Source organism: Camelus bactrianus, chromosome 13 (genome assembly GCF_048773025.1).
Source record: "Camelus bactrianus isolate YW-2024 breed Bactrian camel chromosome 13, ASM4877302v1, whole genome shotgun sequence".
Lineage (NCBI taxonomy): Eukaryota > Metazoa > Chordata > Mammalia > Artiodactyla > Camelidae > Camelus > Camelus bactrianus.
In genome coordinates, this window is record NC_133551.1 from 77,468,008 (window position 1) to 77,581,711 (window position 113,704).

The 113,704-nt window shown below is 57.6% G+C and overlaps 3 protein-coding genes and 1 long non-coding RNA gene across 22 annotated transcripts in view; 3 read left to right on the forward strand and 1 right to left on the reverse strand.

The window, feature by feature from the left end:
- Positions 1-10,140, forward strand: part of LOC141579719 (uncharacterized) — a 16,151-nt gene extending 6,011 nt beyond the window's left edge. The window contains exons 2-3 of the long non-coding RNA XR_012511572.1: positions 2,823-3,037; positions 3,143-10,140. This is a non-coding gene — a long non-coding RNA (uncharacterized LOC141579719). The remainder of the gene's footprint in view (positions 1-2,822; positions 3,038-3,142) is intronic.
- A 41,379-nt stretch (positions 10,141-51,519) lies between these two features.
- C13H1orf174 (chromosome 13 C1orf174 homolog) lies at positions 51,520-58,468 on the forward strand. 5 transcript variants are annotated; one of them, XM_045518591.2, is made up of 5 exons: positions 51,520-51,679; positions 56,097-56,207; positions 56,945-57,427; positions 57,543-57,621; positions 57,924-58,468. In XM_045518591.2, exons 1-5 carry the CDS (start codon positions 51,665-51,667, stop codon positions 58,157-58,159), a joined length of 924 nt encoding a protein of 307 aa, XP_045374547.2. In that variant the 5' UTR covers positions 51,520-51,664; the 3' UTR covers positions 58,160-58,468. The 5 variants fall into 5 exon arrangements, with proteins under 5 accessions (XP_045374547.2, XP_010955920.2, XP_045374546.2 ...); XM_045518590.2 differs by having other exon boundaries at positions 51,540-51,679; positions 56,079-56,207; XM_010957618.3 differs by lacking the exon at positions 57,543-57,621.
- Positions 58,469-60,941: 2,473 nt separating this feature from the next.
- DFFB (DNA fragmentation factor subunit beta) lies at positions 60,942-75,156 on the reverse strand. Of its 7 annotated transcripts, none has more exons than XM_045518583.2 (9): positions 74,908-75,156; positions 73,022-73,077; positions 72,758-72,803; positions 72,332-72,488; positions 71,057-71,245; positions 70,154-70,233; positions 69,005-69,175; positions 67,397-67,497; positions 60,942-61,940 (listed from the first exon to the last, which is right to left on the reverse strand). In XM_045518583.2, exons 1-9 carry the CDS (start codon positions 75,028-75,030, stop codon positions 61,706-61,708), a joined length of 1,158 nt encoding a protein of 385 aa, XP_045374539.1. In that variant the 5' UTR covers positions 75,031-75,156; the 3' UTR covers positions 60,942-61,705. The 7 variants fall into 7 exon arrangements, with proteins under 7 accessions (XP_045374539.1, XP_074233695.1, XP_074233694.1 ...); XM_074377594.1 differs by having other exon boundaries at positions 73,022-73,148; positions 74,908-74,923; XM_074377593.1 differs by lacking the exon at positions 72,332-72,488 and having other exon boundaries at positions 71,057-71,217; positions 73,022-73,148; positions 74,908-75,155.
- A 134-nt stretch (positions 75,157-75,290) lies between these two features.
- On the forward strand, positions 75,291-110,054 carry CEP104 (centrosomal protein 104). Of its 9 annotated transcripts, none has more exons than XM_074377597.1 (22): positions 75,291-75,509; positions 79,137-79,262; positions 83,452-83,625; positions 84,015-84,153; positions 85,694-85,756; positions 86,061-86,137; positions 88,761-88,929; positions 89,359-89,514; positions 90,300-90,527; positions 91,734-92,024; positions 92,522-92,689; positions 93,285-93,458; positions 95,051-95,227; positions 98,362-98,568; positions 98,908-99,030; positions 100,801-100,837; positions 101,061-101,127; positions 101,463-101,571; positions 103,082-103,220; positions 103,376-103,443; positions 106,490-106,580; positions 107,418-110,054. In XM_074377597.1, the coding sequence occupies exons 2-22, from the start codon at positions 79,150-79,152 to the stop codon at positions 107,531-107,533; spliced, it is 2,886 nt and encodes a 961-aa protein (XP_074233698.1). In that variant the 5' UTR covers positions 75,291-75,509; positions 79,137-79,149; the 3' UTR covers positions 107,534-110,054. The 9 variants fall into 9 exon arrangements, with proteins under 9 accessions (XP_074233698.1, XP_074233696.1, XP_074233699.1 ...); XM_074377595.1 differs by lacking the exon at positions 107,418-110,054 and adding an exon at positions 107,128-107,411; XM_074377598.1 differs by lacking the exon at positions 107,418-110,054 and adding an exon at positions 107,128-107,411 and having other exon boundaries at positions 91,827-92,024.
- Positions 110,055-113,704: the final 3,650 nt, after the last annotated feature.

A 113,704-nucleotide genomic window follows, 5' to 3' on the forward strand; every position in this document is an offset into this window, starting at 1 on the left:
AGCCTTACCCTCTGAACACTCCAGGTGGGAACAAGAAGCTTCCTCCCCTTTTCTAGAGGAGAGGAAGCTTCTCTAAACTGGTGACTATGAAAAGACAAGGCTTCCTGTTATCCTGCCCCATAAGGTGATGCTTTTCCTTGTTGCTTCCAGACCAGTAAGTAGAGCCAGTTATCAGCACAGGCCGGGAGAAATCCATAATGAGTGATGGAGGGAAGAGATGATGGATTTTAGGACCAGCTCAGCAGTAAAGCTAGCTGAGTTTCACAAATCCCTAGGGCTTGAGATTTTTCTTGAGAGTCCTACCTGGAATGTAAAGTCAGGCAGGGGACTGAAGCAGACGTCGCCGTGGCCCATCGGCTTTCAGCACTGCTCTCCTGGACAGCTCTGTGCACACTGCCGGGCTCTCACCTCACGCCTCTGCCGCCTTGATTCCCTGCCTTTCCGCACCACAGCTTCCGCCAGCGCTGCAGAATGTCCCACGTGCAGGACCAACCTCAAATTAGGGAGATTAGGAGTCGGTGAATAAATGCATCTATCTTGCACCCTTTGGAGAACAATTCTGAAGTGCACTCTTCTACAAAATTCCTCAGAGAGTCCCCAGCTGAACTGAGATCCAGTTGCCCACAGTGGTAACTGGGTCAACAGTGAATCCTTTATTGATTTCCACCCCCATCCTTCTACTCCCCTCCCATTGATCCACCCTCCTGCTGCCTGTGAACATAGTCTCAGTCAGCCTTCCTGCCGGGAAGCCCTTGCCTCAGGCTCTGCAGGTGAGGAACCCAGAGACACCAGGAGGCGTTTCTGCTTTGTCCATTGGGCAGGGGCCACTCTCAATATGCAAGGTTCCTTCTAAGGTGGAGGAGAGGTGGGAACCCACGAGGAGCTTACACTCTCCTTGGTTAGGCCGGATGAGGACAGGTGAATGGGTCACGAAATAACCAGTTTTCATTAACCGGCTTTAACCGTCAGTGATTTAAAGCATGGGAGGACATTAAATCATGGTAATGATCGACTTCTCCCATTTTCTGTGGGTAGGATCCTTGGCTTGCCTTGGTTTGCCTCAGCCTACAAGGTCCCCCATGAAGTGGCTCCTCCTGACCTCTGTGGCTTCGTGTCTGCTCCCTAGTCCCATGCTGGCACTCCACGCCCCATGCCGGGGAGCCCTCAGTCCTTGTCACGTCTCACACTCTCTCTCACCTTCTGGTCTGAGCCCCAGTCTCACCTTCCTGGAGAAACTCTCCCCTGACCTTGTGCCCCCCCAGAGGCTCCTCTCACTAGTCACCCCAGCCGGAACGTGCCAGGCACCCTCCTGGGGCTTCTGGGGCTATTCACGCTTGGTCTGCCTGCTGCAATTATGACACTCTCCCGGCATTGCCTACTGACTTGGGTGTGAAAACCAGAGGACAAGCTTTATGAGAAAGACTGTCCCACCCATTCTTATAATCCCCAAACCTGGCACATTTCAGTAAGTGTTTGTTAAGGAAATGAGGCTGAGGCAAAACACAGTCCCATCTACAGAGTATCCTAATAGTCAGTTCATGAACGTGTTCATTTCCTAGGGCTGCTGTGTAACAAAGTAACACCAGCTGAGTAGCCTAAAACAAAGAAATTTACACTCCTACGATTCTGGCAGCTAGAGGTCCCCGGCATGGCGTTGGCAGGGCAGTGCACCCTCTGAGGTTCTGGATAGAATCCTGGATCTTGGTGATGGTATCGACCTTTGGTGTTCCCTGGCTCACAGGTACATCACCCATGTCTCTTCCTGTCATCACATGGCGTCTCCCTTACGTCTCTGTCCTCACATGGCACTTTCCTCTACTTAGAAGGATACTGGCTGCTATGGAAATGTGTCTCCCAAAATCGCTATGTCGAAGCCCTAACCCCCAATGCAACTGTATTTGGAGATGAGGTCTTTAGGAAGTGTTCAATGAGGTCATAAGGGTGGGGCCCTAGTCTGGTAAGACTGGTGGCCTTCTAAGAAGGGGGAGAGATCTCTCACTCTCCACCGGTGCTCAGAAGAAAAGCCACGTGAAGACTCAGAGAGAAGGTGGCCGTACGCAAGCTAGGAAGGTAGACTTCACCACAAACCAAACCCCACAGGAAACTTGATCTTGGACTTCCAGCCTCCAGAATTGTGAGAAAATAACTTTCTGTTATCTAAGCCACAGTCTGGGGTATTTTGCTTTGGTGGTCCTACCAAACCAAGATACCAGACATATTCATCAAGGCCCACCCTAATGACCCCATCTTAACTTGATTTACATCTGCAAGGACCCTGTTTCCAAATAAGATTGTATTCACAGGCACTTGGAAGGTATCCTTTTGGAGGACGCAATTCAACCCATAGTGATGCTATTAAGTCAAAAACTAGTCAATTTGGAGACGTGACTGAATAATGGAAGAGAAAGACACACAAATATATTGAAACACTATTAATGCCATTCTCACTGCCATCACGGCCAGAAGTAAGACAAAATTCCTGGCATGTTATCAAGTGTTGAGTAAAAATGTGTACTCTCCCCGCAGGCAGGAGAGGAAGGCACAGGTCAATAGGGCTGTGTGTCGTCTGCTCCAGCCTCAAGGTTGTCACCTGCAGCAGCCGGACTTGCATGTAGGGTGGCCGTGTCATCATGACTTCCCAACAGAATGTGCACCTATCGCTTCCAGGAAAATGCTGTTGAGAGTGGTCTCAGCTTTCTTTCCTCTCACTTCTGCTGAAAGGTGCAGACAATGGGGAGGGCTTAGGGCTGGATTTGCAGCCCAGGGGCCATGAATTTGGGTGGGAAGTAAATTACATGCTTATTTTCACTATCCTCCCGCAGACACACAGAACCTCCCCCAGTTACACACGCGGCAGCCCATGAGCAGACCCACGGCTCCGTCTCAAACTGAACTCACAGGTGTCTCCACATCACGATGGAGCGATCACAGATGCGTGAACTACTTCACTCCTCGCTGCTTCAGGGCTTTGGAGCCACTAGACCGGCTGCCGTGGTTTGACGTGTTAATAAAAAAAAAAAAAATTGAGGACACTACGGTAAATTTGTTTTTGAATATTTTGATAACTACATTCCATCATCATTTACTTCCTTTTTAAGATTACACATTTCACATTGTTCATTTTAAAACCTTATTTTGACAGGGGTCTACAGACTTCATCAGGCTTCCTAATGTGTCCAAGACACAAAAACCAGTGAAGAACCCCAGACCCGGGGAGTGCGGCCCGGAGGCTGAGGAGCTGGGGCCCTGAATCACCCTGTGGAGGAGAGCCGCCACTGGCCAGCACCACCCACGCCGGGTGGTTATACGGGGAAAACAACAGCAAGCCTGTGTGAAGTCACCGGTGATGTCAGGACTCACTCGCTACAGCAGCCAGCCCTCCCGAACCTAACTGGTACATCACCAGACACAATTCCCACCCACGGTAAGAAGTCACCCCATGTTTCCCCCTGGGGGAGGCTCTGGTGCCCAGTGCACCAGCTCCACTCCTCCAGGACCCAATCCCAGAGGCCACACCTGTTCCAATGTCTGAAGGGCTTTCTGAGCTGCTCCCAGGTTGCCAAAGCCAACTCTTCCCCAGAGCCGAGGGTGAGGCCAGCAGCCCTAAATGACCAAGGGCTGAAGCTCAGAATGAGGAAAAGACCCCTTGCAAGTTTCAACATCACCCTCAGATGCTCTCCTGAGGGCTCTCCCAGTGGGGAGAGCTCCCTGTCTGAAGAGCCTCTGGGAAGGCCGTGACCCTGACCCTTGACCCCTGAGCCCGGCCCGAGTGAGAAGGCCACACAGTCCCTAGAGAGAGCATCCAGGGCTGGGCTGCTGTGCGGCAGGTCTCCTGTGTGAATGTCTCTGCTCCCCTGGTCCCCACATCTCCCCGTGGGGAAGAGACTCATCCCCGTGAAAGGATTAGGACATGTCACCCCGAGAGATGCTGCTTTGGGAGAGGATTGGCATTGTTTTGAGCTGAAGGCCATTAACCAGCAGAAACCCAGGAGGAGCTGTGTGCTGTCCCTCCTCCTGCCTAAAAGCAGGACAAAAATCTCCCTCTTGTACAGGAAATTTCTAGTTTTAAAGGGGTCCGTCTCTCATATCAGGAAGGAAAGAAGGACTCTGGGGACAACTCTTACACAAGACAGCTTGAGTCTGCACAACATTACTAAATACCATACATACCCCAGTGCCTTCCCACAGCTTAACCACCCCGGAAGTCCAAACCCCCTTTTCCTTTTCCTAGTCTCTTCTCCACAATGTATCAGCCTTTGTCAAATTAAAAGTGTTAAGCATGGGTCTATCTGCCTCTTGAGGTTTTCACTTCTTTTCTGGGAAGCACCCACGTGCATGCATGTTAAGCCTTTTCTCCTCTTAATTTATCTTTTTGTCAGTTTAATTTGCAGGCCCTGTCACTGAACATAAGAGGGTAAAGGAAAGGATTTTGTTTTTTCCTCCTCCACCTGCTTTGCAGATGGGAAAGTAAGGCTTGAGAAGGGTCAACGATGTGCTCAGGGTAGACAGCAAGCATAAGAGGCTGGCGTCAAACTCTCATCCCAGACGTCCGTGTTCTCAGCCACTCTAGTTTGCTCAAGGACGCCTTCTCCTCTGAATTGCAGCAACAATTCAGCATTTATTTATAAGCCGTCTTGTGCCAAACACTTCAGTTTCTGAAGAGTGCCTCCCAAACTCAAGTGTGAGTTCCTGGGGGCAGGAACCAGGATTGCATCTTCTTCCAACTCCCCTGCTGCTCTGTGTGTGGAGCAGAGGCTGCCAGGGGCACCCGACAAGGTACCACGTCCGGTGTCTCGAGAGCCCTGCTTTCCTGCCCCCGTCCCTACGTGCTGTTGCCGCAGGGCTGCCCCCAGCAGGGTCTCCCAAAGGCTGGGGTACATGTCCCTGCTGATCCCGAAGGAGATTTTAGGTGGTCCCCACTGAACGCTTTTATTTTAAAATCTGAAGATTTATTTTAACACGTGTTAGAAAGAGCACATAATATGTACTATCACTATTAATACTATCACTATTATATTACTGTTACTTGGTCAGTCCTGTGATTTCAAGGGCGCTGCTGAGGACGAGGCTAAGTGGAAGAGGGGAGGTGGGGAGGAGTCGGTAGAAGCTGATGTAAAGAAAAGCACGAGCTAACCAGCAGGACAGGTGAACGCGGACGCGCAGAGCCCTGGACGTGGGACAGGGAGCCGAGGCCGGAAGGCCAGGCTGCCAGACAGACCCCATCGGCCCCAGCGTCCCACATCGCCTAGTCTGTCACTAACCGGAGGAGTTTCGTGCGAGAAGCCGGGGCCTGCTCTGACCCCTCCTGCGTGTAGGCTGGAACCCACCACACGACTGAGATGAAGGCGCAGGGGGAAGAGAAGTGCTGAGGGAGACAGGCATGAAGAGCACCTTACATCTGATAACGGCAAGCGGGGATCAGCCCGGAGCGCCCGTCCTGATGGGGCCCAGTGCGGCCAGAGGCCCCGGGCCCGCTGCTCCAGGAGGGCGTCTGCACCCGGGCTCTGCTCACCGGGGGCCCAGGCGGGTCCCCGAGGCTGGCGTGTGGCCTAGCGGCCTGAGGGCTGCAGGCAGGGCTGCCCACAGCTCCTCCCAGGACCCGGGTCCTCAGCACAGGTCTCTTGCTTCACCGTCAGGGTTGCCGGCCTCGCTTCCCTGTTCGCTCCGGCCGTGGCGGGGTCGTGCCGTCTTCATTCCAAGTTGCGCGTTGGAAGCTGAAGGCGGCAGGGGCTGTCGTGTCTCAGCCCCTGGAGGGGTGTTCAGAGCCCGGGCTGGCAGGTCCAGCCCCGGGCAGTGCCGGGCTAGCCTCTGGGGTGAGTGACTCCGAGGCAGTGCTGGTTGTGCAGGCCACACCTTGCAGAGAGGGTCGCGGGGAGGGGCAGGGGTCTCTGGCCTGCTGGGTTAACTGGAGAAATAACCCAGACGTGCATCCTGCCTTCCTTCCTAGCAGCCCACCTGGCTCACCCACCCCTTCCCTCCTGCCGAGGAGCCCCCTCCTGACTGAATCCTGCCAGCAAGCCTCAGCAGCCCCGCAGTCACCCCAGCCGCCGCGCCTTGCAGGGGCCTGGGAGCTGCCCCCGGCTTTCCTCTCTGAACTGCTGCCTCCAACCTGGAAACAGGAGACACTTGAAGAGGCCGAGAGCAGAGCTAAACCTCCTCTCGCTCCTCACCCTCCGCACTGTCTCCTCCTGCCTGCAAAGGAGTTACGTTCTCACCCGCTGGAGCATCCATCGTGGACAGAGCACAGCCACTGCAGGCCCTTGGACCCGGGGTCTAAGAGGGTGCCGCCCAGCTAGGGTGCCCGAGGCCAACGCCTGCAGCTCCCTCGCCCCCGTTTCCTGTGTCTGCCTGGCGCGTCTGCAGTCGTTCGTCGTTCCACCCTCACCATAAACGTACAAGACAGGAACTAATGTCATCCCATTTTTCAGATGAGGAAAATGAGACCAGGAAGTGAAAGAAGAGGCAGGAGCTAAACACAGGTGCGGGGCTGCCCAGCCCCCAAGAAAGCGGCCTAAGGCAGAGCCCCTGAGCCGTCTGGGCCGCGGACAGCGCTGGCCCCGGCTGCTCCCCTGCGTTGCCTGCCGTGTCACTTCCCACTGTCAACTTTAGGGTCCGTCTGGGCCCACTCGTGCCAAGCTTTGCCCTGGGAGGCCCTAGGATGCCCGGAGTCTGCATTCCCAGCCCCAGGAGAGACGGAGCCGTGCTGGAGAAGAGAGTGGTGAACCTCACAGAGGTGAGCGTGGGAGTCGAGGAGCCTGGTGACCGTCCCAGGCCGGGCCTGCGGGGAGAGGCGGCTACTCCCCGCCCCCGGGCCTGTGCTTCCCTCATCACGCTTCTCACCGTGTGAGCAACTGACCCATCAATCCCGTGATGAGTTGTGCAGACTCTTCCTGCCTGGTAGACCCAGAGATCCAGGAAGACAGGAGCCACATCCGCCCTGTGAATCACTGGATTCCCAGCACCGAGGACAATGCCTGGAGCATGGAAGGCACTCAATCAATACGTCAGAACCGATGGATGGATGGATGGACGGATGACAGATGATGGATGGATGGATGGACGGATGACAGATGATGGATGGATGGATGGATGGATGGATGGATGGATGGATGGATGGGTGGTTGGATGTGGATAGAGAGATGAATATGGATGCAGGTAGTTGAATAGACAGACAGATGGATAGATGAAGGATAGGTGGATGGTAGACGGATGGATGCATGAAGGATGATGACACTCCACTCTCAGCTCTCCACTCTCAGTCTTTTATGGAGGTGAATTGTGTCCCCCAAAGATTCATATGTTGAAGTTCTAACCCCCAGTATCTCAGGATGTGACCTTATTCGGAAATACGGTCACTGCAGAAGTAATTAGTTAAGACGAAGCCGTACTGGTGGCCCGACTCCACTGTGACTGGTGTCTTCACAGGAAGAGGGAAACGCCATGTGAAGACACAGAGACACAGAGGGAAGAGGCCGTGTGAAGGCGGAGGCAGAGATGGGTGTGGTGCGTCCACAAGCCGGGAACATGCGGATTGCCAGCAAACCACAGGAGGCTGGGGAAGACGAGGAAGGAGTCCCCTACAGGTTCCAGAGGGAGCATGGCCCTGATGACGCCTTGATCGTGGACTTCCAGCCACTAGAACTGAGAAAAAATAAGTTCTGTTTTTTTAAGCCACCCAGTTTATGGTGCCTCGTTACAGCAGCCCCAGGAGGTGGTCCCCACTGCCACCCCAGAGCCTAGGAACTGACCGACCAGCACCAGCCCCCGTCTGCAGGAGCCTCGCGAGCAGTAGCAGTAACACCAGTACGGGCACCAGCACTGACGGCCCGCAGCCCCGCACCGGCGGGAGTGCCTCAGCCCCGTGACCTCATTCACAGTCTCACTCCCTGCAGCTCCTGAGCTCCAGGTACCTGCCAGGCCCTGCTCACGTCATCGGCAGACTGGTGAAGACCAGGCGTAAGTCTCTGTGGTTCCCCTTTTCGTCTTACTGAGCAACATGAAAAAAGAAAGAAGAAGAAAAGAAAGCACGTGCCGACACACGTGTCAGAACCACAGCCACTCGCCAGTGGCAAGCGTTGGTTGGCGATGGCAGATACAGGGTTTGGCGGAAGTCAACAAAAGCAGTCTGCAAGAATCCACTGACCGTGTGGAATTTACAGTCAGGACTGTTGTATATTCCACTGTCACTTGTAAACCGTGTGCTGCCGTAGGCTTAATAGCAGTAAAATGGACAAGGACTCACGTGCACCGTCAGGGAGCTGGCTGGGGGCATCCCCGGCTACCATGGGCTCCGAGCACCGGCTACCTTGACCTTCTGAACCCCTCGGCCTTTCCCATGCCTTTGCTCCTGGTGGCCAAGCCCAGCTTTGCTCCTGGAAAATGTCCCCTTGACCTTGACCGCACAGGGCCCAGCACGGTTAGGCATGCGCTCCGGGGGGTGGTGGGGGAAGACCCCGGGGTCCTGCAGGAGGGAGGAATGTGTCTTTAGTACCAGTTGCCAAAAGGAAGCATCATTTCCGCCGGAATGCCGACCCGCCTGTTTCTGCGGCTCGTTCCCCAGCAGGCCGGCAGGTTTAGGCTGACCCAGCCCGCAAATCAGGAAGCCCCTTCACAGGCCTCAGTCTTGGTGAAGACGCTCCTTCAATAAGGGCTTGCCCTCCCTCTAGGCTTTGACCTTGGCATCATCCTCGTGGGCTTGCATCATCCGCTGCAACAGGAATTCCACCACAGCAACTCAGACAGAACCCCCACCACCCCCAGGTGATGCCTGACCACCAGTCCCCCCGCCTTACTCCTGACATCTCCTCATGGTCACTTCCATCCACCGCTTCCCCGCTCCTCAGCTATAAATTCCCATTTGTCCTTGTTGTGTTCCAAGCTGAGACCAGTTCTACACCGAGGTCTCTTTTCCCCGACGGCAAGAGCCCTAAATACCATCTGATTTTACCGCTTCAGCTGCTGCCTGGCTCTGGTTCTCTCTGACAGGCTCCACTCTCGCCCCCGCCCCAGGGTCCAGGGTGGGTGCCAGCAACCCACCGGTAGGCTGACTGGCCAAGGAAATTTGGCTTTTGTTAATTGTGATAAAATTTATGTACCATAACATTTACCGTCTTAACTGCTTTAAGGGCACAGCTCAGTGGCATCCAGCATCTCCAAACTGTGGTGCAACCACCACCACCATCTCGCTCCCTCTCTTCCTGCAAAACTGAAGCTCTGTCCCCATTAAACACTGGCTCCCCACTCACCCTCCTCCCAGCCCTGGCCCCCACCACCCTCACTTTCTGTCTCTGAGTTTGACTACTCCCATGTACCTCATACAAATGGATTCATACAATATTTGTCCTTTTGTGACTGGCTTATTGCACGTGGCATAATGTCCCCAAGGTCCTTCCATGTGGTGGCAGGTGTCAGAATTTCCTTCCTTGTTCAGGTGGAATAATATTGCACCGTATGGATGGACCACATTGTGTTTATCCAACATGTTCATCCGTCCATGGACACTTGGGTTGTTTCCACCTTTTGGTGACTGTGAATGTTGCTGCTGTGAACACAGGTGTACAGCTATCTCCTCGAGACCCTGCTCTCAATTCTTTTGGATAAATACCCAGATGTGGGATTGCTGGATCACAAGGTAGTTCTATTTTTAATTTTTTGAGGAATCGTTGTATTGTTTTTCACGGCAGCTACCACTTCACATTCCCACCACCTGCACACAAGAGCTCCCATTTCTCCACGTCTTCGTCAGCACTTGTTGTTTTCTGTATTGCTGTATTTTTGTGTGTTTTTGATAGGAACCATTCTAATCAGTGTGAGGTGGTATCTTACTGTGGCTTTGGTCTGCGTTTCCCTGATGATTAGTGACGTTTCATGTGCTTGTTGGCCATTTCTCTATCTTCTTTGCAAATATTTTCTATTCAAGTCCTTTGCCCTTTTTTTTTTAACATTTTTTGTTGTTACAGTCATTTTATGATGTTGTGTCAAATTCCAGCGTAGGCACAATTTTTCAGTTATACATGAACATACATATTTTCATTGTCACATTTTTTTTCTCTGTGAGCTACCACAAGATCTTGTATATATTTCCCTGTGCTACCCAGTATAATCTTGTTTATCTATTCTGCATATGCCTGTCAGTACCTACAAATTTTGAAATCCCAGTCTGTCCCTTCCCACCCCCCACCCCCTTGGCAACCACAAGTTTGTATTCTGTGTCTATGAGTCTGTTTCCATTTTGTATTTATGTTCTTTTTTTTTTTAAAGATTCCACATATGAGTGATCTCATATGATATTTTTCTTTCTCTTTCTGGCTTACTTCACTTAGAATGACATTCTCCAGGGACATCCATGTTGCTGCAAATGGTGTTATGTTGTCATTTTTATGGCTGAGTAGTACTCCATTGTATAAATATAGCACATCTTCTTTATCCAGTCATCTGTTGATGGGCATTTAGGCTGTTTCCATATCTTGGCTATTGTAAATAGTGCTGCTATGAACATTGGGGTGCAGATGTCATCCTGAAGTAGGGTTCCTTCTGGATATATGCCCAGGAGAGGGATTCCTGGGTCACATGGTAAGTCTATTCCTAGTCTTAAGGAGTCTCCATCCTGTTTTCCACAGTGGCTGCACCAAACTGCATTCCCACCAGCAGTGTAGGAGGGTTCCCCTTTCTCCATAGCCTCTACAGCATTTGTCATTTATGGACTTTTGAATGATGGCCATTCTGACTGAGGTGAGGTGATACCTCATTGTAGTTTTGATTTGCATTTCTCTGATAATTAGTGATATTGAGCATTTTTTCATGTGCCTATTGGTCATTTGTATGTCTTCCTTGGAGAATTGCTTGTTTAGGTCTTCTGCCCATTTTTGGATTGGGTTGTTTGTTTCTTTCTTATTAAGTCGTATGAGCTGTTTATATATTTGGGAGATCAAGCCTTTGTCAGTTTCATCGTTTGCAAAAATTTTCTCCCATTCCATAGGTTGTCGTTTTGTTTTACTTATGGTTTCCTTTGCTGTGCAGAAGCTTGTAAGTTTAATTAGGTCCCATGCCCATTTTTTTTAATTGGATTGTTTTCTTGTTGTTGTTGAGCTGTGGGAGTTCTTTATATATTCTGGATATTAACTTCATATTCAATATATGAGTTGCAAATATTTTTCTTCACTCCACTAGGCTACCTTTCTATTCTGTTGATAATATCTCTTGATGCACAGAAGTTTTTCATTTTGATGTAGCCCAGATAACCTGGCTTTGAATTTCAAAGCCCAGTTTTTTCTCTTTTCTTTAAATTGAAGGCTAGTCAGTTTACAATGTTGTGTCAGTTTCTGGTGTACAGCATGTTTCAGTCGTATGTACACACACAGATACTCGTTTTTATATTCTTTTTTCATTATAGGTTACTACAAGATATTGAATATAATTCCCTGTGCTGTACAGTAGGACCTTGTTGTTTATCTATTGTGTATATAGTAGTTAGTGTCTGCAATTCTCGAACTCCCAATTTGTCCCTTCCCACCCCCTTCCCCTCGGTAACCATGAGTTCGTTTTCTCTGTCTGTGAGTCTGTTTCCATTTTGTAAATAAGTTCATTTGTGTCTTTTTTTTTTTTTTTTTTTTGGCTTCCACATACAAGTGATATCATATGGCATTTTTCTTTCTCTTTCTGGCAACAAGCCTTCGATTCCAACCAGGGCCAGCCTCATATGCAGTCCTGGGGACACAAAGAAAGACCCAGAGCTGCCCTCAGTGTGCAGGGTGGACAGACCCACAAAGAGACGAGAATGAACGGTCACACCTCGGTTGCAGCACCTACACAAAGCTCTCTGGGAAACACACAGGCACATGTGCACATGACAAAGGAAACCATGAGGAAAGCTGTCTCGTGACGGAGGAGATGTTGGGTCCTCTGAGGGCAAAATACTGCAGCCATATCAGCACAGAAAGGATGCTGCGGCCATCAAGTCATCAGCCACTACACCGCCCCCCAATGGTGAGCAGAGGGAACTCAGGGCGCAGACAAGCAGGCAGCCCTCCCGCCCTCTGCTGCCACCCCCAGCGGTGCCCCCTGAGGACTCAGGATGGGAGAGCACAGGACACCGGCCCTGGACAGCGAGGTGCACATCAAAGGAATGGCTTCAATGAGCCCAGACCTTTGCACCTTCCCAGACATAGAAAAGCGCTTAATTCCTTAACTTGAGCTGTTGGTTCTCTTTAATTAACAGTAATCTTTTGATGTTCCGACTACCTGGTCTTTGTTACAAAAACTCATAGATCCTGGCTCCTCCCTTGTCACTTCGGAGCAGTCCCTCAGAGCCATCTGAGAGGCTGTCATCCTGGTTTGAGTCCTCAGAAAGTCCGCCGAATAAAACATAACTTTCAACTTTCAGGTTGTGCATTTTATTTCAGTCAACAGCCCTGCGTACAAAGGGTCAGCCCAGGTCCCCGGGCAAAGGGTGGCTCCCTCAGCCCGACTGAAAGACAAGTGACAGTAGAAGGCCCCCAGCTTAAGAGGCAGGACCCCAGAGGAGTGGGCTGGGGACTCTCTCCCTCCCCGACACTGAACCCCAGAACCTCACTAAGGCCCAGGGCCCGTCCTCCCCTGCGGCCCCACGACCTGCCGTGGACCTGACCGGACCTGGAGGTGCAATTCTCCACTGTCTGTGGACGAGTGATGGCCCATTTGTGTGCGCAAGACTAGTGCTCAGAAGATTAATTAAGGGCAAGGGTGTTTCTAACCATCTGAACTAATTGCGGGCATCAACTTAGAAATGGACCAGTCTCACCTGTAACGCAGGAATCCCACCCACCCCTCCTGGAATCAGAGTGCGAACACGTCTCTCCAAGAGACTCAGCAACACCAGGAAATCACTGCTGCCCATTCAATGAGGCTAATTTTAAATGTTGGGCTGGGTGGGGGAGGGGCAACTGTCAGCCACCAGCAAGGAGAAGAGGGGGCCTTCCCCTCAAGTTTGGGGGAAGCGCGTCTCCGTCTACCGTCAGGCAGAAGCCTGGCCCCTCTGCTGCTGCGGCCCCCTCCCCACCCCCCGCGGGCCTGGGCCACTGCTCATGCTGGGACGCAAGCCTGAGGGGGCGGCATGGATGTTCTGGGCGTAACTAATGCAATGGGGAAATCAGGTCAGCCACTGAGCACTGGAGGGAGGTGTTTAGAGACGCAGCCCCGGGCCAGCATCCGCTCACTTCTGCCTGAGCTGCGTGACAAAGACGGGACCCGGGCAGCCTGTCTGGGGGGACCTGGGCTCAGCAGGCAAAAGCCAGACCCCCTCTATCGGGCAGGGTCAGGAGAGGGCTTGGACCCTCCCACGTTACCAAATTGTGTCACCCGAAACGTACCCAAAACTCAGCGAGCCAGTGTAAACTGGGAGTACGGGGGGCAGGGAGGGGGAGGACTGGCAGGATGAGAGCAAAGAGGAAGCTGTTAAGATGGAACTGGAAATGAATTATTGCCCAAAACGCGTGCAGAGACCGCCTTGGCACTGGCTAGGGAGGGTCCGCAAAATTAGCTCCCAGTGTGCGCATGAAGATACCAGGAAGCAAAGCAACTGCTCTGCTTTATCCCCACCGCTCACTGAGCGCTTACTACGGGCCAGATGCTACCATGCATCTACCAAAATCCATCAAATTGCACCTCTGAAATACGCGTAGTTTACTGCACAGAAATTATACCACAGTAAAGCTGTTAAAATAATAAAAAAATTAAAGCCACACACACAGGATGCGGTCCAACCCCCGCTTATCCCCACGTTGCAGAAAAGGAGATGCCGCCCCAGCGGCACGTCTGAGGTCACCCCGCCGGCCAGCAGCCCGGCCAGGATTCACACCAGATCCGTCCACCGCCGACACTCCCTCTTTTGAGCATCCTTCTGAAACGAGCCCGAGCGGGAGCCTGGGTGGTGGAGCGCTGCACTGTGCTGCTCGAGACTCGCACTTCCCAGCGCTGACTCGAGTTCATCAGAGACAAACAAGGAGGTTTTTTCCCATGAGGTTTTGCCCCGATCTCACACGGTCGGTCCCAACGCCCCATCTGGAGCCTCTGCCCCGCCTGGCAGTGCGGACCCGTCCTTCCCCGGAGGAGAGACGCCACCTGGGGGAAGACAGGCGGCTGCGCAGGAGCGACAGGAGCGCCCGGGGCTGAGATTAACTCCGTGATGGCACACGATGGAGAAGGATGCGTGGGTTTCGGGAGCTAAATCATGCCCTGTGCACAGCCTATCGATTTTTGCTTTTCGTCGGCGGCTGCAGTCGGGAAGGCTGCCTTCGTGTGAGATTTCTGGTGGCTCTCACCCCAGGGGAGACCGTGAGGGTCCTGTGTTTGCTGAAATAAGAGCGCTGGCCCAGAAAGCACACGTGGGAGGAGGAAGTGGGGAGCGGGTGGGAGATGCTGGGGGCGTCAATGGGGGAGACAGACGGGAAGGGAACTGGGCAAAGGCACGTGGAGCTGGGGGTCGGGCGGGGAGTGGGGCTTATAGTGAGCAGGGGCGCCTTGCCTTGAATCCCGTCAGGGACACAGAGACCCTCACGCTCAGGAACCCCACGGGCCCCGCTGGACAAACTGCTCCGGGTTCCCCGGCCCGTCTCGCCTTTGCCCTTGGCGTCGGGCCAAGACTCAGGCTCTAAGTCATTGCTCCTGGGGTTGCAGGCTCCCAGACCCCACCCTCCACCCGAGGGGCCTGGGAGTAACCCTGGCTCGCCCAGGCTCCCCCTGGCCGGGGACGAAGCCCTCCCCCCACCAGGGGCACCAGGTGCCCTCGCCTTTGCTTCTGCCCCCGGCCTGGCCGTGGGTAAGAGGTTTCCTGGTTCCTCTGGAGGATGGCGTTCATGTGGCCCAAAAGAGACGCCCCCTCGCCAGTGGGCCTGTGGCCCCACGTGCCCAGATCCTGGCCCCGAGTTCAAGCCCCTGAGGCTTAACTGAGTGGGTGGCAGCTCTCGTGTGCCCCTTGCTTCACACACATCACGAAACTCACCCTCCTCTGGGACTGGCACTGACACCACCTCTGGCCGTCTGTCTGTCTGTTGTCACCACTCCTGTCCCTGCGCTACACAGCGTAACGTGGCAGAAACAGCAGGTGTGTGCACTGAAGCAGGAAGCACTGATGTGTGTGACCTCGGGAGTCACTGCCCTTCCCAGAGCCTCCGTTCCCTTCTCTGCGCATTAGATCCATGAGTGCTTCTGGGACCTTGGTCGCAGGGCCACCCCCACCCAGACGAGCAGCAGGAGAGGTGGACGCGAAAGGGCTTTGTAACCGGTTGGCAGAGCACCAGACCCAGGTGTGGCCTGGACGCTGGTGCATCCGGGCTGACAGACGCAAGAACTAGGGACGATTCCAGGCAAGGCACGGCCGCCCCACCCTGCTCCACGCCATGCAGACAGAGACCCCACTGCGAGCTCGGTGTAAAAGGGGAGAGACAGAGACCCTGGAACGTCCTCCAGCGACCACCGACCACACAGCAGTGCCGCATCCTGGGGCCAGGGCCGGCTGTGTGAGGTCCAGCAGTCAGGGACACTGAGTGGGGTTTGAATGAGAGGGGGCTGAGCCTGAGGAAGGTGTGGGGAAGAAGGTTCCATCCGGGCAGAGGGGCAGAGACCTGCAGTGTCATATTGTGGTGCCCTGGGTATTAAACTGTGTCCCTGGATTCCTACGTTGCAGCCCTGACCCCCAGTGTGACGGGGTGCAGAGGTGGGGCCTGGGGGAGGCGATCAGAGTGAGATGAGGGCTTGAGGGTGGGGCCCCAGGACGGGATGAGTGCCCCTGCAGCAAGAGGAAGAGGGACCAGAGCTCGGCCTCTCTCACACGAGGACACACTAAGAAGGTGGCCGTCTGCAAACCAGGAAGAGATGCCCACGAAGACCCAGCTCCTCAGCCGGCCGGCCTGCAGCACCCCGAGGAGTGAAGTCTGCATTATCCGCTCCCCCATCCCCACTATTTCTTTCGGCAGCCGGAGCTGAGACAGGGGTCTCTGCCCGGCTTTGGCATCAGGGTCACACTGGCCTCGCAGACTGTCAGGAAGTGTTTCCTCATCTTCTATTTTTTGGAAGAGTTTCTGAAAGTCCTGGTAATGATTCTTCTTTAAATGCCTGGCAGAATTTAGCAGTGGAGCCACCGGGGCAAAGGCCTGCAGAGCATGTGTCTGGCGTGTTCAGGGCCCAGTCAGGAGCAAGTTGGTGTCACTGGGGGAAGAGATGGGGAAGGGCAGAGGGAGCCACTGCATGCAGGGCCCTGTGGCAGCGATGAAAAACATGGGGATGTGCAGGCACAGGTGGCAAGATCCGCCTTGCGCACGAAGGAGCCCTGTGTCTGTGGGCTTGGTGGACAGGCCCCGGCGGGGCAGCGAGGGAGGCCGGGAGGCCCGGGGCCTGGGCGGTGGCTCTCAGCGCACCGCACACGTGAGCTCATCGGAGTGGATGCCGATCTGGTTCCCGTCCTGGAGCCCAGGGCAGTGGGGAGTCAGCTGGGGCTCACCTCCCAGCCTGCCCACCTGGCATCCCCCGCCCACCCCGGCCCCATGAGTGGGTCCCAGGACGGTGAGGACTCCAGAGAGTGTGTCTCCTGCCCCCTGGAAAGCAAGCCATACTTGCTGCAAACCATGACAGCCCCTGACGTGTCATCAGAGCCACCGCATGAAGCAAAGAAGGGAAAAAAAGACAATTTACAATTGCAAATTGGGACTCCTCATTCCAGCCCGCGCAGTAGGTAATCCAGCACACGGGACAGATGGCGAGGACGCGTTCCAGGAACGTGTTAGGACACATCACTGAGCAGCGGAGAGCAGACGGCTCCGGAAGGGACGGGCTGCCTGTCACCCTCCTTGAAGGGCTCCTGGAGGAACGCTGGGGACGGGGGCTGGGACAGACGCAGGAGCCCCGTCCCTCTGTGTCAACTACCGCCCGGGGGGCAGAACCTCGAGGCACAGAGACCCGAGAGTCACAGAAACACAGATCACACATCGTGCGGTGTTTTGGGGACCAGACGCTCCCTCTGCCACATTTTAAATCCAGGACAAGGACACAGCGCCTCCAGGAGTTGTGCCCAAACCTACCCCAGTCAGTGTCTCAGCAAAGAGCCCGGCTCAGGGTGGGGCCCCGGGGTGCGGGAGAGAGGCCCTCACGGAGAGGAGAGGGAGGGGGGCCCCCAGCAGCCTCTCCAACTTATGCAAATGAGAACAAGTGTGCGCCAACCCGGCCCTGCTGCCATCGCAGATGCACAGCCTAGGTCTCACCAATGCCACCAGCAAGGCCTTCCTCACTCCCAAACGCTGCTCATTTTAGGAAAAATAACTGTCCCCACATGAATGGGTTTTCTTAGTGACTGTATTGTCTGCCGTTCCTGCTCCCCATCTCCCCGGAGCTCATTCACGTCCGTGGGGATCTGAAGGCCTGTCACCCGCAAAGGCCAAGGGTGACGGCAAAGCAGGTCCAGTGGGGACCCTTGGAGGGAGGCCGAGCTCAGAGACCCGGCCCCGGGAGGCAGGTGGGGGACAGTCAGGGCCAGATGACAGCCAGACGACGCAGTGCTCCGGCCTGAGGCCAGGGGCGGGGGAGCCCAGGTGACACAGGACAGCGAGCCAGGCAGGTGGGACCCCACGGCCCGGGCCAGCCCCGGAGTCAAGGGGAGATGGGGGTGCGGAGGGAAAGGAGATTCCCTGGAGGTGGAAGGCCGACACCAGACGTGGCCAGGGGACAGCTCAGGGCTCAGTCAGACCTAAGCGACCCCGGGAATGTCTGTGTCTGAGTCCTCAGTGCCAACTGGAGCTTTCAATGAGCAGCTACCGAACTGTCCGCAGGCAGGAAGAAGGAAACACAGACAAGACTTGGCGGGGGAGGGGCGCCAACCGGCAGAGGGGTGCGATGGGGTGGGGGGCTCCAGCCCCTTCTCAGGATCTCTTTACTCCAGGCCTGAAGGCGGGGAGAACGGACGCACGAGGGTCCGGAGGGCTCTCGGGGCCGGCTGCGCCTCTGTGAGGCGGTGAATGTTTTCAGCATGAAGCCCATGAATCTCACAGAGTTTTCTGGATGCTCCGCCTACACCTCCCTCAGAGAAAACAAGTGATTGATAATGCTGACAGCGGAAACGGGAGGTCCCTGAAAGGTCATCTGAGGCCATGCCGGGCCACCCGGGGACTTGCGCCAGGCCGGTGGGCCTCGCTGACACACGGGGAAGGCCCTGGAGGGAACTTGAGTCCACGGCCAGCCGGCCGCAGCGCAGGCAGAGTATCCCCGGCTGTCCTCTCCCTGCGGAACCCGCTCCCGGCCCCGGGACTCCAGGAGGGCAGGACCCCACCCGGTTCCCAGAGGCTGAGCCCTCTCGGCCTCGCCCCGCAGTGCAGAGGAGCGGGAGGCCTGTGGGCAGCTCCGCGGGGGCTCCAGACACGTGGTCTGTCACTGTCACCAAACACGCAGCGGGGCCTTGGGGCATCACCCTGGAGAGTGGGGATCCCTCGCTTATTCATGTGTGAATTGTGCAACTAACTCCACAAACGTTTACGGAAAGCTCTTCAAAGGGAGAAACGAAGGCGCAGGCAGGCTTCCTGCTTAAGCCTCTGTCTTGCTAACTCCCAGGCGTCATGAAAGGCCTTAGGGCCACTTTGCAAAGCTGCTCCCAGTTCATCCAACCTAAGGCCCAGCAGGCTGGTCACAGCGGCCATGGGTTCAAACCCTGAGGCGCTGTCTTTGAGCCTCGAGAAGTCACTTCATCGCTGGGTGAACTTGCTCAGGCTGCCAGAATAAACCAGCAGAGGCCAGCGGGCCTCAACAGCAGGGGTGCGTTTTCTCTCAGCTCTGGAGGCGGGAAGTCGGAGATCAGGCTATCTTCGGCTTTGGGTCCTCCTGAGGCCTCTCTCCCAGGCCTTCAGACGGTGCGCTCCTGTCTGCACGTCTGTGTCTAAGTGTCCCCTTCTCGTAAGGACACCAGTCATCGGGTCAGGGCGCCCCCAGTGGTCTCGTTCGATCACGTCTGTAAAGACCTATTTCCAAATAAGGTCACACTCGCAGGTCCTGGGGCTGACACTTCCCATTCGGGTTTGGGGGACGAGGGAGCTTGGCCCACGACTGTCTCTGAGCCTCGTTCTTCCCTCTACTGCCCAACTCTCCCCCAGGTTGGGGCCTGAGGGGGCCTGGAAGGGCTCGATCAATGGGAGAAACGGGTCTCCCTCTCCAAAGACAGGCGGCGGGAGACGGGCCTGGGTCTCCACCGCCCCTGGAAAACATGCCTCTTGGCGGGCACCAGAGGACGTTAGCACTCGAGCTGCCAGCAGAGAAAATCCTCTAAGAAAAGCCAAGCTGCCTTGAAAAGACGCAAGCACAGGGTCAGAATCATGGCACCGGCCCATTCATTTCTCCCTGATAATTATGCCACCTGCCTGGCCAGCGGGTTGGATGCTAACCGGGACCGGCTCTTCAGAGGTAACAGAAAAAAATAAGAGCAAAAAAGGTCGCCCCTGGCTGGGAGGGTTTTTGGCATTTCAGCTGAATTCCATAATGAATAATTTATATAAAGGCTTTCCGGGAGCCCCGCACGCCGCAGTAAATGCTCCGTGAGAGCGCACGGGCAAGTATCTCAACGTCGAGTCCTCTCTGGTGGGTCCGCTGGCAGCCCAAACCAGATTCCTTGTGTGTGAAAACCAGCATAATCTTACTTCTATTTGCATTTTCCCAGGCGTCGGGGGCGATGAATTTGAGGGCCACAGGCAGAAAATGCTGCTCCTGTCAGACCCAGGGGGGAATTCAGGAATCCCCCTGAATTTGGGAGCAAGAGGTGAGGAGAGGGGGCTCAGGTGGCCGCGCCTCCTCACCTGCCAAGAGCAGTGAGAAGAGAGTGTTGGGGGGAAGAGGCCCCTGGTTCCCAGGGCGCGAGCTCCGGGCCGTCCTGGGCCAGGCGGGGTGCGGGCACAGGGGCTGGAGAAGTCCCCAGTTGTCCAGCTTGGGAAGAGGGGTCCAGAGTGCAGGCTTGGGGTCAGAAAGGTGGATTTAAATCCCCTCCCTCGTGGGCTCCTTGGCCTCTCCCAGGCTTCACGGTCTCACTTACCAAACAGGGAAGAGGGCCAACGCTCAGGACTTGGCGCAGGCATGAGGGTCTGATGACGTGCTGTGGGCAGCCAGCCTGGCCCGCACGCTGTCCCTCACGCACCACGAACGCTGGCCCAGCAGACAGGTGCGTGGGGGCGGCGGCTCGGCCCACGCCCTGAGCAGGCGCCACTGAGGACCGCCGCCCTCCGTGTGCTTCTGACATTACTGCTCCCGCGGCAGCAGGGAGGGCGGTCCTGACTCAGCAGCAGCCTCCCCCTCGCCGCCCCCACCCCAGGGAGGGGCTCACAGAGCCTCAGCATCAATGCCCTCTTGATCTTTGATCCTCCTCTTCCGTGGCGTCACCTCTTTCTGCTGGTGGACGGCCTGTGCGTGCTCAGTGGGACTTCAGCACCAGCAGATGCACACGTCCCCCTGCGGGCTCATGGCCCCCTGCCCTGTGCAGGTCCAGAGGGGCGGGACTGGGGGCCAGGGGAGGGGATGGGGAAGAGGACATCCCGGGCTGCAGCTCTGCCTTTCCCGCCGCAGCCAGGTAGGTGATGGTCCTGGCTTCCAGGATTCCACGCCACCTGCCTTTCAGGGACTCTGGGAAGGGCCAAGGGTGCATGAGCAGCCCGTGCTTTCTGCCCGCTGAGGATGCCAGGCCCTGGAGGGAGAGGGCAGAGATGCAGGCAGAGGGAAGGTAGGATGGGGAGGGACCCGGTGCCCTGGGTACCACGGAGAACATCCCATCTTGAAAAGACCTTGCTGGTCATCCTTAGGCATCCTTGGATCTCAGTAGCCTGTCCTGTAGATGCAGGCATCAGCCCCCAGCCCCATCACTGACCAGCTGGGCAATTTTGGACAAGTTTCTTAATTTCTCTGCACCTCTGTTCTCTCAGCTCTGCAATGGAGTGATTGCAATCCCTTCCCAGAGGAAGGGGGTCCCGATGGGACTGTGCCCATGCAGCTCGAGGTACAGAGCCCACGTCACTCCAAGTGTGCACCCAAGAAATGTGGGTTGTCACGTATAACCCACTCACTTGGGGGAAAGAGGGGGAGACGTGGGGTGGGGGGGCGTCCCATCGTCCCTCAGTGGGTCACTGCCACACAGGTTACCTCTCCACTCCATCTTTCCCCCAGGACCCTGTTTTGGCCTGGTGCCCACTCTCCTCTCCTCCATACTCGCTATGAACTCAGGAGGCCATGGATGAATGCCGCTTGGCCAGTCACAGTTTGCCGCCCTCCCCACCGGTTAATATCTCAGCCCGTCGGCACACAGATGCCCCCGGTGACTGGTGCAGGCTCAGGAGCAGACGCGTGACCTAGGCTGGCCAACCAGACGGGCGAGAAGGACTGTCACTCTGCCGTCTTTCTCCCTCTGGGCATGAATGAGCGGCTTGTCCCATCAACAGCTGGCAGCGCCCACCTCGAAGCCATGAGAGGGGTGCCTGAGGACAGAGAGGCAGAGCCCAGGGGACCACAGAACCGGGGAGCTGGGGCCCTGACGGCGCCGTGCCTGCCGCCCACCTCGCCCCAGAAGCTTACCCGAGACGACGCATCTCGTCAGGGTTAAGCCGCCTGGACTTGGCTCCTCCGTTACTCACGACCCGAGGCGTCCTCACCGGCACGAGTCTCAGGCTCATTCATGTGTTCGTCATTCATTCATAATGTCTTCACTGAAAACTCAGTGCAGCTGGGCACTGTCTCCCTAGTGCAAGGAATAAAAACCCCAACTAGGAAAAGCCCTGTGTCCCAAGTGCTCACAGCCCAGGAGGGGAGACAGACAGACAGACACGCACCATCCAGCGAGCATAGCACAATGAGGGAGGGTCTTGCCGGCACCTGAACAAGCCTGGCTGGGGGAGGGGTGGGGCTGGGGAGGGCTGGGGGCTGGGGGGACCCGGCTCAGGGAAGGCCCCGGTGGAGGCGGCGCTGGCTTCCGCTGCTCCAGTCGTCTCGCGAGACCCGTGCCCCTTGGTTTGGCTGCTTCCCTCGTGGTTCCTTGGAGGGGCCCTCTGACTACTGAGAAAGGACCCCTGTCTACAGAGTGAGGGGGTCTAGACCTCCGGGGCCCTCAAATGTCCATGCCCGGGCAGAATTCGCATCAGCAGAGGAGCACACAGTGGGATAAAAGAGAAAAAAAGTCACGGCCAAATGAGGGTTTCACCAGAGTTCTATTCAAAGCTTTCTGAGAAAGGTCACCTCCAGTTTTGAAGACCCACACAAAGTACTGTCAAATTTAACGCAAACACAGCCCTCACTGTCCTAGAAAAGCCCTTGAGAAGAGCCTTCTGGAACTCCCTGCTGAAGCATGATGGCCACAATGCCTCTAATGGGGCAGGGTGACAGCGGGGTGGCCGCGCCCCACTGCCTCGGCTCGACCTCACCGCTCACGGCCAGGTGACCACCACAAGGCTCCGGCACCTCCTGAGAAAAACAGGATAACAGTGCTGCCTACTTCTGAGAATGAATGTGAAAACTGTACAGATAGGAGAAGGTAATTCCTGAGACGCAAGGAATAAACACGGTGAGCCCAGAGATCAGCCCCACCGGCTAAGCTGGGCAGGTTCTCAGGCTGCAGCGCAGGGGCACGGACCCAGGCAGAGAGGGGAGGGGTAGCTCGGTGGGAGAGCACACGCTTGGCACGCGTGGGGTCCTGGGTTCAAGCCCCAGCACCTCCTCTATAAATCAATCAAGCAAGCAAGCAAACAAACAAATAAACAAACAAACCTAATTACCACCCTCCCAAAAAAAGTTTAAAATTTTGTAAAACAACCCAGGCAGAGCCCAGGGGACCCCAAGAGGAGGAGACAGAGCTGAGAATCCAGCGCGACCAAGGCACGCAGAGTTGACAGGACAGAGCACTGGCAGGAGGGAACTGCAGGCAGAACTTTGAAGGGCTGCGGGAGGCCCCCTTCAAGTGTCCGGCAAAGGAATTCCCAGTGCACGTGGGTGAGGAGACTGCCCGCCAGCGCAGGAAGAAGCCGCCAAAAGGGTTAGTGGGAACAGTGCCCAATGGTCATGCGGGGCTGCAAACTGCTACCATTACCCACCATCGGACTGTAAGCTCCCATCCTTCGTGAGACGCTGGGTAGAGCGCTTAGCGGGGTCTGGTCTCAGCCATCTGGATTTCTTATCCCCAGGCCACACACTGATCTGGTCCGGGAACAGTTGCCAGGGGTAGTTGCTGCTGATGTGCTGGTCCCACCTAACCAATCTTAAAAGCAATACCTGAGAGGATCAGAATGCTCCCAAATAATGTGACCGCATCTCAGAACAAAGCTCAGGACTGCTTCAGATCTATAAATGAACATCCAGCAGCCAGCAATGTAAAATGTAAAGTTCCAGCGTCTGGCAGCCAGTCAAAAATGTCTGGGCATGCAAAGAGGCTTGAAAACAGAACCTACAATAAGAAGAGAAATCCATCAAGTCAGAACTGACGTAGATGTCAGACTTAGCAGGCAAGAACTTTTTTTTTTTTTTTTTTGAGTTATTGAGGTCAGCGCAATACTGAAGGAGAAGGACGAAGTTGGAGAACTGATGCTGCCTTCAAGACTTACTATAAAGCTATTGTGATCGAGACAATGTGGGTCAAGACCAGTAGGTGAAAAATAGACAAACAGGTCAATGGAACAGAATAGAGCCCAGAAATAGACCCACAAAAATATAGTCAACTGATCTTTGACAAAGGAGCCCAGGGACTACAACAGAGCAAAGACAGCCTCCTTGACAAACGATGCTGGAACCGCTGAACGTCCACAGGCCAAAACAAAGGGGTAACTGCGGGACTTACAGGCTCCACAGAAATTAGCTCAAAATGGATCACAGACCAAAATGTAAAGCACAAAGCCATAGGCCCCGAGAAGGTAACATAGGGCAGACTCTAGAGGGGACCCTTCAGCTACGACACCAAAAGCGTGCGCCGTGAAGTAACTGGCGGGTAACCGGACTTCATCAAAACTGAAAACGTCTGCTCTGCGAAAGACAGCGTCAAGAGAATTGAAAGGCCAGCTCAGACGACAGAAAACACTCGCAAGAGGCACACTGGGCAAAAGGCTGTTACCCAAGGTACACAAGGAACTCCTAAAACTCAATAATAAGGGGAAAAAATTAATTAAAAAAAAATGGGCAAAAGACCTGAACAGACACTGCGCCAGAGAAAAGGTGCAGATGGAAAGTAATCATGTGGAAAGATGTTCCACAGTGTATGTTATTAGAAAAACTCAAATTAAAACAATAACGAGAAACCACTGCACTCCTATTAGAATGGCACAAAAAAGGAAAAAGTCTGTAACACTGGCAACACTGAACGCTGGTGAGGAAGCGGAGCAACAGAAGCTCTCATTCATTGCTGGTGGGAACACAACATGGGACAGCCACTGTAGAAGACAGTTGGGTTGTTTCTTACAAAACTAAGCATATTCTTACCGTGCGAGGCAGCAAGCGTGCTCCTTGGCCTTTACCCAAGTGGGCTGAAAACTTACGTTCACACAGAAGCCTGCACATGGCTATGTATAGCAGCTTTGTTCATAACCGCCAGAACGTGGAAGCAACCGTGATGTCCCTCAGCAGGTGAATGCATAAATAAAGTAGGTCGTCTGAATGGAGTAATATTTAGAGCTAAAAAGATATGAGGTATCAAGCCATGAAAAGACACGGAGGAGACTTAACATGAGATTACTCAGTAAAAGAAGCCGATCTGAAAAGATGACATAGGTAGGATTCCAGCTCTGTGACACTGAGGCACAGGAGGCAAATGGGACAACGAAGGCTCAGTGTTTGCCGGGTGTGGAGGAGGAAGGGATGAGAAGGCAGAGTGCGGGGGCTTGTTGGGACGGTGAGAACACTCTGCGTGAGCTCACGGCGACGGGGAGAGCACACAGCTCAGTGGTAGAGGCATGCACTTAGCACGCACGAGGTCCTGGGTTCAATCTCCAGCACCTCCACTAAAAAATTAATAAAATAAAATAAAATAACATGAGATCACTGTGACAGATACATGTCATTATACGTTTGTCCAAACCCATAGGATGTGCACCACCAAGAAGGAACACTAAGGTGAACTGTGGACTCTGGGTGATAAAGACGTGTTGATGTAGGTCCTTCCTTGGTGAAAAACGTACCAGCCTGGTGAGTGATGCTGATCGTGCAGGGGGCTGTGCGTGTGGGGGGCACAGAGTACATGGGAAAGCTCTGTACTTTCCTCTCAATCCACTGTGTAGCCCACCCTCTGGGGTTAATGCCTTTTCCTGCCCACGAGCTCAGGAAAAGGGGCTTTCGTGGAATAAGACAGGACCAATTATGAAGGACAGGGTGGCCTCAGCGTGACTGTAACAGAGCTTCTGGTGTCTGGTGCCCCCGAAATGGCCTTGTGTGTGTATTTCTCGCTCCACTGGCAGGTGGAGGGGGAAGACCAGTCCTTTGCAGTTGTGGCTCTTGTGCCTGTAGATTTGGGAAGAAACAAAGCAGATGGTGACATGGAGAGCCAGCAATGGGTGTCCTGTGTCCAGGCACCTCTGCAGACAGCAGATCCAGACACACTACACCCGGGGTTCAGGGGGCTCCCCCACCAGCAGCAGCCCACCGCCAGCCACAGAGCCCCGCCAGCCACAGAGCCCTGCCAGCGTTGCACACGTGCGAGGGGGTGCAGGGTAGAAGCTGAGTTCCCAAGTTGTCTGGGTCGCATTTCCCACCCCCAGAAGAACAACATTGATCAACAGACACACATGACGATATATAAAACAGGTAAACAACAAGGACCTACTGTAGCTCAGGGAACTATATGCAATTTCTTGTAAGAACATAAAATGGAAAAGAATCTGAAAAGAAAATATGTATGCATGTACAACTGAATCACTTTGCTGCACACCTGAAACTCAAATTGTAAATCAACTTCACTTCAATAAAAAATTTTTTTAAATAAAAGGAACAAAATCACCAGGCGATTGCACTCTGGTTACTCTCTCTGCTTCTTCCCTGGTTTCTGGAACGACCCCTGTGCTGGCAGCTGTGATCGAGACAATGTGGGTCAAGACCAGTAGGTGAAAAATAGACAAACAGGTCAATGGAACAGAATAGAGCCACATTCACCCAAGGCTGGGGGGAACTCGGCCTTTCAGGCCACGCAAGACCCACGTTCACTAAGGCGGCTCAGAGCCGTGGCTCCGCCCGCTCCCCTGACCCTCTGGATGTCAAGGATGCTTGTCACGACTGACGCAGAGCCCAGGGGCTGTGTCGGCTGACTGATGCCCCCCCACCAAAGATGCCCCCCGTCCTGGTTCCCGAGCCCTGTGACTGTGTCACCTTACATGGCAAAAGGGGCTTTGCAGGTGTGGGTCAGGTAAGGATCTTGAGGTGGGGGTTATCCTGGTTGCCTGTGCGGATGAAGGCTGTCCCCTGTGGGGGAGGGTACAGCTCCGGGGTAGAGTGCTTGCTTAGCATGCACGAGGTCCTGGGTTCCACCCCCAGTGCCTCCACCAAAAAATAGATAAATAAATAAACTCAATTCCATAAATAAATAAATAAATAAATAAATAAATAAACAAACAAACAAACAAACAAAGAACATCTCCTGCCCTGTCAGCAAACAAAGGATGTCGAGGCATCAAGCCAGCGGCCACTGCAGCCGCCCCGACTGCACCCAGAGGGGGCTCGGGACGGAGGAAAGCAGGAGTGCTGGCCCTGCACAGCGAGGTGCGCGTCAGAGGGGTGACTTCCAGAAGCCCAGGCTCCTGCATCTTTCCCCACACAGAAAAGCACTAAATTCCTTAATTTGAGGCGTCTGGTTTTCTTTAATTAACAGCCGTCTTTTGATGTTGCGACTACCTGGTCTTGGCAGTAAAACTCCTGTGTGTCCTGGCTCCTCTGTGGCAGTCTCCCGGAGCGATCAATCTGAGAGGCCACCTCCCAGGCTCGAGTCCTCAGAAAGTCCACCAAAGAAGATACAGTGCTCAGCTTCTAGGTTGGACATTATTTTCCGTCAACACCTGGGTGGCCCGATGTCATCACAGAAGCCTTGTAAGAGAGGCAGCGGGGGCGGCAGTCGGAGGGAGAGGCTGTGCCTTGGGCTTCGCAGATGGAGGAAGGGCCGCAAGCCAAGGACCGCGGGAGCCTCTAGAAGCTGGAAAAAGCAAAGAAGTGGATTCTGCCTGGAGCCTCCAGAAGGAACCATCCTGAAGGCCCACTGTGGCGGCCTAGCCGCCAGATGGTGAAAGAACAGCGTTGTGGGGGGCGAGGTGGGAGGGTGTTACAGCCACGACAGGAACCTAACACCATGAGCATCCCTTTTCCAAATTTCCCCCCCAAACTCTTGGTCAACACCGGGCCCCTGGGTTCTCCGGACACGGCTTCAGATTTGCCTCTGGTGGCTTCCCGGCCCCATGACCTCAGGCAGGTGCCTGGTTCTCGGCTCTGATGTTGGGCCGTCAGTGTGTCCGGACAGCAGGGCATGGACTGGGGCAGCTGTGCACCCGCAGCCCTGCCTCCCGGGCCACACACGCTGCATTTGGAGAGCGCTGGCCACAGTGCCTGGCCCAGCAGACCTGCCTTCAGTGACCACTGCCGTCTGTCTGAGACTGCGCCTCCAGGAAGGATGACGCAAGTCACGCCCACGGCCCAGGGAGGGATAATTAAGGCTGAAGTTAGCCGGCTCGGGCTGGGTGAAGGGAGGGCTCAGGCCGACCAAGTCCCACACAGGGCTCTGCGACCCCAGGTCTAGGACGATGACCTTGGAGGCCAGATAGAGGGTGGGAACATTTCCCACCCCCTCCCAACCCCCGAACCTGCCTCAGAGAGAGAACCATGCTCCCCTGAACACTTGACTCAGGTATCCAAACTTCTGAGCCCCAAGGAGCATGAGGAACAGACTGGGCCCCTGCCCTCCAGAAGCCTGGGGTCTGGACAGACACAAAGGGCTGAGCAGGGGACTGAGGTCCGTGGAGCAGCCCCAACCCAAGGGCGGGAGGGCTCCCCGGAGGACAGTGGGCCGGGCTCTGTGTGAACCGCATCTTCTGGGCACACAGCACCTGGTTACAAACTGGTCGGGGTGGTCTCAGCCAGGAAAGGTGTCTGTCATCTGGCTGTAGACAGACGTGTCCACAGCTCACTGTAATTCAGAAATCTGTGGGAGGTGGGGAGGACCACCCAGGCCAGGGGGGCTGCCGGGAAGAAGAGGACCCAGGGGCTGTTGAAGAAACAAACCAGTTGGGAGGCTGATTCTCCGAAGGGCCAGGAGGGACAGGGAGTTGCCGGTGACTGGGCAGCCCTGAGGACAGGGGGCCATCTGCCAAGACGAGGGTGCAGCCAGGGTGGGGCTGGGGCTGACATAGGGCGTGAGCCGGGTTGCAGCTGCAGCCTGTGAGGCCCAGCAGAACCCCTGCACGGAGGCGCAGGCAGCTCAGGAGGCCACGAACAGTCAGAGTAAGACAGGCCAAGAGGTCTCTCTGAAGAGCAGAGCCTTCCTCCCACCAGCGGGAAGCTCCCTCCCCGTCCCTGCTCTTCTCTGCCTGCTAACAGCCGGGGACGCCACCTGTCATTCCCCTCACCCACAGTGACAGGGCAGCGCCAGCCCCAGAGGCGCTACTGAAGCAATCAATCGTCCGGAGGATGGGGGGGCTCTGCCCCCAGGGGTGGGCTGCAGGCACGCTGAGAGCCGTGGCCAGGCAGTGAGGGGGGCCCCCTTCGGGGGAGACATCTGAGGGCAGGGCACCGCACCCGGCCCCTCGCAGTGGCCCTGAGGTCAGTGTCTCCAGAAAAACCCTCAGGACAGCGAACTTCAAAAAGGACGAAATCCGGCGGCCCGTCTGTGGCTCAGCTGGCAGCTGGCAGAGTGTCTGTAACAATTTCAAACTTCTGCTTAATCCCTCCAACTCTGGGTGTCTTACATAATCTGTTCGTCCGTCGCTGGGGAAACCCGCAGTGCGCTGGGCAAGCCTGTCCCCGCACGACCCAGCCTGCAGGACCACAGGACCGCAGGACGGGGCTCCCCTCCTCCCGGCCAGCAGGCTGCTCCAGACACACTTCCCGCAACTCAGCCCCGGGCCCCAGGCAGATGGGTTTCTGGACACCGCCTGGTGCCAAGTGACAGACGAGGCTGGCTCCTCTGACACCCTGTAAGAAGCTGGGTGCCAGTGGTGCCATCCCTCCCCGGGACACCCCCCTGAAGGCTCCGGGCCTGTCTGTCTCTGTCTATCTGTCTGTCTCTGTCTGTTTCTCATTCCTCCAGCCAAGCCCACCTCCCTACCCACACTGTGTGACGTCACGGGATTCCCAGCCTGTCACGAGGAGAGTGAGGACCCGGGGAGGGGCCCCTGGCGTGACTCTGGAGTCCTGAACCATCTCCAGATTGTGACCCTGAGAAGATGCAGGAAGGCCAGTGGTCCAAGGAGCGGAGCCAGCACCGAGCACCAGGGCCTGAACCCAGGCTGGCGGTTGGGTGGCCTGGGCACGCTGCTCCTCCCTCTTTCGGGGGCCCCACTTGTCTCAGCTGTAAACTGGGGTGACGGCGGCACGTCCTGCCTCCCAGTCACTTTCCCGAGGTCCAGTGGGCAGAGTGAACACTGTTGCTAGTGGTGCTGGTAGGGAGACTGAGCCTGGAGCGGCTGGCTGGCTTGTCCCAGGTCCTCAGCTAGGAGCAGCAGAAACAGGACCACGCTGCCTTTCAGAACAGCAGTCCAGATCCCAGTGTGGGCAGGGCTGTTTCCTGCTGGACGCTCTCTCCCAGCTCCTGGTGGTTGCAGGTCATCCTTGGGGGTCCCTGGACTTCTAGAAGCATCACCCTGATCTCTGCCTCCGTGGTCACATGGCCCTCTGCCCCGTGTGTGCACCTGTGAGGTCCCTTTACAAGGCACGCTGCTTCCCATGCGCCTGCGTCCACAAGGACACCCATCATCAGACAAGAGCCCACCCCAACCCAGGATGGCCTCCTCTTAACCGGGCGACAGCCACCAAAGCCCTATTTCCAAATAAGGTCACCATCACAGACACCAGGGTTCGAACCTGACATGTTTGGGGAGACCCACGATTCAACCCACTACACCTGTGAGCATCAAAAGAAAGTGACACCAGACATTACCAGCTGCCTCGCCAAGGGGACCACATCCAAGTCGGATTGAGCCTCTGGTTTCTGCTGCGCCTCGCCAGGAAGTCCCGGTGACAGCGGAACATGGTGACCGGCGCCAGCAGGATGCAGTCAGCAAGCCCACAGTCCAGTGGCCCGGGCCCTGCGGCAGATACATGCAGGGGAAAGCAGGGGTACAGGTGGAGTCTGTCCACCGAAAGAAACTTAAATATTTATCAGGTTTAACAGAATGGATAAGACGAAACCAAGTTCCACTTCCTGATGGGGGTGGGGGTGGCGGCGGCAGGGGCGTCTGCCTTATAACAATGCGTTAAACTAAACATGTCTCTATGGTTTTCCACACACAGGCTTTATTTTACAATGAAAAGGTTTTAAAAGTTAACTACTGAAGGGAGACGGTATAGCTCTAAAGGTAGAGCTCACGCTTAGCACGCACGAGGTCCTCGGTTCAATCCCTGGTACCTTCGTAAAAAAAAGTAGTCTGCATAGTGAATAGAAATGAAAATACTTTAAAAAAAACTGATTTAAAAATGGGCAAAAGACCTGAACAGACACTAAAAACTAAAAGTTTAACTACTATAATTGTCATTAAAATGATCATCATTTTCATCAGCATCCTTATGTCTAAGGAGTTCCCTGTGTCCAGGACTGTGCCGTGTGCTGAGCACTCAGTGAGGAGTGAATGGGACTTGCTCCCTGCACTCGTGAGACTTACCAGCGGGGCAGGCAGGCGGCGGGCAGGTGGAAACCTGCGCACACAGTAAGCACACAGTCACTGTGTTGTTCCAGCAGACACTGCACGAGGGTGACGAGGACCAGAATCTGGGGGTGGGGGGCATGTAAAGCCTCAGGAAAGATGGGTTTGAACCAACGGACATTCCCATCCACTGTCTTCAGAGTGGAGAGAAGAGAAGGCGTTTCGTGTCAGTGGAAGGGTGGAGACCAGTCACTAGGAATAATAAAAAGTAGTGAGAACACTGAAAGCCAGACTTCAGTGTCCAATTACCACGGCCCGTTCTCTGTACCAAGAGCCTCGCATGGATTTCGCATTTAGTTTTCATGACAATCCTCGTTACACACGTGAAAAAAAAAACAGAAAGACTTGCTAGTGGGGAGGGTATAGCGCAGCAGTAGAGCACGTGCTGAGCACGCACTGGGTCCTGGGTTCCATCCCCAGTCCCTCCATTAAAAAATAAATAAATAAATAAGTAAACCTAAAACCTAAAAACCAAAAAATAAAATAGTTGCTTAAACAAAACTATAATTTTAAAAAATATTTTTTAAAAAAAGAATTGCCAGCTGGTGCTGAGAAATGTTTCTTAATTGATGTATGATTTGCTTATCCCCCAAATGCACAGTTCTGAAGTGCTCCTTTCTAAGAGTTTTGGCAATTGTACACACGCTTGTAATCACCTCCAAACAGGAGCTGTACTCTCGGATTGGAAGAATTAATGTTATTAAAATGGCCACACCTCCCAAAGCAATCTACAGATTTAACGTGATCCCTATCAAATTATCTAGGACACTTTCCATAGAACTAAAACAAAGAATCCTAAAATTTATATGGAATCACAAAATACCCAGAACTGCCCAAGCAATCCTGAGGGAAAAGAACAAAGCTGGAGGAATAACCCTCCCACACTTCAGACAACACTACACAGCCGCGGTCATCAAGACTGCGTGGTCCTGGCACAAACACAGACACACAGATCAACAGAATAGAGAGCCCAGAAATAGACCGACACACCTACAGTCAACTACCCTCTGACAAAGGACCAAAGGGTGCACAGTGGAGAAAAGACAGTCTCTTCGGCAAGTGGTGTTGGGCAAACTGGACAGCAGCATGTAAGTCAGCGACGTTAGATCACTCCTCGCACCACACACACACACAAGCTCAAAATGGCTTAAAGAATTAAACATAGGATATGACACCATAAAATGCCTAGAAGAGAACATAAGCAAAGCATTCTCTGATGTAAATCATATCAATGTTCCCGTAGGTCAGTCTCCCAAGGCAATAGAAATGAAAGCAAAAATAAACAATTGGGACCTAATCAAACTTATAAGCATTTGCCCAGAAAGAAAACCATACAGAAAATGAAAAGACAACCTGCAGGATGGGAGAAGATATTTACAAATGATGCAACCGACAAGGGCTTAATTTCCAGAATATACAAACAGCTCATAGAGCTCCATTTCAAACATAAACAAAGTCCAAAAATGGGCAGATGTAAATAGACATTTCTCCAAAGAAGACATACAGATGGCCAACAGGCATGTGAAAAGGCTCAACGTCACTGATTATCAGAGAAATGCAAATCAGAACTACAGTGAGGTATCACCTCACACTGGTCAGAATCCATCATTAAAAAGTCCACAAAGGATAAATGCTAGAGAGGGTGTGGGTAAAAGGGAACCTCCTACGTGGCTGGTGGAAATGCAATTTGGTGTAGCCACTATGGAAAACAGCATGGAGATTCCTCAAAAGACTAGGAATAGACTTACCGTATGACCCAGGAATTCCGCTCCTGGGCACATATCCAGAGAAAACTCCGATCCAAAAAGACACCTGCTCCCCAATGTTCCCAGCAGTACCGTTTACAACAGCCAAGACATGGAAGTGACCTAAATGTCCACTGACAGATGCCTGGATAAAGAAGCTGTGGGATATTTATACAATGGAATACTATTCAGCCATAAAAAAGAATAAAATAATGCCATTTGCAGCAACATGGATGGACCTGGAGACTGTCATTCTAAGTGAAGTAAGTCAGAGAAAGGCAAATATATGCTATCACTTAAATGTGGAATCTAAAAAAAAGAAAGAAAGAAAACACTAATGAACTTATCTACAAAACAGAAACAGACTCACAGACAGAAAACAAATTTATGGTTACCGTTGGCGAAAGCAGGTAGGGAGGGATAAACTGGGAGTTCAAGATTTTCAAATATTACTACTATATATAAAATAGGTCAAAAAAACAAACTTCTGTATAGCACAGGGAACTATATTCAATATCTTGTAACCTATAATGAAAAAGAATATGAAAACGAACATATGTGTGTACATGTATGACTGAAACATGATGCTGTGCACCAGAAACTGACGCATTGTACCTGACTATAATTCTATTAAAAATAATAAAATGAAAATAAAAAGTAAAATATGACACAAATGAACTTATTTGTGAAACAGAAACAGACTCACAGATGTAGAAAACAAATTTGTGGTTACCAGAGAGGGAAAGAGGGGAAGGACAAATTAAGAGCTTGGGATTAGCAGGTACACACTATTATACATAAAACAGATGAACAACAGGTCCCGCTGTGCAGCCCTGGGGGCTACAATCAGTGCCTTGCAGTAGCCTCTAACGGAGAGGATCCTGACTCAGCTGGACACGCAGAACTGAATCACTTTGCTGTAAACCTGAAACTAACACAACATTGTAAATCAACTCGACTTCCGTAAAAGGAAAGGGGAGGTGCAGCCGGACTCCCATCACCCTAGAAAGTCCCCCGGGCCCCGCTCCAGCCCAGCGCCCCTCCTCCAGGGCCTCGGCCTTTGTTTTGTGAAAAGCTGCCCAAGGCGGTTTTAAGAAGCTTTCCTGTCATCGTTTGGCTGCAGCGCTTCCCAGAGGAGAGGCCGGGGCTGGCTGCCATCTCCAAGGCCCTTGGACCATCACTCCCAAACCTGCAGAAATGGGCAGGAGACAGCGCCAGGCAGAGAACCCCAGGGGCTGGGGGCTGGGGGCAGGTGGGGGTGGCTCGCAGGTCTGCGTCACCCATGGAAACGCAGGGTTCAGAGCCTGTCTTCATTCTCGGGATGAGGGTCCAGAAACCTCGGTGGCCCCGGGCAGCAGGCGGGGAAGGCACCCAGAGCAGTTCCTGGGAAGAGAGGAGACAAGGGAGGCGCCCCGAGGGGTCAGAAGTGCCACCGGGACTGGACAGTCAGGAGGCTTCGCCCCTTCTCCTGGGCTCCCCAGGGCCACAGGGCAGGCAGCAGCCTCTTCCAGGGCACGCAAGGCAACCCATGTTTAGGCCTTCCTCCAATAATCCTGTCTGTTGGTCAAAGCATCCTTGGAATTTCAGCAGACAGTCTCGGAGGTCATTTACCCTCTGCCTCCTGAAGCCCAGCTGGCCGCCTGGCCAACACCTGCCTTGAGCACAAGTTAAAGTGGCCAAAGACATCGTGGGGGTCTCCAGGTAAGCCCACCCACCCCCAGCCCCACGCACAGAGGATCGCGTCCTCAAACAGGGAGAGCATCGCCCTTCGATGCCACAGTTCAGGAGAGGTGTCGCGATGCAGAGGACTCGCGCCCTACCTGGGAAAGGGAAGAGACCGTCCCTGCGGGAGCAGCGGATGGCCGTGGGCCGGGGCAAAGCAGCAGGAGCCGCCTCCCCCGCTGGCCTCCCTGGCACACAAAGGCCTCCTCCAGCCGAGCAGGAGACTCACGTGAGCAGCGGAGCCACGAATAGCGCAGGAGCGGGCCAGCCCTTTGTAGCTGAGAATCGCCCGACAGGGGTCCGGGGGTTGGGGAGGCAATCGGGGGCATCTTGCTGGGGGGATGAGGGTCCCACAGACACCCCGTCCTCTGTGCCAGCCACTCCCACCAGCCCTCCGGCTCCGCTTTGGCAAGTCCCAGGGGTGGTGATCCTGGAAACAAGCCCCCGACCCCATTAACAGCCCTCCCTTGGGGTGCCCTCCCAGCCCCCGCTGTCTGGGCACAATCTGACATCACACCAGCATGCTGGGCTGTTTGCAGTGGGAGGTTTTGGAGGAGAATTCTACCTGGAATTAGTTCAAGAGCTTCGTCGGAAACCTGCCACGTGAATGTCCCCTGGAGTCTGCCTTTCGTCCAAGCCCCTGCCCACCCCCCACCCCGTGGGCAGAAACACGTGCTTATTCCAAGAAAGGAGGTTAAGTACTGGCTCCCCTGCGGAGTCAGATGTGTCTCCGCACACCCCACACGTGCACAGAGGAGGAGGAAAACCACCTGAGCTCCGTCGTGCACGCGAGGGGCCCCCCGTCAGGATGCTGGCACCCCGCTCTCCTTTGCACCCTCCAGCTCGGCCTCAGAGAGCAGATGACTGAACGGGAGGACAGAGAGAAAGGTGATCTCAGTCTCTGCGCCCCCTTAGAAGGTGTCTTATCTGCACACAGGAGGGCACGGGGGACTGACTTGTGTTTGGGCGCCCAGCACGGCCCCCCCACCCGGGACCCCCTTCTCCCCTCGCCTCTGGGGCATGCTGGGGCGTCCCAGCTCCGGAGGGGCGTATAACCCAGGCCTGACCCATGGGCTCCAGCCATCCCCTGGCTCACACGGGGGCTGGGACGCAGTGAGCATCCGGTCAGCCCAGGTGCCTGGAACCTGGGAGGACCGGTCCTGAGCGGGCGTCCTGCTCCCATGCACAACGTGCGGTGAGGAGAACCAGGGGCTGAGGCCAAGCCTGGGACCCACAGTTCCGGGACCTGCAGTCGCTTCCCGGGTTGGAGCCAACGGGGGTGGTTTCTCCTCATCATCTGCCGCCAGGAAGTCTGACCCAAGTGAGCCCCACTCTCAGGTAAGGCAGCGGGGCCAAGGCACAGCCCACGCTCACACAGCTGCTGAGTCACAGGGCTAAGCTTTGAGCTCAGGTCTGTGTGAATCTGCCTGAAGTAAATTTCATCCCATTTCATCAGATCCAAGGTGGATCATCATTTTATAAACCACTAGGAAAGAACGAAAAATGCCGCCCACTGTCCTGGAACACAGTGTTTTCTTATCGCTTATAATTTGATTTTAAAATTCTTGAAAAAACTCTTTTAGACTTACTTAGAGTTTTTTAATTTCCTGTTGAAACCAAGTCGCCCCAAAGCCGAGTTCCTCTGCTGAGGTCCCTCTCTTGCCCACACCTGCTCCCCTCAAGACAGGCGGGCGCCAGAGGAAAGGGGAGAGTGAACCCGCACAGAAGCCCCCGTGCCCCTTATGCTTTAGTCTCCCCTAAGTCTCTCGGGGCTGGCTCAAGCGTGAGTGATAGGAAATGTGAAGATGTAGAAACGCAGAAGGCTTGTCGGGCCAGAGACTGGTGACAACGGAGACCATAAACCAGCCACGCAGCAGGGTCCCTGAACACCTAGTTCCCTGAAATACAGACGAAGGGCTGGCACATTCTTAAGCTGTTTTTTTGCAGGAAGTAGACCCCCACTAGATGGACTGTTAACTGCAGGTATGTAGACCCCAGACCACCGCTTGAAACCAGAAGATGGGTGATGCTCCGAACTTCACCTTGGTCTCAACCCATCCGAGAGTTGTGCTGAGCAGCTCACACCCCTGACACTGCCTTTAAGACTTGGTGGTGCTCTCGGGACGTGAGTCTGCCATCCCCCCAGGTTGCCAGCCTCCTGAGTAACACAACCTTTCCTTTTCGACCAACACTTGTCTCTCGAGTGTTGGCCTTTCGAGCAGGGAGCAGCTGCACTTGCGTTCAGTGCTGGTCTCATCTGGTTAGAACATGTGCCCCACACACATGCATACAAAGGGACGTGTAAGGGCTAGGAGGCGTCAAAGGAAGGGTTTGGCCACAGTCAGGACCCTTACTCCTTCCCCACCTGGTCCCAGGGTGGCCCACGGCCAGGGCCTCGAGGTTCCTGGGACGGGGGAGAATGTGAGTCACGTCCTGTGGAGGGGACCAGTTTGCACGTAGTCCCCACAGACTGCAGGGAGCTTGCTTCCCACTTGATTCTGGAAGCATCGGTGAGACTTTTTTTACCTGCATTTTACTGTGAGGACCAGGGATTTGCAAGTGTCCCTGGCCACTCATAAGTCCATGGCTGAGCCTGGATCCCAACTCATGCATTCTGGGTCCAGAGCACGAGGGAAATATGAAGGTCGAGGAAAGAGAGTTGCTGTTTCTACAGCCGCCTGCTGTCCAGGTCTCTGAAGAGCCAAGTAACGTCCCCTTTCTTCCCACCCAAGTCCTGAACTGTCAACTGAAACACAGATGACAGCGGTGAGCTTCGGTTTTATTCAGGGACTTGCTGAGGACTCTAGCCAGGAGACAGCCTCTCAGGAGCTCTGAGGAGCTGCTCCGAAGAGGCGGGGGGCGGTCAGCTCACGTGAGCTTGGAGAAGGGGCGCGTGCGCTCAGAACCACGTGTCGGTAGACGGCTGCTGCTCGTCACCGGGGCAGGTGTCTCCAGCAGTGACTTCAGTGCTTTTCTAGGAGGGAGAAGATGCGAGAAGCGGGCTCAGAAACTCTTCTCCCCAAAATATCTAACTATCTGAAGGCCTGCCCCGCCAGTCTTCCCAGAGCACAGAGCGCCTCCTTCCTGAGCTCTGTCCTGAACTCTCTTCAAGGACGAGTTGAAGGTCAGTGACTGCAGTGGCTAATGACCTCTTCCTCATAGAACCAGAGGGCGAGTGACATTTTTTGTCAGAACCAAATAAGAAATGGGACAAATGTGCCAGCGGGTGGAGAATCTGAATCGCACTGCTGTCGTGGATGGTTGGGGGTGAGCTGTGGGCAGAGCCGAGCAGGGTCCCTGCCCCAGCGCAGACCTGGGGCGCCCCCACAGGAAGAGCTGAGTCATGGGCAGACACGCTCGCCTGGCTGGCTGCCTCCCCTGATCCAGGCAGAGCTGGGGAGGAGAGGCCCGCCCGTCAGCTCAGGAGGTCTCCTGTTTTGTCTGCCTCCAGCCGGCAGAGGTGGGTCAAGGCTGCCTGAATTGGAAGGTTCCCCCACTGCAGAGGGAGGAGACAGGGCAGCAGACCAGCTAGGCGCCTCCAGTGGATGGATGTCTCTCCCCTGGAAGGGGAAGCCAGGAGCGGACAGTAAGCACCCTGTCCGGCACCCGCGTCTGTCCTCTGTGCCCTGGCGGTGTTGGCTTTGTCTGGGGAGCGTCTCTCTTCTGTTTGATGGCAGAACCCGCCAGTGGACCTCCTGGTGACACAGAGATGCTCCCGGAGCTGCTGGGAAGTTCGTGTGTGACGGGGGTTGGGGAGCCGGAGAGCTGGATGCTCAGTGCAGACACGCCTCCACCTCATGGGAGCCAGGCCTCCGCTGGGAGTGCACAGTGCAGGCCAGTCTGAAGCCAACCAAAAAGACACAAGCAACCTCCATGTTGCAGGAAAAGGGAGTTTCTTACAGGAATTGAGGCCTTTATGCATGTGAGGGTGGCCAGGGATTGAGGTCTGGGAGAGGGGAAGAAAACTGTGTCTTAGAAGCTGAAGCCCCCACATGGGACCGCAGCTGGGTCTCCACAGAGGGCCGGCTGAGCAACCCCCGCCCCATCCAGCACGATGTCAGAGCCGCTGTGTTCACCACCACATCTGGCTGCGGGGACCTTCCTGGAGCTTACGGCCGCCCCAAAGACCTCACCGCCTCTGTCGCACCAGCCAACCCCACCCACCTGGGGGGGCAGCTTCCAGCCTCGCAGAACGGGGTAGCGAGCTGACAGCAGACGACCCAGCCCTCTGAATGGGGGGGAGATGGAGGGTCTGAACCCTCAGGAGTTGGGGAGAGTCCACCGCGGGGGCTGAGGAGGAGGGGAGAAAGGCACAGAGGACCCAGTGCAGACGGAAGGACCAAGGGGTGCTTCAGAAGGGTGACAGTAAGGTCCCCTCCACTCCCCTTTCCGGAGGAACTCGTGAGGCAGGGACCACCGAGCACAGGTGCAGCATCGGCCACCGAGGGAAAGGGGCTGCAGCGAGCCGGCCGCCCGCCTGCAGGGGCTGAGGGCCGATCGACCCTGGAGGGCCGTAGGCTGACCTTGCCGGAGGAAGGGGGATGGCTACGTGTGCTGTGCATTAAAGGGAGGCCTCGCTGGGGCCAGTGGGGCGGCGTCGGCACAGCCATCAGCGACACAGCCTAACGACGGGAACCTTTCACTCCGGCAAACCGTGACGTCACACACGCGCACACGGTCGTTGTCGCGGAACCGCAGACCCCTCCCCCAAGCCCGTGAGGGATGCTCTTCTCGCTGGGCGCTGCTTCTCAGACAGTCACCACCTTCTCCTTCTTCTGCCTCAGGAAACCTCAGATGTGTCCCGCTGTGTGTGAGAGTCAGGATTCTCCAGGGCCACAAAACCAAAAGGACGTGTACGTGCACGGAAAGTTAGTCCAAGGACTGGCTCACAGCCGCGGAGGCCGTTGGCCCCAAACCTGCAGCTGGAGACGCAGGAAGAGCCGGTGCTGTGGTTCAGGTCCCAAGTCCGTCTGCGGCAGAACTTCCTCTTGCTCGGGCCACGTCAGCCTCTGGTGCTACGCAGACCTTCACCTGATCAGACGCAGCCCACCACACCATGGAGCCCACTGAGTTAAAGGTTGATCACATCCAGAAACACCCTCCCAGAAACATCCAGAACAAATGTAGGCCCTGCATCTGGGCACCGTGGCCCAGCCCAAGTGACACGTAGAATGCATTGTTGCAGATGGCCTTGAGATGGTGCCCAGGGGTCCCTGCCGGTGCTTTGTCACAGGCAGGAATCAGGCCATGTGCCCTGCAGGATTTTCTCCCTTATTCCCCAGTAGGACGGCTGTCACAGTGCATCAGAGCCACCTGCAGAGGCCCCGTGGCCCAGGAAACCCCCAGGAGATGCAGTTGGCTGTTTCTCACCTCCCTGCAGGGGTCACTGAGGCCATCCCGGCCTCACTTTCCGACCCAGACTGAGGGCTTTCATTGCCTCAATGTCTCTGCATTGCCGTTGCTAAAGTCGCGGGGGCTACCCCAGGGCTCCCCATTCCCCCCGGCCCATTCTGTCTCCCAGCGCCCTCCCTTGGCCTCCCGTGGCTTGCTTAGCTGTGCTGTTTACCTCCATCTCCCTAGGCCCTGAGGTTCACAAGCACAGGCATTTGGGGCCAGCGTGCCCCCAACATTGTCCACATCAATGACAGGCACCTGGTAGATACTCAGTAAGTTCTGGTTGAACAAATGAATAATCTATATTTCAAAATCAATTCTCACCTAAGCTTGTCCAGTGGAGGCCCCAGACAATAATGTCACAAGCAAATCTCAACAAGAGCCCCCCGAGGCCTCCAACCCCCTCTGTGAACACGGGATTTGGACCAGCAGATCCCCATGGGCCCTCCGGCACGACTCACCTGTGACCCCACAAGAGAGTGGGTGTTTTCTCAAAGTCCAGGAGAGTGCGGAGCAGGAGAGGGAGGGACAAATCTCCCCGAGTCCTAAGTCCCACATGGCCTCCTAGGTCCCAGCGGGCCGGGCCAGGGCTTGCGGACGCCCTCTGGATGGGACGGTCTGCCCTGGCGGGCTCAGGGGAGGGCTGGACTCCCGCCTTCACACAGGATGGTCCATGGGCAGCAAATATGCTTGCAAAGACCAGCAAAGGATCAGAGGGGGATAAGCCAGCCCCAGGCCAGAGGCAAAACTTGGGGCGGCAGAAAGAAGGCAACTTCTTCACCAGGAAACCCCCACTCCCAGCACAGAACCCATGGGGACCCCCAAGGGAACCCACGTCACCTCCAGACCAGAGGGCAGGCCAGCCCCTCTCCTGACAGCCCCGCGCCGAAAGCAGCTGCTGATTCTCCTTAATTAACTTTTAATTCGCTGATTTCACTCCCTGGTGTTCGCCAAGGTGTTTGTTGGGAACCCGAGAAGCTGAAAATTCACATTTTCCAAAGAAGCAGCAGCTGTTCGCTTGGCTCCTGGCCAGCTTGGGGGGGGGGGGAGTCCTGAAGGTCATTAGAAAAGCAGCCACTTTCTCTGCCCCCGCTGTCCCTGAGAGCAGGACCAGCAGGGGAGCCAGCCTTCCCAGCCGCTGCTGCGGTTCTCTGTCTCATCCTGCCCCCTGGTGTCGGGGACCCAGGACACCAGACTCGGTGGGCGAGGAGGCCCAGGGAGCAGCCGCCCTTACCACGGGCTCAGCCCCCAGCCCCTCCCCGCGGTCAGGGCTTCTCCCCTGCAGAGGCCCAGGTGGGGTGAAGTGGGGTGTCTGGGGCCAGATCCTGACCTGCCACCTCCTTGCTCCTTGCTGTGTGGCCTTGGGCAAGTCATGTCCCGTCTCCGGGCCTCAGTTTCCCAGGTGTACACGGGGCCAAGAGAGAAGCTATCTCGTGGTGGGGGGCGGAGGATGAGATAACCCATGCAAGAGGCTTAAAGCCAGCCAGGCCCCCCCAGATGTGCTCAAAAAACATGTGAGGCCCCAGGACACAGAGAACAGACTCATGGTACCAAAGAGGAAGGGAGGAGGGTAACCTGGGAGTTTGAGATGAGCAGATACACACTACTGCATACAAAACAGACACGCAACAAGGTCCTGCTGTGGGGCACAGGCAACTACACTCTGCGCCTTGCAATCGCCGAGAATGGAAAGGAATGTGTACGTATAACCGAGCCACTAAGCTGCGCACCAGAGGTTAACCCAACATTGTGAGTCAGCCCTACGCCACGAAACAAAAAGTCAGCAGCGCTAAGTTACGTTGACGGCAGAAACCTCTGACACGGTGGGATGAAGTGGAAATTCGCCTCTGTGGTCTTCCTCCCAAAACCCACACTCCAGTCTGATCATGAGAAAAACACGAGGCAGATCCCTGCTGAGGAGGGGTCTACAAAACTCCCGGCCAGTCAGATCGTCAGGGGCATTAAAAACAAGGCAAGTCTAAGAAGCTGGAACAGCCCAGAGCAGCTTCAGAAGCCCTAGCTGGGCCCCGAGAACAGGAGAGGGACATTAGATAAACATTAAGGAAATGCAGGGGGAGGTGGAGCTCAGTGATAGAGCGCATGCTTAACATACACGAGGTCCTGGGTTCCGTCCCCAGTACCTGCATTTAAAAAAAAAATTTTGAAAAAAATTTAAGGAAATACAAATAAAATGTGGGCATTAGCTAGTTTAAAAAAAAAGAAAAGAAAGAAGGAAAAAAGGAAAGGAAAACGGGGGCCGCACGAGGCCCGGCAGCGTGGGGCTCGGACACCAGGACGTCCCTGTTGTCACCACAACTTGCTTACTCACTCCGCGGTTACCAGTGGCCTGCTAGGGACCCCTCTTTTCCCAGCAAGTCCCACTCGAGTGTCAGCAGCCTTTGCAAGTAGACACCCAATTCTCTGCAAAGGTGAGGCCCTGGTGCAGCTCTGCAGGGCTGTGTCTGCAGAGCTGGGGCCACGCCCCTTATGATGGCTGCACAACCTGCTTCCCCACCGTCCCCAGGAAGCGCCCCGAGATCCAGCGCCCGGCGTCGGTCCCCACTCTGCACACCCCACCATCCTGCTCGGCACCCCAGCTCCAGCCCCAGCCCTCTGGTGCGGCCCCGCACGCTGACCCCAGGGTTCAGGGTCCACGGCATGAAGGCCGCCCAGGCAGGGAGACTCGGGAGGGGGGTGGTGTTCCCGCCTGGACCGCGGACCTGGGCAGCAGCCCTGCTGCTTCCTGGAGTCAGCGGTACTTGACGCCCAGCATCCTGGCGGCAAAGTTTAAAGGCAGTCACTGAGCATCCCAAGACAAAAGGGTCACTGTTTAGACGCAGTTCCCTGCCCTGCGGGTGATGCACGTAACCACCCACTCGGGCGCCGCCGTGGTGGGACCGTCAAAATTTTCCTGACCTTAAAACACAGAATTTTTTTTAAACTCCAGGCAGTAAATGAACAGCAGACAGCAACAGCTCTTTGGGGATATGGATACTTTCACTTCTCAGCAGACAGGGAAGGCTGGTCTCTGGTCTGCACCAGCAGCCAGGGTCGTTCTGGGTGGGGCTGGAGAGCGCAGCCTCGCTGGGGTCCCCGTGGTCTCGGGGAGGAGCAAGGCTGTGCCGTGCGGCCTGGGCCCCTGCTTCTGTGGTGATGGCGAGACAACAGGAGCGGTCTTACAGATCGCCACGGTACCGCAGCCCCCAGGCCGCCGCCGGCCACCCTCCAGGGCAAGGCAAGTATTAAAACATTGTTATCTGCACGCCTCTCTGCTGGAAGACAGCATCCTCGAAGCCACAGCTTCAAAAACAATTTAGTAAATTAAAAAATTATTCAAAAGAACATTCTCTCTCACTGAGAAAAGGGCAGGGTGCCTCATTTTTTCCTGAGAGGAAGAATGTTCTATAACATCTTTTCCTTTGTAATCAGGTACATACAATAGGCATTGGTTCCAGGGAATTCAACAGCAATCAGAAAAAAGAGATAAGAATTTCCAACCAGCCTGTGAATGGGGATGTTACAGACCCACAGAGCAACATTTTCTCTTTTTCTCCTTCTGTTTGTGTGTTAGAGAATTTAACCAGGCCTTTGCCCCTGCTTCTGCGCAGTCAGCCCTAAGACGCCCTGCCTGATACGAATGTCTTTGGTTTCCTGGGAGCCTCCGGTCACCCCAAATAGTCCACTGATGTGGGTGGGAGACAGCCTCACCTAGAAGTCTCAGGGTGGGGCTGGCCGGGCCGGAAAGACCAACCTCATGATTTAGGGAGGGGGGTCCCGGGTATCAGCCGCCTGGAGACGGGGGTCAACGATGTGAGAAATCCACCATTGATCAGTCCTCAGTCGCTCGATCATCAGTCATGCCTGTCATGGAGCCCCACCTAGTCAGGGTACGGGACACTGAGACTCAGGAGGCCCTCCCTAGTGGGCAGTCGTCCCCGAGTGTTGTCACATGCCAGTGCCAAGACAGTGAGGCGTCCAGACTCCATGGGGCAGGGTCAGCACTTGGGGTGCTTTCCCGGGCCTCGGCCTGCACGTCTCCTCCTTTGGCTGGTCTCCATCTGCGTCCCTTCCCCGCAAGTAGCCGTGGCTGTGAGGGTGACAACTCCCGTGGGTCCTATGAGCCTTCCGGAGAACGAGCAAGTCTGAGGGTGGGCTTGGGGACCCCCAAACTTGCAGCTGAATGAGGTCTTTGCGGACTGTGTCCTTTAACTTTGTAGTTGGTCTGAACCCCCCAGCCTGCACCCACGTGCGTGTGCCTGTGTGCGTGAGCACGTGAGAGAGAAAGAGAGAGAGAATGAACATCGTTCTCCATCTCCTGATCTGGTGTAAATCCCTCCTCTGGAATACCGAAGGTAGATACCCTGGGATCGGCAAATCCGTAGGAAAAGATCATCCTCACCTTTTCACCTCTAAGCTCGTGCCTCAGCTCGAAAATGTGCAAGATTTCCAGATGGCTCAGCCGTAAAACCCTCCTAAGGCACAAACCTTATTAAGCTGCTCCCTGTCCACGAGCCAACATCCCACGAACCGAGAGACCAGATAGCAAAGCACGATCTGCCTCCCGTTTCGTGCTCAGGCTGAAAAGAAGGCAGGAGGGGAGCTCGCGCCGGAGCCAGACAGGTGAGACCGTTTCATCAAGCAGCCGGGAGAGAACCGCGGAGCGAGCCAGCCTCGGCAGAGTCACCACCTGAGAAGCAAGGTTACATCCGTGACGTTAGTGCGCACCTGTTGGCCGCTGTGGAGGGGCCACCGGCATCCCTGTCTATGCCGCTTAAATCTGTGTCCAGCGACATTTATCCAGCGCTGAGCTGCCTGGACACGCGCTGACCTGAGTCTGCTCTGGATTCCCAGGAGGCAGCAGGGTGGGGGTGCGTCAACAGGCCGGTGTCCTTCAAGGATACGGGGACTCCTGCAGGCAGAGGAGCCAGCCAGCCTGAGCGGAGACTGGCCATTTGTCACTCTGCTGCCTGTGCCCGTGGAGGAGGGCAGACCCCGCTGACTGACGTGGGATGGGATCTTTCCGGCCCCCCGAGGACCCCAGCTCACCCGCAGACTGGCGTCAGTTACGTTTTTGTGAGTTAACCACCTTCCCTATTGAATACCTCTCTCCCTTCCTGGACCAGCCACCAGCCACGTGGTTCGGGGAGACAGATGGGGTTCCCCCAGGCTTGCCTTGTTTCCAGGCAAATGCTGGTGGTGCAAAATCTCTCCAGTCCCACATCACTGAAAGCAAAACTGCGTATCAGTGCCTTTCCGGTCTTTCAAGCAGTTGAAATGCTTCTGGAAAGAAGGGCTTTGTGCGCCACGTGTCCTCCCAGGCAGACACTCCTGCCATCCTGCGTCTGTCCCCCCATTCTTCCCACCCATGGCTGGGGTCCCCCTCTGAGGGCCTCGTCACCCTTACTGATAGCTGGGAGGGTGTGGCACCTTGTCATGTCTCTGCAGCCCAGATGAAACTTGATGGATTTGAAATCTGATGAAATTTAGCTCCGTGAGGGCCTGGCAGGAACGGACCTAGACTTGAGGTCAATTGCTCCTGGCACTAACTGGTTCTGCGTCTAGCCAGAAAGGGACATCAGTGAGGACACGCAGAGCCACAGCGGTGCCTTCTCCTGGGTGGCCTTCCCCACGTCGGGGGTGGCAGGGTCCCACAACGTTTGGGCTTTGATGGAGGCAATTTGCCTTCAAACCAGGAGGTACCTGAACAGCTACTGCTCCTGTGCACGGCCGCGTGCATCACATGGCCACGGAGGGAAAGCCGCCGTCACCCGTTGACGGCCGCCACATTTACGGGCAAATTCATATGCTTGGCGGCCGTCCCTAGCGTGCCACTGACGTTTAGCCAAACAAGCCGAGAGCGATGGAACCGGCAAGCGTGGGGGAGTGGGAAGCAGAGCTAAATCTGCTGCGAGAGACTCATTCCACGTTCCCTTCGCAGTCTGAGCCTCCCTGCGCGTGAGTGCCATCTAAGCCCATTTCCCCCAGCGGTGCCCCCCACCCCGGCCTGAGGGCCAGGGGGCTCCCGGAAGAGACAGAGCTTTTCTTCCGTGTGTCTCTCTTCCTGCCTGCCCAGACGGCCTCATAACACGGCATCTTCTCCACTAGCTGGAAACTTAGCCTTTCCCAGGCTCAGCAAATCCCCGGGTTTTTACTCAAAGGACACAGCCACTGCGCTCCCCCCGCCCACCGAGTGGATGTGTTGAACTGCTGGAAGCTTCCATGCCAGGACGATGTCGGAGTTCAGGGCCTGAGTGTTTTGTTCTGCAAGTCAGTTCCATTAACACCCGAGTGGAGTGTGTTTGCTGTGATGTCAGAGTAAACGGGGACCACAGCAGCTCCCAAAGCCCAATCGCCCGGCCATCCTCCGCTGGCTCCACCTGAACGGCTGCGGATCTCCCAGACCCCGAGCCTGGGCCCCTCCCGGCTGTGGGCCGGGCCGTGTGATGTGGCTGCCAGGTCTCCTCCGGGGCTGCCGCGCGGTGCACGCGCAGAGCTCGATAAATGAAACGAACCTGTAACGATGTCCGTCACAACGCGCGGTGCAGGCGTCCGGAGGCCTCTCCTGGCTGATTCTGCTGTGTTTCTGCCCATCGCCCATCAGCGGCGGAACGTGGACGCTTTACGAGGGCTTTGCTTCATGCGCGTTTCCACCCTGGCTGCCTCCCCCATGCGATCTGGAGTTGCTCTCAATAAAAACAGAAGCACAGTCAGCCTTCCTAGAAACGCACACACAATTAATTGCAGACAAAAGACAGAAGCCCTGATTGGAAAGCCAAGTGAACAAGGGAAAACAAGAAATTCTGAATAAGGAATCTTCCAAGTCTCCTGCCAAGGAGGCAAAGAGGAGGTGGGAACAGCTGTGAGCTCGGGGAGCCCCGGAAAGAACCTTCCACGGTCACAAATTTACTGAACCGTGAGCTTGTGGAACAGACCCACAGTCGGCCTCCCTTCCCAGCAGGTTGTAGGCGATTTGAAGCAGGAAATGACCTATTGTTCACAGGCGCTTTAATGTCACCGACTATTTGACGAGCCTGCAAAGCAGCCAGCGGACACCGCCCTGATGTTCAGCCACCAGGGAGACTCCGAGAAGAGCCTCACTGGGCTCCGCCCACAGACGCCGGCACACAAATGCCCTCCACCTGCTGCTCCCCCAGCTCTGCGTTGACATTTCCTACACATGTAAAGCCCAAGGCCAGTGCCACCTCCTCCGGAAAGCCCTCCTTGACCAACCTAACTCCAGAGACCTTTCCTGCTCAACACCAGTGGCCCTCTGGAACTTCCTGGCACGTTCTGACGGTCACAGGAGCTCTGTGAGCCTCTCCTGTGCCCCCTGGGGCTCTGAGCCTGCACATCCTTGTCAACCTCCGTGTCCTGAGGTCGCTGGCACCTGGCGGGACCTTGGCAGACTTGCGTGGGATTGACTCACATGTAGAGTGAGACGCCGCCCTGCTGGAAGTTTGAGACTGCCCCACCAGTCAGGCATGAGAGGAAGCTACTGAGGAAACTTACTCTCAGGGTCAATCAAAACTACAAATCAGGCTGTGAGCTTTTCCTTTTTTTTTTTAAATCACTGCTGAAATTTATCACATATTTTTTCTTTCCACAGACTTTTTATTTTTTAGAGCATTTTTAGGTTCACAGCAAAATTGAGAGGAAGGTGCAGAGATTTTCCACAAATCCCTGCCCCGCTACACACACAGCCTCCTTCATCACCAGCATCCCCACCAGACGGCACCTTGGTCACAGGCGACGAGCCTACACTGACGTCATGGCCACCCATGACCACCCAGAGCTTGCACCGGGTTCACTCTTGGGGTGTACACTCTGTGGGTCTGGATAAGTTTATAATGACACGTAGCCATCATTATGGTATCACACAGAGGATTTTCATATTTCGCCCTAAAAATCCTCTGTGCTCTGCCAGTCACCTCTCCCCCCACCCCTCAGCCCCCTGGAAACCACTCATCCTTGTACTGTCTCCATACCGGTGCCTTTGCCAGAATGCCATATTGTTGGAATCACATGGTATGCATGTATCCTTTTCAAGTTGGCTTCTTCCACTTGCCAATAAGCCTTTAAGATTCCTTTATGTCTTCTCGTGGTTTGGTAGCTCATCTCTTTTTAGTGCTGAGTAATATTCCAATGTCTGGAGGTCCCAACAGTTTATCTGTCCATTCACCTACCAAAGGACATCTTGGCTGCTTCCAGGTGGTAGCAACTAAGAGTAAAGCTGACGCAAACACCGTGTGAAGCCCTGGGTGGACACAAGCTTTCGACTGCTTTGGGTAAATACCAAGGGGATGCCTGCTGGGTCGCACGGTGAGAGCAGGTGTGGGTTTGCAAGAATCTACCCAGCTATCTTCCAGGCGGCTGCATCACGCTGCGTCCCCTCTGGCGACAGAGTTCCGGCTGCTCTCATCCTGCTGTGAGGCTTCTTTGGTTTGGGGGGTTTTTGCTTGTGGGCCTCTCACTTTTTAAAAACCTGTTACATCTTTCTTCTAAATATAAAAGGTCAGGGTATGAGAGACAATCCATCATCATACAGGCCACCGTCTGCGGGCAGTAGGGAGCCGCACTCCAGCCAGGGTGGCCCCAGTTAAGGAATCCACTGGCTGCTGACCAGTGGGAGATTCTCTTCCAGCTTCCCGCCAGCCCCGAGTTACCTGTAAAAGGCAGACAATGAGCTGTGGACACCTCGGTGTTTCAGCAGCTTCAACATTATGTCACGGTTGAGAATATAAAGTTTCCTCGGAAATTTCAATCCTCAGTTTCTCAGTACGTGTCACCACCACCATCCATCACTCGACAGGGATGTCCTGGGCACCTGCCAGTGATCCAGCCACTATGCTGGGTTGTGGGACCATGGTTGGAAGCAAAATACAGTCCCCACCTTCAGGGAGCTTACAATCCATGGGGAAGACCAACCACCAATGAGAAACAACATCTTGCTGTCCTGAGGACACCCCTCTTTGGGCCCGTAACCCTGGAAGGGCAGGGGGTACAGCTGATCAGGAAGAAAAAGAGAGACAAAGTTTAGGTGAGGAGCCCAGGAGGACGTGCAGAAGTGTGACTTTGGTTCTGGGTCCTGTGTGCCCTCCAGGACAGACTGCACCCCGTTGTGGCGGCTCGGGAGATGAGGAGAGCGGAGAATCCAAGAGTGGTGCGTCCGGCAGCGCAGGGCCTCCCGCCACATCAGGAGGGGGCGGCCTTCTGCCCAGACGGAGGCTCCGCTGGATATCAGTTACTTGTTGAGTTCCTGCCTGTTTCCTCCTGGGGGCCCTGAAAGGGGCTGAGGTCCAGGAGGGAAGACATGACTCCTGATCAGCTTCCACTGTCGCCTCCTCCAAGGAGCCTGCCTGACCTCCGAGTGGACCTGACACCCCACATGCTGCCCCTGACGTGGCTTCTCCCCGTGGCTCTTACCACCGTTGCAGATGCACAATTCCCTGTGTGATTATTCCAGCAACGCCCGTCCTCCACTGCACTGAAGCACTAAAAAGGCAGGCCGGGCGTGAGCTCCCCACCGCCAGGACCCCAGGCCCAGCTCAGCCCCGGCTGCGACAGGAGCTCAGCAGACACACGTGGGGCCAGCGAGTGAAGGAAGGCCGGGCGGTGCTCCGGAAGGTGGGGCAGGAGAGCAGGCCCAGCCCCACATACGGGAGGAAGGGTGCGGGAGGCGGGCGGCCACCACTGAGCAGTGACCACCCAGTGCCAGCAGTGCCGGCAAGTGCGCCTTTGCAGTCCAGAACCAGCAGGGACGGTTGCTTATGGGAGGTGCGCAACAAGCGTCCCCCAGCTTTTGAGGATGGCCCAGGGGTCAGGCCTGAGCAGCTGGGTGCCTGGAAATACTATTCATAGAAACTGGGGGCTGGGAAGGGGGAAGCAGAGCAGATCTGCGACCAGAGATGGAGAGTTCTTTTGGGATGTTAAACTCCAGTGACACCGAGAGGACCCGGTCAGGCACACTCAAGCAGCGGGCACTGATCTCCACTGACACGAACCACCAACTACTGTAGGAGCCCAAAACTGGCTGGTGTGGATCAACCCCTATTTAGGACAACTCTGAGCTCTTATGGAGTCCAAATTAAAACCACAGAACCCAGCTTACTATGAAACCAACTTCACTGGAAATGGGCCAGGTGAGGTACTGAACACAGCATCACTTTGGTTTTTTTCTTAGCAGCTGGCAGTGATTAGATTCGTTTCCTCTTCAAACGGATTTCCTGCCAGCCCACATTTGTCTTTTCCCTTCGGTGTGCAATGGGGAGCAGCTCATTGACAAGCACAGGGGTGGGAAGGGAGACGGCCAGGAAGGTGAGCACGTGCACTTGTGCATGTGTTACCGCGGCACGACAGGCCAAAACATGGGGAGACGCGGTGTCGGGGCAAGGAAGGGCGACTTTCTTCGGAAAGCCAGCGGACGGAGAAGATGGCAGACTAATGTCCTGGAGAACCATCTTCCCCAAGTCAGAATTCAGGCTCCTTTTATACTTAAAAAAAGGGGGGGGAGGGGTGTGGCTGGTCATTGCAAACTTCTTGGTGTAGGATTCCCTTGTTCTTGGAATCCTTTGTTCCTGTAGCTGCCCACGTGGCTCAGACCATGGTGTCCCTCCCTGTAAACCTTCAACAAAACAAACTTTACTGTCTATTCTCCAACTTATCTTTATATAAATGGAAAAGTGCAATACTCTTAAAGGTCACAGCGTTGAGAATAGGTCATCCTGTACATTTCAGGCTAGAGGCAGCATTCTTTTACAAAAGGTGCAGAACCAGCATGACTCAGCCCAGGGAACAGAGCACAGGGTTAGAGCTCAAGGAACAGATCTACCCTGGAGTCAGGTTTGTTCTTTTCTGTTACACGTGAGTGTGCTCTGTGTGCATGGAAAGGGCCCGTGTGCACACCAAACTGCACCTGTCTCCACGCACTGCCCATCTCAGTGAACGGGCTCCCCCTAACCGCCTAAGGAGGCATTTCTAAAGAGAGGACCCGCTGCAGAGCACCCTTGGGGATCCTGAAGGACCCTCATTTTTTATGCACTGAACAGAGGCTGTACTTCCAGGCTTTGAGGGAGTCATTCCTTCAGAGCAAAGACCATGAAAGCCTCTGGAAGAGAAATGGACTCAGGCGACCACGCTTCTGCTGGGGAACCACGCGCAGAGGGACCCTCCAGCGGTACTCACTGCAGCCGTTGCAGTTTAACTGGAAAACCCATTGTTTCTGGCACAACTGTCTGAATCAAATGTTCACACCTGTTTAAAAAAAAAAAAAACGGTAGTAACAAAAGGAAACAGCACTGCCTTCCATTTGTGAAAGGCGTGCGGTCCCCGCGTGGCTAATGAGACGGGTGGGCGATTCCCGGAGAGGGGTCTCTGCGGGCGCGGAGGGCGGGTGTCCCCCAGCCCGAAAGGGTTGAGGCCCAGACCCGGGGGAGCGCAGGGAACCAACCGGGCGTACCTCATGCTCGTCCGCGTGGCGCTGCCGCACCGGCCTGAGAGCCAGGGCCGCGGGGCTTCGCAAAAGGCAGCGCGGCCACGCGCCCGCCTCCAGGGCCTCGAGCACCGCTGTTCGCGAAGCCCGGAGGTCCCGCAGGGCAGTCGCCTGCCGGACCAGCGCGGACCGGACCACCGCGAAGGCCCTTCCCGCTCTCCTCCACGCACGTGGCCGGGGCCCCTCACAAACATGGCCACCGCCCGGCCTAACCGTGGCGGCCGCAGAGCCCCACGGGAGGCGCCCCTCACAAACATGGCCGCCGCCCCGTCCGCTACGTAAAACTCCGACTTTGTTGGATCACATGCCTGGAGAGGCCGGGTTGTGATTGGCCAGCCCTCTGATGACGTCAGACGCCGCGCCGCGAGCCGAGGGCCGTCGGTTCACTGCCCCGCTGGAAAGCGTTAGGCCGGGCGCGGGGCTTTGGCGGCGGCGTTGGGGGCGGCAGTTCGCCGCTCACACTCATGAGGAGCCGGAAGGTGAGGGGGCCGAGGCCGGGGGGAGCTGCGCCGGGCCGGGCGAGGGCTCTGGCCGCTGGTTGTCTGGGGGCGGAGGAGGAGCCACGGGCCGCGCCAGAGGAGGGGGATTCGGCCGGGGCCTCGACGCCGGGAAGGGGCTCCCGGGCCACACCTCCCGGAAGGGGGCCAGGGCCCGCCCCCGGCGGGGAGCTCCCGGACCACAGCCCCAGGGTGGGGACTCCAGGGCTGCATGCCAGGAGCGGGACTCTGAGGCCACGGCCCCGAGAAGAGAGGGGGATCCCAGCCCAGCCCCGGGAACGGGGCCCCGTCTCCAGAGCTGGCCTGGACCCCCTGCGCTTCTGATACTGCCTGGCCAGGGGTTCGCGTGCCCCTGCTGCCGCCACCCGCGCCCGGGGTCGCTCAGCGTGTGACCTCGCTTGGTCCCGCACGGTTAGGGGTCCCCCCGGGAGGATGGTGAGGATTGAGGGGCACCCGTTCCTGGCACTCGGCCGCTGGCGGGTGGTTGAACTGGGGCGAGGGACTGGGACACGATGCGCCCCTGCCTGGGGAGGGGTCGCCTTCATGGCGGGCCCAGGCCGAGGGGCCCCTGGGGGATGGGAGCTGCACCTGGGCTCCCCTGACTTGCTTTCCTTTTACTCTTTGTCCCTTGGACCCTGGAGTGTGTCTCCCGAAGACCCCACGTGGTTGGGTCTCAGCAGTGGCGCTGCCCCGGCCCCGCGTCACTGCCTTTTGATGGATTGTTTAGTGGGTTATTGACTTGGTTGGATTCACACGTCGTTTTCCTTTTTGTTTTCTTCACACCTCTGTTTTGTTTTCCTGTTCGAATGTAGCATTTTAGTTCAATAATTTTTTTCACTCTTTTTCCCCCCAGTGATTGCTCTAGGTTAACCATGTACCTTGTAAGCTGGCAGGCCCAGTTTCAGATTGCACTAGCTCAGTTCCAGTGAGACACACAAATGTCACTCCTGTTTAGCTCTGTTCCCTTAACCCACTTTTCTGGTGTGTGCTTTTAACGTTTAATGTTACAAACCCTATGATACACCGTCATGAATACTTTACCACCTGTGGTCATTTCCTTAGCCGGGGGCAGCCTTGCTCCCACCCACCTGCTTTGTGCTGTTATAGGCAAATAGAGCACATTCCTGCACACATTGTGTACCCAGTGTATGCAGTTGCTCTTCACATCACCCAGGGGAAGTGGGTCATACGCATGTAAACGGCCTCCTGTAAGAACGCGATTACCTTACTGTTGGGCTCTTTTCTCTGTGGACTTGAATTACCGGCTGGGGTCACTTGCTTTCAGTCTCAAGAACTTCCTTTAGCATTTCCTGTAAGGGGCGCCTGCAGCAGCAAATGCCTGAAGTGTTTTTGTCTTAATTTTTTAGAAGGATAGCTTTGTTGGGTATAGTATTCTTGGTTGACAGTTCTCTCTTTGAGAACTTTGAGTGTCTGAATGTACCCACTGTGATCTGGCCTCCACTGCTTCCGCTGATTCAGCGGCCTGTTTATTGGGCTTTGCTTGTAAGGAGTCATGTTCCCCTGGCTGCTTCCAAGATTTTCTCCTTGTCTTTGCTTTTCAGCATCTGTACAGTGTTGCGTCTGTTTATAAATCTCTTTGCATTTATTTATCATATTTGGAGTTCCATTCTTGGAGATTTCTGGATTTTGTGGATTGTTGTTCTTCAGTAAATTCAGGGAGTTTTCAGCCATTATTTGTTCTGTTTCTCTTCCTTCCTCTCTCCTCTTACACGTGTGTGCAGCACTGAACGGTGCCCCCGTCTCTCCAGAGCGCTCCCCGTTTTCTGCGTTCTTGTCTCTCTGTCCCGGGCTCGTTCGTGCAGCCCAGCAGGCTGTCTTCCAGTTCACGTGCGCGTGCTCTGCCACTGCACACCCACCATTGAGCTACCCCTGGTGAGCTTTTTACTTCAGTTATTGTAATATTCAACTCCTGATTTACCATTTGATCGTTTTCTAATTTGTCCTTTTATTGATGATCTCTATCTGATGCAATCAGCCATCAAATCTTTTTTCTTAGTTCTTGAACATGTTTATAATGGCTATTTTGAGATCCTTTTCTGATAAATTCAACATCTGATCAATCTCACAGGCAGTTTTCGTTGCCAACTTTTATTCTAGTGTACGGGTGTGTGTTCCTATTTCTTGCATGCTTAATAATTTTTTGTTGAAATCTGGGCATTTTAGATAATATATTTCAGCACCTCTAGGGACTGGCCCCCACCCCACCCCGGGGCTTGTTGCTGTCAATGTGCTTTTCATTCGTTTAGTGACTGGGTGGATTATCCTAGTGCTGCTCTCGGGGGCAGCACTGGCAGTGCCCACCGCCACCTGGCTTGTCACCTGGGTCAACAGTAGTTTTAGGAGGGCTCTCTTCCCCCCTCTCTCTGACCACACCCAGCTGTTAAACTCCACCAGTTGCCAGCTGACGGCTCAGTTGTTTCCAGTGATGACACGGCATAAATTTTCTGCAGACTAACCCAGTCACATTCTGGCTTCTTTAAAGGAACAGTTTCTAAGGTCACTGTTTGATACTTGTTCTGACCCCTGAAGGGCTCCCTCTGCTGTGTTGTGTGATTCCCTGGTTCTTCCCTGCAGACTAGCCGGCTTACAGGTTACCTCGATTCTCCTCCCAGCTGCTTTTCATCGCAACGTCCACTGTCCTTGAGGACCCCTCTGGCACGAGCTTCTCCACACTCCGCTGTCAGTGCAGAAGGAAGAGATGGAGAGCTCTAGGTTTTGATGCCTAACTCTCCCCTGGGAAGAATCTCTGTGCCGGGGCTTCCTGGCTGGGGACAGTGGCAGGCCTTTCTGTGTGACGCCCTGCTCTAGGAGCTGAGTGCCGGGAGCGAAGTGGTGGGCAGCAGCCTGAGGCGCGCCCACCTCGCCAGGAGGGGCGAGGGTGCTGGGGTCCTGGTCTTAGTTCTCTGGCTCCACGAGCGGGGTCTCGGCAGGAGGGAGTCCCCTCCTCTCAGCCGCGCCTACTGGGCACCTCAGCCTCACAGCAGGTAGGGTGAGGACAGAAGGAGAAAGGCAGCCATCCTGCTCCCCGGGGGAAGGCCCCAGCCTGGGAGCTGGGCGCGGCCCCTGAAGTTCAGACACTACACATTTGCACCTGGGTCACCACAGTCGTTCAGGTGTTCTCGAGTAACTGTCCTTCATTTTGCTCTCCCGTAGGGCCACTTCCACAGATTACGAGTGCTTGTACTTTGCACCAGTGTCACTGAGGCGAGGGTCGGTGGAGCGCCTTGTTCGCACTGCGGAAGCTGCCCTCTCCTTCCTTACGTCACTGGCTTTTCTTTACCTCCCCTTTAAGTGCTCTCTGCCAACTGTCACGTTTCTCAGAGCCAGCGGCCACCTCCAGGGGCCTCCAGAGGCATGAGGGCTGCAGGCTGTGGGCGGGGATGAAGGGGATGGGGGTGGATGAGAAGCTGCTGCAAAGATCTCGGGACCCGCTTGTGTGCTTTCTGACTTCTTTTCCCGCCATTGGGCGCTCGCCCTCATCTGGCCCCATCTGCGTCCCTGGTCCTGGCCGTTGTGACGGCCGCTGTCGGGCCCTGCCTGCTACGCCCTCTTCCCCAGCACCCACCTCTCTCATTTTCACTTTCTCACCTGAGCTTTAAGTGTAGTGTTTTCTAAGTGTCCGCGGTACCGACCCTGGAACAGAGAAAGGAATCTGTGGAAAAGCTGGTGAAATTCAGATACAGGCGAGTCTCGTGAACGGCGAGGCACCGATGCCAGTCTCTTAGTCGTGACAGACGGTCGTTGGCTGCAGGGAATCGGAGCGAGGCTCTGCACCATTTCCCTGAGCATTTTTGTGCTTTTCGGAAAACTTGAGATTATTCCTAAGTAAAATGATTGAGTTTTGTTGATTTAATTAATTCCTTGTTAACTAGACTTTCCTCTGCATTCTGAGTGAGGTGGCAGCGGAGGGTTGCGGGAACGTGGGGTACATCCCCCAGCAGCCGCGCCTTTAAGCAGTCAGAATTAGGACCGGCTCCCTGTGATCTGACGGGGGGCTAGGGGGGTTGTGCTTCTCCTCGTTTTATCAAGAACGTGGACGCCGTAGAAAACTTAAACAACCTTCTGAGCAACGATGCATGCTGCTTATTTTAAACACCCAGATTGACTTAACATCTGCTGACTTACAAATGGAGGCTCTGGAAGCCTCAGGTGAGGGGACGGGGGGCACCCAGGCTTCCCAGACCGTGGAGACAGGACCCTGCACCTTCAGCCCAGACTGCTGTGTGTGACCATGCACGTTCCGGGCACAGGTGTCTGTCTGTCCACAGAGATGACAAAGACATGGGGATGGGAGGGACTGACATCAGGTTTTCCATACTCGGGGACCCTCTGTGTCCTCACGAGGGCGCTTTCTGACCAGCCTCCTGGTCTGGTCCAGCTCGCAGGTGGAGTGCGGTCCTCAGCGCGCCTCCGAGCCCGGAGCTGCTCGGCCCGCTTGGCCTCGGCCCAGGAAGCCGGCATCACCACGTCTGCCCGGACGGCATGTCAGGTGAGCCTGGCCAGCGCAGAGACACGGACTCGGCTGAGCGTCCGCTTTCACACAGCACCTGTCTCGTTAGACAGCGTTGCGGGGAGAGGGCACGGCGTAGGGGGGGAAGCACTTGCAGGGCGCATGCTTAGCGTGGGCGGGGTCCTGCGTTCAGCCCCAGTGCCTCCGTTAAATAAATTAATAAGTAAACCTAATCTCCTCCTCCCCCAAAGAAAAGCACTGAGCACCACTAACAGACCAGGGGAAGGTGGCCACGCCCTCCATCCACATGCTCCCCCCTCAGGGCCGTGGGCTCAGTGCCCCGAGGGCCCCCCCGCAGGCTGGGTGGGAGGGACAGGACCCCGAGGCTGCTGTGAGTCCCATCTGCTCCCTTGAGCCCTGGCCCGGGGAGTCCAGCTGGCCTTGGTTTGACACCAGCCCCTGGCTGAGCGCCTGCTGCGGCCACAAAGCACAGACCCTGCCTTCACGGCTCCCGCTCCAGCAGAGGTGAGCAGACACTAGGGCTGGCTTCATACAGCGCCGCGCGCTTCTGAGTCTGCTCGGGCACCCGACAGCCCTCGGGGGCGGCAGGTGCAGGATGGCATCGTGTGTCTCAATTCTGTCCCTGTGGTGGCAGGCACTGGAATGACCGCGTCCTAGAAGTCACGGGTGTGGCGCGAGCACCATCCCCCAGGACTGAGGCTTCTCTTGCTGCTGCTCCATGATCTGGTGTGTGTGCTCTCCTATTCTCTTGACAGACTTCCTCGTCACACAGAGCCACCGACAGGCGGACTTCCAAGAAGTTCAAGTATGACAAAGGGCATCTTGCGAAATCAGAGTTACAGAAACTAGCCCCCCAGAGGGACCGTGCTGCTGTGCCCAGAGTGCCTTCTGGGACCCCTTGTGAAAACGAGCCTCTGGCATTTGTCAAGGACAGCGCACCGCTCCCGGGAAGGAAGGCCGGCAGTTCCACACAACCAGAGGCGGCGGGCCTCCCCGCAGGGCCCCGCCGGGCTGGGAGCGACGCTTGCCCAACCCAGACTGAGGATGGGCAGTCCCTGCCAAGGCCCAGTGCCCCCTCGGGAGAAGACCCCAATGGCGGCTACACCAGGCGGGCTGGGGCGGCAGAGCCCGAGCCCGGCCCCGGGCCGCTGCAGATGGACAACAGCGCCCTCCTGGACGACGACAGCAACCAGCCCATGCCCGTGAGCCGGTTTTTCGGGAACGTGGAGCTCATGCAGGTGAGGCTGATGCCCCCAGCCCCAGGGGGGCAGCCCTCAGCAGGCCCCAGGCTCGGGCCTGTCCCCCTCCATGCACGGCCGTGAATGCTGCCACAGTGCAGATCAAACGCCATAGGGTTCTGACCGGGAGGAGAGGGCAAAACCAAAACCGAAGTTGATTCACTGCCTGCCCCCAGCTGAGAACGGTTGCCATGGTGAGTGGGGGTCTCGCCTGGCCAGCAGGGGTGGGCGGCGTGGGCCGGTGTGTCCGGACCTGACCTCCCTGCGGGGCAGCTGGCGTGTCTGTGGCTTGTGGTTCAGGGGACACTGCCCCTCCCTTGCTGGGCTGGCTTCGGTTTCTAACCCAGTGCCCTTCCTCGCTCCCGGTCAGCCGGCGGGGGGGTGGGCGCTCCGGGGGTTGGGGGGGAGTGGGAGTCGGGCGCCCCACATCTGCAGGCGGGGCAGGCGCTGCTGCTGGGTGACCTGTGCCTGAGGCGAGTGTCCTCTTCCCTCCAAGGACCTCCCCCCGGCGTCGTCCACCTGCCTTTCAATGAGCAGACGCGAGTTCAGGAAAATGCACTTCAGGGCCAAAGAGGACGACGACGATGGGGACGAGGCAGAGACGTAGACAGAATCCCCGCGCACGTGTGCGCGACTGGCGCAGCCCCGGTCCAGCCGCGCGGTGTCCCCGCGGGAGCGCACTGGGTCAGAGCGGCCGACCCCGCCGCCGGCCGCGGGGAGACCCCGAACTGAAGGGCCCTCGCCTGTAAAGCTGCTGTTTCCGCGGGATGTGTTCTCTGCGTCTGCACATGCGGTGGTGGTTTGAGCCACCCCCTCTCCTGAGAGATGTCTTGTAAAGAAAACCCCACTGGCGCTCTTTAGTTTTGATAATATGCAGGTTTATTTTCCATAATCAAAATTTGATCAGTCTCCTGACTGATCAGTGCGGTTCTCAAAGAGCTCTCCTTTATTACTGTATGCGGAGCTTGTGTTTACCTGGGAAATTCAGCAAAATACATATGGAAAAGAAATAAAATATATTTTGAAAATGTTTTCAAAGAAGTTTATCTCCTTAGCGTTGTATTCCTTCCTAAAATGTTTGGGAGCCAAGTGGCAAAAACGAATCCTGTCTCGTCTGACACTCGTAAGGCTGGCTCAGCCCGTGCACCCACCGCCCAGCGGAGAGGTGAGGGCCAAGCACAGTCCCTGGAGCGTGGGCTGGAAGGGCCACGCCCCTCCTCATGCGTTGGGCATGGGGTCTCAGATGGCAGGTGTTCGCACATCCCTCTTCCCAGATGGCAGGGAAGCCAGCCGTCCAGTGAGGCTGCGCTCTGCGCCGGGGTGTGGGGTTGCCAGGCGCAGCTGCCCTGCCGGAGACGCGCTTGTGATGCGTTCTCACCAGGGGGCTGTGGGGAGGGATGTGGGCCTGCTTGCCTGCTGCCTCCTATCACCAGCTGCTGGCAGAGGACACTAAGGCTGGGGACTAGGAGGGCATCCCGGAGGGAGCCTGGATCCCCAGGCGACGCACAGGGTGAAAACCTGCCTGCACCTCGGGAGGCCTGTGCTGGCTTTTGACGAGTGAGCAGCAGTCTTACTGGGTTTGAGCTAAACGTTTCTGGTTTAGTTACGGCAGCAGCTAGGCTCACCCCCTACGGTGTCCTGTGACCCACAGAAGTGTCTTACCTAACATCATCTGGGGGCAAAATAAAGTGCCCTGTGCAGTTCCCACTCTCCGTGACCCAGCCACGGTGCCCACCTGGAGGCCCCTTTCCCCGCGGCCACTTCACTCCGACGTGGCGCTTGTCCCACCAGCCGCTGTGCCCTTCCCCTGCTCTGCGTGACTTTGGGACATATTGATCCACAAGCTGTTCAGTAATTTGACAGTGTTTCTGGTAAAGCATTTCTATGGCAGCCAGGGAGAATAGTTTACAGCCGGGGGTTCTGCAGGAATGACTGAATCCTGTGCTCAGAAAAGTGGGTCGAGCTGCCTTGGGTCTGGAGATGCTGTCCCACCTCCACCCCTCCACCCCACCCCACCGAGAGGCATCGTCCTGAACCGGCTCACCTGCAGAAGAGGTGCCTGGTTGCATTCCTACCAAAATGCGACGCCTGAACTCCAGGCCTGGGACGCCCGCCCGCTGCTGGCTGCCCGCAGCACGGGGGGAGAAGGGCCTCCCAGCCGGCCCAGGCTGCCAAGAGTTAGCCCCGGGGAGGGCCTGCGTGTTCCTGACTCAGCGCGCGGCGGGCCTGCCTTCCTGCTTCCTCGGGTGTCAGCCGGCTCCCCGCCCAGGTCACTGCTGCTCAAAGCCCAGGGCCCCGGGCAGGCAGACATCTCCCTACAGGTGTCCAAGACGCAGAGGTCCCCAGGGGTCTGGGCAGTGTGAAGACAGGCTTTCTTTGCAGTGGGCAGGTTAAGTGTTGGTCAGCCCCTCCCTAAATCTCTTCAAAGTCTTCCCAGAGTGTTTGGGATTGAAACCCACCTCTTCCCTGGCCTCAGCTGGCAGCAGGGTCTGGGTCCCCCTCAACCCAGCCCATCCTCTTGCTCACCACACCCTCAGCCACGGTGGCCTCTCCGGACCACGGCGCCTCATCTGGCCCCTGGCTCCCTCCTCGGGCCACTGTCCGCTGGAGGGGCCTCTGCCCACCCTCCCCATCACATCCTTTTCTGCGCCTTGCTCCCAGTAGGGGCTGACCGCAGGCTGCCTTCCTTCTGACCCACAAGGCCAAGACTACAGGAGCGCTGACCACCACAGCCTCGTGGGCTGAGCGAGCCCAGCACGCAGCACATGGAGGCCTCGGAAGGTCACCCACCGGCTGCTCCTAGGAAGCCCATTCCGGGCACCGGGGCCTCCCAGCAGTGGAGGACCCCTCCTCCATCCCACACCCACGGAAGTCCCAGACCCTCCCCTCCCAGCGCCTAGATTCTTCTTCCCTGCTGTTGAAAATGGACAGACCAGACCATAAACCCCTATTTCGCAGAGGGGTTCGGCTGCCTGCTCTCCCCTGGGGGTCTGAGGGTTTGGGTGATGCGACTCCTGACTGGTGCCCCCCCCATCCATAATGATCCCCAGCACCCAAGCTCGGGGCCTCGCACCCACCACAGGTGAGAAGGGTGGGGAGGGACGCAGTGCAGGAGCCAATGGCGCTGGAGGGGCGGCCAGAGTCCTAACAGATCAGCTCCCGAGGGGCCCTGAGGGCTGGGCAGGAGCCCCACGTGGAGGTGGGGAGGGTCCTGGTACCAGCCCTGCTGAGTTGCCCTCAGAACTGCAAGGAAGCTGTCAGAGGCGCATCGGCCACAGAGAGGGGCCAGCCGTTCCCTGAAGGCTGTGGGGTTGGGTTCACATCCCTGTCACACAGAAGGGACCTGAGGCAGGACTTCTCAAATTCTGCACAGAACTGGCACCTTCTAAAGTGTGTCCGTATTTCAGTGAAGATTTAACAGAACAGTTTGGGTCACATTTTTAAAAGCCACAGACCCCTTCTTTTCCTTCTTAACTTCGTCATTCCCCATGGGTGCAAACTTTTCAGACATGTCTATTTTTTAAAAATCTTTATTGCTTTTTGTGATTTTACAGTAAGTGTAAAAATTAAAATACTACAAAATGTAACTTTAAAAAAGTAAGTTTTAAAAACATGAAATAAATGCTCGTTTCAAAAACTTCAAGTACTATAAAACGTGTGCCTTAGAACACTAGTCCTTCCTGAGCCAGTCGCGCCCCCCCGCCCCCCGGGAACCCTGCTGTGCACAGGCGGTGCGTCCATTTGTGACAGGCTTCGCACGACCAGCATGTGGAGTGACAGACACTGGTGTCACACTGGGCACGGCCTCATGCCACCTGACAGCCAGCTTCCCGTTTCTCACGTAAACGCCTGAAGCTGCCGCGCGGTTCTGCAGGACGCAGCCGTGTAAGGCCGAACATGAAATAGTGTCTGACCGTCTCTGACCCACAGAGACACAGCTGCCTTTGGTCCGGCGGCCCCCCTACAACTCTCCCCAGCACTTCGAAGAGTCAGAGGATGGAGCATCATTTCCCTGAGAGCAGAGACACAGTGGAGCTGAAGCCCAAACAGCAGGTTCCCTGAGCCCGAGGGGCCAGGCAGGCAGGGGCACCGACTGGGGAGGCGGGAGCGGGCCGCGCCCGACCCCGCGCCTCCCGGGAGCGCCCAGACTCGTCCTTGGCAGCTGGGCTCGCAGAGGTCGGGAAGCAGCTTCAGAAATGCGCGGAAAGCCAGGGTCTGCAGGGCGAGCTCGGCAAGCTCTTCCCAGGAGTGGCGGCTGGCACCGCTGACAAGTCCGTGTCACGGGCGCTTGCGGGCCGGCCGCTTCCTCCTCGGCGCCGCCCGGGCTCGGTAGAGCCTGCTGGGGTCGCAGCGGCGGTGGTGGGTGGTCTTCTTGTGGCAGGCGATGTGCACCAACTTGAGGTTCTCGGAGGTGAAGAGCAGGCCGTAGAAGTACTCCCAGTCCACCTCGCGGCCCTGCGCGCCGCGGACGGCCGCGGCCAGCGTGGGCACCACCGTGCGCCTCTTCTCTATTCTGCGGGGACGGCCAGAGACGTCAGGCTGGTTCTCTGCTAACCTCGGAGATGGTTAGATGTGGTTTCTGTGCAGCGTGCTCACGGAGACACAAACAGGCTTTGGCCGCTTCCAGGAAAGGCAGGTGGGGAAGGGTTAAGAGGGACCGCTCGGGGACCATCCCAGCCAGAGCAGGACCAGCCAGCTGTCACCAGACGAGCACAGGGGGACACTCCCGCACAAGCTGGTGGAAACGCCATCCCTGCACACAGCCGCACCCGCCAGCCCAGCTGGCCTGGCAGAGCCCCATGCAGGCCCCCCGGCCCGTCTCACGTTGGAAAAGTAGACGGTTGCATAGTTTTTAAGATACTGAGAAGCACACAGAAACAAAAATCATCATATTTATCAACAACTATTTGGCTTCCTTGGTTCCACGCTTATCTATGTGCGGAGATACCAAAAGATCACACAACAATATACGAACATGTTTTAAATGCAAACTTACAAGTAAAGCTGAAGTCACCTCTGACTACAGCCTTCCATCTCACTCCTGCCTCCCCTCCCCGGAGACGACGACGGCTAAGGGTCCGACTTTGTCTTTCCAAGCCTCACCTGGTACTTTTATGACAAGTGAAGCAGGTACGACACCGCCTGTGTAAGCCTGCTTCACTTACAAACAACAACTCAAAAGACCTCCCAGGAACAAGAGTCAAAGGTGGCACCCTGACGGGATGGACTCGGACACGCCACGGTGAGGGGAGCTGGGGCAGCACGGGGATCAGACTGGCACGTAGATCGCTGCCCCCACATCGCAGAGAAATGCCGAACTAGAAATGAGTAAATATCTGAGATGGAAAAAAAGAAGAGCCCCCCCCACCCACCGCCAGACACAGAATCAACGTGGGAGCACAGGGCGGGGCTGCACCCCAGCAGCTCACCAGGGTCTCCCGTCTCGGCAGAGCCAGGAGAGAAGGGCGCGAGACCCCCGCTCCAGCCGTTAAAGGCGGAACAGAGAGGCTGAGGGGTGTCCTGGGCTTGGGGAGGAGGAAGGAAAAGCCACCATGTCCACAACCAGCCCCCTAAAACGCAGTGGTTGCCGCGGGTTGGCCCGGCCCACTCACGTGGCTGAGCTCTGCTGGGGCGTTGGCAGGGGGAGCCGGCCCTTCACCCCAAGGGGGTCAGGGCCCTGGCGTGGCGACGGTGGCGCGCAGAGGGCCACACCCCACGTGCAGGCAGGGACCAGGCCTCCCGGCTTCCTGTCTGCTGGAGTCACGTGGCCAAGCCGGATGCAGGGGGAGGGCTGGGGGCACAAGGAAAAGACACCGGGAGGTGCCGGGCAGGGGCCCCCTTCGCGTAACTGTCCTCCAGCATCGCAGAAAACCAGGACCCGCAGAACCTCTTACGCGGGCACACGTCCAACGTCACGCTGCCCAGCAGAATGGGAACCACGGGCAAGAACCACCCGTGGCTGTTGGAGAACCACTGGAAGCCGGGCATCTGTGGGAACTAACGCAGAGCCACTCGGAGGGGCACGGGGACAGCCAGCTCAAGAAGGCTGCCCACAGGAAACAGCGCCCACCGAGGACAAGCTCACCATCCAGACACACAAACCGCGTGGAACGCGACCCACTGCAACAGGCAAGAGGACGCAGCCGACGGCAGTGCCCTGGGCCCCCGAGCTAGTGGGGTTCACACAGACCCCCCTCTGCCGCTGACCGCAGCGCTCAGGGCCCGAGACCGCCCGCGGGCTCGCTGGTGCACTGATAGGACTCAGACGCCCCTGAGGGCCGTCACACTTACAGTTACAGTCTATGACCACAAAAGGATGCAAATTAAAATCACCCGAGATTAGGGATGCACAGGGCAGAGTCCAGGAAGCCCCAGGGAGGCAGGGACACTGCTCCCGGCAGTGCTGGTGACAACACACACACGAGTCAGCAGACAGGGACGCTCCCCGAGCCCCGAGGTCCAGAGTCTTTACTGGGGCTCTGTCACGTGAGCAGAGTTTCCCACCCACACAGCTGACCTCACCCCCAGTGCCCCCGCCCAGGACGAGCTGAAATCATGTGACCCAAAGCCCCTACCCTCTTCACACTGTTAGACTGTCCAGTGACCCCGGCCGCCCAGGCAAACGAAGCCCCTAGCAGACAGGACACTCCGAGGGCTCAGAGCTGACCTCCAGGGTCGGGGGCAAAGGCCAGACCTGTCTTTGGGCACAGTTAAGTTCTTTACTACACAACCATAAAATAAACATGCTTGAAATAAATGATCATAATGGTTTAAAAGAAATAAAAATAATGAAAGCAGACTGGTATGAAAAGGCTTGCTTTGTTTTTTAAATGACCCCAAGCACTTCCAGAAAGGGAGTGTGTGCTGGGGGGCTGACTAGGGCCTGAGCTGCTGCGGGCATTCGGGCGCTCAATGTATGGGACGAGCATCAGTCGGCTCTGAGGCAGATGAGGCAGACGAGGCAGCACGGGCGGGCAGGTTAAACAACGGGAACTCGCACCCTCTCAGCTCTGGGGGCTGGAGTCGGCGGGCAGGGTGCCCACGCGGCCGGGCCCTGGTGAGATCCCCTCCTAGCCAGCAGACGGCTGCATCCTCGCCGTGTCCTCACGCGGCAGAGAGACTCCGCTCCCCCAGTAAGACCACAGCCTCATCAGGTCAGGGCCTCATGTAGCCTTGGCCACCTCCGGAAGGTCCTGTCCCCAGCACAGTCGCCTGGGAGAAGGGTTTCGGCAGATGAATGCAGAGGACACAGCTCGGTCCACGGCAGGAAGGCCTGGGACGAGGCGCAGAGCTGGGAACACGCAGAAGCAGGTGCTGCGCACGGAGCAGGTGCCAAGTGTGGCCGGAGAGTCAGGGCAGCCCTGCCCGACGCTGACCTGGTCGCCCAAACTTGAGAAAATCGTCTCCAGAACAAAGGAGACAAGTCTCACTCAGGATCTGAACTAAAGATCTAAGCTAGATGCATGTCATTTTCAGAAAGAAAGAGAAAAATCTAACACGGCCACAGAAAAGGCAGGAAGGGGACATCATGACAGCAGCCTTGTCAGGAACAGATGCCACAAGACGGCGGCGTCTGGGCTTCAAAGACCTGCTGGCCGGGTGGCTGCCAGCCCAAAACTCATGTCACCTCAGCCAGCACTCGGGGCCTCTCTAAGACTGAGCGGCGCCAGCCCCCAGACCCTTGTGAAGGAAGCCCTCAGGACACTCGGCGTCAACAGGGAGTGGACCTGAGTGCCGTGCAAACACGGAAACCGTGACCGCCAGGCAAGCCCGCACTCTGCGCAGCGCTCACGGGCAGCGGGGTGTGATGTTAGCACGACCCCAGGGGGCCTGGGGGCGAGGAGGACGCGATTCTGCCCCCGATGTGCCTGGCTCTCCAGGGCCCCTCCAAAGGACACAGCAAACATCGAATTCCAGAACAAAGGAAGGTGGGGTGATGGGCTCGGGGGGAAAGAAAATGCGGCTAAACCCACAGAGAGCACCAAGGAGGCCAGAAGGGAGCAGGACGGTGACCAGGAAACTGGGCAGACAGTGGTTAAGGGGGAGGGTGCAGCTCGGTGGTGGAGCGAGCACTTGGCACGCACCAGGTCCTGGGTTCAGTCCCCGGTCCCTCCGTTAAAAATAATGAAATAAAATTAATTAAAAAAAAAGAACAGAATACAGTGCTTAAAATAAGTCCAGATACACTGACTATTTACTCAACAAATACCGACTGAGCGGCCTGGTGGCCAGACGCTGTCCCAACACCGGGAGGGCCGCCACCAGCCTGTCAATTCCCGACCTCGTGGGGCGGGCGGCGGCCCCAACGCAGCCAGGGGCTCCAGCTCATGCCGGACCCTCCCAGGCCCTGAGAGAACAAAAGCTGACACGACCCACAGGACACTCAGTCCAAACGCCCTGACACACCGAGGTCACAGGAAAGGGGCTGAGAGCCACCAGACCAGCTTCCGCCCAGTCGCGGGGGCCCAGCCCCGTGCACGCGCCAGGCCGCCACCTCCAGGCTAAGACGAGGTGTGAAGGGTCACGAAAGGGAGCAGGCCACCAGGAGCGGAAATCGGGGCCACGGGGCCACTGAAAGCAAACGCACGTGTGCTCAGACGCTCAGCCCGCTTCTAACCGGCTCATCACGATGGAAATGACAGACTCCTTAGGCCTAAACAATAAAATGACCGCACTCGCGGGAAGCAGCTAGAAGCAGACCTGGAATGAACACGTTAGACCACGAAAGAGGTGCAAATTCAAGAAGCAGCAAGAAGAGGCCTGAAACAGTGGACAGAAGGGATGAAAAGTAAAAGCAAAATGAACAAAGTGAAGGAGGAGGCAGAGGCGGTCCTGGAGGGAGGAAAGTGGTCCTGGCAGGAGGGCTGGTCACAGCCCGCGGCCGGAGGGGGCGCCGCGAAGCCCCCGGGACCCCACTGAGGGCAGGATGGCTCCGGACGCACTACCACACAGAAAGGAGGAGACACATCTCAGCGCGCTGGAATTCAAACCTGGCGTGATCAGAATCAGCACAGAACTGAGAGACAAGCCTGAACAGTGGAAAAAATACCTGTATCACAAAAAGCCACCAAAGAACTAGCATCCAGGACGTGTAAAGCAGTCCTACAAGTTAGTAAGACCGAAGCCCTATAAAGAAGGAGCAAAGGAAGCAACAGCCTCTTCACAGAACACAAACACGCAAGGAGACACTCAGCCTCCGTCAGGCCACCGGACCGGAGAATCTGTTTCTCGCCATCACAGGGACAATGCAGAGACGCATGTCGAAACCAAGCGGCGACAAAGCGCAGGGCGCGTGCGCTCACACAGCCAGCGAGCGCGTGGCCGGGGCCGCTCGAGAGCAACCCGGCGACGCTCGCGAGGGCAGAGGGGGCAGGTTGGGAGCCAGCACCCGCGCAGGCAGAGGTCCGTGAGTAATTCTAGAGGCGGATCTCTGTGCACAGGGCTCCCCCATCGCGGTTCCTCTGTATCTGTGCTTCCACATCCACGGATTTGACCAACACGCACCGTGCAGCCCTCCACCTACCACGCACTGCTGCAGAAGCCGCGTGGCAGCGACCCGCGCACTCCAAACCCCCGCTGCTCAAGGCTCAGCTGCGTGTGCGAGGAGAGCGTCTCAGTTACAACAACACCTCCACTTCCGCCCGTTTTCCGGAATGAGCGAGGACACGCTCACAGCCCGGACCTGCTCACCCTGTGTGAAGCAGGAAACGCCCCACACCTCACCACGGACGGGAGCTGGCAGTGGGAGGGGCGCTCAGGGTCCCACAGGGGTGGGCGGGGGTCAGAGCCCGCCGCGCTGAGGGACGCCCCACACGGGCTAGGCCTGGAAGCACGGCAGGCGCCCGCAGCCCCTTCCACGCCGCACGCCCCCGACACCGGGCAGTCCGCCGCCCGAGAGCTGGGCGCGGGGGACACGAGGTGCCGGGGCACGGGGCCCGCGCACTGGCGGCCGGTGCACCGCACACTCACATGTGGTCCAGGTTCCAGGTGCTGAAGAGGACCCGGCTCTCCCTGTTGCTGTAGGGGTTGATGGAGTGTCTGGAGGCACAGTCATCCACGTCAAAGGGGCCCTGGGCGGAAAGAGGAAGGTCATGTCCACGGGGCAGGGCAGCATCTCCCACACTCTCCCCCACGACGGGGCGCCTAGTCAGGGCTCAGGCCCGAGAAACAGTCTGTGTTCAGGCAAGTAGGAATCTGCCATGGAACGGCACCCCTGTCCCCTCGTCACCCCAGTGTGAGACTCTGCAGTGGGGACAAGTCGGTCCTCCCACTGTCAGGGACGCCAGCCTCCTCACTGCACGCCTCCCACACCTGCAGCCTCCCCAAGCCACCACCACACACACCCTGTGGGAAATGGAGGCCCGCGGCCAGCGAGGGCTGGGAATGACCTGCTCCCTCCCTGTCTCCTCCACGGGCTCCTGGCGCGTTCGTGACCCCACACAGACCCTGGACGGCAGGGGCGCTCTAAAGCGTCACCTCTTCCCTGAAGCCCCCAGCTCCACCCCACCCAGAAGACTGGCCCGCCCTCCCTCACAGCACCCCCTGCACGAAGCCCCCTAGCCGACTTGCCTACGGGCCCCTGACCGAGAGCCTGCCGGGGTCGGGGTGCAGGCCTGGTCTTTGTACCCCTGATGCTGAGGGGCTCAGGTCACAGTCCCGGGAGCGAGAGGTCACACGGGGTAACGTGAAGTGAGTCGGGAAGGAGCAGTGCTGGGACAGTCAGGGCCCGTCACCCAGGGAAGGACTAGCCAGGCAGGGGCACGAGGAGCCTGTCAGGGGGAGGGAGGCCACACCCGCCCCTGGGCCCTGCTCTGGATGACCTCAGTGACGCTAGGAAGGCCACCAGAGGCAGGAGGGGACTGCACTGGAAAGGAACCTTATAAACATGGACAACTCGCGGCCCAGGCCCTCACCAAAGCCCCCGATGCCGGCGGCACTGGAGGCTGGACCAGGCCTGGCCCAGCACACATGGGAGAGCAGGGAGGGCAGCAGGAAGGAAGCAGGGGCGGTGCGTCGGCCTCTGCCTGTTCCCCCGAGGGCCAGTGGCCCAGCCCCAGGGCGCAGTGATGCCCCCGCAGCTTTGTCCTGGAGGAAGCCCAACCCTCAGAAGGCTGCATCTGGCTGGTGACACCCTGCAGGGCGCCAGGCTTTACCAGGGCCCGAAACGCCACGTCCAGCCTCAACCCTGCAGCCCCTGGGCTCTCTCGTCCAGAAGGCTTAGCCAGGAGAGCAGAACACTTCTCAGCCACCCAAACAAATGCATCCCTCCTCTGACACCTGGGCGGCGCCCTGCTCCTGCCCAGTGTGTCCTGCTCAGCCCCCGCAGCAGTTCTCAAGGGCAGGGCCCTGCACCTGCATCCACATCACCTGGGAAGCTCGTTAGAAATGCAGGTTCTCAGGCCCCACCCCCAGCTGCTGGAACAGGAGCTCCAGGTGGGGCCCAGCAGCCTCCCAGAGCCCCCAGGGGGATTCCACCACCACTAACGTTTGGTGCCCGCCAGCTGAGCTGACGCACAAGGGCTACCCCACCTGTCCAGGCCATTGCCAGGGTAGCCCCAGGGAAGGCGCCCCACTCACCTGGCAGGAGAACCAGCCTTCGGGCGTGCAGAGCCGGCCGCCCGCCTTAGCCCCTCTGTCGAAGTAGCTGCCATGGTACCGCGCCTCCTGCAGCTTCCGGCACATGGCGCCCACGATCCGCTGGTACTCCTCCTGAGCCTCCCCACCAACCAAGGAGGCACAGGAGGTTACCTGGAAGAAGCAAGGGACATCGCCAAACGCTGGCCACGAGTCCTGGGCGGAGCTCCCAGTCCATTCAGCGCTACAGTCCTCAGAGCCCCTGCCCCGTGGGTCCCAGCACAGCCCTGAGGTCAGGGGTCGGGGGTCTGAGTTCACACCGACAGTGGCTGTCTGACCCTGGGGAGTTTCTCTGGGCCCTAGAGATGGCGCTCTGGTCACAAGTACACAGATAAACTCAAGCTCTAGGCATCCTGGCTGCTTTGGGGCCAGAAACCTGAGAGGAAGCGGGCATCACCTCCCACCTGCCCACAAGGCGCAGGTGAGGCCGCGCACCTCGGGGTGCACCTGAGCTCGTGCTGAGCACTGGGGCAGAAGCGAGAAGACCGCCTGGCCTAGCGGGAGTGACAGCTGGACAGCACATGGGCCAGTACAGGACAGAGGGCGGGCACCCAGCAGGGGTCGTGAATGACATGCTGGAGACGCCGCCGGGTCACCAGTGCAGGAGGTGCATTCTCAGCAGCAGGAGGAGCCTGAGGGTGGCCACGGGAGAGGGGAGCCGGGAACAGAGAGCGACTGCCCCCTACTTCCGTGTGGCGTCTGTCAGAGCTAACGGTGGACAAGAAGGTTACTTGGGATGAGTTCACATCAAAACTGAACTGCTGGACAGATGAAGAGCTCACAGGTGGGTTCTGGTCCCAGCCCACAGGGAGAGCTCAGGCTAAGCGGAGGAAGACAAAATCTGGGACCCCAGGGGTGGAACTCTGAGGGGTGGGAGCCAAGTACCTGCTGTGCGGAGCGCGAGGTGGGGAGCTTGCTGGGCACATGGTCCTGCTGGCTCACGTCCGCCAGCACCCGCACCCGCACCCACACCTGCACCCGCACCGCCCTGTGCTCCTCCGACGTCCACGCCCACCCTGGGAACAGAGTCCCGACAGCAGAGCCCGCTTCTAAACCTGCCCAGCGGCACACCCGGCCTCAGCGGGGACCCACCTCTCTCAGGTAGCTCCGGATCCGGCTCTCGCAGCTGTACCTCAGGTAGCCAGACTTGTTCCGAAACCGGGCCTCCAAGCCTGCCGGAGGAGAGAGACGAGATGCCTGGAGACCAGGCAGCTCGCTCTCCCAGGAGGGGCGGAGCGTGAGGGCCGCCGGCTCTGCTCCATCTAGAGCCGTCCTGACCAGGACGGGCTTGCTGTCTCTGGATTTTGCTGGTCTGGGAAGGACCTGTGGTCCACCTGCGTGGAGCACGGCGGCGCCTCCAGGCCCTTTCTCCAAGAGGGCTGCAGTCTCTCAGGGCTGCCTCCACCTGGCTCAGCAGGCCAAGCCAAAGGTGGGAGCAGCCCAAGTGAATGGATAAAGATGTGGTCCATCCACGCAATGGAATATCACTCAGCCTGAGAAGCAAGGAGATCCTGACGCCCGCTACCACATGGAGGAACCACAAGGACACGGTGCTGAGCGCAGGAGGCCGGGCACAGACGTAAGCACCGCGTGGCCCCGCTCTCACGGGGCCCCTGGAGGAGTCTCATTCACTAAGACAGGGAGGGCTGGGGGCGAGGCGGGGAGTGAGTGTTTAACGGGGGCAGAGTTTCAGGTTAGGAAGATGAGAAAGTTCTGAGAACAGATGGTGGGGATGGTCACACAACGATGTAAATATATTTAATGTCAGTGAGCAACATGCTTAGAAACGATGAAGATGTTATGCCGGTGTTACCGTAACCGAAAAATAAATAAAAACAAAAAGGCCAGTCCCAGGGCTGCCCGGACTCTGGCCCCACACTTAGGGAGCCCCTGGCATTCGGAGCTGAAATAGACCCGGTCTCCCCACAGGTCGGCTCTGAGGAAGCCCCCGCCCCGCCCCCTTCAGCTCCCTCCAGGCCCGAGTCCTCCACGCACCTTCGAACCACGGCGGGTCCTCGGCCCTGGTCTCGGCCGCGATGTTCTCGCTGACGGTGTGCAGGAGGTCGGCCAGGAGCTTCTGCCGCAGCGGGGCCCGCTCGTCGGAGAGCAGCTGCCGGGCGGCCTGGATGAGCCCTGCGTGCGGCTTCTGGAACACGCTGAGGAAGCGGCTGATGTCACTCACATCTGCCATCGAGGGGGAACAAATGGAGAGGCCACCAGTCCTCGGAGCACCACCTCGGGGAGACGCAGGGATGCCCGCGTGCCCCCCCCACCCCCGCCCAGCCCTGTCCTGACCTCCCTCAGCCCGGTGCTCAGGGCCTTGGGCCTGGCTGCCCAGGCCGGGGGTGGTGAGAGGACAAATGGGGAGGGAACAGGGCACGAGCTGGAAAGTGAAACCACACAAGCGAGTTGCGAGTTGCCGCCCTCCTCCAAGTTAAGTCTGCTGTCTCTGGGTCCCCCTGGAGACCTCATGTCTGATCACCCTGCCCTGTCCTCCTGTCCCTGGAGCCTTTCCGCACGCGCCCGAGAGCGGTGAGCCCCCGAGCGAGCACCGGGGTCAGGCGGAGCGGGCATACCGGGGACACGGGGACACTCGGTGCTCCAAAGCCAACCAGTGCCATCCACTCTCCACAGGCTGACAAAGAAAAGTCACGTGATCATAGCAATCGGAGCAGAAAGACAGAGAAAACCTCCGAGACCTAGGGCTTAGGGAAACCTTCTCAGACTGAACGCCAAAAGCATGGGAATGAAAGAAAACCAAAAAAGGGACGAAATGAAAAACCTTTACTCCGTGAAAGACCCTGTTAAGAAAATGAAAAGACAAACCGCAGAGAAAGAGAAAATATCTGCAGACCACCGACCCCGTAGCAGACTGGGATCCAGAGGAGATTAGGGGGAACCTCTCAAAACTGACCGATAAAAAATCCACTTAGAAAACAGACAAAAGGCACTTGACCAAAGAGGATATTCAGAGGGTAAACCAGCCCACGAGAGGGTGGTCAGCACGATTAGCCGGGAGGGAAACACAAGTCAAGGTGCCCGCTCGCCCCCCAGACGCTCGCCCCCCAGAAGGGCTAAAACAAAACCAGCCAGGCGCCCAGAACTGGGGAGGCCGCCCCGCCCCAGCTGTGCAAACAAGACAGGGCTGCCTTTCTGGAAAGCAAAGTGCAGCTCCTTTTCTTTTTTTTTTTTAACAACTTTACTGAGATGGAATTTTCTAGAAGGACAAGGTCCAACAGAGGAAGGGTGCTTGCAACTTGGAGCACACACCAGACGTGTCACCTTCCCTGAAGACCGCAGAGTCCCAGCAGAGGGGCGAGGCCACACCTCCGCTGCTCTTAGACCTTCTCTGTCCTTTAGGCAGAGGAGGCAGGACCGTCCCAGTCCTCGGAGCTCTGTGTCCTTCCCGGGGCACCAGAAGCATCTCCTGAAACGGAAGCCAGAGAGCCAGGCAGCCCTCCTGGGGGAAGTGCACACACCTTGCCACTGGCCTAGGGCTCCGGAGAAGCACTTGTCACCCAACATGGCCCCCCCACCTCTGACAGCACGGCTCCAGCGCGGCAGCCTCAACGTGCGCCCGAAGGCAGAGTGTCCGCAAACACCGACGTAGACCAGACACCGAGCGTGACAGGAGCCACCAGCCCTCCCCCAAGAAAGCCCCGCAGCAGAGCAGCCGCCCTCTCCGGTCCGCCTCACCCAGTGCCAGAGGCCTCCCTTCTGCCCTCGGGAGTTACTAGGACACCTCAAGTGAACAGAAATAAAACAAAAAGACATTTTTAAAGAGGAAAAAAGACACAGCAAACAATCAACTGGACATCCAGGCTCCTGGCTTTCCCTCTTCTGACTTCAGAGCATGGGGACCCCTCCCTCCCGAGCTGATGCCCCACCCCCGGGGAAGACCCTCAGCACCTCCAAAGCCCCACCAGTTCCCCGCCCACCTCCAGGGTCCCCGCCACTTACAGCCCTGCCAGGTCTGGCCAGTGGTGAGAAGCACGAGCTCCGCGCCGTCTGGGATGCTGCAGAAACGATCTGCGGTCAGCTCCGAGCCGTCCTCGTACAGACACAGGCGGGAGCCGGGAACGGGCAGCTGCGGGGAGGGGAGGGGACAGCAGGGCAGGCACTGCCGGACTGGGTCACGTGGGCCCACCGTGGGCAGGCAACATACGGGCTTTCCACCTGCAGCCCTCGCAGTGTACAGGGAGGAACTACGTTCTGAAGACTCACACTTGAGATGCTGTCTCTGGGCACAGAGCACATCAAAACAAGGGCCCCTACTGCAGGTTGTTCTAAGATGTGGAAAGTTACAAAAATACACACATGGCGGTGACTGCTTTGTGGGAGTCATGACTCGGACTCCTTCAGAACGAGCCCCTCCCAGGCACTTAAAAATCCAAGCCTGGGTTTCCCGAAATGACGGCTAACTGCTTCCACTAGGCCTGTAAACACACCCGCACTGCCCGACAGGTGCCAGGATGCAGCACCTCCCGCTCACGTCTCTCTCTGGGCACTGATTAATTAAGGGGACATCTTACTGAAGACGACTCACCGCCTCTGTCTACGGGACTGTGACCAGCATCTGGGACTGTTAACTTGCTGAGTTCTCTGGTGCTTGACTCCGATCAGTTTTAAGAATTTTTACAGTAAATTTTTATTCCTCCCCTCACCCCACCTCACACACATACACATTTGCAACCCCAGCTGGTCTAAGCCCAGCCAAGGGAAGTAACACAGTAAGGGCAAGAATGTGAGCTGAAATCCTTACAACGGGGGTGTGCAAGGGCCCTTAGAGGCCTCTGAGCACAACCCCTTCATCTTGCGCCAAGGGAGACTGAGGAGGGGAGGGGCCGCATGGCTGTGCCCCGGAGCACGCAGAAGGTTAACCGGCGGCCACGGGAACTGGTCCCTGAATCTCAGGCCAGAGCTGTACTGACCTTCACGGTCAGAAAGACGGAAATGTTGTCCCAGGTCCCTCCACAAAGTCCCCCAGCTCTGACTGGGGCTGAGGGGCCAGAGAGGGACTTTGGGAACCCCTCCACAGCACAGGAAATGGGGATTCCCTGGGGCCCGGACGTCTCCCACACTGCCTGGTTTTGAGATGGAAAAGCAGCATCTCTTATTCTCCCCAAATTTCTCCCACGCAGGTGGGCACCTGAGCGCTGGGGCAGAGGCTTCACTAGGGCCACCTGCTGAGACGCAGCACCTCTGCAGACACCAGGCATGGCCAGAAGCCCCAGAGGACTCCAATTGCTCCAGCTTGTGGTAGCCCCCGCCCTCACAGAGGCTTTGCTAAGAGGCTTTGGGCTCAGCCAGTCCTGGGTTTAAATGCCCGCCAATCCTCTGCAGCTATGGCAGGTTGCTTAGTCGCTCGGCACCTCAGTTTTCTTCATCTGTGAAATGAGGGTCTTAGCACCCGATTCACAGGGCTGCATGTGGACTCCACCACAACCCACAGAAGAAGCCAGAGGGGCCCAGGGACCGGCACGTGGCCGTCAGCTGTGGTTAGGTTCAGGTTCTCCACCTGTGGGACATGGACAGTGTCCCCTCCCAGTGACCAGGTCAGGACTCAGGGACACACTGTGTGGCTCGGTGCAGCCTGAGCTCCACCAGTCCCGAGGGTGCAAGACGACAGCTCAGCATTGTTTCATCTCACCAGCAGCGTTCTGGGCACGCCCCTGGCTCCCGGGCCCGCGGCGCCTGCAAGCGGAGGCCCCCAGTCCCCCAGCCGCCGGCCCCGAGGGGCGCCTGCAAGCGGAGGCCCCCAGTCCCCCAGCCCCCGGCCCCGAGGGGCGCCTGCAAGCGGAGGCCCCCAGTCCCCCAGTCCCCCAGCCCACGGCCCTGCGGGGCACCTGTAAACGGAGGCACCCCTTCCGCAGCACTTCCTCACAGCTCTTGCCCGCCACCCCAAACTTCTTCTGGCTGTGCAGAGCCCGCAGCTTGAACGTCTTGGGCTTCTGAGTCACCGCAGACATCCTCAGACCCTCGAGCCCCGAGGGGTGCACCGGCCTAGCTGGCAGCGCCGGGGTTCGGCGCGTAATGTGCTACACCGAGGGGAATCAAGAACGCGCGCCGCCCCCAGCCGGGAACTACATTACCCAGAAGTCCAAGGGAAGCGGCGGCGCGACCCCGCCTTGTGCGCAGGCGCCGCACTGCGGAAACTTCATTACCCAGAAGGCGCGGGAAGCGGCAGAACAATTCCGCCTTGTGCGCAGGCGCGGCACAGTGAGGCGGGTTCGCGCACGCGCGGAGGCCAGACCGGGCCGGCCTGGTTGTCATGGGAGCGGCGGCCGCGGCCCGGGCGGTGGGCGCGGGCCGCCTGGGCAATTCCTTCTCTGCCACCGCCACTGCGGCTCGGGGGTGCGGGCCGGCCCGAGGCGGCGGACGAGGCGCCGCCTGAGCTCCGCCGAGGAGAGGGGCGGAGACCCCCGGGGTCGTGCGGGCGTCCTGACAGGTACGGGGAGCGGCGGGGCGGCCGTGCGGGCCGGGGCGGCGGGGCGGCGGGGCGGCGGGGCCGGGCCCGGACCCGGGCCCGCGGAGGCCTCCCCGGGCGGCCGGCCGAGCGGCGGCCCCGGCGGGCGCGGCCCGCGCGCTGCGTCACTGCCCCGGCGGCCTGCGCTCGGCTCCCGCGCTCGGCGGCGGTGCGGGCCGAGCCGCCCTCCCACAGAACGGCGACCCCACGTCCGTGCCGGCGGGACGCGAACGAGCGGGCTCTTTAAGCTCTTGTGTTTCGGGTTTTCTCGGAGGCGCTTTCGAGCCTTGCGGTTGCTTGACCAAAAATCATGTAACCGTGTCACATTCACGCTTTCTTGAGAAGAAAAGTGGATGCAAGTTTTGTCTCCCAGTCCTGTAGCGAGATGGTTTGGAAGTTGCTAAACTATTTCCATGTAATTTCGCGGTATCAATACCCCTGATACATAGTGACAAGCAGAAGTTACCCCGCCCCGTACCAGCGTGCGTACCGAGGGCGCGTGGGCCGTGACCGCTGCCCGGGGAGAGGTGCGGTCCGGCGCGTGTTCTGGGATGCGGACCGCTGTGCACCAGGGCGGCTGGGGCCCCGCGTTCACCGGAGTTTTGGTTCTCCGCAAAATGTTAGCGATGATTCTTACAGAGCCTAATACGAGTGTCCTTTAGTGACACCCCAAGTATCTTTTGTAATACTTGAAGGTTTACACAAAGGGGGCCCTAGGGTACAAGGTGGAAGGATGCAGCCAAAAAGGAATCCTTTTCAGATACCCAAACCCAGGTGATAAGGTTGCCTCTACTGTTCCCTGACATGTCTCCTGCCTGGTTCCTAAATGCCAGCCCTGTGTTTTGAATTTATTGAGGCAACATAGTGTAGTTGTGGACACATCCTCTGTTCAGATTTAAAGGGTCTTGTTTCTAAGTCTTTGCACCATAACAGAGGCTGTTGGTCAAGACCTGAAACTCTGGAACCTGACCAGCTTTAGGACAAACCCTGCCTGTGTGGCTTCATAGCCAGATGGCCCTGGGCATCGGCTTCTCTGTGCCTCAGTTTCCTGGTCTCTACAGTCAGGGTGTCAGAGTTGTCATGAAGGTATAAACACATGCCCATCTGCAAGCAGGCGTACCGAGTAAGGGCGTCAGTCTGACACATGCCAAGCAGGGTAAACAGTATCTCAAATCTCAGAATGTCCAGATACATTGTCACATTCAGTTGAAAATATTTCATTGATACCTACCGTTTTCGAGGTGGGATAGGAAGTGACAGGCCCTACTCTTGAAGCTGACCAGAGGATGTGGAGAACCCCAGCACAGGGATGTGGCACTGAGCTTTAGTGAGTTTGGCTGGGCTTGACAATCCCTGACAAGAAGTGAGGGTTGGAAGAGCAGATGGGGCTTGAGGAGGAACGTTCAGCAGGCAGGAGCGGTCCTCCAGGGAGGGAGACCTGGCTGTTGTTTTCTAGAAAAGACTGTGACAGCCAGAAGAAGGCGTGTGTGCAGTCACCATTCCAGGGCAGAACCAATGAGACGTGGCGCCCCATGGGTGGAAGTGGGGAGGGGAGGATGCAGAAGTAGGTGGGGGGAGGTGGAGGTCGAGGGAGGAGTCAGTCCAGGCCGGAGCCCGGCACCAGGGCACCAGCACGCAGGAGGCGCTGCAGGCTGGGCGGGGCGGCTCTGTTCCTGGCGCGGAGCCGGCCGGGCAGTGGGCTGCGGGGGAGCTCGCGCCCACCGTCTTCTGTGTCTGCACTTCAGCATCTCCAGGTTGGCTTAGCTCTCCTCTTCTATCCTGTGACGGGCTGTGTGCAGAAAATAACCAGGCTCTTTGACAATGGTCTCTGTCTGCTTTTAGCACTGCCGACACTTACCAAGCTGGCCCTCTTCAGGTTCTCAGTAAGTCAAAGGAAGCCCTAGCTCGTGTACCAGTGTGTGAAGCAGGCAGGTTGCATGTGGGGCGTGCTCACATGTTACCTAATGCCGAAAAGCCTCAGCTGACAGTGTGTCCCGCCCCAGAGACCTCTGTGGAGAAGCCTGCCCCCGTGTCAGCGAGGGCCGTTGGTTGCGTACTGACACCTCACGCAGGTCGGCCTGTTGAAGAGGGATGGATTGGCTTATTGACTAGAAAACGGGAGTCCATGAGTTGTTTGGTCTTTAAATCCTGAGGCTCCCACAGCGTGTCTGCCTCTCAGCACTACTTCCCCCCAGCAGCCCTGCCCTCTGCCAGGATCTCCCAGTGGTGGCCTCCAGCAGCCTCCGGCCAACACTATCCTATGGCTGCGGCCCCAGCAAAGTCCTGGTATCGAGTCACATTGGTCCTGTTTGTTGGGTCTTGTTCTCATGTCCCCATCCCTGAACCAGTTACTGAGGAGGGATGTGGAACTTGTGGACCGACCAAGCCCAGGACCGGTGCCCCCGCAGGCGTGGAGCTGAGGAGCGCAGGGGGCGTCGGCCCCGCACATCCGGGCCTGGGGAGGGCAGAGTCACCCAGGCAAACTGCGACTGGGGCGCCGTTTCAAAGCAGCAGCAGGCAAAGCCAGGTATCGCCACAGCCGCCCTCGAAACGAAGGTGTGTAACTATGAACCAAGTCGGGTCACTCACACGTCATGACAGAAAACAATCACTCAGCCAACACTTAAACGTCTCCCAAGACTCAGCCGCCCAGCCCGGCCCCGGGGCGCGGCTGCGCACTAGGCGCTCTGGCCGCGGGCCGGCGCCCCCGGCCGTGCGTGTTCATGCAGCAGTTAGGGCGCTGTTGACTCACCCGCCCCCTTCCCCTTACTTCTGTGTGGCTTACTAACACGCTGGTTGTATTAATTTCTTAACTGATAGGAACAACTTTGCTTTCATATTTTAGCAAAAAACCTTGTTTCTGCTGTAACAAAGTAACACAAACTGGATGACTTAAAACGATAGAAATTTATTCAAGAGGTTAGAAGTCCAAAAGCAAGGTGTGGGTGTGCAGGGCCAGTTCCCTCTGACGGCTCCGGGGGCCCGTCCTTGCCCTACCAGCCGCTGCCACCCGGCCGTCCTCGGCCAACAGGTGCGTTGCTCCCTGCTGGGCCCTTGTCACATGGACTTCTCCCTGTCCATGTGTGTCCCTGTCTCTGCTCTGATAAGGACACCAGTCACGGTGGAGTAGGCCCACCCTACTCCAGTGTGACCTCACCTTAACTTGGTTACATCTGCAAAGACCGTGTTTCCAAATGAAGCCACATTCACTGGTCCTGGGAGTTAGGACTTAAGCTTAGCTTTGGGAGGGGCATAGTTAAAACAACACTGGCCACACTTTTTGGACATATATTTGGAAGACGTTAAGGTAAGTTAACTGATGCCTTATGTGGAATTAGAGGTGCCTTGAAAAGTACTTAACAAGAGGGCAGGGATGGTATAGCTCAGTGGTAGAGTGTATGCTTAGCACGCACGAGGTCCTGGGTTCCATCCCCAATACTGCCATTAAATAAATACAAAAAAAAAAAAGTACTTAACAAGAAACTGGACTCTTTCAAAGTGACGGGACAGTCCTGGCCAGGTCGTGAATGACTTTGAACAAACACTTTCAGTGTTACGTGCTTCTGAGTTCCTTGATTTGAAAGCTGTCTCTCCTGCTCCCATAAACAGCCCCGAGTGCAGAATGCCCCACAAGATTGGATTCGTGGTTGTCAGCTCGTCCGGACACGAAGACGGCTTCAGTGCCCGGGAACTCATGGTCCACGCTCCGACTGTCAGCGGGTGGAGGTCGCCGAGGTGGGCCGGGCCGGGGGCCGCGGGCGGGGGGCTCTTAGGAGCACGCGGGCTCTGGCCTCCGCTTTGTTATCTGAGTTTTATTATAACTCAGACGGCAGAGCCACTGGAGGGTCTGGTTCCCCTTGGATTCACCAGCCTAGTTACCTCCTGGATTTCCTTCCTTCTGTTTGTAAAGATTTGTTTACCCTTTTCCTGATAGCAGTAACCTATGCTCGCCCGAGCAGTGTGCCGTGCAGAGGATGGGGGGGGACCCTGCCTCGCCCTTGGCTGAGCTCCGTGGTAGAGGTTTTGCATCTGGTGGCTTTCGTGTAGCTTGGGACTTTGACCCAGAAAGTCTCTTTCGAATCCATCTGGAATGTTTGTACACCTTCAAAAATGCTCATTACTGGAGTGATGTAATACTAGTAAGTATTTTTCTGAAACCTTTAAGTGTTTTCCTGAGAGGCCTTCATTCTTCCCCAAAAGCAGAGTTAGTTGTTGAGAAGCCCCGGGGCCTGGTCAGGCCCCCTACACGTCCTCAGCGCCAGCCGCCTGAGGCCACTCGCCTCCCGGGCTGTCACCTCCTCGTGACTTGTTTTCCGAGAACGAGTAGAAGGTGCTGTTTGTCCCAGACTCACAAATGTGTAAACATGCATGACGTTTAAATTCAGTCATACCCTTGCCACTTACTTTTATTCAGAAGATGTATTGCTGAAAAGTTGAATGTAAATCCTATTTAAAATTCAAATATATTTTCTTTTTAGAGTTGTTGAGGGGCCTCAACAATTAGGGCTCCATTCTCAATGAACTGAGAAATTAAACAGGAGTAAGCAGATAGGGGTAGACAGCCCCTTTCTTGCTGCTGAAGCTGATAACTGGGACCGAGGGCCTTATCTGCAGGCAAGGAAGCGTCCTGGGCCTGCCCCAGCTGCGCCCCGCCCTGCCCAGCCAGGGCAGCCTCCTGGGTGGCGGGAGGGACGGGGGAGGAACATCCCACGCAGGCAGCCCGGGGCACATCCACACCCACCCCCTGCACTCACAAGTCAGTCCAGTCCTGCCTCTCCCCAGGCCGGAGGCCCGGATTGAGCTGGGGCCACGGTTTTATGCGAACGTCCTCCATTCCCCTGCGTCCCCTGCCTGCATCCCCCTCCGGAAGAGGTCCTTTAGGCTAGATGGGCTTGTTCGGTGCTTATGCGCATGGCCCGGACCCCGTTTCTAGAAGTACTTATATGAGCAATACTAACATGATTCTTTCCTGTATTGATACGGTGCCCCTTCTGGGACGTGCCCTCTCCTCGTTTTAGTAGTAGGCTTTCCAGTCCCCCCAAAGAAAGGGGATCTGCGCCTGGATCACCACTCAGACTCATCCTGGGCTGGGCTTGGGGTCTCCTGCCTTCAACACAGTGTTCCCTGAGGTCAGGCGCATCATACGAAGGCAAAGGAAAGTGCCCTCAAACCAAGTCTCCCGAGGGAGGGCAGGGCGCTGTTAGCCCAGGTCAGAGGGCCTGATAGGGCTGTCCTGGGGGGGCCCTGGGGGGCTTTACAGGGCACAAAGGAAGTGCCTCCGGTGTCTCTCCAGCGCGGGAATCCACAGGGCCTGCCGTCTTCAGGGCGCGAGACACGCCTCTCCAAGAGAGCACAAAGTTTACACCAATGACCAGAGCCTCCAGGCAGGAACTTTTTGTCAAATTATTTTTATTCAAAAAGAAATCAGGGCGAGCAGAGCTCAGTGGCAGAGCACACACTTAGCACGCACGGGGTCCTGGGTTCAATCCCCAGCACCTCCATTAAAAAAAAAAGCAAAACTCAAGAGACACATAGAGCTGTCAGTTTGTCCTGAAAAATGACACACCAGCCTTTTTAGGTCATGTCAGCCTTAAAAATCAAACAGCCAGGGGTCTTACTAGCAAAGTGAGCTTACTTCACGACAACAAGGAACTGCAGTTCGGAACATGCAGACCGTGGCGAAACCACAGGAAATGTGGGGGACAAAGGAGGGAGAGGAACGTTACTTTATGGAGAAAAGGAGGAGGTTGGGAGGGGCTGCTGGGAACAAAGCCCCCAGGAGGGGAGTGAGGGTCCCAGCGGCTGACATTTCCCGTTGGCCGGGCCGTGGCTGGGCAGGGAGAAAGTCCGCCTCTGCAGGCGCAGCGCAGCCAGCTGCTTCCCACCCAGGAGTGAGATCAGGGACGCCCCCGAGAGCCCCCTTCAGGGCCCCCGGCTCTGCTTTAGACGAGGTTTCCCTTTGTTCACTTGCAGAGTGTGTTGTTTCTTCCTTTAATCAGCTTGAGGGTTTTTCTGGTTCATCTATAAACTCTTGATAAGCTGCATTTGAACAGCTGAGTCATAGCCCTTTTTTTTAAAGGGTTTTAAAATACACAACTTCAAAAAAATACAATTTGAAAATTTTGTCAATTGTCTTAATTTTCTTTAAACAATTTTGGAGGTTGTTTAAAAAATAATAAAGGATTTTTTTCACAATAGATTACCAAGAGTCCTCATGTCTAGGGTGGTCTCACCACAAGTTATGACGCGTGTGCCTTGCGTTTAAACACAGCACGTGTCGCCCGTGTCTAAGGCGGCACTTGGCCGGAGTCGGGAGGGAGGGTGTTGGAGGTTCGAGCTGCGGGTCCCCTGCCCTGGCGGCCCTCCTGCCTCACGAGCACTCCCCTTACAACCTGTGCATTTCTGAAATCTCAAGTGTCCGGGAACCCCAAGGATCACAGCCCCAGAACAAGCCCGCTCAGCCCACGGTCACCCTGCCGTGTCCCTCAGCTACACACAGAGGTTCCCACCCGCCCTTCCTAGCCCAGCCTGACGTTCCTTTCTGTGCCCTTCCTCCTTCTGCCCTGACCGCCCGCCCGCCCGCCCGCAGCCAGGTCACCACATCACAGCAGGGAGCCGTCAGGCAGAGCTGGGGGCCTCTGGCCATCCTGTTAGGAGCTAAGGACAGGCATGGGCCATGGGGTGGGCGGCGGGCCACTGCTGAGGTGGGAAAAGCTGGGGGAGGAGGCTGGTGGGGGTGGGATGGGGGAGCTGGGCGGGGGTGGGTTTTGTCTGTCGCATCGAATGCCTTGTGGACGCGTCCATGGAACGTCAGGTTGCCGGCTGGATGCGCAGGTTCAGACACAGGTGGTGTTTACTTGGGGTTCTTCGTGATAGAACTGATGGGATCCCCTCCAGTGGGTCTTGCTGGAGCAGAGAGCCCGGCACCTGACCCAGACGCAGGAGTCCAGGCACAGTCGGGCTTGGACGGGGAGGCAGCCTGAGGCAGGAAGGGGCCAGGAGGGGTGGCCAGGTGGGCCAGGCTTGTGGGCTGAGCAAGATCAGGGCTGGGAGGTGCAGGTCACAGTCAGCATCACAGAGGTCAGAAGTGGCCTTCACAAGAGTGACCTGTGACATTGGCTGGGGTGGCAGCTGAGAAACGGGCTGCGAGCCGGGGAGGGATTCAGGATCACGGGAGGGTTCCCTACAAAGGGGGTCCTAGAGTATGTCTGTGTGAGGTCGGGAGGAGGCCGATCGGGTCGAAAGAAAAGGCAGGCTGGCTTGGCTGGGAGAAGAGGAGGGAGAGGGGCCAGGCGGGCCAGTGGATGGTCTACCAGGGCGCTCATGCAGGGTCGGACACTGGTGTTGGAAGGGCCTTTCCCAACAGCCTGTCCTCGGTGCTTCCCCGCTCTGATGCCCTGGGCAGCCCACTGCTGTGTGCAGCCGGTACTCCGTAGCCCCACACACGCTCGCTCGTGTCACCTGGGCACAATCATACACCACGAGAGAGGTTTCCAGCGCACTGAGTCACTTCTGAGCAGGAGTAGCGGCTCCTCCTCTGGGCCGCTGCGTGTGCGGGGCACGGGGCTGACTGACGGCTGCTCCATCGGCTCAGGGTTCTGGGAAGCAAGGGGATTTAGGTTCCTGTGGAAAATCCTGCGACTCACAGCACAGCCTCTTTAGATTGATGTGTGACTCGTGACTAACTTGAAGTTTCATTCAAACCACGAACTAACTGCTCAAAGTGTGGTTCACACCGGGGGCGGCAGACCCCATCACACCTTCGCTCAGAGCCCCTGCTCCGACTGTGAGGCTGCGGGGACGGGGCTGGTGGCCTCGCGGCCTCGGCCCCACGGACCTGCCACGTCACATGGAAGCAGGGTGCAGACATCCAGAAGCCCTCTGCGGGGATCGTGCGGAAACAACAAAGTGTGTTTGCTTTCAGGTTTTGCCAGTTTCCACAAGAAATTGTTCTGCAAATGGTGGAGCGGTGTCGAGTGAGAAAGCTGCAGCTGCTGGCCCACCAGTGCCTGATCCCGAGCAAGGTGGAGTTCTACGTGGGCCAGAGCCTGCCCGAGCGCCTCGCGCCGCGCCCAGCCGAGCGCTTTCGAAGGCTTGGGTAAGGACGGATTCAGAATGTATGGCGGCAACTTTCAGCCAGGCCAGTTCCACCTCAAAGCAGTGAAAGCTAAGGAACTGCCCCTTGCTCTTGGTCGTCCTCTAGGCCCTTGCATGTGGGTCAAGATTGCGTGATTTCCTAACACCTGCCTCGTGGTGAATGTGCTTACTAAGCCAGGCCACCGTTGTATCAGCAGCGTTCAACTCCCCTTTCCAGATGCAGAACTTGTCCTAAGACACGCTGTTTAGAAGTTGACTTTGCGGCTTTTTTCCTAGGATTTTTTCAATCCAAACCTAAGTTTTCCTTGAAACCCGTTGATCTCAGAGGGAACAGAAGGGCAGCGTTATTTCCGAATCAACGTGATTCTGGAGTCGAGTTTTTTCTTGCAGGTACGTGTCTCTCTGTGACAATGAAAAGACAGGCTGCAAAGCCCGGGAACTGAAGTCCGTTTACGTGGACGCAGTGGGGCAGTTCCTGAAGCTGGTCTTTCACCAGAACCACGTCAACAAGTACAACGCGTACAACCAGGTGAGGCGCCGCCCCCAGGACTCGTCCTCACCCTCGGCGTTTCAGACTCTTTTGTTCTTACTGTATTAGTTTTAATATCTAATCAGCATTTAAAAGTTTCCCAGCAACACAAAGGAATATTTTACCTTTGAAACATTAATTAAAACTGTGCTTACATATGTATATGTAACCATTACCACTAACATAAGCTACTCTATTTTAACACTTTTCAACGAGGTAAGCTGAATTTTCTGTACCAAAGTACCGTATTATTATTATTTGAAAATGTCCACAAGGCAATATCAGTTACATTAGCATCTGTTACAGAGTCATAAAACGCATAAAACGTCAGCAGCCGACAACATTATGCTTTAGAAAGAGCACCCAGTTCACTGCATGACGGGCTCGGAGGAGCCCCTTTGGCATCAGACTGCCCAGCGGGGGGGTGTCTGTGCGGAAGGGTCAGGTGGCCCGCGGCCGCGCCCTTTGCTTCGGAGCCCCGGCCACGCTGGCTGAGGGCGCCGGGAGCGGGGCCGGTCCAGCCGCGGGGGCCGCGCGCCGGCTGGGCTCAGTCGCGCGAGGGGGTGACGCTGTCTCGGCTGTTAGGCTTCGACGTGTTACTAAGCTCAGTTTCATCTGCTTCTTTCACACCCTTTCCTGTGTCTACTAGAGAACTCACAATCGCACGCACGATGTGTGCTGTGTTTCTGTTGGACAGCACCGCTCCGGGTAAACCCACCACACTTGTGCGAGCGGCAGCCCCTGGTAGAAATTGGGAACCTCGTTTCATGTCATGTGCAATCCAGGATCTCTCTAGCTCCCAGCCTCCCTTTCTTTCTTTTTCCTTTTTTTTTTTTTTTTTTTTTTTTTGGCATAATTAATGGAGTGGAAATCACCGGTGTCCAAAGCAATCTTTTTTGAGCAAACTCGCACAAATATTTACGACGCTCCCAGCCCGTCCAAGGGGCCGGCAGGCGTGCCCACCAGGCAGAGCTCTGTGCGGAGCCGGGTGGGGAAGGGGGGCTCTGGGGTGGAGCGCTGTGGGCAGCTGACTGGGGTGATTCTGAGCCTCTTCCTCCCTCCCACACGTGCAAGTGCTCGCCATAATCCCCGCTTGTTAGCTCAGCTGCAGTGATGTGATTCTCGAGGAAGGGGGTCCGGGAGGGCGACTCCTCCCCCTCCGGGGAGAACCACTGACTGAGACGAACCCAGCTGTGTTAACGTGGGTTTTCATTTCGTTGTCGAATTTACCACCATCGTAGAGAGATGACCCCATCCTTAACCTTGAGTGGAGAGTTCAAGGCAAGTCTGGGTTAAAGTGTCGGAGGGTTTTTAGCTATTGTTTTAACATCCTTCAGACCCCGGGTTCAGCATTAGAGCACGGACTGAGGTGATTGACAGGAGTGGTGAACAGTGGTCCTGCACGAGCGTGAGGTTTTCCAGCTCACGCCCTGTGACGTGCGCCTCCCATTTGAGGGCTGGTCAGTGAGAGTTTGTTACAAAGAGTTTAAGTCACACCAGACGTTTCACACGTAATTTCTATCGATCGACTCTCTCTCAGGTTGCTTTGGTTGCAATAAACATCATTGGAGACCCTGCAGATGTCAGCGACGAAAGCGATGTTGTAAGTTTGGGATGTTCGTTCCTAAAGAGGATCATTTGTCTCTAACACGGAAGGAGGGGAGGGGAGCATTTATTTTTGTCACAAAAAGTGTCATCCTAAAAATCTTTATCAGAGCATCTGGTGAATACCTAGCAGGGCATTCTTGCAGCTGCTGTACATCAAACTGTCCTTGAGAATTTTAGTGTCCTTCCAGAGGACCAGGGTCGTCGAAGCTCGCTGATGTTTCGTACCGCGTCGTCTCCAGGTCAGGGTTTGTGTCGCTCCTTTTCCTCTGAGACAGTAAGCAGGGCTTCCTCTCCCCAAGGCCTCCAGGGAGAAGCTGATTGACCACTACCTGGGACACAGCACGGAGGACCCAGCTCTCGAAGGAACTTGCACCGTGTAAGCATCCCCTGCAGGGCGGGAAACTTGCGTGGCTTTGCCTGGGATCATGGAAGTGTGAGTCATCTCCAAAGGACCCTGGACTTGGGGGCCTCGGAATTGAGTCCGGAGCTGGAGGAGCCACTGACAGGGTGGTCCTGAACCCACCGCAGGTGAAGTCCCCTGTTTTATTTAGCGCACCCTCCACGCCCGACCTTCGGAGATGACTGCATTTCTCGTGTGTTCAGGTGTTACTAGAGAGGTTCTAAGATGTGCTCAGATGAAGGGCCTGTCGCCACCAGCTGGCACCTCAGAGGCACAGGCAGGTTCATGGGTGAGACTGGAAGGTATCACTTGGCCAAGTGGCCAGTTACCGGAGGCGCCATCTTGTCTGCTGTGGAACTTTCCTCGGGGGATGCGGACGCACGCGACGTGGGTCTCTACAGGTCCCCTCCGCACACGCCCTCAGTGACCGCCCTCCAGACCTCTCCGTCTTGCTGCTTCTCTTTAGCGGGTCAGGTGTGGAGAGCGAGGCTGAGGGGCCTGGTGGCAGGGCCCTGTCCACCCCCTGATCCCGGCGCCCCTGGGGCAGAGGCCTCCAGCACTCTTGCCACGTGCCCACTGTCCACTGGAGCAAGGGGCCACTCCCCAGGTGCCCGGCCTAAAGAAGGGAATTCAAAACGATACCCAGTGCGTCCCTGACAGCAGCTACCCAGCAGAGAAAAGACAAGACGCCTCTGGGCTCCCGCAGCCGTGTGGTGTCTGCCGTGACTGGTGCGCCATCTCTCACATGGGGTCGGGTGCTGGCGCGGCCGCTAAGCCGGCTTCTCTGCATCATACGCGGAGTTGGTGATGGCCCAGGCGCCGCTGGCTCTGCCAGGCATGCACCCAGCGGCCAGTGAGCCTGCTCCCTGCAGGGCCCCATCCCCTGCAGCCTGGGCTCCAGGGGGCCCTTGAGCCTGAGGCAGGGGCCACCATGGTGGCGGTGAGGGTGGCATGCTGGGCAGTGGTGTGTGAGAGGTCGTGACAAGAGTGACCTGCCACACCTGCACGAGCTCCTCCTCAGTCTCGACCCGGGTCCTCGGCCTGATGGGGTCCTTGCCTTTCAAGGTGGGGACGAGGGAAGCTGGGGCGAGGGAGTGCAGCGCTAAGGATCAGGTGCTCGAGCCACTCCCCGCAGGTGTCATCGTGGGGCCACTCCGGGGCTCCACCCTCGGTGACGCACGAGGCTGAGGAGCTGGGGGGGCGCTGGCTGGCCGGGCTTGGGGCCCCCGATGCGAGCTCTCTGGGGGTCTCGTTTCTCTTTAAGTCAGTTTTGTATCATGTTGGCCAAGTGGGCCAGTGGACTGCAGTCCTGCCGCGTCCCCCCGTTCTTCTGGAAGGTGAAGTGAGGTCCTGAAAGGTTGTGTGCAGTGCCAGAGGCACAACCCATCTCAGGCACCTGGGGCTCCTCGGGGCCCTGAGATGCCCGGAATTCCGACCCCGCTGTGTCCCTCGTGGACCTCCGTGCTGCAGCGATGGCTTGGTTTCACCTCTAGATTTTCAAGGCGACGAGAGTTAGACTTGAGGGGTCAGTGTGCACTTGGGCACAGTAGCCCCGCGGATCTCGTCGACACGTGGGCCCTGGGCTCTTCACTCGCCACTGAGATGAGGGGGTTTGAAGCTGCCCCGGCCTCCCTGCCCGCGGCTCCTCCTGCAAACTGCCTGAGGCCAGGGAGTCGGGAGGGGGACTTGGTGCTTTTGAAAGACGGCCTGGTCCCCTGTCCTGTTTGAATTTACTATTAACCCACCAAACTTCTACGACAGATGCTCTGTCTAATAAGTTCACCTGTGTGCAGGGCGTCCAGCTCAGAGCCACCAGCAGTCTCCTTTCTGCCGCTGACCCAGCAGATTGGGAGGCTGTGAAAGGCGTCCGCCCAGCTTTTCTGTTGGGTAGTTAGACTGGCGTCTCACTCTGAACATCAGGCCTGGAGGAGAGCTGCTGGCTGGCAGGCTGGAGGGCTGGAGGGGAGGAGGGTGGCACTTAATCAGGGCATTCAGGTGACTTGGGTCACTTATTCCGGGAGGGATCTTCCTGATTGCAGGGCTGGGCAGCCACGTCTTACAGTCTGACGCTTTGAGGCTCAAGCCCAGGGGTAGCAGTTCTCCATCTTTAATGTCCGTCACTGTTACAGCGGCAGGAAGTGCCTGCCTGGGCCACCGAGTCTGCCTCTGCCAGGGGAGGGGCCTGGTCACGGCTGGCTCTGGTTTCCCCACGTCTACCAATGATCCACGCGCACTGTCCTGTCCCTGCGCCCACAGCAGAGCCCGGCATGGTCTGCACTGAGTGCCTGTCGAATGAGTGAGTAAAAACGAGTGAGTGGACGCACTGAAGGTCAGATGCCCCGAGGGCAGCTAATTCATGGTCAAGCGCGTGAGCTGTGACCTCAGAAAGACCCGCTGGGCTTGCTGCTTCGTGACCTGAGGCCTGTCACGGGCTCCTCTGAGCCCCCACTTTCTCAGCAGGAAACATTCCAGTTTTGGAGGCAGGGGGGCACTTTCCAGACCACCCTGGTGTCTTCAGCCCTGAGCCCACAGGCCCCTCTTCTTCTGCAGCATCAGGTGGGCTGACGCCGGCCCTGAAACATTCTTTTCTTTCCTCTAGGAAATCTGACTATATCTCCCCGCTAGATGACTTAGCTTTTGACATGTACCAGGACCCGGAAGTGGCACAGATTATACGCAAACTAGATGAAAGGAAGCGCGAAGCAGTGCGGAAGGAGCGTTACGACTACGCTAAGCAGCTGAAGCAAGCCATTGCCGACTTGCAGAAGGTACCTGTTCAGAACAGTGAGCGGGCCTCGGAGGCTGCGGGGGTCGGTGGGGGTTCAGGGCGGCGAGCACCGCCCGGCCCCGGATGGACGAAAGCACACCGTCCCGGGGTGCGCTCCTCCAGAGTCATCCTGGGCCCGAGAGCCGTCCCGCCGCGGCAGGAAGCCTCAGGTGCTTAACAGCTACCTGACTGGGAGGGTGCAGCTCAGGGGCGGAGCATGGCTTAGCACACACAAGGTCCTGGGTTCAACCCCCAGCACCTCCGTTACAAGTAAAATAATAAACCTAATCCCCCTGCAAAGAACCTTTTTTTTAAAAAACCTGCCATTAGCCGTGCAGGCACAGTCCCATCCCTCCCCATCCCCCGGGACGTGGGGATGGCCGCCCACGCTGTCCTCCAGCGTTACTGCAAAGCCGACGCATGTGCCCAGGTCGGGGAGCGGCTGGGCAGGTTCGAGGTGGAGAAGCGCTGCGCGGTGGAGAAGGAGGACTACGACCTGGCCAAGGAGAAGAAGCAGCAGATGGAGCGCTACCGCAGCCGCGTGTATGAGCAGCTGCGGCTGCATGACCTGATGGACGCCGAGCTGGTGGGTGAGGCAGGCCTGCGGGCGACAGGTGGCTGCGGCCCCTGACGGTAGAGGAGGCGGTGGGAAGGCTCCCCGCTGGGTCCCTCCATCTCCCCGGCCCCTGTCGGTGAACTGGTGGCGGCCCTGCCCCTCGCACCCCTTGGGGTGTCGGCCGAGCATCACCCTGACGGCTCAGGCTGACTAGGGAGGGGTGGGGCAGGGGCCTCTGCCCTCGTCTCCAGAGCCCACGTCACAGGCCAGGACACTGAGGCCCAGCGCCAGCGCTTGGAGGATGGTGCTGGGGGTGCAGACTTGGGGGTTCCCTGCCGGGCCCGGTGCCCACCCTTCGGGTCCAGCTCTGCTGGCTTGGCCTCCATCCTTGGCCGCTCTGTGCCAGGCTTCCCCGCCCTGTCCACGGGGTGAGGAGGGGGTCGTGACCACGTCATCTGCCCAAAGCAGCAGGTAACACCCGCCCAGTCCTTGCGCTCCTCAGGGCGACCCGGGGCCACCAGCACACTGCTTGGTCCAGCCCGGGTGCTGCCAGCCCTGGCCGCGGCTGCCCCAGCCCATCTGCCCCACGCCGCAGCGCCCGTGCACATGTGCTCAGGGTCACACAGGCATTTGGCATGCGTGTCGCTGGCGGGTCCACATGGGAACCACCCAGAGACGGTCCAAGGGCTGGAGGACGTTGTCAGTGTGGTTGCAGCCCTCTGCCTTGTGAAACCGCTGCACCCCCACCCCAGGAGCAAGAGTGCTGGGCCTGGCATGGCAGTGACATGGGGATTAAGTGTCCCGTTTTCCCCCAGATGCGAAGGCCTCTTGACCTGCCCCTACAGCCCCTCCTCCACTCTGTCAGCCCCCACCACCAGCAGCTGGTGCCCTCACTGCCACCACCAGGAGAACGAGGGGCAGGAAGCCACCTTGCAGACCCCTTCCTGCAGGAGAAGCCTTCGGCCCCTGCCCCGGACGCTTCTCCTCAGTGCCCTGCAGTGGACCAGCCACCGCCCACCGCAGACCCTCCTCCCAAGACCCAGGTTGGTAACTCGGTGTCGCACCAGTACAGTTGATCAGCAGGTGTGGCGTGAGGACTGTGTGTGCGGGGCTTCCTGGTGCGGGCGGCGTGTAGGGGGGCACGACTGGGACACCCTTTCCTGCCTGTGTTCCAGGGGAGGGGCAGAGCGCCGTGGCTGGAACGTGGGGACATAGGCAATCAGCCCCCGCCCGGTCCTGCCCCCTCGCCCGGCAGGGTTGAGGCACACCCCACCCGGGCCCCTGCTATCTGTCTGTGAACTTGTAGCCACCCACTCGGGGTCGTTCCCCGGACTGAGGGGACAGTGTCTGTCAGGTACCCGACCTGAGGTGACCTCAGCAGAGCCTCGGCACACGCCGTGTGGTCACTGCATCTGCTAGAACTCCCTGTGTTGTAGGTAGCAGAAGGCCGGGCTCAAACCGGGGGGCTGTTGGCCTTTATAACCAGGAATTTAAGAGATTGTCGGGTTTCAGGTCGGTTTGATTAAGTAGCTCGGCAGTGTCAGCAAAGCCTGGCTTCTTCCTGTCCGGCAACTGTTTCCTGTGGTTCCGGGCACCCTAGGGGAACCCATCACGTGGCCCCCAGCTTCAGGGTTGCACACTGTGCCATCCAAGAGGAGCATGCATCCCACTGTGGGCAGAATCCCCAAGTCTTCCCTGATGAGTGCAGCCTCAGTCCCGCGCCCGCCCCAGGAGGGCGAGGACCAGAGGAGGCAGAGGTGCCGACGGCTTGTTAGGGCCTCCCTGGAGCATCTGTGTGCTTGGCCGTGTGGCCGGTGGGCACTGGGGAGGAAGGAAGGATGCGGGCGGATGAGGGCAAGCGTGAGCTGTAGCCAGAGGCCAGGGAGCCGGCTCGCAGTGGCCCTCCCTGGGCCCATAAACAGTAACGAGGCAGAATCGACATTGCCTTTTTTTTTCTTTCTTTTTTAAATTATTTTATTTTATTTTGGGGGGACAGAGGGGGTAATTAGTTTTCCTCATCTATTTGTTTATTTAGAGACAGGACTGGGGATTGAACCCAGGACCTCGTGCATGCTAAGCACACCCTCTACCCCTGAGCTACACCCCCAACGCTGCCCTTCTATTGGGTCTATACTGAGCTTAGAAAGGAACAGTGACCCTAATGTAATTTTTTTCAAACTCACTCTATTGTGTAAGTTGTCCTGATCAGATGAGGCTGATGCTTAGTAAAACACCCTGGTTCTGACCAGGTGAGTCCAGAGCGGCAAGCCCGCGGGTGCAGACCCGGATCGGCAGGTGGGGAGGACGGCACTGAGCCCTGCAGCCACCCTGTCCTCCTGCAGCCAGAGTCTCTGCCCTACGACGAGCGGCCTCTGCCTGCTATCCGCCAGCAGCCCGGGGTGGCAGCCGTGGAGCTGGAACGGAGTGACAGGGACGGCAGTGAGGCCCCCAGAGCGGGCGCCGCAGGCGAGCCGGAGCCCTTGACGGAGAAGGTGTTGAGAGAGGCCAGCTCTGCCGTGGACGTGCTGGGCGAGGCCCTGGTAAAGGGGAAGCCACGTGCACAGGCGCCACCAACCACAGGCCAGCCAGGGGGAGGTGGGCGGGCGGGCGGGCCCTCTGTCCCTGGGGTCCCCCTGCCCTGCATCCTTGCTGTTCGGGGGTCACGCAAGGCAGCACGTGCGTAAGCCAGACTGAAGGGTTCCTGATGCGCATTCGCTTCAGGCGGGTGTCTGTGCTGCTGGACGCCAGCTCGCGTGTGGGCACCGCCAGCCCCGGGACACGGTCGCAGAGCAGGACTGGACATGAGGGCATCACCTGCCCCCAAAGGTCGCTCGTGCTGGAGCCTCTCACACATTCCGTGTTCTGACATGGTCTTAAGTTCTCCACATTAGGAAGGGTATTTCTCTAAATACACCTACTTAGTCGGCAGAGAAAAGCTACGTCTTCGGTTGAAACAAAGCAAGGCCGGGGTTGCAGGTGCCAGGTAGGGGGACGTGGCCCGGGCGCCCGCCTGAGGCAGCGGCCCCCACCCCCGCAGGTGGCCGGCGCCTACTCCAGGTTGTGGTCACACCGGGAAGGCGCGCTGCTGGCCTTGTATGAACAGCTGTCGGAGACGCCGGTCGGAACCCCGAGGGAGGACTTAAAGAACACGCTGCGGGCGTCCGTCTTCCTCATCAGAAGGGCCATCCGAGACATAGTGACCCCAGTGAGTGCCCCGTCCGCCCTCAGGGACCCCAGTGCCTGCCCAGGAGGGCAGGGCAGCCCCAGAGGGAGCCTGGCCCCCAGCGCCGTTGTCCCTGGCACGGCGGAGTCACTGGGCACGAGGGTCTCCCGCAGGAAGTGCAGTCAGTGATGGGTCTGGGGTCTGTCCCACTGGTCATGACTCCGCTCTTCAGAACCCACGGGTGCACAGGCCTGGTTCCCCGGGGCTGATAAACGTCCCGTTTGTGTTTGAGTTTCGTAAAGTCTGGGGAGCTGGGGAGGCACTGCTAAGTGTTCCTGACCCCGAAAGAGCCCGAGTCAGCGCCCCACATTACGGGGTGGCCTGCATTCACACGGGGCTCAGCCACTCGCACAGGAACGTCAGACACAGGGCCCCCGGGGACCTCACGACACAGGAGAGGGGAGCGTGCGTCTCCCCTGCAGGAAGCGGGCTCGGACGGCAGCTGAGTTTGCCGTTTCCAGACCGCATGTTGTGTTCAGTATGACGCCCCTGCTTATCACTACTGGCGAATCCCCTGCAGACTTCGGGTGGGAGTCAGCGGTCCCGGCTCACCTGTTTTTAATCGATTTTCCCTTAGGTCTTCCAGGCGTCTCTGAAGTTGTTGAAGATGATCATCACGCAGTATATCCCCAAACACAAGCTGAGTAAGCTCGAAACCGCTCACTGCGTGGAGAGAACCGTTCCCCTCCTGCTCGCGAGAACCGGAGACACTTCCGCCCGCCTGCGGAGCACGGCGTCCAATTTTATTCAGGTATGAGCTTCACCGTAAAATCGGAAACCGTGAGTGATCAACACACACCCCCAGGGGCTCGGCTTCCTTCCCACCTTGCAAGGTTCTGTCTGCTCAGGAGCACCACAGATGATCCTTAGTGACTCCCTGTCACACTTTCCTTAGTCCTAAGGAAGGTAAATTTCGCCTTAAATATGATTAAAATGTGCAGCTTGCTTTTTCTAGTGTTTCTCTTATTCAGTGTAGGCTATTCATATTTTAAATAAGTAAAAATATATGGAAACTAAATCAGAACAGAGAAATGGGGTAAAGAGGTAGCAGTAAACGTGTAACTGTCTTGATCTAAATGTTCTTATTTTTCCAGCAAACACGCCTCCTCTAGCCAGGGCACGGGGAGATGTCGAGATGGAGTTAAATGGCTAAGTTTGGGGCACTTTAGTGAATTCGCCTGGTCTAGGAGGTCTTAAGTTAAGTTAAGGTTCATGTCTGGGCTTCAGAAAGCCTGTGAACCCCTTCGCATGTGGCGCACAGTGCTGCGAGCGGCACGGCTTTCTTGGGAAGAAATCCAAAGCACCCGCTGTCTCAAAGGGCTCGTCCCTCCAGCACGAAGCACCACCGGTCTGGCCTCGCTTCATGGGTGTAAGTCTTCAGGGAGGACGAGCACATAGCACCGCTTGGGGTGCTCGTGGGACACGGCATGGCTTTGTCTCATCACTTTTGAGCCACATGAATCTCTGAGACGTCGGTGGGGCTGAGGGTCGCCTGCGTGAGCGTCCATCCTTGTCCTGCACCGGCCTCCCCTCGGCCGACTCCGAGGCCCCGTGTCCGCGGCGGCGCCTGCCTGCCTGCCTGCCCCACGGGGAGTTTACCGCTCACACTGCTCTGAGGGACGCTCTCCCCCCTCCCCTCTCACTGTGTTTCAGAGCTGCTCTCGGGCTCCGAGAGAGAGCTCACTGTGCCGCCAGGCAGGAGGGCACCACGGCCGGTGTGGCCTGCAGCCCCGTTGAAGCGGACTGCTTCCTGTGCCACAGCTTATTTTATCCACGTTTCATCATGTTTCCAGTCTTCTTCTTTAACATTTTAGCAGTTTTTTCTTTTCCTGTGTCTGGGTAGTTAAATGATAAAGGACTTAATCATAGAAAGAGACATGTTTCATGTTTGGAGACGTGAAGATTGGGCTGGTACCTGCGCCCCTCACCCACCCCCAGCGCTCCTGGCAGCCCGAGCGGCGGCCCCCTCAGACTCGGGCCCGCGTTCCCTGACCGCCAGGATGGCGGTTCTCACGGCAGAGCTGACTTCTCTCAGGGCTTTAGAAATCAGAAACTCTTCTTCTTGAGGTTGGGAAAATCCTGAGAAGAGAGACCTTAAGTTTTCAATCACGTTTTCTATGAAGCTTTCATTCATCTCCAGGTCATGCAGGTTTTTGTTTCTAGTTGTTATTATGTCTTAAATAGAAACAGGAGCTTAGAAATCAATGGCTTTATTGCCATTTGTCACTGTCCCTTCTTAGTCCCTGTCGTTTCCTTCCTTGTTTACTTTGAGCGCATACTGAATTGCACTGAGTTGCCTCAGCTTCTTCCAGTGAAAGTGAACAAATTCTGTTGGTTTTGTAGGAAATGGCCCTGTGTAAGGAGGTCAGGTCTCTCCAGATTATCCCAGCTTACTTGGTCCAGCCATTAAAAGCCGGCTCTTCAGCGCACCTGGCGATCAGTCAGATGGCCCTGCTGGCCCGGCTGCTGAGGGACCTGGGCACAGAGGGCGCGGGCTTCACCGTGGACAGCGTGATGAAGGTGAGCACCCCGAGCCGGGGCCTGGCCAGGCGGGCGGGTGACCTCAGGGACACGCCGGTTCCTCTGAGGGCGCTGGGGTCCCCCCACTGCTGGCGCTGCACACATTGGGGCGGAGTGCGTGTGCCGAGCCCTGTCCCAACGGGAGCAGGTTGTGCAGCTCAGACAGCGCGTCACAGCGCATGTCGGGTCTGCAGGAGGAGATGCAGATTTTGTGCTTGGATGACTAACGGGCCTCAGAAGGTGTAGGGGAGAGATTTCCTGTCAAATCAGAGGTCCCCTAGTCCCGACTCCAGACGTTGCCAGCATAGCTCTGAGCGTGCGGCCCCGGGCCACGCGGATGAGAGGGTCCCGCCGTGTCAGTTCCCGCCGGCCCTGCGTCAGCCCCGCGCCCGTTCCCGCCAGTGGCCGGGGAGGAGGCAGCTGTGCAGCTGTTCCACGCGTCCACGGACTCAGAGCCCGGACTTGGACCTGGCATGACTCAGGTGGCAGGAGCACACGGGGCCTGTTAGTACTGGCCTGTTTCACTCATAGACACTGGGATAAATAAGCCTCCAGAAGCACCTTCTCCACTCGGCTTCCGGGGCCCCAGGCCTGTCTCCTGCAGCGCCAGCCTCGCCGTCTCAGCCCCTCGGTGGCTCCGCTCCACTTCCCAGCTCCAGTGCGAGCATCTGGGCCCTGGCTGCTCTTTTCTGTACACGCGTCTCCGTCCACGCCACACCGCCGCTTTACGAGGGCTCCCGACCTGCGGCCTTGGCCTATCCCCTCCCTGAGCGGCTGGGACTCCTCTCCTGCTGCCCGCTCAGCGGACTCCGGCCCCTCCATCTGGCCGCAGGAGGTTTGCACAGGACACAGACGTTGGGGTCCACTCCATCCCCTCCCTTTGTCTCAGACCTCCATCAACAAGTGCCGTGGCTCTTCCTTAATATGTTTCCAGAACCTGACCAGCCACCACTGTCTCTCTTCCTGCTGGTTGTCACAGACTCCCCGGTGGCTTCCATATCCCTCTGGGCCCGCAGTCCGTTCCCAGCCAGCTCTCGGAGAGCGCCTGTTAACATGAGGTCGAGCTGCACGCTCCCTGCTTGGATCCCTGGTGCCTCCCGCCTCGATCACTCTGGCCGCAGACTTCCAGTTCTCTCTGGAGCTGGACTTGTTCTGCTGTGAAACCGCCAAAGGCGGCCAGTCCTCCCCAGATATACCAGTCCCCTGATTATGCCCGTTCACCTGTCTCACCACTAGAGCAGTAGCCCCGGCCCACCTTCTCTGTGTGACCCGGTGTCAGCTGTTTGCCCTGTGTGACATGGATTGCCGTCTCCCCGACCTCCACGTTCGGTTTTCCGGTTCCCCACCAGAGACCAGAGCCCGCCCGTGTTCACAGCCCACGTCAGGGTCCCGACAGGAGCCTCGGCTCCAGTCATCTGAGCCGCAGTGACAGACACGAGCCCTTCGGTGGCAGCTCAGCCTTGTCGCGGCCAGAGCCGTCAGCTGCTCTGCTCTGCGCGGGCCTTCAGGGACTCAGCCTCCCCCACGTGTGATGTCGCAGCTCCCTACGTGACCGCCCAGGTCCCTGAGGAGAGGAAAGTGAGTGGGGGTTTCCGTGGGCCAAGCCATTCCCGCCACATCTCTGTTGACCGTGGCAGCCCTCCTCACCGCAGGGGCTGGGAGGAAGACGAGGGGCTGGACTGTGGGGCACATGGCCCTGTGCTGGTCCACTTGAGTGCAGCGCCATGCAACCAGACAGAGGGAAGAGGAGATGAATCAAAGTGGGAGGGGGGTGAGGGTTTGACAGCAGGAACAAAGCACCCGCTGTAGCTGACAGATTGGGCTCCGAGCACACTCGAGGGGGCCGGCTCAGAGCAGAGCAGGGACCAGCCCTCCCCTTAATGAGAGGAGGTCAGCTCTAAGCCACGAGTGGACGGTGGGGGCTTCGGAGGCGAGAAGGAAGTAGGGGACACTGCCCTGGGCGTCTGAGAAGGGAAAAGGCCCAGGAAACATCACAGGTCAGTTCACCACACGACGCCAGGACCCCTAGGGCGGCTGCGGCTGCGAGTCCAGCGTGAAACCTGCCAGCACGACCCCCGGCTCTGCAGTCATGCTCTGCTTTGCTGGTGATCACAGGGAAGGAGGGAGGGCCCAGACTTGAGGATGGGCATGCGTGCCGTGCCGGAGGGACTCAGTGATAGGCGTGCGGGGAGGAGGGGCTGCAGACTAGCGAGCTGGAAAGGGAGGTGTGATCATCGGAGGAGAGGGCGTGGATCCTTAGATTGGAGCCCCTGGAGGTGGGCAGTGGTTAGGGTGACAGGGACCGGGGTAGGAGCTGAGTGCATGTGGCAGGTGATGACGTGGGCAGTGAGGAAGCCAGTGTGTGAGGCTGACCCAGGGAGGACCCCCCAGGTCGTGGATTTACCGCGAGAGGAACTGGCGGTGCGTTGATAGGTCCACGTGACACCAAAGTACTTGAAGCAGGAAGAATGAATGAAATGAATCTTGTCCGTGTGCAGATCTCAAAAAAAGAAGGCTGAGTAAGAGGCCGTGTCAGGACCACAGCACAGTGGGCCATCTGTCGCGTAGAACAGAACATCTGCGTGCGTGCACGCACCCTGCACACACCCATGTGCACGCGTGGCAGCCAGTGAGGACATCTGGAGGGTGCAGGCCCCCGGCCTCGGAGATCGCGGCCCCCGAGGAGGAGGAGACAACGGGCCGGGGGGACCGCAGGGCCCCGCACAGGCGTCTGTGCTCTGACTTTTAGACAGGTCTGAAGCAAACGCGGCAAACTGGTGACGCCGGGTGCTGTGGGTGGTGGAGAGTGACGTCTGTTGATTCCCGCTCCTCTGTGGCTGAAACGTTGGGTAGCATTTAATATGAAGTTTGTGGGAGGACATAGCTTTGAAAGTGGTAGTTAATGCTTGAAGCAGAAAAAAAGCAAGACTCTGAGCTGTGCCTACAACACGAACTCACCTGCGCATGTAAAGAAAGAAGGTGGGAAGAACTGTATCTTTATGGCTGCAACTCTGTGGGCGTCGCTTTATTTTTCAAATGTTGATCATGTACCCTTGTTTCTTTCATGCTGGAAAAATAAACGCGGCCATCATAAGGGTCATTGACAACAAGGGCCCCCCCACCCTTACGCTCAGTTTTCAGCACGTGCCCTGGAGCACAGAGTCCCCGAGGTCCGCGAGGCGGCGGTGCGTCTGATCCTGGGCCTGTACGCGCAGCACCGGGCCGCGGTTCTGGAGCACCTGCCCCCGGCTGACAGCGCCACCCGCAAGAACGTTCTCTATAAAACCATTTTTGAGGGATTTGCGAAAATCGATGGCCGACCCACAGATGCGGAAATTAGGGTAAGTTCACCTTCACAGAGTTTGCTCTGATCCCACACGTAAGAAGTGACTTGTGCATGAGGGAACCGACCCGACAGGAGGCGCCGCGTGTCCGGGAACACACCCCCCGCAGCGCTCATGCCGGCGCCCACTTCTGCCTGCAAGCAGGCGCGCTGTGGCCGCGGGGGCACCTGCGGGTGCGGCAACAGCGAGCGTCTGTGAGAGAGGCCTTTCTGACGTTCGCCTCAGTGACAATAACAGTGTGTGAGAAACATGACTGACGTGCTGCGACTTGTCTCTCGACTCCTAAGACCACCCTGGAAATAAATCAGCTCTAACAGAAAAATAATTCTGTACCAGGCGCAGAAGAGAGTGGCCACAGAAGAAGCGGAAAAACGGAAGGAGGAGGAGATGACAGCCCTGCAGGGCCAGGCGGCGGCGCCGAGGGAGCTGCAGGCCCGGGCCCGGGCCCGGGCTCTGCAGGTGCCCCGCGTGTCGGTGTGCTCTCCGTGGGCGCACGAGGGCTGTCTTCACTCTCTCTTGCTTGTTGAATTAGTTTGGGGGTGAATACAGGGAATCCTGTAGTAACTCATCTGCATGCCCCTCATCCCCTGGGGTCTGGGGGGTGAGGGGAGTGGCCGTCACTGCTGAGAGAGGGACTTGGGGACTGGAGGGCAGGAGCCCGGGGCGCTGGGTGCAGGGCATGGGCAGGTTTCCTCCCGGAAGCTCCCCGCCCCCTTCAGAGGCCAAGGAGAAAGGAAGCTTGAACACGAGGGCCTGACTTCCCTGCAGTGAAAAGCAGGCTTTGGACAAACGTTCCCCCTCCGGAACCCCTTAGTCCTAGTCCGTGGGGGGTCCGATGGTGTGTGCTCGAGTGCACACGTGTCCCTGCTCAGCTTCCCTGCTTCTAGGGTAGACTGGCCTCATCACACTGACTTCTGTGACTCAGCTCCTTAAGTTGACAGTAAGGAGGGGGCAGAAGCTCGGTCGTGCACGAGCGAGTCGGGCCACCACACTGAGCGGTGTCCGAGGCAGGCTCGTGGGAAGGGCTCTGACCACCACTTGTTAGAAAGGAGTGAATGGATAAGAGCGGAGAAAAGAGAAATGTGCTGAGTACATGCTGAAGTGACAGTGACGTTTCCACTGAACACTGCGGGTCAGTGACTTTAAAGGAGTGGGAACGGAAGATGGGAGGCAAGGGGCCCATGGGCTGCGTGGGGACAGTGTCCAACGCCCACTGGACCCGTGTCCCAGCGGGTTCTCGCCTCAGGTGGGTGATTCTCCTTCCCCTTACGTACAAGTGGGGGAACTGAGTAGAGCACCCAGCAGGTGGTTCAGCCGGACCGTCAGGCTCAGCCCCAGAGCCTTCTGTCCTTGGCGAGCGCCGGGGACAGTGGAGACCACTCGCCAGGATGACTTAGAAAGCCGTCGAGGGTCTTGAACTAATCACCTTCCAGAGGCAGTAACGGTTTCCTGGCCCTGGGGTTTGGGGCGGAGGAGGGCTTGGGAAGCGGAGGCTGGGTGAAGTGCCTGGACGCGGCGTGTGTTCCGAAGTGGACCCTGTGGGGTTGGGAGGGTCCGGACAGGCTAGCCCAGGAGAGGGAGGGAGACGTCCCAATCTCCCCAAGTTTCAGCCTGAGTAGCTGGGCCACTGAAGGGGCCGTGACCCCCAGAGCAGGCTGTGAGGGGGCGCGGAGGGACGCGGGAGGGTAGTCTGGTTAAGTGGAGTTTAGGTGACATTCCACACCCAAGTACGTGCTGGGTGGCACTGAGGGCTGGGGTGACAGCTGAGACGTCTGTGTCATCGGCGCAGAGATGGGTGTCAACCGAGGAACTGGGTGAGAGCTCCGGCAGGGTCTGTACAGACAGGCGGGGGGTGGGGGTGGGGGACTGAGTACAGGGTGCACCAGGGGAGGGGGCTGCACCCTGGAGCCCAGCTAAGGGACCAGAGGAGAGGCGAGGAGGGGTCATGGCTGCTGGGAGCCCATGGAGATGTCCCATGGGCGGGTGACCTGGAGGAGGCGTACGTGGCCTTGCAGAGCATTTCCTTGGAGTCGGGAGACCAGAGCCCCGAGGGGGGGGCCAGGGGAGAGCAGGACGGAGGGGGCGGCAGACGTTTGACATGGACGACTCTTTCAAAGGGCTGTGTCGTTTCCTGGTATAAATTCTCCAGCAAAACCTAAGGACGTGGATCGTGGAGAGACCCGCTCACCGCGGCGCACTGTCCCTGACCTCTCTGTTCTTGTGTCTTAGGAGAAAGAAAGCGAAGCTGCCAAGGCGCAGGATCCGGGTACGTGGCGTGCACGCCAGGGGCCTTCGGGTGGAAACCACTTTCATTCGTTCAGCAGACGGGTGCGGGAGGCCGGCCGCGCTCGGCCGCTGCAGTGCTGCGTGTCAAACGCGCTGCCTGCGCTGCCCGGCGTCCCTTTATACCTCACATCAGCCTGCTTAGTGAAGCTTGGAAAATCGTTTTCTACAAAAAGTTATTTAAATTGCCTTCTTCATTTCTCCAGACACTCCAGGAGGGAAAGCGGCCCCACCTAGCGCTCCAGAAATCCCAGACAGTCGCTGCCTCGATAAGTGAGTACAGGTCTTTGCTCTGTCACGGAACAGTCAGAGGGCTAAGCGGGAGGATGCTGTCGGGTCAGCGCGCCCCCGCGTGCGTGAGGCCCCTGTGCCCGCTGGGCTCCCCCCGCCGTCAGCCCTGAAGCTGGGGCAGCTGCCCTCTGACCCGGCGGCTGGAATCAGCAAGCGAGTGAGCTCCACTCAGAGGAGGCGTCTCGCCTCCCGAGAGCCGCCCCCGGGGCCACCAGACACCCACGCGGGGCCCCTCCAGCTGCGGGGACAGGGCACCAAGCTCCTGGTGACGGCGAGGCCGGCTGCGCCTCAGCTCTGGCCTTCCCGTCCTGTTTCAGTTTGTGTATTTTCTGCGGGGAGAGGAGTGAATCCTTCACAGAAGAAGGCCTGGATCTCCATTACTGGAAGCACTGCCTCATGCTGACGCGATGTGACCACTGCAGACAGGTCAGGCGCCGGGCACGGCCGGCCCGACCCAGGTGTGAGGCCGGACGCACGGGTCCCCAAAGGCCGGATCAGCAGCGTCCCAGGCCTTAGTATTTGCAGAGGAAAAGCTGTGGGGAGAGCAGCTGAACGTCTGTCGCCCCATTTGGTTCGGGGTTGATTTTTCTGACTTTTTCTTAAGGTGTGAGACACACGTGTAAGTGTGTACAGGTCACAGGTGCTGAGCTCCTGAACCGTCACTGGACAAACACAGCAGTTGACAGCCACCAGGCCAGGACCCCAGGGCCCCCTCCAGAGCCCTCTCTGTCTGGTTTCTGTGTCTCGCTTCTTGAGCTTTCTGTCAGCACGCTTCCTGTCACCCGACGTGTGCGGTGCTTTGCTTTGTCTCATCCGCCGTCTGAATCCAGGGTTTCCATCCTCCTTCCTGTTTGTGGGACTCGGGTTGTGTCCACATCGAGGCCACTATGAGCAGTGTCGCTGCAGACCTTCTGGGGTGGGTCTGCGGCACGCGTCTGATGGCACTTTGCTGGGCACCGCCAACTCGTGGGAGCGCTGGCTGTGCCCGCGTCCCCCAGCCTCGTGCCAGCAGTGCCCCGCGCGCCGCGGCCGGCTGGAGGGCTGCTCCCGCGCGTCTCCTGAGCAGCGAGGTGGCCTGGTGCCCACGGCCTCTCTGCCCTCCTGTGGGAAGCCCTGCTGGGCTCCCGCCCGTTGGGGGATTGGGCGGCAGCCTCGGTCTCACTGACACGTGGTCGCTCTCAGCACGGGGGACATGCATGCCGAGCTGCCGGTGCGCCGTGTGCCCCCGCGTCAGGGCTTCCTTCTGACGTCAGGAGCTTTGCATTTTAACCTCATCCACCTAGTCAGTCTGCTTTGTGCTTCGTGCTCGCATGTCCTGTTGAAGAAGTCTCTCCCCCGCAGCTTTTGTCTTTCCTGGGAGGCAGCCGGCCCCCTTTTGATAGCAGAGGGAACTGGGAGGGACTCCCCTTCTCCCCACTCCTGGGGGCTCAGGCTTGCAGAGCAGAGTGTTGATGGGCAGCCCCCCCCCCGCCCCCACAGCAGCTACTCCCTGGCTGGCAGTGTAGACGCCCGGCCCCGCGTAGCCCTCCGGCAGCATGTGTCTTTGGCGGGGAACTCAGCTCTCAGGCGTGTACGAACCGCCCCCAGCAAAGCTGTCAAGAGTAGCGAGAGGCTCTCCCAGCATCTTGCTGCACTCCTGTCTCTGTGATGTGCCCAGAAACGGCAGGGAGCCGGGATGGGACCCCATGGCCACACTCCAGGCCCCTAGGATGGTCGTCAGTAAAACCGTAGCTCCTCGCCCCCACCCGCCCCAGCAGTGGCCTTTATATGTGGCTGAGGTGGCGTGACATGCAGGATGTGGGGTCTTTAGCAAAGTGCAGCGAGGACCACAGCAGGAACAGGTGTGCACGCGTCCCTTCCCTCATGGTGCTCGTGGGCTGGGGACCCAGGGCAGGGCTGTCACGCTCTCAGCACCGCCTCGTCCCTCCGGGCCCAGGTGGTGGAGATATGCAGCCTGACGGAGCACTTGCTGATGGAGTGTGACAAGAAGGCCAGCTTCGGGAAGTGTCACCGCTGCAGTGAGGCTGTTGTGAAGGAAGAGCTGCCCAGACACATCAAAGCCAAAGACTGCAACCGTGAGTCCGGCCCCTGAGCCCCCCGGGCGTCTGTGCCAGCAGGGTCAGGGGGCTCAGATCTAGTGTCCGCGGGGCTGCAGGGGTGCATCCGCCACCCCCGGCCCCGGCCCCGGCCCACAGGAGTAACCAGGTCTCGTCTTCTGAACTCGTTTCAGCTGCCAAACCGGAGAAGCTAGCAAACCGGTGTCCTCTGTGCCACGAGAATTTCACCCCTGGAGAAGAGGTGCGGGGCCTGTTTGGGGGCGGACCCGGCCCGGGGGCGACCACGAGGATGGCAGGCGCTCGGGGAGTGGACGGGCTCTGCCCCCACCTCGCCAGGCTCTCTGGCCGGGACAGCTCTAGTGTCTCTCAGAGGCGCCCCACCTCCTTGGGGTAGAAGCATGAGTGGTTTGGTTTTCCCGGGCCTGGCCTTCATCTCCGAGCCGGGGCCTCACTGGCATCTTGGCCAGATTCCATAACACTCTGGCCCCTCTTGACAGCTAAAGCCGAGCCCAGGCCAGTCTGGAAACTCCACCTTGTGTCTGGTCCCCGGTGCTCCCCGCCCCAGCCTGACATCGCGGGGTCTCCCTCTCCCACCTCTGCCTTCATGTGCCCGTCCTCGGCATCAGGGGCGATGGCTGTTCCGGCTCACATGTCAGCGGCGCCCTGCTCTGTGTGCCCGCAGGGGACGCCGAGCCCCATGGGGCCCGTAGTGGCTCAGCCCCCGGGCCCTGCCTCCGCCGCCCACCTGCCGCATCTGGCCTCTGCTCTCTGGTCCCAGCCCAGCAGGTGGCTTTCTCCTGACACAGACTCGTGCCCAACGTGGGGCCGGGCACCCATCCCTCCAGCCCTCCCGCTGTCCTGGCTCATCGTCTCTGCCCCTTCTCAGATAATGTCAAGTACCCAACAGAGAAGCAGGGGACCCACACATCCCCACCCTCCACGTGTAGCTGTCTGCTCACTGCCAGCCTGGCCTCACGTGGGGCCCTGGTCACCTGCTCCCCAGACAGCGTGTCCTGTTACCTCACGCCCTGGAAGGACTTGTCCCGTAGCCGCAGCGGCATCCGCCCAGCTCCCCAGACAGTGCCCCCCAGGCCAGGGACCCCACAATGCTGATCTGTTCAGCGGCACCTGGATGAGGCCCCAGGGGGTGGCTGATGGCTCTCTCAGTGGCTTCCTTCCCACAGGGAGGGAGGTGTCTGTCCCGTGGGGGCTCCTTGTTGGATCTAGAGGCTGGGTCAGATACAGGGCTGAGTTACCAGTTTCCCCTGTGGTCACTTCATGGATGGCCATGGGTCCTTCCCCGAGGAGGCAGGGACGTGTGACTCTCGAGGCTGGATCGTGACCTCATCGGGGCTGCAGGGTCCAAACGCCCCAGCACTGCCCCACCGCCTTCATCGGTGGCTAGAATGTTTCTCTGAGCAGAAAGCTGTCTCCTCTGCCCTTGGGTCCCCAGGCCAGGCTGTGTGGGGGGAGCACACGGGGGCCGTCCAGTTCTCTCCCACTGTTTACGGGTTTTCAGACTCACAAGCTGGGTCCCCGGTATCTTCCAGTGGGAGTGTACTTGCTCGGGTCTTAGTATCGGCATGAAATCACGGATTCAAGCTCTGGACGTGTTCAGTCATCGCAGTCACCTGCTTAGTGATGGTGGATTATCCACCTCAGGCCGGTGTCGCCCCTTCAGAAGGGCCCCCGGCATAGCTGATGGCCCCGGCGGACCTGAGCTTCCCGTTTTCTGGTGTGAACGGGGGCCCGGCCGAGCCTGCCATCCCTGCGCCTGGCCTGGGACCAGCCCCTTCTTCACGGGGGCCTGGATCCCAGCTCCCTCCAGGGAGGTGACATTCCAGGCCCCCCGGGTGCTCCTTGTTCCGGGGTCATCGCCGTTCTAGGGCTCTCTCTCGGTGGTCGGAGCCGGGGAAGCGTGGAGAGGAACACCTCCAAGACCCTACCGACACTTCCAGTTCAGAGTCGGAGCTGCACGGGTCTCCGCCCCGTCCATGTCACATCTGTGTCTTCCCCCGAGAAGTTAGAGTCGGAGTCTCAGGCATGGCTGACCTCCTGGGACGGTCTCAGGACGGCAGCGCTGGCGCTGCCCGCCGGGACAGCCACGGGACATAAGTTTTCCCCGCCCCTTGTCCTTCCCGGGCACCCCGCTGGGACGTGGCCCCGGGCCCTTCAGCAGTCCCCGGAGTCACTCTGCTCGGTCTGGCGCCAACCGCGGGCCCTTTCAGCTTCGTTGTTTCATTTTACGGTCAAGTTTTAGGGGGTTTTAAAAATCAAGTTCTATAATTATTTAAAATATTTACATGGTTCCCGAGCCTATAAAATGAGGCGCCTTCAGAGAAGGCCCCACAGAAGCTGCGGCCCCGCCCGGCGCACCGCCCTCCTCGCGCAGGACGGGCTTCAGACTGTTCGGCCTTTTTTAGAGAAGAATGTGAGCAGCCCTCACGCCTCCTCCGCCCGGGCTGGGCCCCTGCAGCGACTGCCACCCTCGCGCTCTTCTGTCACGCACGGCCAGCCCCCACCCCCCCGGAGACCCAGTGTGTCCCCTTGCTGAGCCGTGCAGACGGTGGCCGCCTCCCCGTCCCCGCCTCCCGCCCCCAGCGTCCGCCTCGACAGGGCGGCGTCTGGCCCCCAGCAAACAGCCACGAGGCGCTGGCACTGGCGCTGCTCTCCATCCCTCTGCGTTCTCCGTGTCTCTTAGCAAAGCACCACACACTCGCTGGGTGGCGGAAACATCCGTCTGCTCGCTCAGTTTCTGAGTCGAGAGTCCAGGCACAGCCTGACCGGGCCCTCTGCTCAGGGTCTCACCGGGCAGCACTGGGTGTCGGCCGGGCTGCGTCCCCGTCCGAGGGCTGGACCGGGGAAGGAGCCACTTCCCAGCTCCTCCCGGCATTGCCAGAGCTCTCTTCATCACTGTAGGACCACGGTCTGTCTCCTTGCTGGCTGTGCAGCAGAGCCACCCTCAACACCCCTGAACCTGCGCCCCGGCCTGTGTGCCCCTGAACCGCCGTCACACACCTGCGCACCTCGGCGGAGCAGTCCTAGCCTGCTGTGCCCAGTGGCAGTGAGGTCCAGGGGATGTGAAACAGGCCAGCCGTCTTGCGAGACTGGGTGCTTCCCAGGCGCACCTGCCCGGAGGTCTTGGAGATGGGGAGCAGGCAGACCCAGGACTCACACAGAGCTTGGCGCTACTCCCGCAGCTGCGGCGCGTAGCTCCCTCTGGCTTCACTGTCTTGGTGGCCCTGCTGGTGGCCTGATGGCTGCCCCATGTGCCTCTCTCATTTCAGGCATGGAAGGCGCACCTGATGGGCCCTGCCGGCTGCACAATGAACCTGCGCCGGACACACGTGCTGCACAAGGCCCCCGTGCCGCCGCCAGGTAAGACGGCCTGCCCCCACGCCACTGGGCCCTTGCATGTCACCAAGCCTGTCCCCGCCCCAGCTCTTGCCGAAGGCCCTTTGTTGTGACCGTGCTTTTCCCCAGGCTCTGTGGTGGCGTTCACGGAGCTAACAAACCAAACGGTGGGCCTCCCAGGGGCGCACACCCTGGTTCTCCGTGTCCTTCCACATGGCCAGCTTGAGTGTTCAAAGACACGAGGCTCAGTAGCAGGCCCACGGGTGACAGCACCGCCTGACCTCGAGGTCCCCACTGCAGCTGCTCTATGTCGGGTTGGGACGCCTTCCAGGAAAATGAGTTTTCATTGCAAAGTTATTCTTGACCTGGAAGATGGGGGGCGCACAGCTGTGCCTCGGGAGTGCGGTCAGCGGGAGAACAGGGGACAGGTCTTGTGCTCTGCGGGTGCCGGTCCCCGCGGCCCCTCAGGAGGAGCGCCCGGCGCGTCAGCGAGCCCCGCTCACCTCAGGAGCTAAGTGTCTGAAGCTGATCATTAGGAAACAGGCATTTCTATTTTCCTTTCCCACCTCAGGCTTCTCCTCTGGGCTCTCTTCCTCCTCTTCTGAGTCCCACGTGCAACTTACTGTGTGGCCAGCACGGCCCCCCCAACAGGGGCCTGCCCGGCCGGTTCCCTGGGAGCTGAGTGACCGCCGGGTGCGGTGCTGACCCCGTGGGTTCCGGCCGAGCCCAGTGGGAGCGTCACACCCCTGGTGCCCCCCCACCCGCCTAGTGTCAGTGGCGCCAGACCACTCGGACTGTGGCTGACCCCCATCCGTCTCCCCCTGACACAGTGCCCGTGCTCTCTCCATGTGTCCACTGCAGGGAAAGGCCCAGCCACGAGCACCATAGGGACCTCAGTGTCAAAGGTCGGCAGCAAGATCCCGACACCCAGGGGGGGCCTGAGGAGAGGCTTGGGCAGGACATTCACAAAGCGGTGACACCGTGGGCACTGAGCCACCTCCCGACCTGACCACACCCCGTCTCCTGAAGGCCACCTCTGGGTGTGGCGACCCCTGCACTCCACCCCTGCTGCCCTGGGCTCCTGCCTCACTGTGGGCGCCCGTGTGGAGCCGAGCCAAGAGCCCGCGTCCAGAGTCCGGCCCTGCCCTCACTGTCGCTCTGGCCATCAGGTTTCCACCGTTCTCGGGTCTCAGGCCCAGTGTCAGTGCCAGAGCGACACTCTGTTAGAATAGGATCCGGAGCCATTGCCCCAGTCGCGCGCTGGACCAGGCGCCACTCAGGCCGGGTGCAGGGGCCTGGTGTGAGCACAGCGCCCCTCCCTCCGCGGCTTGGAGCGGTTCCCATAAAAACCCCGCTGCGCACCCTTCCTATATCGGTCTCTCTCGCCCGTGGTAGCAGGTCCGCAGGGCATCTCCCCCGGGCACCGAGCCCCACAGGGCAGCAGACCCCACGTGGTCCACGGCAGGAGAACTAAGGTCAAGACCGCAGCCCTCAGTACAGCCCCCTCGCTCCCCCTGGCCAGATGCTCATGAGGGTCTCTGCCCACCTGGCCCCACCCCTGCCGGCCCCCTCAGGGATCTGGGGTAACACTGGCGGCTCCACGTCAGGCCCCTCCTGGGGTGCTTCCTAAAGAATATGCAACACCCTGCCACTGACTGCCCTGCGCTCGCCTGGGCGTGTCGGTCACGGCAGACGGAGCAGCCCCAGCACCTGCCCTGTGTGTGACGGTCACGAGGGGGCCTCCCACACGGGCCAGCGGCCCAGCACCTGCTCGCCCGCCACCCCATCCCGCCCAGATCCGAGCTGGAATTAAACTGCAAGTTCACTTTCCTCGAACACTTTGTATGACACTCTAACACCAAAAACTACTTCAAATGATGAAACCAAACCTCCAAATCCAGCCTCCTAACCAGCTCCTGATCCACCATCCCGTCCTGTGGAACTGGTTCAACTTGCTTCACATCCGGGTAGCTGCAGAGAAAAGCCAGCCTGTGTCTGAAACTTGCCGTCCATGCCTGTGGTCCCCAGGGGCCCCCTCCACCGGAGACCGGAGGAAGCTGGCCCTCCCCACCCCACCCCGTGCCCAGAGGTGGGCCTCCCTCCTGAGCGTCACGGGGCTCAGGGACACAAACACGGGGTCGGTGACTCCCAGGCTACACCATTGGCGGATGAGAATCTTTCATTCCCATCCACGTGAAATAACAAAACCCATTTTTTAAAAAATTAATAGCTATTTAAGCAAGGTATTCCCTGGGTATGTTAGTGACCATGAATTTGCACTAATCAATCTCCATTTTTGGTAAACTAGTATCTCTCATATGGTTGACTCAAAACGGTGAGCAAGAATGTGACTGACCAACAGAATTCCCTTCAAAACTGTACTCAGTTTAAAAGCATGGGGGAGAAGGGAACACTGCACCAGAGCGGAGGACGGACGCCAGAACAGTTACAGAGTGACGCTTCCTGGTCTCAGAAAGGTGCTCCTCGATCCCCTAACCCGTTGCTGAGGCACAGAGAAAACACTTGTTTACATAGAACAATGAGGAAAGGTAGCCAAGAAATTATTCTTTTCTCTTCAGTCAGAACTTCCCAGAAATACATACGGTATGTTTTCTATGTAGTGTAACTTAAAGAAGATAATTGTAAAAATACTAAATTTTTAGTGATTGACAAACAAAATCGAGCACACTTAAAGCAGATTAGCCCTGCTGCTTACAGAAGAACCATGTGTTTACGTTCAGATGATTCCCGGCAGAGATTAGTGTCTATTAAAAGCTTTACAGGGTGCAGTACTATTAAGGAACCAGGAATAAAGGGTGGGAAGTGAAAAAGGACCTGTAAGCTCCCTTGGCCGTTCGTGAATAAATATCTAAACTCGGAACAGTAATTAATAACAAATTTCATTCAGGAATTTGTCGTCAATACTTAACACTATTTATTTTTATTATTTATACTTCAAAATATTCTATCAGTCTAACTTAAAAGAACTGTATCTATAAATTTGGCATTAGAATACAAATGTAAATACTCCATGAAAATTTACAGCTTTTTAATGTTTTAACATCATTTTCTATTTGTCTTTATTTCAGGTACCAGAATTATCAAATAAGTAATATATTTTTGCTGTTATTTTAGGGTTTAGGGGTTAATTCATCTGAGCATATTAAAATAATAAAAAGATTACTAAATGTTTTGTCGCTTTTAATTTTAGATCATGATTAAAAAGCAGTTCGTAAATGACACTGACTTCCGTCAACACGCAGGTGCAGCCCAGGCCGGAAGCCTCAGAGAACCGCTGAGATTCGCTGGGCAGAGGGCAGAGGGCGTGAAGTTGCTCTGGGAGAGTTTGGTTCCTAAAATAAGTTACCTGTCAAGACGGGTTTACTGCTGAAGAAGCTGACAGATTTTAAGCTGTCTACAAATTAAACTAGTGACCAGTTTTAGCCTGTGGAATAAAGTGAGAATTTTATAAATGCTCTAACTGTGCCCAGGAGAGGTTCACACATTATAGTCCCTCTGCTCTTTCCCCTTTGAGAGAGGGTACTTCTACCAGCCAACAGAGCTGTTTCGTTCCTCAAATAAGTGAAAATACAGTATGTTCTCTGATTCAGCGTGGTTTCAAGCTTTTACCAGCTTTAAAGATTTTATACTTGTTTCCATTTTGAAATTATCATGCAGTTTTCCCTTTACACAAATACGTATGTTAACGTAGCAGCGTTACAGTTAAACAGCAGGAACCAAGCGCCGCGGCGCCACCGCCTCGCGGCGACGCACCGAGGCTCCCCGTGTGGGCCGCGCAGCGCGCTGCTCGTTTGTGCCGCCGCTTTTCTGCTCTTCGAAACTAGATTCGTTCTTAAGCACAAGGACCTGCCGGGGCGAAGTGCCGCCCGCAGCCCCGCGAGCGCCGCGGCCGGCGTGTCGGCCCCGCGGCAGCGCAGCTCTGGGCAGGCCTGGGCCCCCACCCACCCACCCACCCCGGGCCGCCGCCACCGGCCAGGCCCGCTGCCGGACAGGAGGGCCGCGGTCAGGGCGGGGGCGGCCGCCCGGGCCGCTACCACAGCGCGGCGACCCCGCGGGGCGTCCTGGAGCCCCCAAGGGGCTGCAGGGCGGCTGCTCTCTCCCTCCCCACCCACACCCCCCCCCCCCCGTCGCAGGCCGGGAAGTCAGGCAGCGCGCAGGGCCTCACCCCCGGAGGGCGGCGCCCGGCCGTGACCCCTGAGCTCGGCAGCCCGCCCCCCGGGGGACAGCGCAGGGGCGGGCGCGGGAGGACAGTGGGCGCAGCGTGGCTCCGCCTGCTTCCTCCTCCGTGGACTGGAGCTCGGGGAGGCGCTGAGGCCCGGCTCCCGCGACGCGTCCTCTGCGCAAGCACAGCCGCCCCACCGTGGACCGTTCCAGCCCAGGCAGCCTCCCTCCCTCGTCTCAGGCGGGGCAGATGCCAGGCCAACGGGGGAGTGAGACTGGAGGCGGGGGGCCCTCCACCTGCCGACGGCTCCCAAATCCCCCCAAGCTTCCTTCCAGCCTCTGGGGTCCCCGGGTGCCTCCTGGGAGGGTGAGTGCGGGCCCCTCCCCGTCGAGACGTCCCTGCGGGGGAAGTGGGGAGTGAGGCTGGACTCCGAGCAGCAGGGTGGGGGTGCCTTGTGGGCACGGCATGACCCCTGTCCTCTCCCCAGGAGTGTCCTACAGTCGCCTCCACACCAGTCACCTCCTCCCTGGGGCCTCCCGGTGTCCTGGGACCAGGCCTGGAGAGGGAGGGGGGCGGTGTCTCGCCGGAAGTGGGGTCGTTGCTGGAACCATCGCTAGGGTTCCAGATGGAGACCTTTCTCTCCCTGAGGGGCGGAAGGAGACAATGCTAGGGGTGCAGGGATCCTGAATCAGATTACCCCGGAGGCGGGGACAGAGGCGGGAGGGCACGCACTGCAGGTGTCCGGGGTCTTGGGCTCCCAGCCTCAACCAGGTGGGGACATGGTCAGGGACATGTCCGAGCAGGGACAGCGATGGGTCCTAGCACTGGGCAGTGGCGCTGGGGTCCATATGCACTGTCCCCAGCGTTGACTTTTGCCATCCTCACGGATTCGCCACACGTGAATGTATCCCTCAGTGACGTAACCTTGAGTCTGACCTAACTTGACGCCTGCGGACGGAATCACACTGCTCGTTTCCTGCTGACTTGCTCATCTCCGCTGTGACCCTGACCCTCATTCATGCTGCTGGGGCCACATCCTCATTCGCTTTCAGAAACGTCGCAGTTTTCTTTTCCATCCGCCTGTCGGTGGACATCAGCTGTTTCCACTGTCGGCTACTGTAAAACTAGCAATCTTCTTAGAGCCCGTCAGGATCGGTACATAACTGTATGAGCCATTGGACAGCGGCCCAGAAATCCACTCCGGAGAAACAGGAGGCAAGAAGATACACAGATCCAGGAACTGAAATCCACAGGTGTTACACACGTGCTACGTTCTCCCAAGAAATCTCTGGGGAGATCCAAGGTTCTTTTGAACGGGGTGCGGCTCAGAAAGGGCAGGTGGAAGAAGTCTCAGCCCAACTCTCGCCGCTCCGGGCACGGCCTCGGGACACTCGCTGCTTGCCCTTTGCAGATGGAACTGGTCACAACAGCAACCAAGACAAACATGCAGCTTTCCTGTGGGGTGATGGGGGGTGATGGGGGCGAAGTCAGGGCAGCACCAAGGTCCTGCTGGAAATAAATATGGTACATTCACAGCTTTCCTATGACCCATCCACTGGTGCCTCCCACGCATGGATGGTCCCGCAGGCATAAGGTTGAGCAAAGGAAACCAGGCACCACGGAGCTGGCCCTGCACACCATACAGGAGGTGCAAAAATCAGCAAAACTAGTCCACGGTGTGGGGGGACAAGGGGTGCGGGGGGACGGGTGAGCACCTGCTTCTGTCACGTGTGTTGGCTGCACGGGTGTTTTCTGTCTGGAGGAAGTTCACAACCACGTGTGCACACTCTTCTGGATGTGTACTGCCCTTCAATACAAGTTTGGAAATTTCAAAACAAAACAACTGGAAACCCTGCTGGGGTGAGGAGTTTATGAAAACAGGCAGAGAGAACAAGGGAGCTGATCTAAGCGTTCATTCCTCCAACCCTTCTCCTCCTAACACCTCTGGGGAGTGGATCCCAACATGGGAAGACTGTCTGACCCAAGCAGTTTCTCAACCTCGCCTACCCAGCAGGAACACCGGGGAGGCGGGGGGGTGCTGCTAAAAATCCCACACCCAGACTATCAGGCCAAGTCTCCAGACAAGGGACTGGGCATCAGTCACTTGTAATTTCCTGGAGACTCCAATACACAAACTACTAATCTGGAAAAGAAAAAAAATTTTTTTTTGCACTGGATGCTTGTTAAAAACAGCAAGGAAGACTTAACCTAAGACTTGCAATAGGGGAGCATGAACTCAACTCGGAATACATATGTGAACAAAAAGTACTGCAAACCATCTCAGTAGACAAAGCCATCAAGTCATCAGCCGCTGCCACCCCCCCCCCCCCCAGTGGAGACCAGCCTGCAGCCGGGCCTCTGCAGCCACTCACAGTGGTGCCCTCGGAGGGGACTCAGAATAAGAAAGGACAGGATACTGGCCATAGATAGCTAGGTGCTTGTCAAAGGAATGAATTCAACGAGCCCATATGTTTGCTTCCTCCCATACATAGAAAAGCACTAAATTCTTTAACTTGAGATACCTGGCTTTCTTTAGATAACAAGCAATCTTTTACTGTTCCATCTACCTGGTGTTTGTTGTAAAGCTCCTATATATCCTGGTCCTCCCCTACCTCTTCAGAGCAGCCCCTCAGAGCCACCTGAGGGGCTGTCATCCCGGCTCGAGTCCTCCCGCCAAATAAAACATAACTCTCAACTTTTAGGCTGTGCATTTATTTCAGTCGACAGAGGTTTACGGCCACAGGGCAGATGGGGCCAGTGGATGGAAAATCACTGAAAGGTACCTGGTTAGGTTTTCAAGGGTAGCGGAATACGCCACCCCGAAATGTGCCTAAGAGTTCAGATCACACCACCGCAAAACATGACAGTTCAACACACTGACTTCTGAGCTGTGTGCTCTTGAAAACCAGCCCACGCAGGGAGCGGTCTGGGGAACTGCCCCCCGTCTGCCTACAGACCCTCTCAA

Coding starts and splice junctions, on each gene's coding strand:
- C13H1orf174 (XM_045518590.2), top strand. Junction 57,428..57,542: donor GGAACGTGGAGCTCATGCAG/GTGAGGCTGATG, acceptor CAAACGCCATAG/GGTTCTGACCGGGAGGAGAG. Junction 57,622..57,923: donor AGCTGAGAACGGTTGCCATG/GTGAGTGGGGGT, acceptor CTTCCCTCCAAG/GACCTCCCCCCGGCGTCGTC.
- DFFB (XM_074377592.1), bottom strand. CDS start 73,406: ATGACTCCCACAAAGCAGTCACCGCCATGTGTGTATTTTTGTAACTTT. Junction 71,218..72,757: donor AGGGAGGCCTCTGGCACTGG/GTGAGGCGGACC, acceptor CCGCTTCCTCAG/CGTGTTCCAGAAGCCGCACG. Junction 61,941..67,396: donor ACCTGGAACCTGGACCACAT/GTGAGTGTGCGG, acceptor CCGTCCCCGCAG/AATAGAGAAGAGGCGCACGG.
- CEP104 (XM_074377595.1), top strand. CDS start 79,150: ATGCCCCACAAGATTGGATTCGTGGTTGTCAGCTCGTCCGGACACGAA. Junction 88,930..89,358: donor CCATTGCCGACTTGCAGAAG/GTACCTGTTCAG, acceptor GCATGTGCCCAG/GTCGGGGAGCGGCTGGGCAG. Junction 92,690..93,284: donor TCCGAGACATAGTGACCCCA/GTGAGTGCCCCG, acceptor ATTTTCCCTTAG/GTCTTCCAGGCGTCTCTGAA.